The 144,179-nt window shown below is 41.9% G+C and overlaps 2 protein-coding genes and 4 long non-coding RNA genes across 11 annotated transcripts; 3 read left to right on the top strand and 3 right to left on the bottom strand.

The window, feature by feature from the left end:
* The first annotated feature begins 37,300 nt into the window (after positions 1-37,300).
* LOC129603187 (uncharacterized) lies at positions 37,301-38,921 on the top strand. The gene is made up of 3 exons (XR_008692892.1): positions 37,301-37,319; positions 38,276-38,377; positions 38,634-38,921. It is a non-coding gene; the product is annotated as an uncharacterized LOC129603187 (long non-coding RNA).
* Positions 38,922-38,985: 64 nt separating this feature from the next.
* Positions 38,986-41,052, bottom strand: LOC129603188 (uncharacterized). The gene is made up of 2 exons (XR_008692893.1): positions 39,743-41,052; positions 38,986-39,309 (listed from the first exon to the last, which is right to left on the bottom strand). It is a non-coding gene; the product is annotated as an uncharacterized LOC129603188 (long non-coding RNA).
* A 21,660-nt stretch (positions 41,053-62,712) lies between these two features.
* Positions 62,713-64,630, top strand: LOC129603102 (uncharacterized). Its single transcript, XR_008692712.1, has 3 exons — positions 62,713-63,346; positions 64,135-64,236; positions 64,472-64,630. It is a non-coding gene; the product is annotated as an uncharacterized LOC129603102 (long non-coding RNA).
* A 7,140-nt stretch (positions 64,631-71,770) lies between these two features.
* Positions 71,771-128,380, bottom strand: secisbp2l (SECIS binding protein 2-like). 6 transcript variants are annotated; one of them, XM_029130550.3, is made up of 19 exons: positions 128,235-128,374; positions 126,080-126,143; positions 123,439-123,647; positions 111,538-111,865; positions 111,293-111,431; positions 110,646-110,863; positions 108,454-108,478; positions 108,236-108,342; positions 107,933-108,040; positions 107,749-107,856; positions 90,722-90,889; positions 90,452-90,593; positions 90,100-90,269; positions 89,869-89,998; positions 89,615-89,777; positions 88,503-88,723; positions 87,983-88,137; positions 87,576-87,795; positions 71,771-74,091 (listed from the first exon to the last, which is right to left on the bottom strand). In XM_029130550.3, the coding sequence occupies exons 3-19, from the start codon at positions 123,573-123,575 to the stop codon at positions 73,493-73,495; spliced, it is 3,138 nt and encodes a 1,045-aa protein (XP_028986383.1). In that variant the 5' UTR covers positions 123,576-123,647; positions 126,080-126,143; positions 128,235-128,374; the 3' UTR covers positions 71,771-73,492. The 6 variants fall into 6 exon arrangements, with proteins under 6 accessions (XP_028986383.1, XP_028986381.1, XP_028986384.1 ...); XM_029130548.3 differs by having other exon boundaries at positions 128,105-128,337; XM_029130551.2 differs by lacking the exon at positions 126,080-126,143 and having other exon boundaries at positions 128,235-128,380.
* On the top strand, positions 96,386-102,330 carry LOC129603104 (uncharacterized). The gene is made up of 2 exons (XR_008692715.1): positions 96,386-96,671; positions 97,179-102,330. It is a non-coding gene; the product is annotated as an uncharacterized LOC129603104 (long non-coding RNA).
* A 170-nt stretch (positions 128,381-128,550) lies between the features above and the next one.
* Positions 128,551-133,935, bottom strand: cops2 (COP9 signalosome subunit 2). The gene is made up of 13 exons (XM_029130554.3): positions 133,759-133,935; positions 133,227-133,340; positions 133,048-133,125; positions 132,823-132,948; positions 132,659-132,748; positions 132,486-132,563; positions 131,606-131,780; positions 131,305-131,483; positions 131,113-131,165; positions 130,110-130,207; positions 129,901-129,983; positions 129,571-129,629; positions 128,551-129,048 (listed from the first exon to the last, which is right to left on the bottom strand). Exons 1-13 carry the CDS (start codon positions 133,810-133,812, stop codon positions 128,904-128,906), a joined length of 1,332 nt encoding a protein of 443 aa, XP_028986387.1. The 5' UTR covers positions 133,813-133,935; the 3' UTR covers positions 128,551-128,903.
* Between the last annotated feature and the right edge of the window lie 10,244 nt (positions 133,936-144,179).

Genomic DNA, 144,179 nt, shown 5'->3' with positions numbered 1-144,179 from the left:
TCAAATCCTGGATGTCCCAAAACTTCCTTCAACTAAACTCAGATAAAACCGAGACTCTTATTGTTGGGCCTAAAAATCTGAGAGAGACACTATTGAGTCAGATAGCCACCCTGGATGGCATAACATTAGCTTCAGATTCTACTGTGAGGAACCTTGGTGTCATGTTTGACCAGGATCTCTCTTTTACATCATACATTAAACAAATCTCCAGAACCGCCTACTTCCACCTTAGAAATATAGTTAAAATCAGAAGCATCCTCTCTCAGAGCGATGCAGAGAAACTGATCCATGCATTTGTTACCTCTAGGCTGGACTACTGTAACTCCTTACTCATAGGATGTCCTAACAGCTCCTTAAAAAGCCTACAGCTCATTCAAAATGCTGCAGCCAGAGTTCTGACAGGACTTAGAAAGAGAGATCACATTTCTCCTACATTAGCTTCTCTGCACTGGCTGCCTGTAAAATGTAGGATAGAATTTAAAATTCTCCTACTCACATACAAAGTACTCAATGATAAAGCTCCTTCTTATCTTAAAGACCTTATAGTTCCTTATGCTCCCAGCAGAACACTTCGTTCTCAGAGCGCTGGGCTACTTGTGGTTCCTAGAGTGTTTAAATGTAGAACAGGGGGCAGAGCTTTTAGCTACCAAGCTCCTCTCCTCTGGAACCAGCTCCCTCTTCAGGTTCGAGAAGCTGACACACTCTCCACCTTTAAGATTAGGCTTAAAACCTTCCTTTTTGATAAAGCTTATAGTTAGAGATGGTTCAGGTCACTGGCAATTATTGTTAGTCACAGGAACCATCTCTTAGTTAAGCTGCAATAGACATAGACTGCTGGGGGACTTAATTTATACACTGAGCTCCTCTGTTTCCTTCTACCTCCTCTGTCCCATAACCTCCCATCATTGTCCCATGTTTAACTAACCTTGTCTCTTTCTGTCCAGTAGTTGTGCTTCTCTCCTCTCTCCCCCCCACCCCCACTCTTTCTCCCTCTCTGTCCTCACCTACAGGTATCATTGGACTCAAAGTTTGGTGTCTGTGATTGGCAGCTGCGGATCCAACCATCCTGCCTGCATCCAGTCCCTGGTCCAACCATCCTGCCTGTGCTCTGTTGTTGCTTGTTGTTGCTTGTTGCTGTTGCTGTGCTTTTCTATCTCTCTATCCTCTCACCCCAACCGGTCGAGGCAGATGGCCGCCCACATCCAGTCTGGTTCTGCTGGAGGTTTCTTCCTCGTTATTCAATTCAATTCGATTCAATTTTATTTATATAGCGCCAAATCACAACAAAGTTATTTCAAGGCACTTTACAAAGTAAGGTTTAAAACCTCATACAACTAAACCCAACAAATCCCACATACAGCAAGCATTTAATTTGACAGCAACAGTGGAGAGGAAAAACTCCCTCTCTAACGAGGAAGAAACCTCCAGCAGAACCAGACTGGATGTGGGCGGCCATCTGCCTCGACCGGTTGGGGTGAGAGGATAGAGAGATAGAAAAGCACAGCAACAGCAACAAGCAACAACAAGCAACAACAGAGCACAGGCAGGATGGTAGGACCAGGGACTGGATGCAGGCAGGATGGTTGGATCCGCAGCTGCCCACCACAGACACCAAACTTTGAGTCCAATGATACCTGTAGGTGAGGACAGAGAGGGAGAAAGAGTGGGGGTGGGGGTGGGGGGAGAGGAGAGAAGCACAACTACTGGACAGAAAGAGACAAGGTTAGTTAAACATGGGACAATGATGGGAGGTTATGGGACAGAGGAGGTAGAAGGAAACAGAGGAGCTCAGTGTATAAATTAAGTCCCCCAGCAGTCTATGTCTATTGCAGCTTAACTAAGAGATGGTTCCTGTGACTAACAATAATTGCCAGTGACCTGAACCATCTCTAACTATAAGCTTTATCAAAAAGGAAGGTTTTAAGCCTAATCTTAAAGGTGGAGAGTGTGTCAGCTTCTCGAACCTGAAGAGGGAGCTGGTTCCAGAGGAGATGAGCTTGGTAGCTAAAAGCTCTGCCCCCTGTTCTACATTTAAACACTCTAGGAACCACAAGTAGCCCAGCGCTCTGAGAACGAAGTGTTCTGCTGGGAGCATAAGGAACTATAAGGTCTTTAAGATAAGAAGGAGCTTTATCACTGAGTACTTTGTATGTGAGTAGGAGAATTTTAAATTCTATCCTACATTTTACAGGCAGCCAGTGCAGAGAAGCTAATGTAGGAGAAATGTGATCTCTCTTTCTAAGTCCTGTCAGAACTCTGGCTGCAGCATTTTGAATGAGCTGTAGGCTTTTTAAGGAGCTGTTAGGACATCCTATGAGTAAGGAGTTACAGTAGTCCAGCCTAGAGGTAACAAATGCATGGATCAGTTTCTCTGCATCGCTCTGAGAGAGGATGCTTCTGATTTTAACTATATTTCTAAGGTGGAAGTAGGCGGTTCTGGAGATTTGTTTAATGTATGATGTAAAAGAGAGATCCTGGTCAAACATGACACCAAGGTTCCTCACAGTAGAATCTGAAGCTAATGTTATGCCATCCAGGGTGGCTATCTGACTCAATAGTGTCTCTCTCAGATTTTTAGGCCCAACAATAAGAGTCTCGGTTTTATCTGAGTTTAGTTGAAGGAAGTTTTGGGACATCCAGGATTTGATGTCTTTTAAACAACCCTGAATTTTGACTAGTTGATCTGTTTCATTTGGTTCCAAGGACATGTATAGCTGAGTATCATCTGCGTAAAAATGAAAATTAATAGAATGCTTTCTAATAATCTCACCTAGAGGAGACATGTATAGGCTAAACAGAATTGGACCCAGCACAGAACCCTGTGGAACTCCATAGCTAATCCTTGTGCGTGTGGAGAATTTATCATTAACATGAACAAACTGGAATCTGTTCAACAAATAGGATTTAAACCATCCCAATGCTGTTCCATTAATCCCGATTCTATGTTCTAGTGTCTGTAATAGAATGTTATGATCAATTGTATCAAATGCAGCACTAAGATCTAACAGGACAAGGACAGAAACTAGACCATTGTCCGAAGCTAATAGAAGATCATTAGTGACTCTAACCAGAGCTGTTTCTGTGCTATGATGTTTTCTAAATCCTGACTGAAAATCTTCATACAGGTTATTCCCACTAAGGTGGTCAGATAATTGTTTAGCCACGATTTTTTCCAGAATCTTGGAAATAAAGGGTAAGTTTGAAATGGGCCTATAGTTGGCTATTTGTCCAGGGTCAAGGGTTGGTTTTTTCAATAGAGGTTTGACCACAGCCACCTTAAAGGCCTGTTGTACATAGCCTAGTTGTAAAGATTGGTTGATTTGATTTAATATGGATGAGCTGATTAAAGGTAGAACTTCTTTGAGTAATCTGGTTGGGATTGGATCTAAAAGACAAGTGGACGACTTGGAAGAGTTATATATTGAGGTTAACTCCATATGAGTTATGGGGGAGAAGCTGTCTAGGTAAGACAGAGGATTTAATAAATTTAAAGTTGATGGATCTAGACAGTGCTTTCTGCCATTTGGAAGAAGTCGCTGCTGAATGTTTTTTCTAATGATGATAATTTTATTAGTAAAGTAGTTCATAAAGTCATTGCTGCTGAGATTTAAGGGGATAGTAGACTCAATACAGCTATGACTCTTTGTCAGCCTGGCTACAGTGCTGAAAAGAAACCTGGGGTTGTTTTTGTTTTCCTCAATTAGGGAGGAATAATATGTTTTTCTAGCAGCACAAAGTGCTTTTTTATATTTCATTAGACTGTCCTTCCATGCAATGCAGTTTACATTCATTTTGTTGGAACGCCACTGTCTTTCTAGTTGTCTAGTCCTTTGCTTTAGGCTGCGGATGTCTGAGTTATACCACGGAGCTAACCTCCTCTGATTTACTGTCTTCTTCTTCAGAGGAGCCACTATGTCTAACATTGTACGTAGAGAAGCTGCAGCATCATCTACAAGACAGTCAACCTGCTCATAAGGATTAAGGTGACTGTTCTCTGTGTATCTACAAGACATTGAGGCAAAAGATGATGGAATCATCTGCTTGAATCTGGCAACAGCATTGTCAGATAAACATCTGCTATAGTAACATTTCTTTCCAGCTGTTATAGGGTCAGTTGTGCTAAATTCAAAAGTTAATAAGAAATGGTCAGATAACAGAGGGTTTTGGGGAAGAACTATTAAATTATCAATTTCAACCCCATATGTCAGGACAAGATCTAGGGTGTGGTTAAAACGATGAGTGGGTTCATTTACCTGCTGTGTAAAACCAATAGTGTCTATTAAGGAGTTAAAAGCAGTGCTGAGACAGTTGCTGTCAACATCTACATGAATGTTAAAGTCTCCCACTACAATGACTTTATCTGTGCTAAGAACTAAGTCAGATAAGAATTCAGAGAATTCAGTTAAGAACTCTGAATATGGAGCAGGAGGACGGTAAACAATACAAAACACAACTGGTTTCTGAGTTTTAGAGTCTGGGTGAGAAAGGCTCAGAGTGAGGCTCTCAAATGAGTTATAACTATGTTTAGGTTTAGGAGTAATTAATAAATCTGATTTATAAACTGCTGCTACTCCTCCACCTCTACCTGTACTTCTTGGAACATGATAGTTGATGTGACTCATTGGAGTCGACTCATTTAAAGTAACATATTCATCCTGCTGCAGCCAGGTTTCAGTGAGACAGAACAGATCTATGTGATGGTCATTTATCAAGTCATTTATTAACAAGGATTTAGATGAGAGAGATCTGATATTTAATAAACCACACTTTATTAGCTTACTGTTACTTTGTTCTGTAAGAGGAACTGTTTTGATGTTTATTAAATTCTGGTAAGTCACTCCTCTTTGATTTGTTTGTGACTTGTATAGTTTAGGTGGTCGAGAAGCAGACAGAGTCTCTATGCGATAACTAAGACTAAGAGTGGGTCGCGGCTGTAGAGAACATGCAGAGAGGCGTGTAAGACTGCGACTCTGCGTCCTGGGCTCCACTCTGAGTTGTCACGGAGTGGGGAGGCTAAGCAACATGGCCATGTTACTAGAGAGCAGAGAGGCTCCGTTCAACGTGGGATGGACGCCGTCTCTTCTAATCAGCCCAGGTTTTCCCCAAAAAGTGCTCCAATTAGCCACAAAGCCCACATCGTTTGCAGGACACCACCTAGACAACCAGTGGTGGAGCGATGACAGCCGGCTATACATACATTACATTACATTACATTACATTAGAGAGGGAGTTTTTCCTCTCCACTGTTGCTGTCAAATTAAATGCTTGCTGTATGTGGGATTTGTTGGGTTTAGTTGTGTGAGGTTTTAAACCTTACTTTGTAAAGTGCCTTGAAATAACTTTGTTGTGATTGGGCGCTATATAAATAAAATTGAATTGAATTGAATGTTTGACTAAAGGGCGTTGTATTCATAACACCTGTAATTTTCTACCTGCTTAGACATAAATAACTTTATATTCAGTTATAAACTACTTTACATTTAAGACGCTCATTTCTGTTCACTTCTAATCTGCCTGTGGGCCTGAATTATACATCACTGCTCCACCTGCTGCATGAATGTGCAATTTTAGGGGTTTAGGGGGCGTTAACAAGGCAGCCACGCATTAAGTACATCACAGTGGGGGGTCATGACTGGTATAGGGGGGCTTGGTGGAATGATACCTAAGTCATGCTAATGTCATGACAAGATCAGTGTGAAATCCTGCAGCAACGAGGCAACGAAAATTTCCCGCTCCATCTGTACAACCATACGTCTACGATCTCGAATCTAACCCTGAATTTGAAGAGGAGGCTGATGAAGTCGCCACATTTCGGCTAATGCAAGATGTGTCTCATTGGTAATGTCGCATTTACTTCAATTTAATTGATTTATGTAATTTGCAAAGCGACTAGCGGTTACTAATGCGTATGCTAAATGGCCTTTGCAGCTTGAATATTCACAACACGACTTACCTGGAAAACTCTCGCTAATAGTAAACACTACTTTAGCTTACATTATACAAATAAATAAAAGTTTGAGAGCATAGCTGAAATAATATAAATACATTTTACATTGTTTTTGTCTATATTTGTGCTGCTGCTCTGACATAATTTTATTTAAAAAATGTGCATTAATATTTAGAGCAAAAAGACATTGGTAAAAATTATATATTGACCTGATGTATTTTTACTGCTTTTAATTATGTTTTTTGATCAATCTTGATAATTCTGAAAAGTAATATGTCTCTGTATCTGAAGTTGTTACAGGTATCTAGTATCTACAGAGGCTAGTGAGCTGGTGCTGGGGATTCCTGGGTTGAAGAATCTGAGTTGCCATCTCTTCATGCTTGGGTTGTAGGTGAAGGCAGAGTTTCCTGATGGATAAAACAGTAAAACACTCATTGTATGATGGATGTAGACCACCTGTGGAATACCTCCTTTACCATTTGAGTAAATATGTGTTTTTTTTTAAAGATTTCTTTTTTAATTTATATATAATTTATATGCCTTTTATTTATGGCCAGTTCAACTTTATAGCTTACCGTATTAGTATTGAAATTACATGTTTTTCTCTTTCTATGATTTCCTGAATAAAAGTGTTTTCCCTTCAGAAACAGAGTTCAGTAAAATACGTAATAGTTAAAGCCAACTTTATTGTCAACCAAAAAAATGCACCACTACTCCAAAGCTAGAACAAACTGTTACCATCACACTCCAATGTGCAATATATAGGTTACTGAGTTAATTAAGAAGTCTGAGGGTTTAAAGACAGAAGCTTTAGCAGGGCCTTGCTGATGAAATGCATAGAAGTAGGGTAAACAGTCCATGTCCTGGGTAGATTATTATTATAATTAGAATCTTCTATTGCCTATCTTATTGTTAGTACATACAAACATACATATCTTCACTCCTGAGCTGGGCAGCAGATGTCTGCAGTGATTTCTCTGTTTGACAGCCTCCTTGCATGTGGGCAACTGGGATTTGCCCCCCTACAGTATAGAAAAGACTGTTACATTTACTTTAAATTGTATTGGTCCTACAAATATAATGGCTAAGGTACAAGCTATAGGTTACTGTCCAGATAAGCAGCAGTTATTGTAGACATGACTAAATAGCAACTAAGCTTGCAACCCAACACAGTTACCATTCAAACTAATCATGTTAGAATTTGATAGAACAATGACATAACCCCAAATCACAAGTTGATTTAGGCTGTGACACAGGACGGGGTAATAAAAAACATAACTGCGATCATCTGCAGTTTCTTTTTGTAGCGATCAAACAGCTGTAGCTCTAAAGTGCAAAGGCCTAAAGGCATGCTAATGGCTAACGCAACACAAAAACAGGAGCGGGAGCACGTAAACAGGACAAAAGCTCGATCCACCACTCCCTGCCTGTCGCCGATCGAAGGCCCATCGCTATTAGCTGTTCCCCACACAGGTGTGTGATTGCGCCAACTCAGAGTAGCACATTTGAAAGGGACAAAGGCTCGGTTGACTCGCTGTAGCCGTTAGCAAGGCTAGCAATTAGCTAGTCTCACAAGTGGGTTACTACATTTTAAAAAGACCAACTAACATATTAAGACATCACAAGTATCAAGCACAAACTTACTACAGTGAGCTAGATCCACCGCTCCCTGCCTGTCGCCGCTGGAAGGGCGAAAACGATCAGCTGTTTCCCGCAGGTGTATGTGATTACAGAAAAGGCCAAAAGCTGGACCCACCGCTCCCTGCCCGTAGCCGCTCGATGCTGATAGTCATTAGCGTTTCTCCACACAGGTGTGTGGCTGCAGGAGCCCACATGAGCACATTTGAAGGGGACAAAGGCTCGGTCGACTGGCTATAGCCGTTAGCATAGCTAGCTACTAACTTGCCTCACACATAGGTTACTACATTTTAAATAGACAAACTAACATTTTCAAACATTAAAAATATCAAGCGTGTACTTACTTCAGTGAGTGAATGACAGACTGTAGGAATAGATCCTTTTTTCCAACAGGAGCCGTGAAACAAATCCAGCATTGTACGCACCCTTGTTTGAAATGCACATACGTATAAATGCTGAGGCAGTGTTTCTGGCACTGGTCCGTTAAAAATAAAAGTGACCCACAAAGTCCTCACTTGTTGATCCCTTGGTAAAGTGAAGAGACTTTGGTGTTGATTAAAACACCCAAGAACCGAACTATTTCTATGGGAGGACTTGGGCGTTGCCGTGCTCGTCTGTTCATGGTGAGTGAGAGGGGGGAAATGACGGAAGTCCAGTTTTGGTTTGGTATCATTGTGGGGGTGGTGGTTTAGGATTTGCAGGGAGAACTTCCTACCAGTGTGACGACAACTGGGACCCGGCCTCAGAGTAGGACGTGGTCTCTCTCCATTGGATGAGAAAATTTACGGTTTAAAAATGTGAAAAAAGGAGGAAATGCATTTCTACCGTGCTCAGTGTGTGTATATGTGACCCATAGAGTCCCATAGAGTGGATTTTGCATGTTATGACCCCTTTAAATGAAAACTAAGCTATACCAATTGCCTAGTTGTGCACCTATTTCCTAATCTATAAGTGGGAATATCTGTGCCTCATACACTGCACAACCCCAAATATTTCTGTGCACGTGGAAAGACAAGAAGAGTTTCTTTTTAGGTGGTCCCTTAGTAGAGTACAAACCCCATTTATTTTTTACACATCCAATTTATCACTGCGCCCATTCTCTTCCCTCAGGGTGCAGCACATAAAACAATAAGAACACATTACAAACTGGCTAAACAAAAGGCTAAATTAATTTCACTAAAGGTATAACATTACTCCTAATGCAGCTACAGTAAAACAGTAATTGAGCTCAGTAAAGGTTTGATTGACAAACTCTGCTGCTCAAACTCTCTGCTGCTCAGTGTCCACAGCAGCTCTATGCATATAACTGATGAGTTCATTACACTGTCCATTCCTGATCAGAGCAGGTGTACACATTCAGCTTTTTCAAACTACCTGATCTTATATAGGTATATTTAGCCATACTTGTATTTTAATATCATTAGTGCATTAGTTGCAACATTCAAGTCTTCACTTAATATAATAAAATAACTATCTTAAACTTGCTAAGCGTTTCTTTCCATCTCCAGCTATATCATGTTTTTTCTATTCTATAGCTCAATGGCTTAAGTTTTTGACTCTGGAGTTCGATTTCTGTGAGTCATGTTTATGCAATCACATTATAAAATACAATATATGCATTTCCCAGATAAATAGACATATAAGCATAAGCAGCCATATTATAGATTAGAAATTTTCAGTTTTTCCAGGCGTATGTATACTGCTCTTCTGATTAATGATTTAAGCAGCTAGTGTGGCTATGTGGCAAAAGAGCATGACCAGGATGCGGGAATTCCTGGTTTAAAACCTGAGTAGAATAAGTCTTTCAACAAAATTTAGAGGAACGATTTACCGGACTGTAGTCATATGTGAAACAATTTATTGAAATCAAACTGCTTTCGTTATATTTGTGCACATTCAGGTCTGCAACTTTTTCTTTGCAGATCTGATCAGCTATACATTAAACTCATCAGGTAGTTTCAGTAATGTTTCAACTGATTAATTACAAATTGTTAATTAGAATATTTTACAGTACACCATCCCGCCAAGTTTTGAGCGGGAGTTTTGAGAACAAGTACAAGCCTTGGCCAGCCGCCTGAAGAGTTACACCAGAGACAACGAAGCCAGACGAATAAACCGGCTGTTCGCAACACAACCCGCGAAAGTGTACTCTCAATGGCAGGGTAATAACAGCAGAGCAGACCCACCAAGGCTGGAAACTGAACAGTATTGGAAAGGTATATGGGAAAGGGAGGTGTCACACAACAGTGATGCACAGTGGCTGGTGGATCTGAGGGAAGACCACAGCAACCTCCCTGAACAGAATCCAGTGACTATCACAGTGGCAGACATCCAACATAGAGTCTCAGGTATGAAAAACTGGACAGCACCTGGCCCTGACATGATCCACGCCTACTGGCTAAAGAAGCTCACTGCAATCCATGAGCGCCTGGCAGCACAAATGAACCAGCTGCTAAGGGATGGGACTCACCCTGAATGGCTAACCGAAGGGCGAACGATCCTGATAATGAAGGATCCCTCAAAGGGTACAGTCCCATCCAACTACTGGCCAATAACCTGTCTCTCCACAACATGGAAGCTCATGTCAGGCATCATCGCAGCTAAGATAAGTGGGCACGTGAGTCAATACATGAGCTAAGCACAGAAGGGCATTGGTAAGGATACCAGAGGAGCCAAACACCAACTCCTGGTAGACAGAACAGTCGCCCAAGACTGCAGAATGCGACACACCAACCTGTGCACAGCCTAGATCGACTACAAGAAAGCCTACAACTCAATGCCACAAACATGGATCACTGAATGCTTGGAGCTGTACAACATCAACAGAACTCTAAGGGCCTTCATTGCAAACTCAATGAGGTTGTGGAGAACCACCCTTGAAGCCAATGGGAAGCCACTTGCCCAAGTATCCATCAAATGTAGCATATACCAAGGAGATGCACTGTCCCCACTGCTGTTCTGCATAGGTCTGAGCCCCCTCAGCCAAATAATAAACAAGACTGGCTATGGATACCGACTCCGGAACGGGGCCAACATAAGTCACCTCCTCTACATGGATGACATCAAGCTGTACGCCAAGAGTGAGCGAGACATCGACTCGCTGATCCACACCACCAGGATCTACAGCTCGGACATCGGGAAGTCATTCGGGCTCGAGAAATGTAGGAGGATGGTGACAAAGAGAGGCAAGGTAATCCACACAGAAGGGGTCTCACTCCCAGAAGGAACAATAGCAGACATTGAGGACAATTACAAGTACCTTGGAATACCACAGGCAAATGGCAACCTTGAACAGGCAACAAGGAATGCGGCAACAGCCAAATACCTCCAACGAGTAAGGCAAGTCCTAAGAAGCCAGCTCAATGGCAAGAACAAATCCCGGGCAATAAACAGCTATGCCCTGCCAGTGATCAGATACCCTGCGGGAATAATAAGGTGGCCAAAGGAAGAGATACAGACCACAGATGTTAAGACACGAAAGCTCCTCACCATGCATGGAGGGTTCCACCCCAAATCCAGCACCCTGAGACTGTACGCTAGCCGCAAGGAAGGAGGCCGAGGACTAGTGAGCGTGAGATCCACTATCCGGGATGAAAACATCCAAGATCCATAAGTACATCAAGGATAAGGCCCCGACAGATGACGTGCTGAGTGAATGTCTCAGGCAGTGGAGAACAGAGGATGTGATGCTGGAAGAGGGACCATCATGGGAGGACAAGCCCTTGCACGGGATGTACCACCGGAACATAACTGAAGTGGCTGATCTCAACAAATCCTACCAATGGCTTGAAAGGGCTGGGCTGAAGGACAGCACAGAGGCACTCATCCTGGCCGCACAGGAGCAGGCCCTGAGCAACAGAGCCATAGAGGCCCAGATCTACCACACCAGACAAGACCCAAGGTGTAGACTGTTCAAAGAGGCCCCTGAGACGGTCCAGCACATAACTGCAGGGTGTAAGATGCTGGCAGGGAAAGCATACATGGAACGCCATAACCAAGTGGCTGGCATAGTATACGGGAACATCTGCGCGGAGTATGGACTGGAAACCCCAAGGTCAAAGTGTAAGAGAACGAGCGAGCCAAGATCCTGTGGGACTTCCAGATCCAGACTGACAGAATGGTAATGGCGAACCAACCAGACATTGTGGTAGTGGAAAAAGAGCAGAAGAAAACCGTAGTGGTGGATGTGGCAATACCAAGCGATGGCAACATCAGGAAAAAGGAACATGAGAAACTAGAGAAATACCAAGGGCTCAGAGAAGAACTGGAGAAGGCTTGGAAGGTGAAGGCCACAGTGGTGCCTGTGGTGATCGGAGCACTGGGGGCTGTGACCCCCAAACTGGAGGAGTGGCTACAACAGATCCCTGGAAAAACATCCAACATCTCAGTCCAGAAAAGTGCAGTCCTAGGAACAGCAAGGATACTGCGCAGAACCCTCAAGCTCCCTGGCCTCTGGTAGAGGACCCGAGCTTGGAAAGTGGAGGAGACCACCCGCGGAGGGTGAGAGTAGAGTTGTTGTTGTTTTTATATATATACACACACACACACACTCTATTCTCACCCTCCGCGGGTGGTTTTATCCACTTTCCAAGCTCGGGTCCTCTACCAGAGGCCAGGGAGCTTGAGGGTTCTGCGCAGTATCCTTGCTGTTCCTAGGACTGCACTTTTCTGGACTGAGATTTCGGATGTTTTTCCAGGGATCTGTCGTAGCCACTCCTCCAGTTTGGGGGTCACAGCCCCTAGTGCTCCGATCACCACAGGCACCACTGTGGCCTTCACCTTCCAAGCCTTCTCCAGTTCTTCTCTGAGCCCTTGGTATTTCTCTAGTTTCTCATGTTCCTTTTTCCTGATGTTGCCATCGCTTGGTATTGCCACATCCACCACTACGGCTTTCCTCTGCTCTTTATCCACCACCACAATGTCTGGTTGGTTCGCCATTACCATTCTGTCAGTCTGGATCTGGAAGTCCCACAGGATCTTGGCTCGCTCGTTCTCTACCACCTTGGGAGGTGTTTCCCACTTTGACCTTGGGGTTTCCAGTCCATACTCTGCACAGATGTTCTTGTATACTATGCCAGCCACTTGGTTATGGCGTTCCATGTATGCTTTCCCTGCCAGCATCTTACACCCTGCAGTTATGTGCTGGACCGTCTCAGGGGCCTCTTTGCACAGTCTACACCTTGGGTCTTGTCTGGTGTGGTAGATCTGGGCCTCTATGGCTCTGGTGCTCAGGGCCTGCTCCTGTGCAGCCAGGATGAGTGCCTCTGTGCTGTCCTTCAGCCCAGCCCTTTCAAGCCATTGGTAGGATTTGTTGAGATCAGCCACTTCAGTTATGTTCCGGTGGTACATCCCGTGCAAGGGCTTGTCCTCCCATGATGGTCCCTCTTCCAGCATCTCATCCTCTGTTCTCCACTGCCTGAGACATTCACTCAGCACGTCATCTGTCGGGGCCTTATCCTTGATGTACTTATGGATCTTTGATGTTTCATCCTGGATAGTGGCTCTCACGCTCACTAGTCCTCGGCCTCCTTCCTTGCGGCTAGTGTACAGTCTCAGGGTGCTGGATTTGGGGTGGAACCCTCCGTGCATGGTGAGGAGCTTTCGTGTCTTAACATCTGTGGTCTGTATCTCTTCCTTTGGCCACCTTATTATTCCCGCAGGGTATCTGATCACTGGCAGAGCGTAGCTGTTTATTGCCCGGGATTTGTTCTTGCCATTGAGCTGGCTTCTTAGGACTTGTCTTACTCGTTGGAGGTATTTGGCTGTTGCCGCATTCCTTGTTGCCTGTTCAAGGTTGCCGTTTGCCTGTGGTATTCCAAGGTACTTGTAATTGTCCTCAATGTCTGCTATTGTTCCTTCTGGGAGTGAGACCCCTTCTGTGTGGATTACCTTGCCTCTCTTTGTCACCATCCTCCCACATTTCTCGAGTCCGAATGACATCCCGATGTCCCGATGCAGCAAGTAGTTTGTTCTACATGTTTACTCTGCAAGGGTAAACGTATGTATTTATCGTAGCTTTCTGGTCTAATTTATTTGTAGCACTTGGACATTCGTTTAAAATATGCAGTGCATTTTAAAATGAAAATACTATTATTATGATTTATTACCTTTATTGTAAACACAGTATTAATTGCACAATTTGGACTGGCGATGATTTGCGCTTCTTCCATAATAATCATGGATAATCAAGGAAGAAACTGCAGTTCATAGATGTTATTCAGGGATGGTTTGATAAAGATTCAGTGTGTTTTTCAACTGAACTGTCAGCCAAGGTACGTGCATTATCAAATGAATGCGCCTGTCAGCGGGGAAGACATCAACTCTATTCAGTCGCTCTTCAGTCGCTGCTGCCGTCACCTCCCCAGTTTACACACCTTTACTGGGTTTTCTAAGTATACCAGTTTCTACTACAAGGTGTTCCTACGGAGAACAGAAATTTATTTTATAAATTTTTATAATATTTATATTCCGTTTATTTCGTTATTATTTCTTTCACCTGTACCACATGAAGTCACTGCAGAGCTACAGCCATATTCCTGTGAAGGCAACCAGCTGTTTTTTTCGTTATTCCCTCTTTCATGTCCGTCTGGTGAATGAAAGTGGGCGTGGCCATCCACGTCCCAGAGCGGGGACACTGAGGGGATGCAAATATGCAATTTAATGTCTTAATCAAAGTTGATTAAGACATTAAAGCAAATCTGTCCATCCACTCTGCAGATTACTGTGATGGAAGGAGTCTTCCTCAGGGTATTGTATTTGTAGGGCAGGGTGTTGCTCCTCTCTAATAATTGCAATAATGTGGAGAACAACACATGCCACATTAATGTCACAGGCCTCTCAGCTGTTACCCTGAGGTGACGTAGGCACTGAAGACGTGCTTTCAACAGGCCTATGGTCATTTCCACCCGGGCTCTTGTTCTGCAGTGACAAAGCGCTGCTGGGGGCCTGCTTCAGGTTCTGGGTGAGGGGTCAGTAGTGTGGGCTGGCATGGGTGACCCCTATCTCCAGCAGAAAGGCGTCAATCTCTCCTAGAAGAAAGTTCACATTACTTTAGTGCTGCATAGAAGTGTTCCTGTGAGTGTGAGTGCATGCATTGAAATAAGTGTATAGGACATACATGTACTTACCACAGTGCAGCCTGTTACTTAGGGTTGACTCACTATATATTCATGAGTTCACGTTTATGATATGTGCAGCATCACATATGATCTTGGTGATGTAAACAATGTAATGTCAGTTACAGTGACCATTAGAAAGAGTAGTCAATGAACCTGCACATTTATCAGTTTATTTCAGATCACAGCAAGATATTATTAACTGATCATCATTTTTCAGATTAGCCTCAATGAAACAAATTGATTACCACATACCTGCAATCCTGTGAAACTCCTCTTTAATGTCTTTAAGGAGTTTGTGTCAAGGAAAGCGCTTGAGGTTGAACCTTTCTACATACAGTGGCTTCACTAATGTGCTCAGCATCTCCAAAGTTATAAAGAAAACTACCGTTTGCAAAAAAAAACCGTAACGCAACACAAAGAATCTGTTCGGATGTAAAAGCACCGCCACGATGGGTGATGTGTTTGACGTATGGGTGAATAAGATTATTAATATATGTATGGAGTCTCGAGAAAAACGTTACCGCTCAAATAAATATGCACGGCGATATGACTAGCTTTATGAAAAATTAACTCGTGGCGTTAAAATCCTCTCGCGGCGTAAATTCAATGCCGTGTGAATTAATACAGCGTCCTCATCTACAGGATCCTCTAGAAACGGACATTTTGGTCTCTGCGCGAAGGAAACAGGTGAAATCTATGAATGAACTGAACGATTAAACTAGGTATTTAAACACTGTTCACTTTAAAAAGGGGCGGAGACCGAAGGAAACTCTGGGTTTCCCGAATAAAACCTGCTCGCGACCAGGTTAGGTTCACAGAGTAAGTTGCCATAGTAACTGACTCTGAGTTTTGCTTACCTCGCTTCTTGAAAAGGGCTTAAACTTACCCCGCTTTACGGGTTTAAGTAACCCCGCTTTCTGAAACCGAAAACTCTGAGTTTTCCTCATTTCGGGGTTAAAAAACTCAGAGTTTCCACAAAACCACCTTCTTGAAACGGGCCCCTGGTAGTTTAAAAAAGCTTAATGTCTACACCTGCTCTTATGGGAAATCAACAATGCAATGAACTTATCAATAATATTCCTAGAGCTGTTGTGAGCATTAGGAGTTTCACTTGTAAGTCATAGTTCTACTGAGCTCAATCCCTTATCTGCTGCAGCTGCGCTGTTGTCATGGAACAGGCAGGAACCTCCACTGATCAGCACAAAGAGCTGGAGTGAGGCTGATTTCCACCCCAGCTTAACAGGCTTGTTACACCAAAACCATAAAGATTATCACAAAAATAACTTCAATTTATGAATCCCAAGGCTTCAATGATCACCTGGTGTGCGTTTTATGCTTGCGGAATGAAAATTGTGGCCACAGTCGCAATTTAAAAATGCCTGTCCTTCTGTGATTTTACCCAGAAGTCAGAGAGTTTTTTCCATTGGAGTGAATGGGAGGATTTCTGGAACTCTCTGTGCTTTGAGGCAGATACAGACTAAAGTGTAGTTTTGATGGCTTAGCCAGGCACATCATTGGAAAGAAGACAAGTATGACTACGAGTGAAGAAAATACGTTGATAGAGTGAAAACTGTGGCTGTAGTGACGAGTTAAAGAGAAAGGTTCTGGCGTAGAAAAGCGTCTCTCTACACTCTAGCTGTGGCATCCCCCACTCAATTACACGCAATACACACTAATGGAAAAGCTGAGAATTCCTCAAAAACCACCCTATGCTTAAACTGCTATAACTCAGAATCTGTTAAAGATATTAACAAGTTGAACAATACATTAATAGTTGAATAGTTGAAGATTGTTTTGTAGTTTAAATGGTGTCTGTAGCTTAAAGTGTGTTGAAGTAGTTAAAGCTGAAAGCAGACAAAGCTGAAGAGGATTTGAAATCCTTCTTCCATTCATTTCAATGGGGAAAAAAATTGAAAAAAGCTTAATAACTTGAAAAATATGAAACATGAATGAGAAAAATAATAGCACACTTCTCCTTAAAAAGCTGAACATTTTGATATACTATATATAGTATTTGAAAAACTACTAAACTGAATGTTTTGCTGAAGGATTGCTGAAAGTAGCTGAAAAATTAAAAACATAGTTTGAAATAGCTAAAAAGTTTATTGCATAAATAAATATATCTCACGATTCGTTTTTTGAAAAGAGCTGTATGTGCACAAAGGAAACAACAATATCTGAATTTAAGCCATTATTATGTCTTTCTACTGCTTTACAACCATTACATTAGAGGTTTATGTTCCTGTAAACAACATGGTTTTATATCTTACTGTTGCCCTACATGGGATTTGAATCTGAAACTTTAGGCTTTAGAGTCAAGGCTCTTATCCACTGAGCCAAAAGAGCTACTGCAATTGGCTTACATGGCTACAATACACATCCTAGAGTCAATGGTAAAAATCTAGTTTGTTTTAATAGAGAGAAGAAAAAGCTTCATATTTCCAAAAGTATAAAAGATATGACTAAGAAAACTAATAGCACACTTCTCCTTGAAAAGCTGAACATTTTGATATTTGAACGGTTTCTGTAGCTCAAAGCGTGTAGGAGGAGTTAGGTGCCGACAATTGTGGAAAGGACGTAGAAAGGAAATATCAATGCTAACACTAGATAAAGCATTTTCATAAGAAAATGCACAGTGAATGGTTCCAAGCTGAATGTATTTCTGAAGAATTGCTGGAAGTAGCTTAAGCACTTGAAACAGCTGGAAGCGGCTGAGGAATTTAATACATAGCTGCATATATCTAAAAATCAGTTTTGCATTTGCAGTTTATGAAATACATATAATTTCACTGCTGCCTTAGTGTGGACTTAACCAGCGTCTACAACTTCAGAGTCAAACACTTAACCACTGAGCCACAGTAACTGCTGACAATGTCTAAGCAGCACTATACATACTATTTGAAAAACTACTAAACTGAATGTTTTGCTGAAGGATTGCTGAAATTATCTGAAACATTGAAAACATTGTTTGAAATAGCTTAAATTTGGAATGCATAGATACATATATCTAACGATTCGTTTTTTAAAAAGAGCTGTGTGTGCACAAAATAAACCAAAATGATTGAACTTAAGATAAAGAAATTCTATTTACTTCTACTGCTTTTCAACCACTACATTAAAGATTTATGTTGCAACACAGTAGTTTCACACTTTGTGATTGCCCTGAAGCACTGAGATAGCTGGAAGTTCCTGAGGAATTTAATGCACAGCTGCATATATCTAAAATTCTGTTTTGCATATATTTTAATACTGTCATGCACTATATATATTTTGTGATTTTACTGCTGCCTCACTCGGGACTTAAACCAGAGTCTTCAAAGTCAAATTTGAACACCTAACTACTGCACCACAGTAACTGCTGACAGTGTAACTAAGCAGTTTTATACATACTATTTGAAAAACTACTAAACTGAATGTTTTGCTGAAGGATTGCTGAAAGTAGCTAAAACATTGAAAACAAAGTTTGAAATAGCAGAAAAGTTGAATGCATAGATAAATGTATCTAACGATTAGTTTTCTGAAAAGAGCTGTTTGTGTACAAAGGAAACTAAATTGCCTCAATTTTAGTTAAGCAATTATTATTTACTCCTACTGCTTTACAACCATTACATTAGAGGTCTGTGTTCCTGCAAACAACTGTGTTTTACATCATGCTGTTGCCCTGCTTGGGATTTTAACCTGAGACCTTATGCTTCAGAGTTAAGGCCCTTATCCACTGAGCCAAAGGAGCTCCTGCGATGGGTTTAATGGCTACATTACACATCCTAGCGTCAATGGTAAAAATCTAGTTTGTTTTAATAGAGAGAAGAAAAAGCTTCATATTTCCAAAAGTATAAAAGATATGACTAAGAAAACTAATAGCACACTCCCTGAAGTACTGGAGGAAGTAAGGAATTGAATGCATAGCTGCATATATCTAAAAATCTGTTTTGCATATATGCATAATACTTTCATGCAATATATATGATTTCGTGATTTTTCTCCTGCCTTAATCAGGACTTGAACCAGAGTCTACAACATCAGAATCAAACACATAACCACTGAGCCACAGTATCTGCTGACTGTAAATCTCTAAGCATCACTATACATACTATTTTAAAAACTACTAAACTGAATGTTTGCTGAAGGATTGCTGAACGTAGCTGAAACATTGAAAACATAGTTTGAAATAGCTGAAAAATTCAGAGCATAGATAAATATATCTAACAATTAGTTTTTCAAGAAGAGCTGTATGTGCACAAAGGAAACAAAAATGGTTGAATTTAAGGTAAAGAACTACTATTTGTTACTACACAAACATTTAATTTGAGGTTTATGTCGCTGTGAACAACATAGTTTCACATCTTGTAGTTGCCCAATTGGGAATTGGACCTGAGACTGCAGCAATCAGAGGCAAGGACCTTATCCACAGGGCCAAAGGAGCTACTGCCATTGCTTCACATGGTGGCATTACATATCCTAGAGTCAATGGTAGAAATCCTGTTTGTTTTAATAGCGAGAAGAAAAAGCTTCATATTTCCAAAAGTATAAAAGATATCACTAAGAAAATTAATAGCACACTTCTCCTCAGAAAGCTGAACATTTTGATATTTGAACGGTTACTGTAGCTCAAAGCGTGTAGGAGGAATTAGGTGCCGGCGATTGTAGAAAGGACGTAAAAAAGGAGATATCAATGCTAACACTAGATAAAGCATTTCCATAGGAAAATGCACAGTGAATGCTTCTATGCTGAATGTATTGCTGAAGAATTGCTTGAAATAGCTGAAAATTTTAAAACATATCTGAAAGTAGTTTAAGCACATAAAGTATAGATGCATGCGTCTGAACAGAACTGGGTGTTGTTTAAACAGAGCTGAATATTCTTAAAAGAAGAAGAGGCAGTTGAATTTCAAATTAAGGATAGTTCAAAGAGATCTGTTGAAATTCAAGAAACGCTAAAGTGAAGAAAGTATGTAAAGGATTGCTGAACTTGATGAAACATAGTTGAATGTATCAAAATAGGTACAAAAAAATAGAAAATAGAGTACACGAGCTGAAGGAATAGTTGAATGCTGTGGAAACATTTAAAACAGCTGACAGTAGCTGCAGAGGACGTAGCTGAATTTTAGATTTGAAAAAGTTGGAGCATTTGATGACGCATGTGCAGAGAATTGCTAAAAATTTATAACTCAATATATCGGAAGGAAATCAATATAGTTATATTAAGAAGTGAAAGCATAAACAAGCCTTATTATACCGTAAAATATTCTAATTAACTATTTGTAATCAATCAGTTGAAACATTACTGAAACTAGCCAATGAGTTAAATGTATTATTGTATTAATTTACATTATTGAATGTAAAATCTTTTTTTCTGAACAAAGCTTAAAGACTTGCGTGGGTTTCGAACTAGGAATTCCTGCATTAAGGTCCTGCTGTCTTGCCACTGGGCCAAAGTAGCTGCTCAAATCACTGCTTAAAGTGGCTTTATAAATCCTATTCTAAAAACTAAAACTTTCTAAAAGTTTTTCATTTTTGATATAGATGACTAATACATTAAGGGTAATGTAATATCTGGGAAATGCAAGTATTACACAATAATCTGATTGCACTAACATGCCTCACACAGGTATTGAACCCAGATCTCCCACTCCAGAGTCAAGGATTTTAACCATTGAGCTACAGGACATAACAGCTTTAGGATGACTTGGCTGAAGAGTTTCCTATTGATGAAAATAACTCCTTTGTCAATTTCACGTGTTTATTTTATTAAACAAAGACTTGAGAGTTGCAACAGTCTCAAAACGCTAAACTTAAAGCAAATGAGAATATTTCATACAAAATCATGCGTCAATCATTGCAATTTCAATTTCAACACATTATAGTGGCTCACAGCAGTTAGTCCCGCCCTGAGCCGCTAAGGCTTATGGGTAAAACAACCATTTTTTGTTTTTAAAGTCTTATAGTTAAAGTTAGGATTCAAAAAATTTTATAACTTTGGTGAAATTAATTTAGCACCTTGTTCATTTACGGTTGTAATGTGTTCCTTTTGTTCTTTTTTGTGTGGTACACCGTGAGTGAGACGATTGTGTCTGGGAGTGACCATCAACGAGCAGTGATTCTTTGGGTGTGTGTGAAAAACAATTGTGGCTTGCTTTCCACAAAGGGAGCTCACAAGTTGCAACTGCTCTTTCTGTGCAGTCTAATCTGCGTGGCTGAGATGTGAATTTTTTCACCTATAAATAAATGCAACATTAACTGGACTTAAGTTAATTGGCTTTGCTTGCAAGTAAGACTCTTAAATTACTTCGTTGCGATAGTTTAGAAAGTCTAAACCTCAGCCAAATGTGCACAGTTTAATACAAAATAATGCAATAAAGCTTTTTCTACTATATTAGAAGGACAAAGCAAAACACTATTCTGTGATTAAAAATTATTTAATTAAAAATGGAAAGAAATTAAAAAAATATTGTTTTTAAATAAAAAGATTACTCTCTTATGTCAACATGAAGAGCCTAAACCAATTTTAGTTCATTATACATTGCAAGGGTCACTCTTTGTAACACCATGTTCTGTTATGGTGCATTACCCACAATGCATTGAAACACTTTTCCATTCATTTCAAAGGGACAAAAAAAGTTGAAAAAAGCTTAATAACTTGCAAAGTATGAAACATATGAATGAGAAAAATAATAGCACACTTTGATGTTGGAATGGTTTCTGTAGCTCGAACGATGCGAGCGGAGTTAGATGCAGAAAAACGTACGGAAGAACAAAAATAATAATAATAATAATAAAGATTACAACAACATAAAAGTGAATGCTGGAAGCATTTCCATAAGAAAATGCACAGTGAATGCTTCCAAGCTGAAAGTATTCCTGAAGAGTTGCTGAAACATTTAAAACATTTGCATAAACTTGCCTCAGACAGGAATCAAACCCAGACTTCCAACTCCAAAGTCAAGGACATAAACCACTGTGCTATCGGACAGTACAATTTCAGGATGACTTGGCCGAAGAGTTTCCTCAAATGAAAACAAATCCTTAGTCATTTTACCATGTATATTTTATTAAACAAACACTTATCCGCAACAGTGCCAAAAACGCTAAACCTAAAGCAAATGAGAATATTTTAATACAAAATCATGCATCAATCATTGCAATTTCAATTTTAACATATTGTAGAGGCTCACAGCAGTTAGTCCCGCCCTGAACCGCTAAGGCTTCTGGGTAAAACAACCTTTATTGTGTTTGTAGTCTTATAGTTAAAGTTAGGATTCAAAAAATTTTATAACTTTGGTCAAATTAAATTAGCATTTTCACTGTGATAATAAAGATTACAACAACATAACAGTGAATGCTGGAGGCATTCACTCTGACTAGATAAAGCATTTCCATAAGAAAATGCACAGTGAATGCTTCCAAGCTAAAAATATTCCTGAAGAGTTGCTGAAAGCAGCTGAAACATTTAAAACAGATGAAAATAGCTCAAGCATGTAAAGCATAGTTCAATGTATCTACGCAGAAATAGGAATTGATTAATAGGTGCTGAATATTTGCATATTTGCAGCTGAAGTAGTTGAATTTCATATGAAGGAAACACGGCAAAGATTTGGTGAGATTAACGAATTACTGAAAATCAAGAAAGTGTGTAAAGGTTTGCTTAATTTGTTGTAATATAGCCAAATGTATCAAAATGGCTAAATATTGTAATTAAATAGTTTTGATTTCAAGAGCTGAATGAGTAGTTTAACGTTTTGGAAATATTTAATACGGCTTAAATTTGCTTCAGAACAACTATTTGAATTTAAATTGATAAAAGCTGAAACTTTGAAGGAGGTGTGTGCAGATAATTGCTGAACAGTAAAATAGTTTCATTAACTAGTTATAATTAACTAGTCAAATGCAAAAAAGCAATATTTAGGCTAAAGAATTAGATTGGTGCTTTTATTTTGAAAGTAATTTGAGGAAGTGTATGTCCTAAATTGCTAAACTGGAAAAAGTGCTCATTAAGTAGTCCTAAATAACAAAAAAAGCAGTCAAAAGCAGAAATCAAAAAGGTTTAGAGCTTAGTTAGTCGCACTAAAAGTTTAGTGCCCTTATTTTGAAATGATTTACAGGAAGCTTGTGTGAGTAACTGTTAAATTTTTTCATTAACTAGTAATAATAAACCAGTAATTACTTACAGACTCATTGCCGATTCACAATTGATCATTCAAAAACAGGATTTATGCTATTAAAGCTAAAAATTTGGATTGGTACTTTTACTTTGAAAGGATAATGATGACACCTGTGCAGGTAATTTCTAAACTTTAAGATTGTCTTATCATCTAGTCACAATACACCAGCTAAACGCAGAAATATTGCGATTTTTAGCTAAAGATCCGGGATGGGGCTTTTATTTTTGGAGAAGCTGTGTGTGCAATATATTAGTCTAAATAACTAACCATAATAAACCTGTTGAAAGCAGGTAGCAATATTGCTATGTTTAGCTAAAAATCAGGATTGGGGCTTTTATTTTGAAAGGATGCGAAGACGCTGTGTGTGCTTAATAGCTAAACTGGAAAACAGTCACATTAACCAGTCACGATTACCCATTCAAAAGCATAAATAGTCCTGGTAAAGGTAAAAATTTGGATTGGTGCTTTTATTTTGAAAGAATATGGAAAAGGCCTGTGCAGGTATTTGCTAAAAAGTATATTAGTCTAAATAACTAGTCATAATATACCTGTTGAAGGCAGAACTATTGTTATCTTTAGCGAAAGATCAGGATTGGGGCTTTTATTTTAAAAGGATGTAGAGGGGCTGTGTGTGCTGAATAGCTAAACTGGAAAACAGTCACATTAACCAGTCATGATTACCCATTCAAAAGCACAAATAGTGCTATTAAAGCTAAAAATCTGGATTGGTGCTTTTATTTTGAAAAGATATAGAAAAGGCCTGTGCGGGTATTTGTTAAACAGTATATTAGTCTAATTAACTAGTCATAATAAACCTGTTCAAAGCAGAATTATTGCTATCTTTACCGAAAGAGCAGGATTGGGGCTTTTATTTTGAAAGGATGTGGAGAAGCTGTGTGTGCTTAATAGCTAAAATATAAAATACTCTCATTAACTAGTCACAATTGTCCATTCAAAAGCATAAATAGTCCTATTAAAGCTAAAAGTTGGGTTGGTGCTTTTATTTTGAAAGATTCAGAGAAAGTGTCTGATTAAATACTAAAAAATCAAACAGTTTAATAAAGTAATCAATAATATGCGTAGAGCTGAGTAAAAACTGTGTCTGTAGTGGCGAGTTAAAGACAAAAGTTCTATCTTTAAAAAGCGCGCCCACGCACCCTAGCTGTGACATAACGCACTCTAGCTCACGTAATACACACTAATGGAAAAGCTGAGAAACAAACCAGTTAAAAGCAGAAATATTGCTATATTATATCTAAATAAGTATTTGTAATTAATCAGTTGAAACATTACTTAAACGAGCTAATGAGTTGAATGTATAGCTGATTGGATCTGCAAAACAAAAGGTGCAAGCCAAGGACTGAAGCCATTGAACCACAGTATATACTGTAGTTGAAAGAGGACTCACTGTAGATGAAGAGCTGTCTCCACATGGAGAGAGATGTGTGTGTGAATATAACATATTTATTGGTTCGATAAACGACTTGAGAGTTGCAACAGTCCAAAAACGGTGGACCCAAAGCAAATGAGAATATTTTATTCAATATAATTCTGATAATAAAGATTACAACAACATAACAGTGAATGCTGGAAGCATATTTTTATATGTTTAAAGTGTCTGAGAGCAGTTTTACTTAGATAACATTAAAATTGTCTCGCACTGCTGTGACCAATAACTTCAGTGAGATTTTCTCAAACTGTGTGTTGTTTTGGCCCAGCAGCTACATCTTATTTCCTTTTGTCTTCCGCAGCACAACTGCTGCCAATAGGTGAAATATTTTGAGAAAATGAACTGCAGCAGAAAGGATTCTCCACATCTCTCCTCTCCTGTGACGATCACCCCGCCACAGTGAGTTTAATGTGTTACCTTTCTGTGTTCTGGGGATTCCTCCTCCGGGTGGAAAGAGCGGGCGCCACCTAAGCAGGGCTTAAATACCACGACCAGGAAGCGGAGGAGGCCAACTGCGCGTGCCTGGAGGGGGAATCTGCCGCTTATGATTTCATTATTAGGCTTATGTTGGGGATTTGCTTAATGGGAGATACTTAAGTTGTTACGTTGTTTATTGTGTAAATATTATTCGTGTTTAATCTTGTATTTGTACTTAGTTTAGTGGTTGAGGTTGATTGGCGGTTTATTTCTGTTACCTTCTTTGAGCTGTAGGCTAGCCTGTGTCTTTATAAACCCCTGGTTTGTGTGACATGGAGGTCAGTTATGTTTGGTTTAAGTGGTAGTTGCTCTGTTTAGTTGACCTCAATTTAGATTAAAGGGCCCGCTTAGAACTGTTATTTAGGTTGAATTTTGTGACCCTGGAGTTGTAGTATTGTGAATCTTGAGTATTTGTTAATAAATTATAGTTTTTGTTGGATTCATTCTTGGGTTCCTAAGACTTACTGCGCGGTCCCTCACATCTCCTCTGTCTCAAATTTTATTCCATGTATGTGCAATTTATTTGTACGTGGACATGGCACATTGTGATACTGAAATCTTGGTCATGAGAATAAAATTATGATGAGATGCTACCAACTGTTTGGGCTTGTAGTCTCTTTTACTTATATACTAGCGTATAGTAGAGGAGGAAACAAGGTTGGCAGTATGAGTTATCTGTGACTGGCCTGGGAGTAGATTTTAATACCAGCGGTTTCCTGGATGTTTTCTGACACTACTCCTGATTGATAAAACAAGATCTTGCATTAAATACCCCCCATTAATGGAGAAGAGCAGGGAGAAAATCCTTGGCATCCACCGTCTTAACCCCCGTTAAGCGTTTGCCATTAAGAGAGTTGTAAACACTGGGAGTGTACAGCCTGTGTATTAAGGGTATTTTGTATGCATATAAACTACATCTACAAATATAAAATTTTTAAATTAATTTATTTAACTGCTTCTGTCAGAAGCAGGTTTAGTTTCATGACATCATAAATACTTATGTCATTTTGTGCTCATTCTTTGTCTGAGGATGCACACATTTACCTAGGGTCTGTTCCCTGTATAATAATTTGGCATAAGCCATCCAGCCAGGCTGGCCAAACTGTACACTTATCTCATCACCATGTATGATTTATGCAGACTTGCATCCCCCCCCACACACACACAAATCTGACCATCTTAGGGGATGGAAAACATTTCCTTTTTGAATCTTCGCACTATGGTTTCCCTGCCACCATCTGTATGAGACACTCAGCACAAACACAGAGATCCATAAACAGTCAATCAAAAGGTCAGCAGTATAGCACAAATGCTAATATACAACAGAATGTTTAAAAAACCATGTTCCACAGATGGATTATCTAAAACAACACAAGTATCGACATAAAAAAAACATGTATTGGGTACGTTTCTGAGCTGTTAAAGTAACTATGTCTCTTGGTTCAAAAACCTAAAGTGCAGCATGACAAAGATTCACATTCATCCCCCTGGTGTTTGCTAGGATCCAAGTTTTGTTTTCAGCTGGCCAGCTGCTGGCCAAGGTATGAGGGAACAGCAGAGGAATGAGGAGGAAAATGAGACTAAAAGAAAAGCTCACACAGACACACGCATGCACATGCACATGCACACACACAGAGTCATGTTTCACATCTACGTGGGGACACACCATTGACATAATTCCTTCCCTAGCCCCTTACCCCACCCCTAACCAGCACATCTAAAGGCAGACATCTAACCCTTGCTGTAATAGGAATCAAAACTCAATTCTAACCTCTAACCTAAAATCACATCTTAACCCTCAAAATGTCCTCATTTTGTCAAAATGTCCTCACTTTGATGGGAAAGCATGTTTTGTAGTTCTCACTTCAATGATACACACACACACACACATGCACACACTAGTTTATTTAGAAACTAGGACAGTGATGTGCTACAGTATCAGCTTCTGCTCCAAGTGTTGGACTATGTGGGCATACTGTATGCATGTTCAGGTTCAGTCATCAGCCATGCTCAACCCCTTTTTTTCAAAGAACAACGTAGAAAATGTTTGTTTTCATACTTTGCCCCGGTTAATTGGATCGTGTGTCAGTGTGGGTCAGTGTGTGCGTGTGTTTCAGACTGAAAAGGTAGGGTACACCAGGGTAGAGGGCCAAAGCCTAAGATGTAAAAGCTTTTCTGAGGAGCAAGCCAATTGCTTTGGGGGTTACACACATACATGCACTCATCTTTTCTGCACTGGTTCTGGATAACAGCAACTCACTGCAACTCATTTAACAGAGACTCTTGGCTTGCTGCTCTCCACAACATGCCCTCACTGGTAACTGACTCATGGAAACAGGAAACAGAACTGTGAGTAAAAACCAGTTGACCTTTTTGTTTGTGTGTATTTGTTTGTGAACCTCACATGAATCGTGTTTCCTCCACCATGACTGTTTAGTCTCCAGAGGAACATGTGTAGACTTTGCTGTGCCACTAAACATTACTCAGTCAAAGTCTTGTTTTGCTTTGTCCCTTATTTGAACTTTATGTCACTCTGATAACATTGAAATGAACAACAATTTTGTGCCTTTGCTCTCCAGGCTTGTTTTATGACTGTAATTGTTCCATAACGACGCTTCAGGGTCTGGGAACACTTGTGCAAATGATGTGTGTACAGGATGTGTGTATAATTAACATTAAAGCCCTCAGGCTCATCAGAACGTAAGTTTATTTTATTAAGGAATTCAGGCTTTTTAAAGCTTGTTCAGCTAAACCAAAGCCACAGAACCTAAGGATTGTATACAGTGTGTATCATTGCCTGTGTTAAATGTGGCCATCCTATTGAATAAGTACAAAGAAGGCACACACAAGTGCTAACTCAGCTTCTGTCCCAAAGCGTTTGATGATTGAATGTCAGTTGAAGCCATATTTGCAGTTACAGCTAGTTTATCATAAAGGTGGGACAATGTGTCATATTTTACTGTTAAACCAAATATTATTATAAATTAAAATTGTTTGTCACTATTAAGATTATATTCTTAATTATATAGTTTTCTAAAGGCCACTGGATATGATAGTTTGATTACTGGGTTACAGTACATGATTACAAAAGAGGTTTCAGTATCATAATCATTATTTATGAGTCTTAATTTTTTTTAATTACCCGCAAATCTTTTGGACAATAAACTGCCAGTCAATTCCTACTGATATATTTCTTTTAAGAACAAATCAAACCTATCCAGGCAATTATGACCAAAACCTGTATTACAATAATAGCTACTCAATGTGTTTTAAGTACAGCTACACATAATGTGACTCCCAAAATACAATAAAACGACACGTGTAAGCATAGACATTAATTTAACGTTAGAGGTCAAACGGTGACCTCACAGGTTGGACAGCATGTGATTATGTGATTTTGAAAGAATAGCATCACAAACTAGGTCATTGTGTTGTTCTTGGTGAGTCGTCCTGGGCGAGGTTTATGTGACTCAGAAAAAATCCAGAGGGAACTAAGTAGCAGGATAAAATACCTCAGTTGGTTGAAAAATCCCTTAATTTTACAGTGATGATGGGTTTTAATACAATTAAACAACAAGTCTGTGTAGGGAAAATATGTTTTTACTGACTAAATCTGATGAGACACAGATACTGAATCATTAGTATTTAATGTAAGATGTAAAGAAAATGTGTAGGAAATAGAGATAACATTTCGATGGTGTTAATTTTCTGTCCTTTATACATGAGGAGCTTGCTTGTTGAAAAAAAAAACAAAAAAAACATAAAAAATAGTTCTGAGAGGTCAGACGGAAAAGCTTTAAAAGTATTGTTTCTAGCAGAGTTGCGTCTTTCTTTATCAGATGCCGGTGCTTTCACTTAATCTGATTTCACTGATCTAACAGTCTGTACTGAGGGTGATTAATGTGGAAAGACCCTCCAAACTCTCGGAGGAGCACAAGGCCCAAAGCATACTTCCAGCTCACAGCCTTTTACTTCAGCAAAACCTGACAATGATAGGCGTCTGAAAACTGTGGGGAACGTGTTGCAGCTGTAGTGGCTTGTTTACTACCAGTCATTTTCACTGAGCATCCAATCTTAAATCTGTTTCAGCTGTACTGAAACAACCAGAGAAACATGAGACAATGTAGCTTCACTCAGCGGTTTTGAGTATGTGCATATTTGCTAAATTTCATCATAAACTATTATAGTTGTGGCAAAGCAAAATAACAACAATAACAAGTCATGCCACAGAGAATCTGACTGATCAGAAAAAGATATTTTGTCCATTTTGTGATGGCCGCATGCGCTGCAAGACAGCACAATTAGGCACTTTTCTGGAAATAATGCCAATAATCAAAAACAGACCGGACTGTTTAAAAACATTTTAACAAAACTTTTTTTTTCTGACAGATCATTAGTTTTATTGGTTCTTTCGTACTGTTACACTTGTGTTGGGTTAATTATTTTGTTTCATTACATTTTTAGTTACCGTTTGAGGCTGGTGGTGGATGGTTTTCAGCCCTGGAATAAGGGTGTGCCCGAAGAAAGTCAACCATTTTATACAGAAAGTGGGTCATGGGGAGTGAACCACTAGCCATGTTCATTACGGGGAGAGTTAGGTTTTTGGTTCCGTTGGTTTCGTTCTTTATTCTGTTGAATTGTCATTTGCATATGATTGTTTAGATTTATGTAATAAGTGTACTGATTGTCCTGTTGTATTTTGATGTCTTTCGTTGAGTTAGCAGGTATTTGTCCTTTAGTTACTTCTGTGTTTTTTACTTGCCTGGTCAGCCAGTATATATGTTCCTCTGTTTGTGTGTTCGGGGACTAATTTCTGATTAAGCATTTGGTCTTGTGGTCTTACCAAGTTTAGTTTGTTAACTTCTTTTAGGGGCCCAATTTGGTTATGGTATTCTGTTGTATTTTGTTTCTTTTTCCCTCCCTCCCTAAATAAATTGCATTATTTTGGACAAATTCGCTGGTGTTCTCCTTTTTATCTGCTCGGTTCATGGAAAGGAAAGAGGTCTCATTAAGACAGACAGCACCATCTTGTGGCTTAAACAGTCCTGAAAGATAAATTTAGAGGTGCTTTCTGGTATGAGATGACCGTTTTCCACTTTGACCCACTACATTTTATTATTTTGATGTTTTTTGTTTAAAAATGTTACAAAATAGCAATTTTATCATTTTTATGAGTACCTACAGTCCAATGAAAATATTGATATTTAGTTTAACAAACAGTTCACATTAATAATTAATTTGTATAGTATCATAACAACAGAAAAATGTATTCTATAAAAAAATATAAACAATAGCAAATCATAATTTAATCTCTAATCAAAAAGATTGTCACAGCATTAGAAAAATTAATGCAAGATTGTAAAGTGTGTCTTTCAGTTATGTTATCAGTTTTGTCATGAACTTAAATGTTACTGTTTACTACATGTTACTTCGTTTTTATATTACAGGTTGCACATTGTGTTGTTTCAGAATCAGAATCAGCTTTAATGGCCAAGTTTGCACAGGATAATCAAGGAATTATATGTGGTCTCACTCCGTCTTTGTTCCCTCTTGTGACAAAAGAAAATTCTTTACAATTTTAATTATAGCTATTTACAAAAATAAACAAATAAAAAATAAAAACTGCAGCTCACTATATCACATTTTCCGAAACAGCCTGGGAGAAGAAGCTGACTCTCTGGTGGTTCTGGTGGCTATAGCTCTGTGACGCCCGCCAAAGGGGAGGAGCTTAAACAGTTTGTTTGTTTTGTGTGTGGGGTCAGCAGTGATGCTGACAGCCCGTTTTAAGTGTCTGTGTCTGTCCTGCTTGGTGGCTGAACCAAGGTGATGGTGCAGAGGACTGACTGGATGAAGCTCCTTGGGCAGATTGAACTTCCTGAGCTGTCTCAGAAAGTACAACCTCTGCTGGGCCTTTTTGTGGACAGTGTCTATGTAGGGGTACTTCAGGTCCTGTGAGTCCACGGTAGACACTGTGTTGTTGTGGATGGTGAGGGGGAGGGGGCAGGCGGTTCGTCCACTGCCATCTCCACAGTCTTGAGCGTGTTGAGCAACAGTTGGTTCTGACTGCACCACTGAACCAGCTTCCCCACCTCTTGTCTGTATGCAGACCCATCACCATCCTGGTGATGCCCTGAGATGCAGTCATTGGTACAGTCATAGCACTTCAATGTGTCAGCCTTTACGGCAATCTGTTTGCATTTTCAGCGCGGTATCACCGGGTTTTCAGCGCGTTGGAGCTGTGTTGCGTCTATTTGGCCTATAGGTGGCGATCAACCCCCACACTGGCCTTTATGAGGCCGTCTTAAACTTATGTTATATAGGTCCATGTAGAACCACATCACAACGCCTCCGTGGTGTAATGGTTTGTTTATTGTTAACAGCCTTGACGTGTCCATTTTTTACCCTGGGTTCGAATCCCGGTGGAAGCAGAAGTTGTAATTACTGAACATTTTTATATTTTGGCATACAAGAAAATAACAAATGTTTAATAGGGCTGGCTGCCTGTATTATTTAGCAGAGCTACAGCCATGTTACCAAGAGGTTCACCAGCCGCTTTCGGCAGTGAGTCATAGACGGACGTTGTTCTGCCCGCTTTCATGTAGACACGGAAGTCTTCACTGTTTTTTTAAACGTAGATTTTGTTGATTTCGTTATTCATTTACAACAACATGCAAATGCTAAAAATTTTCTGAAAAGATGACTGTACACTCATCAAGTTTGGGTGAACGCGCATCAACACGCAGGACAAAGATCTGCGTTTCTCTGCTGCTACAGCCTCGGCTGCGTTGGGTTGTTAGTCTCCCTTTCACCTCTACCATATGAAATGTGTTCCTACGAAAGTGATCAGCCGCTTTCAGAATCAGAATCGTTTTTATTCCCCAGGTTTGAACAGGGCAAACATTATTTTTATTTGTTTAAAAAAAATCCCATACGGTTTGCACTGTAACGTCACCAAAAATTACGAAAAAACGATAGTACAGTTTTAATAAATGTGCATTAAAAATATAAACAGAAAACGCTTGAAAGCGTTTCCTTTTTATATTCCGTTTATTTCGTTATTTTCCCTTTTACCTGTACCACATAAAGTCATTGCAGAGCTACAGCCATGTTCCCAAGAGGTTCACTAGCCGCTTTCAGCGTGACGCACGCATGGACGTTGTTCTGCCCCGCTTTCATGTAGACACAAAACTCATCAAAGTAAAAGAGAGCTCAGTGCAGCATTTGCAATTACAACAGGCTGAAAGAGGAGGCTGAAGCAGAGGAACACAGGTCTTTGTCCTGTATGTTGATGCGCCCAGCCCCCACAGTCAGCGCTTACCTTTGCTACGGGACTGATAGCCCCGCCCACTTTTATTAATCAGACACATATGAAAGTGGGACTAACAAAAGAAACGGAATGTAAAGTAAAATGCTTTCAAGAGTTTTGTCTACATCAAAGCGGACAAATCACATGTGAACGTTTTATTTTTTTTTTGTAAATAAAAATAATGTTTGCCCTTTTTAAACCTGGGGAATAAAAACGATTCTGATTCTGAAAGCGGCTGATCAACTTCGTAGGAACACATTTCATATGGTACAGGTGAAAGGGACACTAACAACCCAACGCAGCCGAGGCTGTAGCAGCAGAGAAACAATTTATTTATTTTTATTATATGATATTCTCTACAAGTGAGCAGTGGTAGTCTGCCAGACCTGTGTTAAGTACCATAAGAAGAGCGTTTAAAAAAGTCAAGTGAAAGGTTTTGGCGTCTCACAGCTGTAGGTGCAGCTGATCACGCTGCCCGATCTCCCATGGAGCTTTTTCTTTGTCTCGGAGCTAAAGTATTTTACACCTATTGACTGAGTGGAGACAATATGTTAATGTCTCTGTGCCAATACGTAGTAGGGGATGGGGTTTGAAGTTTGCTTTGCAACCGAATCAACATCAGACACCGTAACTCGCGCGGAGCGAGTTCCAAATCCACTGTGTTGCCTGTGTAATAAAACATTGTTTTTCTGCAGATATTGTGGTAAATGTCATTACGGTAAAGTATAATACTGCAGCTTCCGTTTAAAGGGCACATTGCCTATGTCTTAGTGTTTTAACTGTTTAATTGCACCAAATCGTTGAAACCAAATGAGAAAACGGAAAGCGGCTTTAAATCTTTTCAGCTCGATTTTTCGTTTTTAACACGCTGCTTTGAATAAATGCCGTTTGTTTCTTTTTAATTGAGAAACGGAAAACGGTCCGTGTATGTTCCAACTGTTTGATTTGTCCCCCAGAATAAAATCTTTTTTTCCACAAAACGAGAAAACGGGAAACGGCTTTAAATCTAATTCCAGGTCTAGTTTTGAAAACACTGTTTTCAGCTCGTTTATTTGGTTTTAACACAGTGCTGTGATTAAATTCCGTTTTTCGCTTATATCAAGACAAATAAGGAAGCGGATGTTCTTTGTATTTTATTTTCTGGATAATTTACCTAGAAAACGGCTTGATTTATTCTAGAGGGGGAAATCAAAGGTAGAACGTACACAGACCCGACACAGTACTTACACACGAGGACATACTGTATAAAGGCAGCAGCGAGATCAGCATTTGACAACAAACACTAGCACGCATTGACAACTTGATCCAAGTCATCTGCCTATGAATAAGCGGCTCCTCAGCACCATCGTTGGAACGTCACATCACTGTCTGCTTCAGACGGTGACGCCACTTCCCAGATTCTCTCGTTGCCTGCATTATCACATGCATACATTTCTGGTTAAGCTCTACCTGGACACATCATCTGTCATTCGGGCTTTTCATTCAGAGTCAGAGCAAACTATAGGTCATTGCGGTTGGAGTAAATTTTAAGAGTTTGGTTAAACTTAAACGCTGCTATAACGAGAGAACAACTTAGGGAGAAGAGCAGTGGAAAGAGGACACACCCCAGTTGTGCGCCGATGCCCAGCCTCACCCGCTGCCCCCTTTTAGTCAGGAAGCTCCTGATCCACTGACCCGTGGGAGTGGGAACGGTGAGCTGGGTCAGTTTATGGTGGAGTATTCCTGGGGTGGTAGTATTAAAGACTGAGCTGAAGTCGACAAACAGGATTCTGGCATATGTGCCAGGGAGATGCAGGTGCTGCAGGATGTAGGGGAGTCTCAGATTTACTGCATCATCAGCCAACCTGTTTTTCCTGTATGGGCAAACTACAGGGGGTCCAGCAGGGGGTCTATGATGTCCTTCAGATGCCTCAGCACCAGCCTCTTAAAGGTGTTCATGACCACAGACGGCAGGGCGACAGGTCTGTAGTCGTTTAGGCTGGTGATGGTGGACTTCTTAGGGAGGGGCACAATGGTGGACTCTCTGAAGCAGTTGGGCACTCTAAACAGCTGCAGAGAACAGTTGAAGATCTGGGTGAAGATTGGCACGTGGTCGGCTGGTCAGCACAGAATTTCAGACAGGTTGGGCACACACTGTCAGGTCCCGCAGCCTTTATGATTTTCTGCCTCTGAAGATGATACATCTCCTTCACAAACCTTGGATGTCGTTAGAAGGCCTGGTGACGGAAGGGTGTGAATGTTGGGGTGTGTGGATGAGCCTATTGTCTGGCCAAGAGGTGTGAGATGGTCCCTTAGTAGAACTTGTAGTAGAACAGTAGAACTTGTTAAGGATCGTCTGCCAGGTGTTTGCTAGCCTCAGGGTGTGGAGATGGTTTCCTGTACCTGCTGATGTGAAGCAGTCCTCTCCAGACTGACATGGGGTAGTTTGTTGGTAGGCCATTCTGCAGCCTTACCCATATCTTATTTTAGCTGCCTTTACAGTACCTCCTTTGTCAGCCTGTTTCTGGCCTGCCTGTACAGGGACCGGTCATCACTTTTGTCTTTACACACATGTCCTGATAAAAGCTGATGTACGATGTTACAGTGTCAGTGAGCTCATGGATGTCTCTCGCTGTGGCTTCAAAAACCTCCCAGTCGGTAGAGTCAAAGCAGCCCTGCAGCTGCAGTTTAGACTCCTCCGTCCACCTTTTCACCGTCCTAAACACAGGTTTACAGGTTTTAGATTTCTGCCTGTAAGTTGGGATGAAGTGAAGCAGACAGTGGTCAGAGAGGCCCAGTGCTGCACATGGAACAGAGCGGTAGGCATCCTTTAATATAGTGTGGCAGTGGTCCAGTGTGTTCATGTCTCTGGTGAAATACTTCACATGCTGCCTGTATCTCGGAAGTTCCTGGCTCAGTTTTATGTCAGCCAGTTTCTGTAGCGCTGTTGTTACACAGGCCTGAGGTGGGATGCAAATGCTGACCAGAACGAACGAGGCAAATATGGCAAGCCTAAATGGTCACAGTAACGGCGTTTCCATAACGCGTCATGTCCGTTTGTGACGGGTCTTGTGATGCATCATGTCCTTTTGTGACACATCTTGAAAAACCTGTTTTTTTTAGACGTGCGTCTGTTTTTTAGAGACGCGTCAAGACCAAACAAGACGCGTCATGTTCGTTTGTGACATGTGTTTCTCTGTGTTTCTGTGTACAAAAGCCCATAATAGCCCCCAGCGTTTCACACACGTGTTATGTGAGAAAGTTTACAAAAACTTTTAAACAATTAGTTCACTGAGAATAAAGTAAAAAATGTACTTCAATATGCTAAGTGTTTACTTAAAGTGTACCAGTAATACATATTACAATTATAGTTTATATGAATTCTCAAAAGTATACTACAATAAACTACAGGTATACCAATACGCTACCTATGCAGTACACTAATAGTGTAATTGTTCAGTACAATTAGTAGCCTAGTACATAAGTACATAATTAGTATGTGCACGTATACATAAAGTGTTCTAATAAATCAAAAGTTATCAAAAGTATATTACAATAAACTACAGGTATACTAATAGCCTGTATGAGGTACACTAATAGTTTAGTTGTTCAGTATACAACAGGATACTGTACAGCTACAGTGGTAGCCTAGAAGTACATATTATCTGGTCAGCCCACTGTGTTGTAGCTCAGTAGGGAGGGCACAGCAGAAGGTAAGAAGCAGAAGGTCCAAGCTTCAATCCCCCAGGTGTCCTTGAAAAAGACACTTTGCAGACATGAAGGCTGTCACAGTTTACATCATTCAGTCAATGTTTTCATTCATTTCCGGTTTTATTTTGTTACCACTTCCTGTTCCATCACCAACACCAGCAGATCCAGCTTTACTTCCGGTTCTAATTACTCACCTGTGTCATATTTGGTATTATCACATCACGTATTTAAGCACCACCTCTCACCACGTTACCTTGGCAGATTGTTGTCGTTCTCATGATCCACATTTCAGCACTACTTGATGTCCAGTCTCGTGCACGATCCAGTTTGTTTCCACTGTCTTGTCTCTTGTCCAGCCTCTTATATTCCAGTACTGTGATTTTGACCATTGCCTGCTTTTGACCATCGTTTTGCCTACTCCCTGTCGGATCCTGTGTTTGCCTGCCTCGTATATGATCATTGCCTGCCTGACCTCGAACTTATTAAATATTGTTCTTAATCAAGCCACACTGTGCATTTGGGTCCTTCCTCCGTTGTGTGTCTGTGACAAAGGCTCCTAAATGTGGGCTCAATTAAATTTAATTATTATTATAAGTTAATAAGTAATACCTTTTGGCTCATCCCGTCAGGGGTCGCCGCAGCGAATGATTTGCATGATAGATTGGACAGGTTTTTACGCCGAATGCCCATCTGACGCAACCCGTCTTGAAGGGATTGAACCTGCGACCTGGGCGACAGGGGCACGACTGCGCCATGGCCAGGGCCCTATTATCATAATTTAATATACATCTCATATCAAAAGTAGCAGTATACTGCAGTATTCTTTTGATAAAGGTGTACTAGTAGCCTGTATGAAGTACAGTAACAGTTGTTCAATATGGTTAATAGCCTAGAAGTACATAATTAGTATCCACAAGTTTATTTAAAGCGCATTTTAATGCAGTCAGTGCATAAATCCTGTGCTTAAAGGGCCCATATCATGCAAAATCCACTTTTTAGACATTTTGGAGCGTCCCTATGACTCTATGGGTCACATATACACACACTGAGCACGGTAGAAATGCATTTCCTGCTTTTTTCACATTTTGAAAACGTAAATTTTCTCATCCAATGAAAACAGCCACGACCTACTCTGAGGCCGTGTCCCAGTTGTCGTCACACTGGTTGAAAGTTCTCCTTGCAAATACTGAACCACCACCCCCACAATGATCCCGAACCAAAACTGGACTTCCGCCATTTCCCCCCTCTCACTCACCGTGAACAGACCAGCACGGCAGCGCCCAAGTCCTCCCATAGAAATAGTTCGGTTCTTGGGTGTTCTAACCAACACCAAAGTCTATTCATTTTACCAAGGGATCAACAAGTGAGGATTTGTGGGTCACTTTTATTTTAAACGGACCGGTGCCAGAACCACTGCCTCAGCATTTATACGTATGTGCATTTCAAACGAGGGTGCGTACAAATGCTGGATTTGTTTCACGGCTCCTGTTGGAAAAAAGGACCTATTCCTAAAGTCCGTCATCCACTCACTGAAGTAAGTACATGCTTGATATTGTTTTAAAATGTTAGTTTGTCCGTTTAAAATGTAGTAACCTATGTGTGAGGCAAGTTACTAGCTAGCTATGCTAACGGCTACAGCCATTCGACCGAGCCTTTGTCCCCTTCAAATGTGCTCACGTGGGCTCCTGCAGCCACACACCTGTGTGGAGAAAAGCTAATGGCTAACGGCATCGAGCGGCTACAGGCAGGGAGCGGTGGGTCTAGCGTCTGTCCTTTTTCTGTAATCACATACACCTGTGGGGAACAGCTGATCGTTATCGCCCTTCCAGCGGCGACAGGCAGGAAGCGGTGGATCTAGCTCGCTGTAGTAAGTTTGTGCTTGATACTTGTGATATCTAAATATGTTAGTTGGGTCTGTTTAAAATGCAGTTACCCACATGTGAGACAAGCTAATCGCTAGCGTCGCTAACGGCTACAGTGAGTCAACTGAGCCTTTGTCCCTTTCAAATGTGCTACTCTGAGTTGGTGCAACCACACACCTGTGTGGGGAACAGCTAATAGCGATGGGCCTTCGATCGGCGACAGGCAGGAAACGGTGGATCGAGCTTTTGTCCTGTTGACGTGCTGCCGCTCCTGTTTGTGTGTTGCGTTAGCCGTTAGCATGCCTTTAGGCCTTTGCACTTTAGAGCTACAGCTGGTCGATCGCTACAAAAAGAACCTGCAGATGAACGGTTGTGTTTGTTATTACCCCGTCCTGTGTCACAGCCTAAATCAACTTGTGATTTGGGGTTATGTCATTGTTCTATCAAATTCTAACATGATTAGTTGGAATGATTACTGTGTTGTGTTGCAAGCTTAGTTGCTAATTAGTCACATCTCTACAATAACTGCTGCTTATCTGGTCAGTTACCTATAGCTTGTACCATAGCCATTATATTTGTAGGACCAATACAATTTACAGTAAATGTAACAGTCTTTTCTATACTGTAGGAGGGCAGATCCCAGTTGCCCACATGCAAGGAGGCTGTCAAACAGAGAAATCACTGCAGACTGTTGGTACACAGACATCTGCTGCCCAGCTCAGGAGTAAAGGTATGTAAGTTTGTATGTACCAACAGTAAGATAGGTAATAGAAGATTTTAATTGGTGTATATACTGTTTAGATTTTATATTTGAATTGTAACAACTGTTTATCTGTTGTTTTAGCACAGACAGGCCTGTCCTCTTGTTTGGTTTAATTTTTTGTCTGGTATTGTGTGTTCTTACATTAGAGAAGGTTTTGACCTACATAATAATTAACATTTCACTAATCTACAATTCTGATTGCACTACCTTTTGTTTTGATGAGGTGATGGTGAGGACAGCCACAGCTTCCATCTGGTAGAGGACTGCTTCCGCTCAGTCTTCCAAATAGTGATGAGAACAAGGATCACCACATCTCCCTGTTTACCCTACTTTCATGCATTTCGTCTGCAAGGCCCTGCAAAAGCTTCTCCTTCGTCCTCAAACCCCCAGACTTCTTAATTAACTCAGTAACCTATACATTGCACATTGGAGTGTGAAGGTAACAGTTTGTTCTAGCTTTGGAGTAGTGGTGTATTTTTTTGGTTTACAATAAAGTTGGCTTTAACTATTATGTATTTCACTGAACTCTGTTTCTGAAGGGAAAACACTTTTATTTAGGAAATCATAGTATTGAAATTACATGTTTTTCTCTTTCTAATATGGTAAGCTATAAAGTTGAAGCGGCCATAAATAAAACGCATATAAATTATATATAAATAAAGTTAAAAAAATTCTTAATGAGTGTTGCACTCACAAAAAACACATTTTTACTCAAACGGTAAAGGAGTTATTCTACAGTTGGTCTACATCAATCATACTATGAGTGTTTTAGTGTTTTATCCATCAGGAAACTGCCTTCATCTACAACCCAAGCATGAAGAGATGGCAACTCAGATTCTTCAACCCAGGAATCCTCAGCACCAGCTCACTAGCCTCTGTAGACTAGATACCTGTAACAACTTTAGATACAGAGACATATTACTGTCAAATTTATCATGAATGACAAAAAACATAATTAAAAGCAGTAAAAATACGTTAGGTCAATATATAATTTTTAACCAATGCTTTTTGTTCCCAGGAAGGTCATGCAGTGATTGCTCTAAATATTAATGCACATTTTTTAAATAAAATTGTCAGAGCAGCAGCACAAGTAAGACAAAAACAGTGAAATGTGTAAATGTAAAATGTATTTATATTATTTCAGCTATGCTCTCAAACTTATTTATTTGTATAATGTAAGCTAAAGTAGTGTTTTCTATTAACGAGAGTTTTCCAGGTAAGTCGTGTTGTGAATATTCAAGCTGCATAGCTGCATTTAGCATACGCATTAGCAACCGCTAGTCGCTTTGCAAATTACATAAATCAATTAAATTGAAGTAAATGCGACATTACCAATGAGACACATCTTGCATCAGCCGAAATGTGGTGACTTCAACAGCCTCCTCTTCAGCTTCAGGGTCAGATTCGGGATCGTAGACGTATGGTTCTACTACGCTACGAAACAACTGACTAATGTCGGGCAGCTCTGTAGTGGGTCTTCTTCTGTGGAGGATGGCGGTGGATTGCATTCTCAATGTCGCACTACTGCCACCTATTGTATCCTAACCGTGCGGTGGCTCGTATCCATGGAGCCAGTTTAAAAAAAAAAACAACAACAAAAAAGGTATGCGCTTCCGCACAGAGGTGTGGTGAGCAGCTTCGCTTGCGACACGCCCAGAAAACACAGCGTTTGCTGATGGAGAGTGAAAACCACACATTGACAGGGGCAGTGTGGACGATCTAAAGGGTTTTATGGGATGAAAATTTACAGAGACCTTACTGAGACATTAAAGTCTAATATTTTTTAGAATGAAAAGCATGATATGACTCCTTTAAAGTTTACTTTTCATACATTGAGGGCTGAAAAGTGTCACGATCTGGGTTTTGTGTCTAGTTGTTTCCGGTTTTATTTTGGTAGTCTCCTGGTTTCTGTTTCTGCTTGAACTTTACTTCCGGTTTTTGTTCTTGTCACAGCTGCGCCTGCTTCACCTGGTCGTTATCCGCACCTGCACCGTATCAGTAATCAAGCCACGTTGTATTTAACCACCACCAGTGTCCTTAGTCCCTTGCCAGATCGTTGTTCGTGTGTCGTCGTGCTTACCCAGTTTCATTGTTCCTGCCGTGTCTTCGTGTTTCCTGGTTTTTTTGATGCTCGACCTTGTTACTCCTGCCTGTTGCCGACCATTGCCTGCCTGACCACGCTTCTACGCCTGATGTTTGGTATCGTACTCACCTCCCGGTTATGATCTGTGTCTGCTCCTGACTACGTCTCTGCCTAATCCCATGTAACCCGTCTGATCACCTGTGTATGACCCTGCCTGGACTTTACTCCGCTTACTGGAATAAACCACACTCTTTAACGCCAGAAAATCGTGTATTGTGCTGTGCATGTGGGTCCTTCATCTGCCGTTCCTGACAAAAAGTGGGACAATTTAGTCCCAAGAAGTATTAAATGAGTAAACTCATAAGGATACTAGAATACTAGAATCTAAAACTAGATTCACATAAGTCTACTTACTCTGCAAAGTATACTTTAGAAAGATGAAGATATACTTCAGTATACTTGACATTTAGTATACATTTTTTTGTAATGGGAATGCAGCTCCAGAATCATGTTTTGCTCAATTTCCAGTTTTATTTTGTTATTTCCTGTTTAGCTTCCATACATGCACACATACATACCTGCCTTGTAGGGAGAACATAACTGGTATCCAGTTTGGACACAAATTTCTGAATCCAACATCTTCCACAATACTGAAGGGTTGTGTGTTCTTCACTATCATGGATATAAGGGCTTCATCCAGCTTTCTGGTGGCTGGTTAAAAGAGAATAAACGCAGTGTTACTTGTCTTTATTTGCACAATAAACAAAAGAAAACGGAAATATTGTGATAGTAAAGACTCATGTTACTTAAGCCCTCTGCCCTCTCTGTAAGTCTGTGAGCCGTGTTAGTGGTGTTAGCTAGTGCCAATTTCTTAGAATATCAGCAACTAAAGTCAATACTTAATGTTAGTGATGGTGAGATGAAGCCTCATGAGGCATCAAACCCTCCATCCATCCATTCCATACCGCTTAATCCCATATGCATTTATTATTATTATTATATTTTATGATTGTGGCAGAGTATACAACAAAATCAACATGTTGATATAATGTTTGAAAGTATTGATTTACGTTGATCGTCTGCCTGGGTGGTCTCTTTACTGCTGACACCCACCAATTGCTGGCCTTGTGCTGCAGGCCCGGTGTGGTGCCAGGGGATGAGGTTGGGCAGATGGGGTAGGCCCCGCTCCGCTCGTGTGGGGGTGGTGGACTGGGGGTGGGACCCACTCTGGGCGCGGGGGCATCTCCTAGCGGGCTCCCTACGGACCGTGGGTCCTCGGGCTCCACTTTTTCAGGCCGAACCTCCCACCGGGGGGAGTGTTTGCCCCTGGTTCTCATGGGGCGGACAGCGTTGACCCCCGGTGGCCCACTCTGACCTCGGGTGCTGTCTCTGTGGCTGCTGCAGCTCTGCCTGGGGGGCTCTGTGTGGGCGGCTTGGGTCGCAACACCTGCCCTCCTGGAACTGAAGGTGTGTGGGCTCCCTGGCTGCTAGGATTCTTTCCTCTACTTGTTGGATGGGCGTAGTGGCCGAGCCCCTCACATCACCCTGGCTTCCACAAGTGGCATTGTTCATGCACCATCGTCTGCCTCACCCTTTGGGTGAATAATGTTAAGCTACAGCTTTACTAACCTTGCAGTGGGACACTTAACAGCTGAGCTGATAAACAGGCTTTCCAAATCCAACTGTAAGTATTACTGATACTAATATCAATCATGTGTGAATATGGAATTTGTGGTGTTGTATGTCATGACTTTTATTAAGTAGTATGGGATATGTATAACAATGCACATATGTATGTATATGATATGTATATGTTTGTTTAAGTATGAGCACATACCTTAACACTATTATTGGTATTAGTATTAATCTCCAAGGTAAACCACAGTACAACAGTTGTTTAGTTATGAATGTGTTAGCCTAAGGTGCATCCCTGCTTATTTATTTTGTTAGCCTAATATATGCTGCTTGTTAAACTGCTGGACAAAACAAACAAAAAAAAGTATTGATTGACTAACACACTTTATATTAAATACACAATAACACTACACACGCCTACAAGAATCAAAGACCACTAATTAATTATGATTACATCAATAAATAATGTATGTCGGCTGTCAAATGACAAATAAATGAACTTCAGAGATCAGACATCAATTATTTCCTTGTTTTTCAGTCCACACAGCCCCGTAGCTGATTTATAGCTGTCATGTGACAAAAGAATAAAAGAACCATCCGTAAGGATCCGTATGAATGAATCACAAACGATCTGAAGCACTTGCTGCCCGCTACAGAGCCTGAAGAGCCTGGCTGTCACGTAACAAAAGAACGAATCCCTCAATAATAGCCGTGGCATACACCATTGCAACTACCATAATCACACATTATTGATATTGATAGTAGTAAGTAACAGTAGTACTTACAGCTAAGTTTAGAAAGCCTGTTTATCAGATCGGATGTTGAGTGTCTCACAGTGTAACAGACGCTGGTGCATAAACAATGCCACTTGTGAAAGCAAGGGTGATGTGAGAAGCTCGGCAGCTGCAGCCAGTCGACGAGCAGAGGGAAGAAACCTAGTAGCTAGGGAGTCCACATACCTTCAGTTTCAGGAGGGCAGGTGTCGCAACCCAAGCTGCCCACACAGAACCTCCAAGAGGTTCTGTGTGGGCAAAAAAAGAACCAGGGCCAAACACTACCCCCAGTAGTAGGGACAGCCTGAGAGAGTGGAGCCCGAAGACCCACGACCTGTAGGGAGCCCACCAGGAGAAGCCCTGTGGGGTGGTGGGGGGTGTAACCTAACAAGCTGCTCAAGTACTGAGTAATGCTTAATTTATTTTTAATTTTCCAGTTCATGAAGATGATGAAAGAAGTGTATGTGATGTGTTTGTCTCTAAATCAAGCCTACTTAGATTTCCTAAAAGACAGAGTGCAGGGGTTACTGAGATTTGACAACTTAACCAGGTTGACAGATGTTCACATACTCTTGAAAAATTGTTGCACAGGTAAGGCACCAGAATGCATGTAGAAATTTATCTGCTGCGTTATCTGTACAGTGAGGGCAAATATTTGAGTTTGTGACAGCCATTTGGAACATCCCCTGTCCTGTATAGTGTGTTTTATGAATAATTGTATATTGTATTAATTGTAAGTTAGTGTCATTTGAAATAAGTTAGCACATATATTTGTACAGAAAACATGATTAGTATTGATGTCCAGAGCAGCTTCCCTTTTAGAGATCCGGAGGTTCACTGTCTCATCAACATTGGAAATTAAAATATTAAAGTATTATGATATTATGTAAAAATATTTTATAGGTGTACAAAAAAAAAAAAAAAACTCCCTTCTCACCCCACGCGGGTGGTCTCATCCACTTTCCAAGCTCGGGTCCTCTACCAGAGGCCAGGAAGCTTGAGGGTTCTGCGCAGTATCCTTGCTGTTCCTAGGACTGCACTTTTCTGGACTGAGGTGTCGGATGTTATTCCAGGGATCTGTTGTAGCCATTCCTCCAATTTGGGGGTCACTGCCCCCAGTGCTCCAATCACCACAGGCACCACTGTGGCCTTCACCTTCCAAGCCTTCTCCAGTTCTTCTCTGAGCCCTTGGTATTTCTCTAGTTTCTCATGTTCCTTTTTCCTGATGTTGCCATCGCTTGGTATTGCCACATCCACCACTACGGCTTTCCTCTGTTCTTTGTCCACCACCACAATGTCTGGTTGGTTCGCCATTACCATTCTGTCTGTCTGTATCTGGAAGTCCCACAGGATCTTGGCTCGCTCGTTCTCTACCACCTTGGGAGGTGTTTCCCACTTTGACCTTGGGGTTTCCAGTCCATACTCTGCACAGATGTTCCTGTATACTATGCCAGCCACTTGGTTATGGCGTTCCATGTATGTATATCCATGTATGCTTTCCCTGCCAGCATCTTACACCCTGCAGTTATGTGCTGGACCGTCTCAGGGGCCTCTTTGCACAGTCTACACCTTGGGTCTTGTCTGGTGTGGTAGATCTGGGCCTCTATGGCTCTGGTGCTCAGGGTCTGCTCCTGTGCGGCCAGGATGAGTGCCTCTGTGCTGTCCTTCAGCCCAGCCCTTTCAAGCCATTGGTAGGATTTGTTGAGATCATCCAATTAAGTTATGTTCCGGTGGTACATCCCGTGTAAGGGCTTGTCCCCCCATGATGGTCCCTCTTCCAGCATCTCATCCTCTGTTCTCCACTGCCTGAGACATTCACTCAGCACGTCATCTGTCGGGGCCTTCTCCTTGATGTACTTATGGATCTTGGATGTTTCATCCTGGATAGTGGCTCTCACGCTCACTAGTCCTCGGCCTCCTTCCTTGCGGCTAGCGTACAGTCTCAGGGTGCTGGATTTGGGGTGGAACCCTCCATGCATGGTGAGGAGCTTTCGTGTCTTAACATCTGTGGTTTATTGCCTGGAATTTGTTCTTGCCATTGAGCTGGCCTCTTAGGACTTGCCTTACTCGTTGGAGGTATTTGGCTGTTGCCGCATTCCTTGTTGCCTGTTCAAGGTTGCCGTTTGCCTGTGGTATTCCAAGGTACTTGTAACTGTCCTCAATGTCTGCTATTGTTCCTTCTGGGAGTGAGACCCCTTCTGTCTGGATTACCTTGCCTCTCTTTGTCACCATCCTCCCACATTTCTCGAGCCCGAATGACATCCCGATGTCCGAGCTGTAGATCCTGGTGGTGTGGATCAGCGAGTCGATGTCTCGCTCACTCTTGGCATACAGCTTGATGTCATCCATGTAGAGGAGGTGACTTATGGTGGCCCCGTTCCGGAGTCGGTATCCATAGCCAGTCTTGTTTATTAATTGGCTGAGGGGGTTCAGACCTATGCAGAACAGCAGTGGGGACAGTGCATCTCCTTGGTATATGCCACATTTGATGGATACTTGGGCAAGTGGCTTCCCATTGGCTTCAAGTGTGGTTTTCCACAACCTCATTGAGTTTGCAATGAAGGCCCTTAGAGTTCTGTTGATGTTGTACAGCTCCAAGCATTCAGTGATCCATGTGTGTGGCATTGAGTCATAGGCTTTCTTGTAGTCGATCCAGGCTGTGCACAGGTTGGTGTGTCGCACTCTGCAGTCTTGGGCAACTGTTCTGTCTACCAGGAGTTGGTGTTTGGCTCCTCTGGTATCCTTACTAATGCCCTTCTGTGCTTCGCTCATGTATTGACTCATGTGCCCACTTATCTTAGCTGCGATGATGCCTGACATGAGCTTCCATGTTGTGGAGAGGCAGGTTATTGGCCGGTAGTTGGATGGGACTGCACCTATTGAGGGATCCTTCATTATCAGGATCGTTCGCCCTTCGGTTAGCCATTCAGGGTGAGTCCCATCCCTTAGCAGCTGGTTCATTTGTGCTGCCAGGCGCTCATGGATTGCAGTGAGCTTCTTTAGCCAGTAGGCGTGGATCATGTCAGGGCCAGGTGCTGTCCAGTTTTTCATACCTGAGACTCTTTGTTGGATGTCTGCCACTGTAATAGTCACTGGATTCTGTTCAGGGAGGTTGCTGTGGTCTTCCCTCAGATCCACCAGCCACTGTGCATCTCTGTTGTGTGATGCCTCCCTCTCCCATATCCCTTTCCAGTGTTGTTCAGTTTCCAGCCTTGGTGGGTCTGCTCTGCTGTTATTACCCTGCCATTGAGAGTACACTTTCGCAGGTTGTGTTGCGAGCAGCCGGTTTATTCGTCTGGCTTCGTTATCTCTGGTGTATCTCTTTAGGCGGCTGGCCAAGGCTTGTAGCCTTTGCTTGGCAGTTTCAAGTGCTTCAGGTATGGGTATCTGGCTGTACCTCTTGGGTATCTGGCTGTACCTCTTGGGCATCGGTCTTTTCATTGCACCTCTCTTCGCCTCTCTTATTTGGCTCACTTCCCTCCGAGCTGTCTTGATTTTTGCCTCCAACCTTCGTTTCCATGGTGGGTATTGTTTCTCATGGCTCCCATGGTTGCTCTTATAGCCAAGCACCTCTAGGATCACTGATGCTGAAGCGTATATCAGCTCATTGGTTTCTGTGATTGTTGTGGTAGGGATCACTCTCAATGCTGCATTCACATCTTCCATGAGACTTTCTGATGGTACTTCACTTAGCCGTTGTAGTGGGGTTCGGGGTTGCCTGTTCAATCTTGCCATGATCTTATCTTTCAGGTCAGTCGCTGCCTCGTTCAGCATATGTGTGCTTATTGGGGCTTCGTACCCAATTTCCGGTTGGGGAGATGGTGAAACCTCCCCTCCGACCTGGCGTCCTGGCTCCCCCTTGCCATAGCATTTGTGTTGTATCTCTTCAATCTCAAGTTGTGATAGCAGTTGCCGTTTGTGGATGTTGGAACACTGAGCTACTAGTTGCTTCGCAGTCAGTCTTGAATGTGTATATATATATATATATATATATATATATATATATATATATATATACCACTCTATTCTCACCCTCTCATCGTGGTCTCATCCACTTTCCAAACTTTCCAAACTCGGGTCCTCTACCAGAGGCCAGGGAGCTTGAGGGTTCTGCGCAGTATCCTGTTCCTAGGAATGCACTTTTCTGGACTGAGATGTCGGATGTTATTCTAGGGATCTGTTGTAGCCACTCCTCCAATTTGGGGGTCACTGCCCCCAGTGCTCCAATCACCACAGGCACCACTGTGGCCTTCACCTTCAAAGCCTTCTCCAGTTATTCTCTGAGCCCTTGGTATTTCTCTAGTTTCTCATGTTCCTTTTTCCTGATGTTGCCATCGCTTGGTATTGCCACATCCACCACTACGGCTTTCTTCTGCTCTTTATCCACCACCACAATGTCTGGTTGGTTCGCCATCACCATTCTGTCAGTCTGGATCTGGAAGTCCCACAGGATCTTGGCTCGCTCGTTCTCTACCACCTTGGGAGGTGTTTCCCACTTTGACCTTGGGGTTTCCAGTCCATAATCTGTGCAGATGTTCCTGTAGACTATGCCAGCCACTTGGTTATGGCGTTCCATGTATGCTTTCCATATATATATATATATATATATATATATATATATATATATATATATATATATATATATAGTTTTAAGACCTTACACAACTATACCCAACAAATCCCACATACAGCAAGCCTTTAACTGTAATTAAATGCTTTGTAATCGTAATTGTAATTTAACAGCATCAGTGGAAAGAAAAAACTCCCTCTCTAACGAGGAAGAAACCTCCAGCAGAACCAGGCTGAATGTGGAGGGCTAACTGCCTCGACCGGTTGGGGTGAGGGGTGTTGGGGCAGTGTGAGGGTTGTTGTAGTGCCAAGTGAATTAGTAACACCACCTAGTCTCAAAAAGGGCTGAGTTTTATTAGCCTCACACGGGTTTGCACCAATTATGTTGGGGATATGCGAGTAGCACACATTATAATAATTGGCCTGGTATGGCGCAGCCGGGCCCCATCCTGGAGCTCGTATGCGAGCGCCTGGTGGCCAGGCACAGCACAGGGCCCGGCCGGGCACAGCCCGAAATAGCGACGTGGAGCCATCCTCAAGTGGACCCACCATCCGCAGGGGGAACTGTAGGGGGCCGGTGCAAAGTGGATTGGGCAGCAGTCGAAGGCGGGAGCCTACAGTAGGCGACCCTATTCCTGGATATCCCATCTAGCTATTGGGACATGGAATGTCCTGTCACTGGGGGGAAAGAAACCTGAGCTTGTGCAGGACGTCGAGCAATACCGGCTAGAAATAGTCGGGCTCACCCTCGACTACCCTCTTCTACTCTGGAGTTGCCTGCGGTGAGAGGCGGCGGGCTGGCGTGGGCTTGCTCATAGCTCCCCAGCTTAGTTGTCATGTGTTGGAGTTTTCCCCGGTGGACGAGAGAGTCGCTTCCCTGCGCCTTCGGGTGGGGGATAGGTCACTCACTGTCATTTGTGCTTACGGGCCAAATGGTAGTGTGGAGTACCTGGCCTTCTTAGGGTCTCTGGAGGGAGTGTTGGAAAGCGCTCCAACTGGGGACCCCATCGTTCTTCTGGGAGATTTCAATGCCCACGTGGGTAACGACAGTGATACCTGGAGAGGCGTGATTGGGAAGAACGGCCTCCCTGATCTGAACCCGAATGGTGTTATGTTATTGGACTTCTGTGCTAGGCACAGTTTGGCCATAACAAACACCATGTTCGAACATAAGGGTGTCCATCGGTGCACATGGCACCAGGACACCCTAGGCCGGGGGTCGATGATAGACTTTGTAGTCGTTTCACCTGACCTTCGGCCATATGTTTTGGACACTCGGGTGAAGAGAGGGGCTGAGCTGTCAACTGATCACCACCTGGTGGTGAGTAGGATCCGCTGGCAGAGAAGGAGGCTGGAACGACTTGGCAGGCCCAAACATATTGTGAGGGTCTGTTGGGAACGCCTGGCTGAACCCTCTGTCAGACGGAACTTTAACTCACACCTCCAAGGGAGAGCTTCGACCAGATTCCGAGGGAGGTGGGAGACATAGAGTCCGAATGGACCATGTTCTCCGTCTCCATCGTCAACGCGGCCGTTCGGAGCTGTGGACGCAGGGTCTCCGGTGCCTGTCGTGGTGGTAATCCCCGAACCCGGTGGTGGACGCCGGAGGTAAGGGACGCCATCAAGCTGAAGAAGGAGTCCTACCAGGTATAGTTGACCTGTAGGACTCCTGAGGCAGCTGATGGGTACCGGCAGGCCAAGCGTGCTGCAGCCCGTGCCGTTGCGGAGGCTAAAACTCGGGCCTGGGAGAAGTTCGGGGAGGCCATGGAGGAGGACTATTGCTTGGCCTCAAAGAGATTCTGGCAAACTGTTCGGCGCCTCAGAAGGGGGAAGCAGTTCTTTACCAACTCTGTTTTCAGTGGAGGTGGGGAGCTGTTGACCTCAACTGGGGATGTTATTGGACGGTGGAAGGAGTACTTTGAGGATCTTAACCCCTTCGACATGCCTTCTGCTGAGGAAGCAGAGGCAGGGGACTCAGAGGCGGACCGAGGTAGTTGGAAAGCTCCTCGGTGGCAGAGCAGCGGGGGTGGATGAGATCCGTCCTGGGTACCTCAAGTCTCTGAATGTTGTGGGGCTGTCTTGGGTGACACGCCTCTGCAACATCGCGTGGACAAGGGGGACAGTTCCTCTGGACTGGACAACCGGGGTGGTTGTCCCTCTTCACAAAAAGGGGGACAGGAGAGTGTGTTCCAACTAAAGGGGGATCACACTTCTCAGCCTCCCTGGGAAAGTCTATGCCAGGGAACTGGAGAGGAGAATTCGGACGATAGTCGATGTGGTTTTCGGCTTGGTCGTGGAACGCTGGTTCAGCTTTATACCCTCAGCAGGGTGCTTGAGGGTTTGTGGGAGTTTGCCCAACCAGTCTACATCTGATTTGTGGATCTGGAGAAGGCATTTGACCGTGTCCCTCGTGACATCCTGTGGGGGGTGCTCTGGTAGTATGGAGTCCAGGGCCCTTTGCTAAGGGCTGTTTGGTCTCTGTACAACCGGAGCAGGAGCTTGGTTCGCATTGCCAGCAATAAGTCAGACCTGTTCCCGGTGCATGTTGGACTTCGGCAGGGCTGCCCTTTGTCCCTGGTTCTGTTCATTATTTTTATGGACAGAAGGAGCGTGAGTTTGACAGACGGATGAGTTTGAATCGTGCGCTTGGCGTGATCACAGCAGAAACAGAGCAACCGCACAGTACCACAATAAAGCAAGCTTAAGCTAGCAAAATCAGATTACAGCACTTCAATGTGCACCTCTTAGATTCACGCAGATCTATAACAGCATTACAGTCACGTGATCGCGGATATACAGTGTGATCAGATCACGTGTTAAGGAAAAGAAAACAACACAACAATAAAACAATTACTGATCCCCTAAGAGTTCTATTCTGCTCAGATTTAAAGAATGCCTCTGCCTTACTGCTTAATCCTGGTGGGAAGATCCGGTGTTGTGTGCATGCTTGCGCTGTTGCAGTGCGGTCCGGTCGTTTGTGTCAGCGGGGAGTCCGGGCGTCTCAGCTGGGACGTACCATACCTGGCAGGTATGGTTCCCCAGCCTGGCGCCTGGCTTTGGCGCTCAGGCTTGAAATCTCTTTGTTCTCACTCACTACTATCAGGATGAAGACATTGCATGCAGGCCGCAGTACCTCCTGTGTTTGAGCATGTGGGACTTAAATAATAATTTTGTTAATAAAAGATTATACAGATGTGGTCCCCCAACATCCCCCCTTTTTGTTCTGAATGATGGCGTGTCAGCCATCGCTTTGGAACAAGACGTTGAAAGGGTCCATGTGCTCTGACAGGTTCCTTAAGATCCTGAATTTACTTGTCATATCCTGTGGGCATTATCAATGTTCATTGACAGTCCATGTATTCCAAACAGTCCTTGTCTGCTAGAGTTGGAGGCAAGTCTGAGCATTTTAGAGGCATGTCTGAGCAGAGGCAAAAGCATATCTGAGCAGAGGCAAAAGCATGTCTGTCTACAACTCTAAACCAAATCATTTCCTATGTATTTCTTGGGTGAAAGAAAACACAAGAAAAGAGAGGGATAAATGAGTGAAGAGAGGTGTGGTTAGATTTTGGTGGGCAACTCATGAAAAAGTTGTTAGCTGGCAAGGCATTGCCAGGCTGGTGTCTTTATGAAGTGTACATGTCTGTCTACATTCTCTCGTTGCATGAGATCTATGAAGACATGGATCTGCTTCTAGGTTATTCTAACCACAATTTGAGTTGGTACTACCATGGTTGTGGTACCTGAAAGGGATGCATAACCGTGGTGGTAGTGGACACAAGGCTTTCCTTGATAAGGCTTTAACAAAAACTCTAAGTTGCTACTGACTCTGACGGGGAGCTAACTTGCAAATGAGATTTTATTAGCCTACCTAGCTACCTCTACCTAAATTATCTCCTCTGATTGTCCTGGAGGGTCTCAAGAGGCTGCAAAATCATTTAGGAGAAGAAATGAACTATGTGTGGGTTGCACATTGTTTAGGCTCATCCAGAGATCCAGCTATTTCTACCAGCTTGCTGATAAGATTTTGGGACCTACAATGGATGCGGACTAGTTCTCTTTATACATGTCACGTTATGGCATGGACTACTCTACCCTCGCCTTTGGGAGCTGGGACTGCTCCCCCCTTTCGACATGTGGATGTGGTTGACAGGCTTGGTGCCTGGTCTAGGCCACCTATGTCTTTCGTACCTAGTGGACTAGGAATGGGGAAAGATGCCTGGTATAATCCACTAGTGGGGAGTCAGTGTCTGGCTTCTGTTCTGGAGCATCCGAACTTGTAGGCCGATCAAGTTCCTTTAAGGCTTCCTCCACGCATCTCCGTATCAGACTTACAATGTCCACCTCTGAGACAGGTGAACTGGACTGTGGCCCCTTTACTTATGGTTCAAGTTCTGTCTGAACCCACCTCTTCCCCCTCGTGGGAGGGAATGAGGTTGTTTTGGCTTTGAATTAAGGTGTTGAAGAGGCTCATCTTCCTGATTAATTGTGTGAACCTGCTGGCGACGTGACCTGCGGTTGAGAGTCTTCCTTTGCCCTCGTCTGCTTCTCTTAGCACGAGGCATTTCATGGCCTTCTAGCGTTAGGTCAGACGTTTGATGGGTCTGGATGCTAAAAACTCTGGCGTCCGCTACAGGTCTCCTAATGGGGCGTACACGCGTTCCCATACCAGCTGGGCATATCTCACAACTCCTTAGATTGTGAGCCTGTCTGTTCTACAGTGCATGGGGACATCAAATTGGATGCTGGCATTGAGATTATGCAGATATAAGGACTGGAACATATTGTCTTCTTTTAGACCTGGTGTATTCCGTCCTTTGAAGTAGGCCTTTCTGAGACGACTGTAATATTCTTTTGGAGGTTAATTTCTTTTATGTAAGACATTGAACGCTCCAAAGATAGCTGCTGATCAGATAGCTGATCAGAACATGGGGCATATTCTTCTCTTAAAGCTCAACAGAGTAAAGAGTAATGATCCCGAATGGCAGGCTCAAGTGTTTCCATGAAGACATGGAAACTCCTGGGTGTGGTCTTCCAGATTAGCTTCAATTTCTCACAAGCTGTTGTGTGAGGGAGGTCCAGTAGGCAACGATCGACTTCCCGCAGGTAGTCGTCTATGGTGGAATCATGGTTATTGGGGTCAAAGCGCTCAATGTCCTTGGCTGGGGATTCAAATGTAGGCGCAAACCTAAATTTTGGGAAGGATAAGCACTATCAGAGTCACTTGAGCTTGTGTCGTCCCACTGGTCGCTGTAACGTGGGTGAACCAGACGCTGCTTCCTGCGTTTGGGACGTGGTGCTTTCTCCTCTAACAGGGAGCTTAACCTGCCACTGTCATTCTGGCTCTCAGATTGGGTTTCCCTCCCCAGAGCGGGGGCTTTCCTGTCCTCAGTGCATGTCTACCGGATCACTCTGGCTCTTCCTCCTTGCTTTCTCAACCTCTTGACGGGCCACTAGGAGACTGGATTGTAGGGCGTCATGGTCCTGCTGCAATCTCTCCTTGTCTTCCCGGAGCTGCTCCAGCTCGGCAGCCTTCAGCTGCACCTTGCGGTTGCATAGTAGAGCCAACTCACCCATTACCTCTTGGGCTAGGTGAGTTTCCGTTGAGGGCTTGGCCATATAAAATAAATACCTCTGCAATTCAGCTTCACATTCATCAATAGTAAAACTATTGAGGTCTTCTAATTCTGTTACTGACACTTCTAAGATCTTTGCAACAACTCCTTGAAAGTCTAAGTTTCCCTGCCTGGGGGAACGTTCAACACAGGATCTCCAAAGATTCACATTGCCCATTTTGGTGGAGGAGTGATGTGATTTACAACTACAGCTAGAGTAGTGGTGCACAGGTGACACTTCAACCTGTGGCTTACTTGAATGTTTATTATGTGTTAGCTGTGGAGGCTTGTCTGGGTTTATTTTGCAGAAACCCGAGCTGGCTCCCGTTAACAGCTAGCAGGGGTTGCTAATTGAAAAGACACTAAGCCTACTCACTATGGTTTCAGTGAAGGCTTGGCATAACCTATTCTCAATCTCTGAGATTGTGGTTAGCAGCAGTTAATGCTAAGGTAAGCACAATGCAATGGTATTGCTTAGCAGTTAATGCTAAGATACTCCAACTCACAGCAGCTATGCTAATGGTAGCATGCTAACACGCACACACACTAGCTGACATGTGGTAGCTTGTTGCTAAGTTAACGCTAAGCTAACAAAGCACAGCTTGGTAACACTGATGGCAGCTAACCCTTAAATAATATCTAAGATAGTAGCTAGGTTACCACTAGTACCACTGGTGGTATAGCAGCCTGTGCTAAAGCTACACTTGGCCTCTTAATGCTAAGTATTAGCTAAGCTTCTAGGCATACTGTTCCTACTACAGCTCTCAGTAACTAGTGTTAAACAAAAGACCTTGGTTTCTGCTTTGGTTTCTGGTTGTGGATTCTTGCATCCACCAGCAGATTATTTGTACAGGTACAGGTGCCAAATGAATTAGCAACACGACCTAATCTCAAAAAGGGCTGAGTTTGATTAGCCTTACATGGGTTTGCACCAACTATGTTGGGGATATGCGAGTAGCACAAATTATAATAATTGGATTTATAGCTCCTGGGTGGAGACACCAATTATGTTTATAATTTAGATTCACAAATTTTGGTTATTAGCTTAAATATATAAGTATATTAAAAAGGTCTATAGTTTGGCAAGTGAAACACTTAACCATTATTGATTTAATAATTAATAATTGAATTAATAAATATTTAATTTACGGGGCACCACTCTGTTACCAGGGACCAATACAGTCTCATTTAAGTTAGTTGAAGGGTGAACACTGTACCATAGCCGACTCAATTTACCAGTGCTGCAAAACCATATACAAATAATCACAGACAACGGCCAAATAAATTATGAACGCTTCATTAAACAATTAATATTAACTCAAGTGTCAACACTATCTTGAATAACTCAGCAAATCACAACTTAATCTTATGGAGTGTTCGTCTGGACGTACTGTATGTGTATGAGCATTACCTGAGATAAGAGGGGTGTGCGTGTGTGTGTGGGTGTGTGTGTGTGTGTGTGTGTGTGTGTGTGTGTGTGTGTGTGTGTGTGAGTGAGAGAGAGAGAGAGAGAGAGAAGGAAGGAGACAATAAAACAACAATAAAACAATTACTGATCCCCTAAGAGTTCTACTCTGCTCAGACTTAAAGAATGCCTCTGCCTTCTTGCTTAATCCTAGCGAGTAGATCCGGCGTTGCGTGCGTGCTTGCGCTGTTGCGGTGCGGTCCGGTCGCTTGTATCAGCAGGACGTCTCAGCGGGGTTTCCAGGTATGGTTCCCCAGCCTGGCGCCTGGCTTTGGCGCTCAGATTTGAAATCTCTTTGTTCTCACTCACTACTACTGTATCAGGATGAAGACATTACATGCAGGCCGCAGTACCTCCTTTGTTTGAGCATGTGGGACTTTAATAATAATTCTGTAAATAACAGATTATACAGCTGAGGTCCCGCAACAGGGGATAGACAGAGAGAAAAAAGCACAGCAACAACAGAGCACAGGCAGGATGGTTGGACCAGGGACTGGATACAGGCAGGATAGTTTGATCCTCAGCTGCCCATCACAGACACAGCTCTGAGTCCAATGATACCTGTAGGTGAGGACAGAGTGGGAGAAAGAAAGGGGGGGGGGGCAAAACTACTGGAAAGAAAGAGATAAGGTTAGTTAAACATGGAATAATGAAGGTTATTGGATAGAAGAGTTAGAAGGAAACAGAGGAGCTCAGAGTATAAATTAAGTCCCCCAGCAGTCTATGTCTATTGCAGCTTAACTAACAGATGGTTCTTGTGACTAACAATCATTGCCAGTTACCTGAACCATCTCTAACTATAAGCTTTATCAAAAAGGAAGGTTTTAAGTCTGATCTTAAAGGGGGAGAGTATGTCAGCTTCTTGAACCTGAACAGGGAGCTGGTTTCACAGGAGAGAGAGGAGCTTGGTAGCTAAAGGCTCTGCCTCCCATTTTACATTTAAAGACTGTAGGAACCACAAGTAGCCCAGCCCAGCGCTCTGAGAACAAAGTGTTCTGCTGGGAGCATAAGAAACTATGGGGTTTTTAACATAAGAAGGACCTTTATCATTAAGTGCTTTGTAGGTGAGTGGAAGAATTTTAAATTCTATCCTACAATTTACAGACAGCCAGTGCAGAGAAGCTAATGTAGGAGAAATGTGATCTCTCTTTCTAAGTCCCATCAGACCTCTGGCTGCATTATTTTGAATTAGCTGGAGGCTATTTAAGGAGCTATCAGGACATCCTACTGTATGAGTAAAGAGTTACAGTAGTCCAGCCTAGAGGTAACATACGCATGGGTCAGTTTCTCTGCATCACTCTGAGAGAGGATGCTTCTAATTTTAGCTATATTTCTTAGATGAGAGTAGGTGTTCTGGAGATTTGTTTAATATACGATGTGAAAGAGAGATCCTGGTGATGTGAAAGATGACACCAAGGTTCCTTACAGTACATTTAATTTAGTCGAAGGAGGTTTTGGGATGATGTCTTTTAAACAACTTTGAATGTTGACTAGTTGATCTGTTTCATTTGGCTCCAAGGACATATATAGCTGAGTATCATCTGCATAACAATGAAAATTTATAAAATGCTTCCTAATAATATCACCTAGAGGAGACATATATAGGCTTAACAGAATTGGACAAAGCACGGAACCCTGTGGTACTTCATAGCTAATCTTTGGAGGATTTGTCATTAACATGAACAAACTGGAATCTGTTCAACAAATAGTATTTAAACCACCCTAGTGCTATTACTTTAATTCTGATGCTATGTTCTAGTCTCTGTAATAGAATGTTGTGATCAATTGTATCAAATGCAGTACTAAGATCCAGAAGGACAAGGACAGAGACCAGACCAAAGTCTGAAGCTAAGAGAAGATCATTAGTGACTCTAACCAGAGCTGTTTCTGTGCTATGATGTTTTCTAAATCCTGACTGAAAATCTTCATACAGGTTATTCCTACTCAGGGGGTCAGATAAAAGCTATGATTTTTTCAAGAATCTCAGAGATAAATGGTAAATCTGAAATTGGCCTATAGTTGGTTAGTTCTCCAGGGTCCAGAGTAGGTTTTTCTTAATAAAGGTTTGACCACAGCCACCTTAAAAGCCTGTGGTACAAAGCGTATTAGTAAAGATTGGTTGCTTTGATTTAATATGGATGAGCTGATTAAAGGCAAAACCTCTTTAAGTAATCTGGTTGATGGCTAATGGTGATAATTAGTGGGAGTGCTGGCAGTTCTCACACTATTGATATCTTTGGTCTTTATCACAGTGAATGAACAATACTGTATTGTTTTTGTAATGTTTATTTCTAGTGGGAGTCGTTCAACTTTCTAAACGTGTGTCATCTTTAGGAGATGGGGGCTATTATTTTTCACGTTTTCAGCTTTTCAACTTTTAATGTTATTCAACTTTTTTCATCGTTTTTTTTTAAATGGTCGTCTATCAGTCAACTTTTTGTCAATTTCCCGCTTTTCATCAGCTTCTGTCATCGTCATACTTACGTTCATACGTAGAAACGTCATTCGTCGCCAAACTTCAAAAGTGTCTATCATCGTTCAACCTTTTCCTTGTAAATCAGCATCCTCGTATCTTTTATAGTTCTCAACTTGAGCGTCTAAATATTGTGTGCTTTTTCAGCGTTTCCATTAGTGTGTATTGCATGAGCTACAGTGCGTGATGTCACAGTTAGAGTGTGAGAGCACATTTTTTTACCTATACCAGGGGTGCCAGATCCGGCCCGTAAACAGGTTTAATCCAGGCCGGTGCGATGGCACGCTTTTTTAAGACAGAACTTCTGTCTTTAACTCGTCACTAGAGCCACAATTTTTAATCGTAATTTTTTTAGTAAATCATAGTCATACTTGTCTTCTTTCTAATTTTTAGGCACACACTTCCTCTAAATCCTTTCAAAATAAAAGCACCAATGCAATTTATTAGCTTTAACTGCACCGTTTTCGCCTTTGAATGGTCTTTATTATTATTAGCTTTAGTAGTAAATTTTCTGCTTTTGGCTCAGTAATTATGACTATTTAAAGATTGATTAACAGTTTAGTAATTACCCATGCATGCTTTCCATAAGTCCTTTCAAAATAAAAGCACCAATGTAATTTATTAGCTTTAACCGCACCATTTTTGCCTTTGAATGGTTAATTATATATGACATTTACATAATTACCCACACAGACGTCCTCTAAATCCTACATTAAAAGCATTAATGTAATTCATGATCTTAAATGGCAAGATTTTTTGGTAATTACTGGTTAATTATGACTAGTTATTAAACCTTTTAACAGTTAAACAATGAACCACAAATACGTCCTTCAATCTTTTTAAAATAGCTTTTTCATGATTGTCATGATCACCTTTTTACATTGATAAACTTTTTAATCTTGGTCAGTGTTTTAATCATTGTTATCTTCATAATCTTTGTCATCGTTTTGTCGTAGTCAACGTCTTGACGTCAGCAACTTATCAGCGCTTAGCATCTTTTTGGCAACAGAACAGCTCTCCCACGTAATTTCTCTGAGAAATTACTTTTCTTGTTTTTCTTCTTCTTCCACCCCCATTTTTTTAGGTTGGTTTCATCGTCTCAATGATTCATCGTAGGATCATCGTTTATAATGGTCGTCTATGGGAATCATTGTTAACTCAGCTCTTAACATCAGCTTCTGTCAGTGTCATACTTTGACATAAAAATGTAATTTCAACTTCAAAAGCGTTTATCATCTTTCCAGTGTGTATTGCATCAGCTAGGGTGCAAGGGCTCGCTTTTTAAAACAGAACTTCTCTTTTCAATTCATCACTACAGCCAATATTTTCCCTCTATCAACATAATTTTTTCACTAAGTTGCAGTCTTCTTTCTAATGATGTGTCTAGCTGAGCCATCAGATCTACACTTCAGTCGCTAACGGTCTCAAAGCGCAGAGAGATCCTGAATTTCTCCCATAGACTCTAATGATAATTTTCGGCAGACGTCTGGGGAAAAATGCAGAAGGGGACACATTTTGAAATCGCAACTGTGGCTACAGTGTTCAGTCCTCAAACATAAAATTCAGACCATTTTTTCATTGAAGCCTTGGGATTCATAAAACTAAGTTATTTTTGTCATAACTATTATGATATAGCTAGAACAAGCCTGTTCATCAGAGGTAAAACTCTGCTTTCACGGAGCAGAGTGGGCCTGATTTTCCCGCCTCTCCCTTTGTATTTTTTTTTCCTTCTTTTCTTCCTACTTAGCTAATCTAAAATACTGTATGTGTGATGTTGCTGTCTTAGTGGACAGGTTAAGTTTCTGCTTTAGGGTATGTATGCGGGAGAGTGGGGGGTTGGTGGTGGTGGTGGTGGTGGGGGGTAAGGGGTGCAACCAGCTGCTGAAACCAAGCAAATCTGCTAAGTAAATAATTGGAGAAAAATAAATAAGAAAAAGGACGTACCTTAGGCTAACACATTCATAACTAAACAACTGTTGTACTGTGGTTTACCTTGGAGATTAATACTAATACCAATAATAGTGTTAAGGTATCTGCACATACTCATACAAACATATACATATCATATACATACATATGTGCATTGTTATACATATCCCATACTACTTAATAAAAGTCATGACATACAACACCACAAATTCCATATTCACACATGATTGATATTGGTAGTGAGTATCAATAATACTTACAGTTGGATTTGGAAAGTGTCCCACCACAAGGCTAGTAAGGCTGTAGCTTGATATTATTCACCCAAAGGAGTGAGGAGTGAGGCAGACGTTGGTGCATAAACAATGCCACTTGTGGAAACCAGGGTGATGTGAGGGGCTCGGCCACTACGCCCATCCAACAAGCAGAGGAAGGAATCCTAGCAGCCAGGGAGCCCACACACCTTCAGTTCCAGGAGGGCAGGTATTGCGACCCAAGCCGCCCACACAGAGCCCAGGCAGAGCTGCAGCAGCCACAGAGACAGCACCCGAGGTCAGAGTGGGCCACCGTGGGTCAACGCTGTTCGCCCCATGAGAACCAGGGGCAAACACTCCCCCCGGCGGGAGGGTCGGCCTGAAAGAGTAGGGCCCGAGGACCCACGGCCCGTAGGGAGCCCACCAGGAGATGCCCCCGCGCCCAGAGTGGGGCCCGCCCCCAGTCCACCACCCCTACACGAGCGGAGCGGGGCCGACCCCATCGGCCCGACCTCATCCCCTGGCACCACACCGGCCTGCAGCACAAGGCCAGCAATTGGTGGGGGTCAGCAGAAAAGAGACCACCCAGGCAGACGATCATCGTACCCCGGGCGGAAAACCGGACCCCCTACACTCCAACCGCACCACACGCATACCCACTCGTTTTGTTGTTTTACCCCCACACATTTCCGTTAAATCCGATTGTTCAGTAAATAACCCGAAACCCTTTTTATGGTGCTTTTATTTTAATAGAACTTAATCTAAATTTTTTGCTTTAATCGGGCTATTTTATCTTTTGAATGATAAATTATGACTATTTAACGACTATTTTATAGTTTAGTAATCACTCAGACACAACCTCTAAATCCTTTCAAAATGAGAGCACCAATGTAATTTATTACCTTAAATGGCAAGACTTTTGGTTCTGACTGGTGAAGTATGACTACCTATTAAACTATTACACAATTAAACAATAAATTACAAAAACTTCCTTCAAATCCTTTCAAATTAAAAAGCTAGTCAGCTTTTTCATGATTGTCAACAATGCACTTTTTAATCTTTGACATCTTTTTACTTTGGTCAACTTTTTAAACTTTGAATGTTTTCACATATGAAACATAACGTCACTATAAATTACAAAAAGAGGACTGAGTACAACCATGTAGTTATAACAAATGTGCATTAAAAAAAAACAAACTCTTAAACGCATTTTACTTTGCATTTTCGTTTATTTACAAAGATCGTTTATTGATTTATTTATTTCTTATACGAAGTTGACCAGACGCTTTCGGCCATGACACATACATGGATGTCGTTCTGCCGGCTTTCATGTAGACAAAACTCTTGAAAGTTTTTTACTTTACATTCTGTTTATTCTGTTATGCCCTCTTTAATATCCGTCTGATGAATAAAAGTGGGCGGGGCCATCACCGTCCCGTCCCAAAGGTAAGCTGTGACTGTGGATGCTGGGGATGGGCGCTTTAACATACAGGGCAAAGACCTGTGTTCCTCTGCCCGCTACAGCCTCCTCCTACAACAGCCAGTTGCTTTCGGCCGTTATTCCCCCTTTCACTTGTACCACTTAAAAGTCATTTCAGCGCTACAGCCATGTTCCTATTCCTGTACTATCCTGTCCTATTCATGTACAACATGAAATTGCAAATGCTGCACTGAGCTCTATTTTGCTTTGGCGAGTTTTGTGTCTACATGAAAGCGGGCAGAACACCATTCGTGTAAGTATCACGGCCAAAAGTGGCTCGTCAACTTCGTAGGAACATGGCTGTCGCGCTGCAATGACTTTTATGTGGTACAGGTGAAAGTGACGTTGCAGTGCCAACAATATGTGAACTTGTTTTTTTTGTAAATAAATAAATAATAAGAAATAATAATAATAAAATCTTACAATTTATTAGCAATATTTCTGCTTTTATTTTGTATTTTCAGCCTCTGCATTATACTGTTTAAATTTTCAGCTTTTTATTTAATTACTCTTACAAGATGTTAATGCTATTAGCATTTAAAACCATTTTACCCACTTTTTCAGCTTTGTACTTTTTCTTATATAAATATATTCAGCTATACTTTCAATGTCTCAACCACTTTGAGCTATTTGTTTTAATCCCAGTGTTGATCCTTAACACTGGGAAAAGTGGGAAAACAAAGGAGATTACCTTCACTACACACATCGTTGAACATCCAGAGCTCAGACATTGAAACTGTGGACACTGTTAAATACCTGGGTGTTCACCTCAACAATAAACTGGAATGGTACAGCACAAACGCTCTGTAGAAGAAGGGCCAGAGTCACCTCCACCCACTGAGGTGCTTTGGTGTGGGTAGACAGCGGCTTCTATGACACTGTGGTGGCCTCAGTAGTGCTGTATGGAGTTGTGTGCTGGGCGGGGGGCAGTACAGGCAGACACAGAAGAGACTCAAAAAGCTGGTTAAGAGAGCAGGCTCTGTCCTGGGCTGCACACAAGTCCATTGAGAAGGTGGCAGACAGAAGGATGTTAGCTAAATTAACATCCATCATGGATAACCCCTCGCGCACCCTGCACCACACTGTAGAGGCTCTGACCAGCTCCTTCAGCACTAGAGTGTTGGACCCACAGTGCTGGAAAGAGTCCTACCGCAGGTCATTTCTTCCCACAGCCATCAGACTTTACAACACAGCACAGCACTAATTTTTAATTGCTGTGTCACTACAATAAATCTGCACCATACATAAATGGTGTCCATACAAACACAAATATTGTACATTGTACACAAATGCTGTAAATATGCTGTTTCTGTATTTTTCAATTCTGTTTGAGTGCCTTGTCTCATTCTGTTTTTGTTTTGTTTTCTCTTGCACATTTCAATACAGTTTTTGCTTCTATCTAGTTTCTGTATGTTGTCCTTGTTCACGATTATATTGCTGCTGCAAACAAAAATTTCCCCACCATAGGATTATTAAAGCCTGATCTAATCTAATGTAATCTAATCATAACGTTTCAGCATTTCTTGAGGAATAATTTAATAATAACATAACAGCATTACAGCATTCAGCAACATATGCAGATTTTCAGCCCAATGCTTTATGGGTAAGTGTCAATATCGAGTCATTGTTGGCTTCCTCACTGAAACTGGTATGAGAAGGAGTGACACTTGATTGATGCATGATGTTCTATTTAAATGTTTACTTTTGCATTGGGTTACACCTTTTGAACTTTCAACCTCTTGTTTAATAACATAGGTATGTTAAAATTACAACATATTTCTAATCTTTATTCCCCATCTGGAGATACATTTTCAGCTTTGTCCTCTCTCAGCCCTGTTAAGCTGTGATTGATGGATAATGTTGTATTAGCATATTCAGTTTTGCATCAGGTCAACCTTTAAACTATTGCAACAGTCAGCTTGCACATACAGGTCATTTCAAAATAAAAACATCAATCTATGTTTTTAGCCTAATAGCATTATTTGTGCCCTTGAATGCGTAATTGTGACTAGTTAATGAGACTATTTAATTATTTAGAAATTAAGCATGCACACCTACTCCAAATCCTTTTAAAATAAAAGCAGCAATTTTGATTTAAAGGGCTCATATCATGCAAAATCCACTTTTTAGACATTTTGGAGCGTCCCTATGACTCTATGGGTCACATATACACACACTGAGCACGGTAGAAATGCATTTCCTGCTTTTTTCACATTTTGAAAACGTAAATTTTCTCATCCAATGGAGAGAGATATCTACTGTTCTGAGGCCGTTCCCCAGGTTTCGTCATACTGGTTGAAAGTTCTCCCTGCAAATCCTGAACCACCACCCCCACAATGATCCCGAACCAAAACTGGACTTCCGCCATTTCCCCCTCTCACTCACCGTGAACAGACGAGCACGGCAGCGCCCAAGTCCTCCCATAGAAATAGTTCGGTTCTTAGGTGTTCTAACCAACACCAAAGTCTCTTCACTTTACCAAGGGATCAACAAGTGAGGACTTTGTGGGTCACTTTTATTTTTAACGGACCGGTGCCAGAAACACTGCCTCAGCATTTATACGTATGTGCATTTCAAACAAGGGTGCGTACAATGCTGGATTTGTTTCACGGCTCCTGTTGGAAAAAAAAGGACCTATTCCTAAAGTCCGTCATCCACTCACTGCAGTAAGTACATGCTTGATATTTATAATGTTTTAAAATGTTAGTTTGTTAGTTGTCCCCTTCAAATGTGCTCATGTGGGCTCCTGCAGCCACACACCTGTGTGGAGAAAAGCTAATGACTAACGGCATCGAGCGGCTACAGGCAGGGAGCGGTGGCTCTAGCTCGCTGTAGTAAGTTTGTGCTTGATACTTGTGGTATCTAAATATGTTAGTTGGGTCTGTTTAAAATGCAGTTACCCACATGTGAGACAAGCTAATCGCTAGCGTCGCTAACGGCTACCGTGAGTCAACCGAGCCTTTGTCCCTTTCAAATGTGCTACTCTGAGTTGGCGCAGTCACACACCTGTGTGGGGAACAGCTAATAGCGATGGGCCTTCGATCGGCGACAGGCAGGAAACGGTGGATCGAGCTTTTGTCCTGTTGACGTGCTGCCGCTCCTGTTTGTGTTGCGTTAGCCGTTAGCATGCCTTTAGGCCTTTGCACTTTAGAGCTACAGCTGGTCGATCGCTACAAAAAGAACCTGCAGATGAACGCGGTTATGTTTATTACCCCGTCCTGTGTCACCGCCTAAATCAACTTGTGATTTGGGGTTATGTCATTGTTCTATCAAATTCTAACATGATTAGTTGGAATGATTACTGTGTTGTGTTTCAAGCTTAGTTGCTAATTAGTCACATCTCTACAATACCTGCTGCTTATCTAGTCAGTTACCTATAGCTTGTACCATAGCCATTATATTTGTAGGACCAATACAATTTACAGTAAATGTAACAGTCTTTTCTATACTGTAGGAGGGCAAATCCCAGTTGCCCACGTGCAAGGAGGCTGTCAAACAGAGAAATCACTGCAGACTGTTGGTACACGGACATCTGCTGCCCAGCTCAGGAGTAAAGGTATGTAAGTTTGTATGTACCAACAGTAAGATAGGTAATAGAAGATTTTAATTGGTATATACTGTTTAGATTTTATATTTGAATTGTAACAACTGTTTATCTGTTGTTTTAGCACAGACAGGCATGTCCTCTTGTTTGGTTTAATCTTTTGTCTGGTATTGTGTGTTCTTACATTAGAGAAGGTTTTGACCTACATAATAATGAACATTTCACTAATCTACAATTCTGATTGCAGTACCTTTTGTTTTGATGAGGTGATGGTGAGGACAGCCACAGCTTCCATCTGGTAGAGGACTGCTTCCGCTCAGTCTTCCAAATAGTGATGAGAACAAGGATCACCACATCTCCCTGTTTACCCTACTTTCATGCATTTCGTCTGCAGAGCCCTGCAAAAGCTTCTGACCTCAAACCCCCAGACCTCTTAATTAACTCAGTAACCTATATATTGCACATTGGAGTGTAAAGGTAACAGTTTGTTCTAACTTTGGAGTAGTGGTGTATTTTTTTGGTTTACAATAAAGTTGGCTTTAACTATTATGTATTTCACTAAACTCTGTTTCTGAAGGTAAAACACTTTTATTTAGGAAATCATAGTATTGAAATTACATGTTTTTCTCTTTCTAATATGGTAAGCTATAAAGTTGAAGCGGCCATAAATAAAAAGCATATAAATTATATATAAATAAAATTAAAAAATTCTTAAATGAGTGTTGCACTCACAAAAAACACATTTTTACTCAAATGGTAAAGGAGTTATTCCACAGGTGGTCTACATCAATCATACTATGAGTGTTTTAGTGTTTTATCCATCAGGAAACTGCCTTCATCTACAACCCAAGCATCGTCCCAGTCTCGTTTTAACCACCAGGTGGCGCAGCGTTGATTAGAAGCCTCCAAAGCACTACAGCGTAACTGAGGTCCGACTGTTCATTTCTACCTGTAACACACATATATTACACCAGACCTATTCTACTATTAAGTCTTTACTATTAAGTATCTGTTGTGTGCTAAAACATGGGGAGTGTGAAGGGCAACAACTTGTTGATGGCTTAGCTGTTTTCTGTTCACTGCAAAGTTATAATTGTTCTGTGTGGTTTAAAACAGGCAGCGCCACAGCAGCAACACATTCTTGTTTTCATTCTCCTCAGCTTTTTCGTGTCTTTAAATAGAAGGCGTCTCTTAAAAATATGTACACACCCACCGCTCTAACATCCGATACAACACATTGACTTAACATAATACCATGATTATGCGTCGCGGTTTATTTAATATAATTTGAATGCGCAAGTAAAGACGTAGAGCGCAGTCCATCTGCGACTACAGCCACTTATTTAGGTTTTAAACTTCCACAACTTGTTAATGAATGTTTTCCAATAGTCGTAGATTTTACGTAAATAACCGTAATAATCATAGGAATTTGTTTTACAGCAGTTGTCGGTCGTAATTTTGACAGGACGCCAGAAATCAGCAGATCTACAGCGACGCATTACAGCAGCATGTTTGTTCCTACGCGTTTACTCTGTGTCTGCAGAACTGCAGTTTGACTTGTTTTGACTGTGCGTGTCATTGTAACTGAGTGGCTGAGAGACTTGTTCGACCCGTGTACGTTTCAACATTTTCATTTCCCATCCGTCCATCCAGCCACTTTCACCGGCGTTTTCGTTTCTCTTTCGATGAGCGGCAAACGGATTTTAATCAAAGCACCGCCTTACAAACCAATAAAACAGGCAAAAATATTTGTTTTTTACAAAAAGACACGGAAGTGGAGTTAATATGTTTTATTGTTTAGAGACAAACGGAAAACAAAAAGTCGTTCTCTCGTTACCTCTGCTTATAATTTGGTGGAGACATCAATCTCTTACACAAACACGTGACGTGTTTCGGAGTCATGTGCCCAGACAGAGAGTGACCAATACACAAATGTATGAATGTGCAAATGCAGGCTACGAGAGGAACGGAGGAGTGGTGCACGAGATGTAGCGAGAATTTGTTTTGACTGTGCGTGTCATTGTAACTGAATGAGTGGCTGATGTGAATTATTCGGCCCGTGTATGTTTCAAAACTTTGATTTCCCATCCGTCTATCTATCCTGAATAAAAGCACCGCCTTACAAACCAATAAACTGAACAAAAATATTTTTTAACAAAAACACACGGACTTGAATTTTAAGCTGTTTTTTTCGTTTAGAGAAAAACGAAAAACAAAAAACCTCTGCTTTTAATTTTTAATCGAAGCTCATCCGTGGACGGGTCGCGGGGCAGCAGTCGTAGCAGAGAGCTCCAAACTGTTGCTCGAATGAAACACGAGATCGAATGAAATGTGATGTGTTTCGTACTCAGATGACTTGGATCTGAGTTCGACCAAGGTTTTGCTTGTCTCATGTTTGCTCACAGTCGCAAAGGAAATCTACACACCCCTCCCCCCTCCTTCGTAGAGGCGCATAGACATGCTAATGTGTTGCTACTACTCGATCAGCAGGTGAGAAATACTTCAGCTCCGGGACAAAGCTCCGTGGGAGACTGGGCAGCATCGGGCGGCGTGATCAGCTGCAGGTCTAAGACTCATTAATGCAGCAAGTAGTTTGTTCTACATACGTTTACTCTGCAAAAATAAACGTATGTATTTATCGTAGCTTTCTGATCTAAGTTATTTGTAGCACTTCGACATTCGTTTAAAATATGCAGTGCTTTTTAAAATGAAAATACTAATATTATTAGTTATTACCTTTATTGTAAACACAGTATTAATTGCACAATTTGGACTGGAGAAGATTTGCGCTTCTTTCATAATAATCATGGATAATCAAGGAAGAAACTGCAGTTCATATTTGTTATTCAGGGACGGTTTAATAAAGATTCAGTATGGTTTTTGACTGAACTGTCAGCCAAGGTACGTGCATTATCAAATGAATGCGCCTGTCAGCGGGGAAGACATCAACTCTATTCAGTCGCTCTTCAGTCGCTGCTGCCGTCTCCTCCCCAGTTCACACACCTTAACACTAGGACTACTGCGTTTTCTAAATATACCAGTTCCTACTACAAGGTGTTCCTACGAAGTTAACCAGCTGTTTATTTCGTTATTACTCCTTTTACCTGTACCACATAAAGTCATTGCAGAGCTACAGCCATGTTCCCACAAAGTTAACCAGCTGTTTATTTCGTTATTCCCTCTTTCATGTCCGTCTGTTGAATGAAAGTGGGCGTGGCCATCCACGTCCCAGAGCGGTGACACTGGGGGATGGGAAACGCTCATCAACACGCAGGACAAAGATCTGCGTTTCTCTGCTGCTACAGCCTCGCTGCGTTGTGTTGTTAGTCTCCCTTTCACCTGTACCATATGAAATGTGTTCCTACGAAGTTGCTCAGCGGCTTTCAGAATTCCCCATGCAGGTTTGAACAGGGCAAACATTATTTTTATTTACAAAAAAAAATTAATACGTTTACAGATTGACCGGTGATGCCGCACAGGTTGCTCTCAGTTACAGCAGCTGTTTGAAGCAGGGAAAAGCGAGTTAGCTGTCCTTGTCGATGCCTTGACAATGTTTTAGCATCGGTTAGATCTCTGAGCCCCGACTTTTATGTCTTCTTTGGATTAAAAAACAAATGTTGAATGTTCTCAAATAATATAATATTGCCGCCCTCCACGGCTCCCAGTGTTTGTTTTTTTCATTTAAAACGTGGGTGTTACTGGTGGCCGACCCCTGGTCTAGATCATCCTCATTCACTTTTTTAAATTGTAGTAGTGTAACCTTAGTTAGTATTCCTTTTTATTTTTTTTATTTTATGTTTGGGAAACGTGACATTTCAGCTACTGTGATTTTATTTGTCATCAACATTAGTTCCTACCTGTCCTTGTTGACGGGGGACAGGAAAAAGGTGACGCGCGTTGGATAAGCGCGGCGTAAAGACAAAAGTGTACATGTGCCGTACTGTCTTGCCGTGTGGTGCATTAAAGAAGCATTCCACGTAAAGAAAATTGCCCGTACCAACAGCAAGAAATCAGGGTTACAGTAGCTTGTCTGCCATAAATCGAACGCTGCACGCGGGAGGGCGCACCGTTCAGCTTCTTATTTTTGGTTTTAAACTGCCATAATTTGCCATAATTTACTTACGTTCATAACTTCATACTATAACGCGACCAGCGGTTCATGGTCTTGGCGATTCATGCACTAAGTAATACAACGTTGTCATCTCGTGATCACATGATGATGATAAGACGCTGTTTTTCCAATAATTAAAATAAAAAAACTGCTTCCACTCAGACTCGAACCCCGGACAAAAAAAAACGTTGTGGCCATTCACGTTAACCACTAGGCCACCCAAGACCTGATCATTGGTTGTTCTACAAGAGGCTATATGACGTAAGCAACTACGATGTTTCAGGACCAAAAGTGGGAGTCAATCGCCACCTACAGGCCAGAAGGACGTAACACACTCCTCCCGCAGTACAAACCCGGCACTGTCGCGGCAGATTTGAAACCCAAACACGGTGGGGGTAGACACTTTTACCGGCTGCCTCTGTATTACTGTCAGATTTATCAAGAATGACAAAAAACTTAATTAAAAGCAGTAAAAATATGTTAGGTCAATATATAATTTGAACCAATGCTTTTTGTTCCTAGGAAGGTCATGCAGTGATTGCTCTAAATATTAATGCACATTTTTTAAATAAAATTGTCAGAGCAGCAACACAAGTAAGACAAAAACAGTGAAATGTGTAAATGTAAAATGTATTTATATTATTTCAGCTATGCTCTCAAACTTATTTATTTGAATAATGTAAGCTAAAGTAGTGTTATCTATTAACGAGAGTTTTCCAGGTAAGTCGTGTTGTGAATATTGAAGCTGCACACGCCATTTAGCATACGCATTAGCAACCGCTAGTCTATGCAAATTACATAAATCAATTAAATTAAAGTAAATGCGACATTACCAATGAGACACATCTTGCATCAGCCGAAATGTGGCGACTTCAACAGCCTCCTCTTCAGCTTCAGGGTCAGATTCGGGATCGTAGACGTATGGTTCCACTACGCTACGAACTAGCTGGCTAATGTTGTGCAGTCCTGTAGTGGGTCTTCTTCTTCTGTGAAGGATTGCGGTGGATTGCATTCTCAATGTCGCACTAGTGCCACCTATTGTATCGTAACCGTGCGGTGGCTCGTATCCACGGAGCCAATTTAAAAAAAAAAACAACAACAAAAAAGGTATGCGCTTCTGCACAAAGGTGTGGTGAGCAGCTTCGCTTGCGACACGCCCAGAAAACACAGCGTTTGCTGATGGGGAGTGAGAACCACATATTGACAGGGGCAGTGTGGACGATCTAAAGGGTTTTATGGGATGAAAATTTACAGAGACCTTACTGAGACATTAAAGTCTAATATTTGTTAGAATGAAAAGTATGATATGACTCATTTAAATGTGTAATTGTGACTAGTTAATGAGACTATTTTATAGTTTACGTATTAAGCCCACACACTCCTAATCCTTTCAAAATAAAAGCACCAATCCAGATCTTTAGCTAAAAATAGCAATATTTCTATTTCTTTCAAATGGTTTATTATGACTAGTTAATAAGACTATTGTAGTGTTTAGAAATTGCCTTCGCATGCTTCCATCATATTCTTTCAAAACAAAAGCACCAATCCAGATTTTTAGCTAAAAATAGCAATGTTTCTGTTTTTAACTAGTTTATTATGACTAGTTAATAAGACTATTTTTTTGTTTAGAAGTGCCTGCACATGCTTCCTTCATATCCTTTCAAAATAAAAGCACTGATTTAACTCTCTAAGTTTATTTGTGACTATTATACCTCTGGATGGTTATTGACTGCTTATTAATAAGACTATTTTTCAGTTTTACAATTGCCCACACCTTCTCCAAATCCTTTGAAAATAAAAGAACCAATGTAAAACTTTAACCTTTATAGCAACGACTACACATGTATAGTTTAGCAATTACCCACACACACCTCCTCCAGATAATTTTTTAAAATAAAAGCACTAATCAGCTTCTTCTGTACAAATTCAACTCTGTTTAAACAACCTTAATTCTCTTCAAATATATTATTCTATGCTTTACATGCTTCAGCTATTTCAGTTATGTTTTAAATGTTTCAGCCAAATTCAGCAATTCTTTATGAATACATTCAGCATGTAAACATTTACTGTGTATTTTCTTATGGAAATGCTCTATCTAGTTACTATTATTCCTATTATTTCACCCCGTTTTTCGGCAACTTTCAACGCTTCATCGTAGAAACGTCATTCATCTTTCTAAACGTGTCATCTTTAGGAGAGGGGTGCTATTACCTTTCACATTGTCAGCTTTTCAACTTAACGTTATTCAACTATTATTTATCGTTTTTCATAATTGTCATCTATGGGAATCATGGTTCAACTTTTTGCCAACTTTCCTCTTTTTATCAGCGTCTGTCATTGTCATATTTTAACCTATAAACATCATTTAAACTTTAATTATATACTGTATAATCTATATAACTTTCTCCTTGTAAATCAGCGTCCTCATATATTTAATAGTTTTCAACTTGTGAGCGTCTAAATATTGTGTGGTTTTTAGTGTGTATTGCGTGAGCTACAGTGTGTGATAGAGTTTAGGACACGTTTTTTAAGCTAGATTTTTTTTAACTCATCACTATAGCCACAGTTTTCACTCTATCCACGGAATTTACTAAATCGTAGTCATACTTCTTTCTAATGATTTGTCTGGCTAAGCTATCAGAACTACATGTTTGTTGCTATAGCAGCTATAACAAGCCTGATTAAACAGCAGGTAAAACTGGAGAGTTAACCTGTTTTTCCCGCCTTTCGTGTCCATGACCATGGCGCAGCTGCAGTAGATGAGTGAGAAAACGAACGAACAGAAAACGATTGATTGACAGGTCAACCTCCCGATGCTCAGTGTAAATTTATCACTATGTAACTGTTTAGTTCATTTCACTGTCTCTTCCTCTAAATCGTTTCAAATTAAAAGCACAAATCAAAATTATTAGTTTATAGCAATACATTGACAATATTTGTCAATGTCGTCTCTTGGTCAAATTTTAATGTGGTTAACCCTTTATTCTTTGTCAACTTTTTGTCTTGTTCATCATTTTAATTATTGTTAACATTTTATCATTTGCATCATTTATCGTAGTCAGCGTTTTGATGTCAGCAGCTTAATCAGCGTTTGGCATCGTTGGCAGCAGATTGGCTCTCCCAAGTAATTTTTGGGAAAAATTACTTTTTCTAGTTTATATTTCCATTCCTATTTTTTCCTCATTGATTTTTTTTGGTTTCAGCAATTGGCCCACACACGCACACAGGCTCAACCTGTCCATGAACTCCACGACATATCAATTATTAAGAAAAGACCTGAAAATGAGAAGTTTGTTTTCTTGTTTTAGAAAAACTGCCAAAGAAATTATCAGTCGATTAGTAAACTAGCTACTTTATTTTCTCTCTTGCAGTTAGACTGAGTATTGTACCTGATGGCAACAAATCACGAAATGGACATAAGATGAGACAACCTAATTAATTACTTAAACATCATTTTAATCAATAGTCCATATAGGTTAAGGGTGATAACACGATAATGAGAAACAGCCAGGAACAATAACAATGTTGCTAGACAGTGAAATACTCCTATAAAGACAATGTACACACTGCAAAAAGTACTTCATTAAACAGTTTTTTTCTGTTCACAGTTACAAGACCTTTACTAGTACTGTATTTACATAGTGCAAAAACACACTTGCTGTCAAAAAAAAATAAAAATCTTCACACACTTTGATGGAAGTCAGAGCAACATAAAGCCTACAAACAGCGTACCTTTTAATTAAACTACTAATACTTTTTAATCCCCAAATATGATATTAAGTACATGGTCATCTACCACCTTTTAGAGCCCAACACACTGCATCACCACACACAGACAGATATTGCATATTGGAATCGAACAGTTTTTAAATATGATTGTATATTATTTTTAATACAATACAAAATCAAAAGCTCTTATGTACAGTTAATAGGATTCAATATCATGTATTATTAGGAATTGCATGGATGAAACATGTTTGTAAAGAGATATATCCTCCGATGATTAAGTTTGTCACATCCAGATGTCACTTTGGGCACAATTTTCAGAAAAACTAGTAAACACTTTTTGTTATGTTGGTTACTTTGATTAAATCAGTCTTTTATTATATTTTTAAAACTAGTTAAAATTAAACATCTTTCATGCTTAATTTTGGAAAATACTTACAATTTTACAATTCCATTCTGGGCCAACTGTTTATTTTCCACATTTGGAAAAGTTATTTTTTGATGGATGAAAAGAACAGGGTTCACGTTACATTACATTGATGATAGATTTGATGATGGTCTCGGTCTAAGTCATAACCACGCAACTTGAGAATTTCAACCCTCAAGAGGAAAGAAATATCACAGGGAGAGAAAAAAAACAGGTGCATATTTTTCGAAACATGTCTTGGATCTCAATTCTAGTCAGATGTTTCAAACTAGTTAACATCAGTATGAAACCACACTGTAATAGAGCCACCTAGATATACACATACAAGCTGGTTTTGCTTCTTACAAGTTAAGTCATTTGAATCATTTGAATTCAGAACTGAACACATTGAGACAAAAAAAATCTCTAAAGACTATTGGTTATTGAGGTGTTTCAGTAGGAAGACAGCACCCCAGATACTCATGATAGTAAAACTAAACACCAACCAAAAATCAACTTGCACATTTACAGATAAAGCCAATGAACACAGCAAGAAAGATGCAAACTATGGGCCTGTAAACACACACAATCTCTGAATAGATGTGGTTAAACGATTCCAACCATCGTCTTCTGAAAGCTACACACAACAGTTTAATGTTTATAGTGCTCATAACATGCTCCCACAAACTTTGAAAGAGTTCAGTTGCAGGAGGAAATTTCCCTCTGAATTCAAGTATAGCAGGTTACGGGCCTAAAATCTGACAGAATCCATTTAAGAGTTGCTGTCATTTACAGTCCCTTAAGCCTTGTTAGTTGTTGTTTAGTCTGAAACCCTGTGTGTTTGTAAGCCGGTTGGCTTCTCTGTAATGTTTTAATGCTTGAGTGGGTGTTGGTCAATTGGTTGCATACCTGAGATTATGTTTGGCTTCAGGGGTTATTGGTTGCTCTAAAGAGGGCTGTATGAAGCATCAGAAATTAGGTAGAACAAGTGTGTAAGAATAATGCAACAAGAGGAGGGTTTTTTGTCAACCAGCAACCTTCTTGAAGTCAACTTGCTCTTTTCCATCCATTTTTGTCTCTATGATGTCCACAGAAGCAAGATCCTCTTCATCACTAATTTGAACTCCATCTTGTTCATTGTCCTCCTCTTCTTGGCTCTTTCCCAGTTGCAGGGTCTCTAGAGTCTTTGAGACCCAAGATTCGATGCGGCTGCTAAGTGCAGGCACCTCCACAGAAATAGGTTCAGGGGTGTAGTCCTCCTCCTCCTCCTCCTCATCTTCCTCTGCCTCTTCCAACATTCCGGGTACCAGAGTGGAAGTGGTGGAAGTGATCGAGGAGTTCAGTGGGTCTCTGCAGCTCCCATCTAATGAACCCGTCTCTGTGCTTTGTTGAGAGGCCAGCTCCAGCCTGTCATCAATCCGGACGTCATCTCTCTCACTGGTACCCTGTGTCAGAAGACCTGCTCTAGCCAGGGGGGCAGTGAAACTTTGTGTGGCTACATTTGAGGTGGCTGGCAGAGCCTCACTATCTTTCTGGATTGCTGTGGATGGTGCAGGATGACTTTGCTCAGTCTCAATGGGATCTAGGCCATCTGAAGTCTCCACCATACTCCTCCAGTTGGTCTCTGAAGGAATTCAAATATTTATAGTACTTCATTTAATTTTCTCAGCACCTTTACAAATGTAAGAAAGTATACTCAAGTGACTCAATAAATGTACTTCAGTGCAAGTCTGTATACAGTATTTCAATGTTTTACTGTTTCAAATTTATTTCCCAATGCTTTTAAATTTGGATAAATATGTATTCCAATAAATAAATAAATATCTAGTTTTTTGGGGTTTGCTTTTTGTACACAAATGTTCCATATAAAAGAGTGACGTTAACTGATGGCCGGCGTCCGGTTAGCAGTTTTACTTGGGTGACATCCTGATAGCTGACCCTGTGAATGCCTTGGTTTACATTGCCTATCTGTTAGAGTGTGCACTCTCAGTGACAGACTAATCTATGAACGTAGCGTAGCGTTGTATTTCGTATTGTCTTTTTTGTGAACGGAGCGTCTCGTCCTTTACAGATTGACCTGTTATCTGCCGGCAGGTAGTATCAGCGCCTAAGTAAGCGATGGGTGAAGTGAAGCAGAGTCACAACGGTGCAGGTCTCAGCTGATGGCTAAAAGTGAATGCTGCAAACTAAATAAATAAATCATGATTTCTCAGACCAAGCTTTCTGCCTGTGTCTTGGTATCGGTGATATCGAGAGATTCTGCAGCAAAACTGGGCATCTGTCTCCTAGTAGACCAGTGTTGTTCAGCGAGAAGCGTCGTGATTCTGAACTGAAATACATGCGTGTCTAACAACTGCATTAAATATCAGGCTGAAATGCATTATTAAAGTAAACGTGCTCACCAAAAGCAAACGTGTTTATTGTGGTCTAATAAATGATCACACAGAATCAGTAGCTGTACAGGGGAACGTACCCACCTTAACCCCAGCTGCATCATAACATAGCATGGCATTGCTAATAGCCTGTTGGCTACATTAATGTCTGATAGAAACAGCAGTTTAATGTTTGCGCAACTGCATCACCTCCGCAAATCACAGGAGTAACGTCACACTTCATACACATGAATATAATCATTAATTATATTTAGTGATCAGACATATTTAAATTCATCAGTCAGTGGACTACCTTGTTGCTGTGTACTGCTTGTAGAGCTGTCAGGATCTGCTGTGCTACGTCAAAGCACTGCAACAACTTACCTGTTCATTAGCCAATCGTGGAAGCAAATTAAGGTCACATTAATTTACTTATAAATCGAGCATTAAAATTACGCACAAATCGTGGCTAAATTTACAAGTATAAGCATGGCCCAGTAAGTCTACAGGTACAAATCTGTTATGCACACACATATCAGTTTACGCACGCACAGATCAGTTTATGCACACACGCATCTGATTACACACGCACACACTGCATCAGCTGGTGTACAGGACGAGCAGCGCCCTACGGTTTACGGAGATCTGACTGACTTCACTCATCCCACATTCAACTGTGTCACTGGCCAATGTTCATCTGCTGCGAGCGGACAGGATGGAGGACAGCGATAAGATGAAGGTAGGGGGCCTGGCTGTGTTTGTGAACATGAGGTGGTGTACACCAGGACACTGCACCATTAAATAGAAGCTTGGCAACAGAGACATTGAGTTGTTGGCAGTAGGCATGAGGCCATTCTACCTGCTGTATATGTTCTACCCTCCGCTAATGCAGCCTCCGAGACCCTGCTCGCGTTCACTAGCAGGCTGCAGACACAGCACCCACAGGCCCTCTGCCTGATCTCTGGGGACTTCAACCACGCACCTCCTTTAACTGCTCTGCCTACATGCACCCAATATGTCACCTGTCCCACCAATAAAATAGCTCTGGGCAGAGCTGACCATAACATTCTGCATCTCCTGTCTGTGTATAAAACTGTTATACACAGGCAGCTGGTGGTGCCCCACACATTGAAGAGGTGGACGGCTGAGAGTGAGGAGGCTCTCAGGGAATGTTTTAACATCACTCTGCGGACGGAGCTCTGCAACCCACATGGGGAGGACATAACACAAACACAGACTGAACTTCTGCTGTGAAAACACAGTTCCCTCCAGGGTGGTATGGTGTTTCGCCAAGAATGAGCCATGGGTCACCCTAATATTAAAGCTCTCCTAAAGAAAAAGAAGAGAGTGTTTGTATCAGGGAATAGGGAAGAGATGAGGAGAGTACAGAAGGAGCTGAGGAGGAAAAGCTGTGAAGTAAAGGCCAGCTACAGGCTGATGATGGAGAAGCAGCTGCAGCAGAACAACATCAGGTGGTGAGGTGTGGAGAAGCCTGAAAACCATTTCTGGCTACAAACTCTAGACTCACAGGCTGATGGGGACCTGAGCTGGGTCAAGGACCTGAACTTACATTTCAATAGCCCCCAGCAGCTGCCTTACACCACTGGAAAACCCCCCACAGCCCTTCACACCTCTAACCCAAAGCCAAGCACAATCAGCCCTGCAGACCTGTGACTCATCCCAGCAACACTCCTCCACTTCACACCACCTTGACACTGACACTGCTTCAACCCATGTCCTTCTCTAGTCCGCAGGTGAAGAAAAAAGCTCAGGAAGATCAAGGTCAGGAAAGCAGCCGGACCAGATGGCATTAGCTCCAGACTCCTAAAGTCCTGCGCAGGCGAACTGTGTGCAATTATAGAGCATGACTTCAACCTCAGCCTCAAGCTGAGGATGTTACCACAGCTCTGGAAGACCTACTGCTTGATACCAGTACTCAAGACACCGCATGCTAGGGACCTCGGCAGCTTCAGACCAGTGGCTCTCACGTGCCATCTGATGAAGACACTGGAGAGATTGGTCTGAAGTCACCTCCACTCTGCGGTGACAACATACCTAGATCTGATGCAGTTCATGTACCAATTTGACGTCCGGCAACACTTTGAGGATCATGTTTTTTGATTTCTCCAGTGCCTTATGCAGCTGGTGCTTCTGAAAGACAAACTGGTCTGGAACTACCCCACAAACAGGCCACAGTTTGAGAGAGCCAGGGACTGTGTGTCTGACACTCTGACCTGCAGTGTGGGGGCCCCACAGGGGACTGCACTGGCCCACTTCCTCTTCACCCTCTTTACATCGAACTTCAGACACAACATGGACAGCTGTGTCCTGCAGAAGTTATCTGATGACAGGGGACAGAGGACTCATTCAAGACTATGTGAACTGGTGCCAGCAAAACTACCTCCTGATCAACGCAGGGAAAACCAAAGAGATGGTGGCGGATTTTCGCCGACGGCAGTCTGCTGTCAGATCCAGGAAATGGACATTAAGAGAGTGGACTCTTATAAATACCTCGCTGTGTAAACAATAAACTGAACTGGACTCAACACAGATGCACTGTACAGGAAGGGTTAGAGCAGACTCTACCACCTGAGGAGACTGCTGTCTTTTGGAGTGAGGGGGCCACTCCTGAAGCCCTTCTATCTGGGGTGGCATCAGCTATCCTGTATGGGTTAGCTGCTAGAGCAGCAGCATTCCAGTGAAGGTCAGGAAGAGGCTGGACAGGGTCATCAAAAGGTCCAGCTCTGTCCTGGGCTTCAGTCTAGACATAGTGCAGGAGGTGGGTGAGAGAAGGGTCCTGGCTAAAGTTACATCTCTCCTAGACCATGACTCTCACCCACTGGAGGATTCGCTGTCTCCTATGGAGAGCAGCTTCAGTAGCAGACTAATGCCCCCTCGCTGTGTGAAAGAGATATCCCAGATATTTCTTACCTGCTGTGATCAGACACAGTTCAAACACTGTTAACTTTCTCCCACACCACAACTTATAACTTTCCCACTGCATCAGTGGTTATGTAGAAAATGTACACTGTGCAATACTCTCTCACTATTGTTATTTTCAGATTTCTTTATTATTATCATTATTCCATCACGTTTTTTGATCACTATCTTTTTCTCAACGCTTCGTGTAGAAATGTCGTTCAACGTTCTAAAACATTTCGAATTTATCTGTGTAAATCAGGGTCCTCGTATGTTCTATACTTTTTTTTACTTGTGAGTGTTTAAATATTGGGTGTTTTTTGTTAAAATTTCAGCTTTTCCATAAGTGTGTATTGCGTGAGCTAGAGTGCGTGATGTCACAGCTACAGTGCGAGAGCTCGTCTTTTTAAGACGGAACTTTGTCTTTAACTCGTCACTACAGCCACAATTATTACTCTATCAGTGTAATCACAATTATACTTTAGTCGCTATCAACCTCAAAGCGCAGAGAGATCCTGAAATTCTCCCATAGACTCTAATGATAATTTTCGGCACACATCTGTGGAAAAAAACAGGAGAAGACATATTTTGAAATTGCAACTGTGGCTACAAGCTTAAAATAAAAGCATCAATGCAATTTATTAGCTTTAACTGCACTGTTTTTGCCTTTAAATAGTCATAATTAATCATTCAAAGACTAACATTTATGTTATTACCCCCGACACATTTCCTCTAAATCTTTTCAAAATAAAAGCACCAATGGTTTCTGGTTCTGACTGAATAATTACCAATCGTTAATGAGACTATTTTACAGTTCAGCAAATAAGCACGCACACACACACACACACACACACACACACACACACACACACACACACACACACACACACACACACACACACACAATGCTTTTATTGTGAAAGGGCTTAATGTGTGGTTTTAAATAATAAATTATGAGTAATTAACGACTATTTTATAGTTCAGTTTCATTACCTTAAATGGCAAGAATTTTGGTTCTGACTGGTTAATTATTATTACTTATTAAACTATTAAACAGTTTACACAACTAGTGTTATGGGAAAAATGGTCTCTTCCTTATTTCTATGTCTCTTCCTTATTTCTATGTAGTTATTATATGATTTATGACTTATGTTCTGCAATTAATATCTTATGTTTTGTCTTACTGTATGCATTTGACATTTGACCTAGATTGTTCAATGGTTGTCTCTGCCTGATAGACTCTCAACTCTAGCTCCCAAACCCAAGGTCAGGGAGTTGTGTCTCTGTCTGTTAAAACTTGGTGCTCCTTTCTCACAGATAGTTGGACGTCAGCGATGCAGGTGTGAGAATGTAAATATCTTCACACACACTGCGACAGGGAGGAGATGGTGCATGTAATTTGATTGGGTTAGAAAGACATTCCACCCTAGTCGGACAGAGAAGCTAAAAGACAGAAGCAACTTGAGGATCGTGGGCTCTTTGCATCACACCTTCGTGGTGTGTGCACTGATCTCCCCAGCTGGTTTTTGGTTTGTTGATGTGCACGATCAACATCCATGCTTTTTATTTGCTTTCCCCATTATTTTTATTTTCTTTATTATTTCAATAAATCGCACAAAAGGACAACTCTCTCATCTGCTTCTTTATGGAAAATTTCCACCACAGAAATTGGCGTTGTCGGCAGGATTCCGCGGCAGGTCGTCTGGACGGTGTGACCAGGGACGATAGTCCTGAGGACTAGGGTCGCTCAGCCTCCAAACCTCTACAGCTGTTCTGAGTGGGAGGACTGCTCACCCGTCTGGATCGCCTCTGACGAGATCCACGAACTCAGATTCAAACTCAAATCTTAATTTGGCTCGGCTCGGTGAGAGATCTTTGATTTGGAAAAAAAAAAAATTGGAACTTTTATTTTTAATTTAGCTGAAACATTTCAATTGGTTGAAAAAGAAAAAAGAAAAGAAATCTTCTATTTGGTTGAAACACTAAATTTAATTAGAAAAAAATTAATTAGATCGAGAAAAAGAAGAAAAAAAAATCCCAATAATACATGTTCTTAATTAGGTGACTTAATTAGGTACTTCGGGAAAGGCTCTGTCGCAAGATCAGGTTGGTTCCCTTTTTACAGAGACGTCCGATAAAAAGGCATTTTGGGAAGGTTCCGGCCGGAACACACAAAAAATCTAAGGCAGGAAACCGCTGGACTCTGAAAGACGGGTTCGGGGCAATTTGAGTCTTCACCACCAGATAGAAACCGTACAAAACTAAACGCAATTAAAGTAAAAAGTAAATATGGTTATTAGTGCGTTTCATGTTTCCATGAGTGGGAAACTGGTTATGGGTTCAAAAGGAGAATCACTTGTGTAAAAGGACATACGCACCTTAAAAGAAAAAAATAGAGACAAAAGAAAAGATCTGAAAAAACAAAACTATGAAAACTACACCCCTAAAAGAAACAAAAGAGTGATGAGCGTAACAGGGAAAAAAAGGAGATAACAACTCTGGGGAAGAATTGTTTCCACTCTGCCACACACACACCACACACACACATATCATGTCAAGAGCAAATGCTCCCATTCTTTCTGCTCTTTGTCCTAATGCAGAACTGAGCGCGATGAGGGTAAATCCGGATCTGGACTCCTTTCCCACCGTCAGCAGAAGAACCGAAGGAGAAGAAGCGCCCGACCAACAACCAGAACAGGGTGGAAGCTCTGATACCACAGCAGCTGGAGGACACAGACCACAGCATGGAGGCCTCAGCGACTCCCACAACGTCTGCAGCCGTCACGTTCTGGGCTCATCAGATGAACCAGCTACTACAAGCGTGTGTGTTTGACACAGACACCTGCTTATGACAATCAGCAAAGGAAAACAAGGACAGAGCAACAGCAGAGAAGACGTGCTCTGACACAGACACTGGTTGAAACAACAGGAGAGGCTTCAGACGTGATTGGCCCAATAGAGCTGCATCTGAGGATCCAGGAAACGTCTGTCATCGAGGAACAACTGTCCCATCGAAAGGCTTCACCCTCTGGCGCTCACATGAGACTGATGGTTGGGGAAGGAGGAAGGTGACGGTTCCTTTTCACGTGACGTACAACACAGTACCGCAAACATACACACACATTCATACACGCAACGAAGAAACACGCTTACAGCTGATACATGCTCAAATTCATGTACATGCTTATCTGCTCGCAATTAGAAATCGCTTTTTGCTTAAAAACAAAAAATCCCACAGAGTGATTTTAAAATGATGACAAACAGCTAAATGGCAACTGCTGCATGACTTTACAGTCTGATAGGTTTAAATTATTTTAACTTGCAACAAATTCAGTAATGAGATTGATTTTTGCTTTCAAACTTGTGCCTAGTTAAATTTTTAGGAAGAGATCTCATGTGTAAATTAGGTATTTGATTGATTTCCACTCCAGACGGAGTGCAGGTTACATCTACAGATATTCTAAATAATCCCTCTTTTGTTGGTGTTAACTTCAGCTCAGCTGTGCTCTTATCATTGGCTGCTGAGGGGGGGGCTGTAACTGAGGCCTTCACACAGGCTGCATCACAGCTTGTTTCCATGTGATACGACCTCCAGAGACGCATCTGACCTGTCCTGTACAGCACATGTGTCTTCTGGTCCTGAAGACAGGTTTGAAGAGTTAGATTACATTAGATTATGAGATTTCTCTCTCACACACACACACACACACACACACACACACACACACACACACACACACACACACACACACACACACACACACACACACACACACACACACACACACACACACACACACACACACACACACACACACACACACACACACACACACACAGACCTCAACTTCCCTCTTTTGGGATGAACACAGGTCTGCGCTTGCGATTTCTTTTACTAACAAACAAAAAGATTTTTGATTTTTATTCTACAGTTCCACACGTCCCTCTGTGAAAACATGATGGAGACACATGCAGGACGTGGGTCCTTTCGTGAACAGATGTCAACGGGGTGGAGAGTGGTGAACGACTTCTGACCCCATGTGCTTTTTTTTTATTTTTATTTTTCAGAGCACGCTCTGACCCAACACTCAGCCTTACAGGAAGCTCCTGCTTCCCTGTGACTCACACACAGACATGATGTAGGTTTAATGAGAGGATGTGAACCAGTGGTCATCACACCTAAATCTGACCACAGACCATGTAAACAACAACAGCCTCTTAAAGGAAGCCATAGATGGCGTTACTGCAGACACCACTAAGCTACTGAAACATTGGATGCTACAGGCCACAAATCGAGCCTGTCTTAATTACAGTTTGTTCAGACTAAGGTTATTTTCTGGGTCATTGTAATTACAGCTGATGGCAAATCCATCTCACCCAACAGAGTTAAAGCAATTTGAAACCTGCCTAAACCGTGCACGTATAAACAGCTTATGTCTTTTCTAGGTCTTTGTTCTTATTGTAGGACTTTCGTTCCTAACTTTACTGTCTTTGTCTGCATCAGAACCCTGAGTGGGGCTTCATATTCATCGTCTACTTCTTGTCTTACGTGGACGTCTGAGGCTGAACAAACGTTCACTGACCTCAGGCTCCTACTTTGGGTCTCCCTGATCTGACCCTATGCGACCTTTCACTCAAACAGTGGATGAGAAATCAGGTTGTAAGACTTCTGTTCTTTTGTCCTCATACTGTGACTTTGATTCTTTTGGAAAAGATCCCATCTTTCTACAGCCCGATGGCTTAGATGCAACACCACCTTACTCAACATGCTGAACATTACTGTCAAGAGGCCGTCTTGAAGTCTGGCTCTTTGCTAAGACACTACTCTGCTCAGGCTGCAGAGTTGATCACATTGCCTGAAGCTAGTAAACCAGCAGAAGGAGAGTCTGTTACCATCTACAAAGACTCCACAGACGCTCTGTGGAAGCATAGGAAACTTTTGAAGTCTGATTGCAAACCTATCTCACAACATGATTAGGTTCTGCTTTGCTGGATGTTGTCTTGCTGCCTACAGCTAATGCTGTTTGTAACTGTCCGACTCACAACATCATTGACAACTTTGTTTCTGCCGACATACAGCTGCAGACGCTGCTGCGAAGGTCGCTGCTTAACAACCCTTCCCTCTCCTGATCCTTGTTCCCTCTCCTCGTTTCCTTTCCACCCTCTCCTTCCTCATCTCCCTGTGCTTTAAACTTTTTCTACCTCACAGGAACGCTGACTCTGGCAGACGAATAGTTCCACCTGTAGCCATGGAGCCTGGTTTGGGCCTGATGGAAGCTGTGCCGCCCAAACACTTTTTCCCCACAATTCAGATTTCCCAACAGGTGAAAACAGGCGACAGGACCATTACACCATCCAACCAGGGCACTGGGCGATCGTTAAGGAGTTCAGGAGGAAGCATTGGGACTCCAAACGGTGGCGAGGCCCCTTCCAGGTCCTTCTGACGACCCACACGGCTGTAAAGATAGCAGAGAGAGTGACTTGGATCCACTCCATCCAGGAAGGTTCCAGACCCAACAGACGACCCGCCATCTACATCACACGGAGAATTCATCACTAACGAAAAGAACTGAGAAGGACGACCCTCGCTGTGCTCACACACACGCACTGAGGCGAGGCTGCGTTGACCATTCAGCTAAAGGTGTGAGCCAAGCGCCGGCTGAAGCTGCACCGGTGAATCACACTATCAGATGATACATCTACACACACGTTCCTGAGAAAACACACACACGAGCAGCCTTGAGTTGCCGACGCTGGACGACGTGTAGACTCTTCACATCATGGGAGTGACAGTGACTCAGACGACATTGGGAGGGAAACCTGGCGGTGATAACAAATCCCAAGTGTCTCTGATCAGCTGATCACAACCTGAAGAACTCCAACGAACGGGCAATACATCAACACACAGGTTGGAAACAATCTAACGCTACTGTTCAACAGGACGAAGCAGATTGTTACGAGACATCAATTGTAACCATGCTGTGTTAGACTTCATTTTATGTTACTCTGATTATTGCCTTTATCATATGATGTTTCTATGTAACCTTACACACAACTTTTGAATGAGAAAATTTCACATAATTCACAACAGAGTTTAAATATTAATTTGGTGTTTAATTTGCTCACAATCACTTTATTCACTGCTACAATTAGTTTTATTCTTCATCTACAGATGAAAGACAACACAAGCGACAAAACGCATCATCATTCTGGTTAAATCCCTGAATCTCCTATTCGCTCTAGTCGCAAATGTACAATTAAAGATCCGAAAGCATGAAATCTATCTTAAGATTATATGAGAACCCCATCGGAAACCTATGGCTATCATACATTATTGTCTTTATTACATTACAGTTGAATGGCCGTAGACACGTTGTTAGCAGAGAAAAGAGGCGTTTGTGTTATGTTTGGAGACGCATGTTGTACTTACATCCTGAATAACACTGATTCTAATGGTATTGTGGCGAAGGTGCTCCACGGCCTTCAGCTAACTCTGGTATAGATTCTTCCTCTTGGAATTGGCTAGACGAAATGTCTGGAAAATGGAAATCTGTTCTCATGTCCGCAGCTGTTTCCTTCATCCTTGTAATGGCTGTGATTCTCCTGTTTGGTTTTTGCGTTATCCCACTGGTTAGAGGTCTCATCATGCGTGCGACCTCAGCAGCACTCTCGTATCAAATGACACAATGCACTATGTTCAAAAACCCCAACTCTAATTCACTTAATGACCTTGACGATGGTCTTAGGCTATCTGATCACAAAATATAATCTGATACAAATATGATTCTGGTCTTATTTTCTTCACATGCTCATACAGAGGTTATTCTTGTATAACTACCCACCAAAAACATCTCCCAACCTTTTGTCCCTAAGTTACTTGCATTTTATGTGAAGGTGTATTTTGAATCTTGATGAGTTAATACCCTTATTGTTTCATTTGCAAGGATCTTTTATTATTACAGAATGTGATGTTGACAATTTTTATTCTTTTATGGTTTGATTAATGTGTAATCAAAAGGGGGGAGTGTTACGGGAAAAATGGTCTCTTCCTTATTTCTATGTCTCTTCCTTATTTCTATGCAGTTATTATATGATTTATGACTTATGTTATGCAATTAACATCTTATGTTTTGTCTTACTGTATGCATTTGACCTAGATTGTTCAATGGTTGTCTCTGCCTGATTGACTCTCAACTCTAGCTCCCAAACCCAAGGTCAGGGAGTTGTGTCTCTGTCTGTTGAGACTTGGTGCTCCTTTCTCACAGATAGTTGGACGTCAGCGATGCAGGTGTGAGAATGTAAATATCTTCACACACACTGCGACAGGGAGGAGATGGTGCATGTAATTTGATTGGGTTAGAAAGACATTCCACCCTAGTCGGACAGAGAAGCTAAAAGACAGAAGCAACTTGAGGATCGTGGGCTCTTTGCATCACACCTTCGTGGTGTGTCCACTGATCTCCCCAGCTGGTTTTTGGTTTGTTGATGTGCACGATCAACATCCATGCTTTTTATTTGCTTCCCCCATTATTTTTATTTTCTTTATTATTTCAATAAATCGCACAAAAGGACAACTCTCTCATCTGCTTCTTTATGGAAAATTTCCACCACACTAACTGCAAATACTTCCTCGAATCCTTTCAAATTAAAAAGCTAGTGAGCTTTTTTATGATTGTCAACAATGGTCAATTGTTTAATCTTTGACATCATTTTACTTTGGTCAATTTTTGAATCATTGTTATCTTTTTAATCTTGTCATCGTTTCACCTTGGTCATCCTTTTAATTATCATCTTTTTAATCGCTGTCATCATTTTAATCGTCAACGTTTTGTCGTTCATTGTTTTGTCGTAGTCAACTTTGTGTCGTCAGCAGCTTAATCATCGTTTGGCATTGTTGCAGCAGCAGATTAGCTCTCTCACGTAATTTACCGAGAAATTACTTTTTCTAGTTATTCTATTGCTATACTTTTTACTTATTGTGCTGTTGTGAGACGAAATTTCCCCACTGTGAGACTATTAAAGGTTTTCCTATTCAACTTAGAAGGCACTTAGCAGATGTTTTACCGTATTTTCTGCACTAAAAGGTGCACCTAAAAGCCTTCCGTTTTTCTCAAAAGCCGGCAGTGCGCCTTATAATTCGGTGCGCCTTATATATGGATCAATATTGGGCCACAACAGGTCTCGCAACTATGGCAAGCAGCCACCGACTCCATTTTCTCCCGTAAAAGAAGTAGCGTGCTGTGCATGCTGAAATATGTGACTACGCGAAGTGGGCATATTTTATTTCCATTTGTGTGTGTAAAGACCCTAAAATGGCTCCTTTGAAGAGACAGGCTTACAACGCAGAGTTTAAACTCAACATAATCAGTCATGCAGTAAAACATGGGAATAGAGATGCATCTAGAGAATTCAACATTAATGAATCAATGGTGTAGAAGTGGAGAAAGCAACAAGAGGACCTGCGCCAAGTAAAGAAGACTAAACAGTGCTTCAGAGAAAAGCTAAGAGCTAGATGGCTACAGTTAGAGGACAACCTTGAACAGTGGGTTGTTGAACAGAGAACAGCAAGTAGAAGTGTCTCTACAATCACTATCCGAATGAAGGTAACAGTTCTAGCACGCAAACTTAACATCAATGAATTTAGAGGTGGTCCTCTACCACCTCTAAAAAGACTACCAAGAAAAGATGGCCACTTTCTGCGCATACTGCAAAAACAAGATCACTGAAAAAAAGATCCAGCCAGAGCACATTATCAACATGGACGATGTTCCACTTACCGTTGATATTCCTGTGAACCACACGGTGGATAAAAAGGGAGCACGTACGGTGAATGTTCAAACCACAGGAAATGAGAAGTCATGCTTCACTGTAGTTCTCGCCTGCCAGGCTAATGGCCAGAAACTTTTACTAGCGGTTAGAAACCAACGGGAGAAAGACTTTGCCGAAAGAAATCTTTCCAGCTGGCGTCGCCATTAAAGCTAACTTGAAGGGATGGATGGATGAAGAAAAGATGAGTGAGAGGTCGAGAGAAATCTACGTCAAGAGACCAGGTGGCTTTTATTTTCCACACAGTATTGATCATATTGATCTACGACTTCATGCGCTCGCAGATGGTGTCAAAAAACAAGTGAAGCACACTAATTCAGTGCTTGCCGTCATTCCGGGTGGATTGACAAAAGAACTCCAGGCGCTAGATATTGGTGTCAACAGGGCATTCAAAGCTAGATTGCGAACTGCATGGAGGCAGTAGATGACAGAAGGTGAACACACTTTCACCAAGATGGGGAGACAGCGCCGAATGACATACACCACTATCTGCCATTGGATCGTAAATGCCTGGGCTGATATATCAGCCTCAACTGTGGTCCGAGCTTTCAGGAAGGCAGGAATTGTCACTGAACTGCAAGACAACAGCAGCGACACTAACTCGAATAATGACGACTTTGACGAGACAGAGCTGGGCATGTTGGATGCCATTTTCACCCAACTGTTCAATTCGGACACTGAAGAAGAATTTGAGGGATTCGTGGATGAGGAATGAATTAATAAAGTGATCTTTACGTTTTTTTTTTAAGTTTCTTTTGTGTGTTTACATTTGAACAAAGTTGGGCATATTGTATATGAAAAAAGTTTTAAAACAGGCCATTCATTGAAGGTGCGCCTTATAATCCGGTGCACCTTATAGTGCGGAAAATACGGTACATTAAAATATATTTATTTTACAAAAGAAAAAAATAGTACAAAAAGTTATAAGTTGTAGTAAATTTACACAGCTTATAAAAAATAGAAGCAGAAGAACCTTAATAAGCATTCTTACCATATTCCTTTTCATTGACCTCTGAGATTGGCTCAGAGAAGATGGAGCAGAAGGAGATAGCAGAAGCAGCAGAGTGGTTGCGAGAATGCCCCATGTGGTGTGGAATTTTTTTCTCATTTTTTAAAGCCTCCTCTGCCTGCTCCTGCTCCAGAGCTGACACCATGTCTTTATAAGCCTTGCGAGCCTCTTCAGTCAGAGACACTAAACGGTTGAAAAGACCCTATAGAAAGATGTGAGAGGCTTAAGAACATTAGATTATTTTGTTTATACTACCTTACACTGATGAGAAAAGGTCTCTGGTTATTATTTCACCCAATGTTGTGATAAATTGATTACATGGTCATTCAAATTGGTATTAACAGCAATTTAATACAACCAAATGTTTTTTAGGGGGAATGGAATCATACCTCTGCTCCAAAATAATTGAAAATGCCAACCACACTGACTGGCACTAGTTTGTTGACGCAGCGCCCAAGAGCTTTTCTGCCCAAGGCAAATACAAATGGAATCTCCTGCTCCCGAGCCATGGCAATAACATTGTACAAAGCCTCATCCAAACCACCTGCATCACAGTAACAAAAGAGCTATAAGGGACATAAACAAGTACACAATAAGGGAAATACTTTTTGTATCCAAATTTGGGTTCGCAATGGGTTAGCTTTAAATTAGTTGATCAGATTAAATGGTTCACTAAGGGAAATACAGTCACAAGAAAAACTAGAAAAACACAGCAGGCAAATTCTTAGTTGTCTGTATGAATTGTCATGCAATTTTGATTTGATCTTAACCAAATCAACAATTTACAGACATTTCATGACTTTCAGTTGATAACAGTTTGACAATGACAAAACATTTGCTGTTAAACAACCAGACCTACTCCACTAAGCCAAAGGGAAATTGAAAGACGTGTTCAATTCAGTCCTTTACCTTTGGCCTGGATTTTCTCACAGTTAGGAGAGATGATGACACACTTAATCTTGTGCAACTTCATGTGTTTGGTGACCTCTCTAAGACCCATGACCAAGCGGCGCTTGGATTTGGCCTTGGTAGGATCCTTTTGGTACACCCGCTCCTGAAAACGAACTAGTTCCTGTAACAACAACGTCACGCTCTCATCTATCTCCTTACTCAGGACTTGGTTACAGTACCTACAGAAGGGGGAAAAAACACATTAAAAGGGCAGAAAAGTAAGTAACGGCAATACTTTAAAATTATTGTGGCAAGCTCCACCAGGGGTCACAAAGCAGAAAGCCGTTATTGGTCATTATCACACCTGTTACATTGTCACATTGAACAAAATTTGTCTTCTGCATTTAACCCATACTTAGGGGAGCAGTGGTTGCAATGCAAGGCACACAAGGTACCCTACTTCAGTTAAGTATAGAAAAAAAAATGATTAAACATGAAAAAAACACTAGCAGTCGGAAGGTTACATCACATGCCTCTTGCCTCACACTTTTTCCCTTGTAACCATTGTCATCATTAGATTATTACTTACTGTTATGACTTTTTTTTCTTTAGAACTTTATGATATACTCTACAGTAACATAAATAATACTTGTATTAATAGCTTTGGGGCTTGGTGAAATGTATTGAAAGTGTGGTCTGCAAAAACACTGCCCTGGCAGTTGTGGCTGAAAGAAGGTGTTTAGCTGTAGAGGTCTTTTGAAGGCTTTAAATGCAAAATCTGTTAAAAAGTGTTGGGCTGGGACAATAGGCCTATTGCAATGGATAGAGAGAGACAAAGCTGTGTTTATAACCACTTGCGCTGAGAGAGACAATGTGCTAGGCATCAGTGCTACTTAACAATTGCTTGTTGTACAGCTCCTCCCTTAAAAACACTCGGTAGCTTTTGCAGTATGCTTCTCACAGCCAAGGCTCTGTGATTTTTGAGTGGGAAAAATATTTGCTGCGCAAATCATTTCTTTTTACCACACGATGCATTTTTCCCAAACATTCCAATTCCAGGAATTCCTACATGGTCAATGGTCTGTCCTCTTCCTAATATCTGACAATGTGAGCCAAGACTGTGTACTTACTCTCTAAAACGTCGGCTATGGATCTTAGTGATGGCATTTGAAGCCATCGGACTTCCAATTCCAGAGCTGGCAGGAGAACCCTGGGATACTGGGGTGATGCTATATGGAGAGTTCTGGCTGGCCGGAGAAAGGGAAGCATCACTCGGCATGCTCAGACCAATCTCTGTGGATCAGAACAGAAAGGAGAATTCCAAACTATTTTATGAAATAAAAACTCATAACAACTGTGCACTTTAATGATAAAACGGCCCTACCTTCTTGAGATGCAGGCTCTCGTGAAAGATCAGTAAACTGTAAACACTCATCCCCCTGCTCCTGATTATCTGAAGATTCCTGTTCTACACTGGTCTTCCCTTTTTTCCCTTCTCGTTCCTTTAAAATAATCTATAGAACAAATAAATAGAATAAATTGAACCTATCAACACAGATACTAAAGATACATTTTTCTATCTCAAAATCATTAACTTTAACTTGAGCTGATCAACCTTCTTTAGGGCTGTTGGTCGTTTGACTTTAGGGATTTCTCTCTCTTTCCCTCTCTTGACACGAGGTGCAGTGGAATCCAGTACATTATGTGGAGCCGAGTATGTCTGTTGATGACTCTTTAGCACTGACGGCATGTTGATTGAGCTATGGAATGGTGTAGCTGTTCCAACTGTGAAGAACAGCAAAAATGTTACATGACAGTTAATGTGACTTAAACATGATGAGTTACAGATGTAAAACTAAAACAAAGCATAAAGGCCTAATAGGATTCCAATGGCAATTAATGCTCAGTTATTGTAATTTAAAAGTATTTGTTGAATTGTTTATGTAACCTCAATGTTTTATGGATACCTGTAAATGACAGTGGTTTCGTATTGGTGAGCTGTCTGGCCTTCATTGCCTGCTGATGTTTCTCCAAAGCTGCCAGCATGTCTCCCAGATCCAGCTCAACAGAGGTTTTGCTCTTCTTCCCAGCTGCTTTGGTGAATGCCTCCTATCAGGAAGAGAAAAAAACCCTCAAGAACAGAAAAGTCATCTTAGGCCAGGTGGTGCTGATGACCATAACTTTCTTATAGTTTAATCTGAACACAGTCTTAATGACCAAAAGATGCAATGCAATACCTGTAATTTCTTCTGTTCCATGCTGATTTCAGAGTACTCCTGTGCAGTGGCCAAGGCAGCAGCCAAAGCCTTCTTCCTCTGGCTTTTTGCCCTCTTGGGAACAGAGGTAGTAATGGGAATAGGTGTCTGCACAATGTTGATAGGAGAGTTTTCTGGTAGGTTCTCCAGCTTCAATTTGAAATACAAAGTTATATGTGATATGGGTGAAAATCAACCAGATACAAGATTGAGATATTTGGATGTATAAATATACAAACAGATAACATTCAATTTCAATTCCATTCAGTTAAATTTTATTTATATGGGGCCAATTTACAACAGTTATCTAAATGCACTTTACAAGAAAAGACCCTACACAACTAAACCCAAAAAATCACATACAGGAAGCCTTTAATCATATTAAATTAAGCTCCAGCAGAAGCAGGTTTAATGTGAGTGGCAATCTGCCTCGACCGGTTGGGGTTAGGGGACAGAGAGAGAAGACCAAAACAACAACAAAGCACAGGCAGCATAGGTGAACCAGGGACTGGACACAGGCAGGATGGGCAGTTGGATTCGCAACTGCCCATCACAGACAGCTCTGAGTCTGATGACACCTGTAGGAAAGGAGAGAGTGGGAAAGCAAGAAAGAGGAAAAAGTGCAACTACTGGAGAAAGAGAGACAAGGTTAGTTATACATGATGGGCAGTTATTGGCTAAAAGAAATAGACAGACTGCTGGGGGACTTACTACAAACACCGAGCTCCCTTATTTTTATGTCTATTGCAGCAGGTTGACCAAAAACATGTCTGGTAGTATTTAACACTAAGTTGCCCAACATCCTAAATAAGCCGTGAACGGCTTGTTCCATAAACGGGGCTGCTACCCCCATGGCAAGGGGGTATTCAGGCTGAGCCACTTCAACAAAACATGTGTTTTCTGACGCAGGCTGTGCTGCATACCGCCTCTCATGGAGACAAGAAAACACAGTACCACTATTTCTTACTTTTCTGTACAATCTTACTGTTGTATTAGGATCAGACAGGCGCAGTTGCCTACTTTAGCCAGAGGCGGTGCAATGAGAAAGGTGTCAGGGGCAGATAGAAAATCTGACTGTTGTATCAGGATCAGACAAGCACGGTTGTATGCTTTGGCCACACACACACACACACACACACACACACACACACACACACACACACACACACACACACACACACACACACACACACACACACACACACACACACACACAATGTCTGGTTGGTTCGTCATTACCATTCTGTCTGTCTGTATCTGGAAGTCCCACAGGATCTTGGCCCGCTCGTTCTCTACCACCTTGGGAGGTGTTTCCCACTTTGACCTTGGGGTTTCCAGTCCATACTCTGCACAGATGTTCCTGTATACTATGCCAGCCACTTGGTTATGGCGTTCCATGTATGCTTTCCCTGCCAGCATCTTATACCCTGCAGTTATGTGCTGGACCATCTCAGGGGCCTCTTTGCACAGTCTACACCTTGGGTCTTGTCTGGTGTGGTAGATCTGGGCCTCTATGGCTCTGGTGCTCAGGGCCTGCTCCTGTGCGGCCAGGATGAGTGCCTCTGTGCTGTCCTTCAGCCCAGCCCTTTCAAGCCATTGGTAGGATTTGTTGAGATCAGCCACCTTAGTTATGTTCCGGTGGTAAATCCCATGTAAGGGCTTGTCCTCCCATGATGGTCCCTCATCCAGCATCTCATCCTCTGTTCTCCACTGCCTGAGACATTCACTCAGCACGTCATCTGTCGGGGCCTTATCCTTGATGTACTTATGGATCTTGCATGTTTCATCCTGGATAGTGGTTTTCACACTCACTAGTCCTCGGCCTCCTTCCTTGCGGCTAGTGTACAGTCTACACTAGCCGCAGTTCCGGAGTCAGTATCCATAGCCAGTCTTGTTTATTATTTGGCTGAGGGGGTTCAGACCTATGCAGAACAGCAGTGGGGACAGTGCATCTCCTTGGTATATGCCAAATTTGATGGATACTTGGGCAAGTGGCTTGCCATTGGCTTCAAGGGTGGTTCTCCACAACCTCATCGAGTTTGCAAGCTCAGCCAAATAATAAACAAGACTGGCTATGGATACCGACTCCGGAACGGGGCCACCATAAGTCACCTCCTCTACATGGATGACATCAAGCTGTACGCTAAGAATGAGCGAGACATCGACTCACTGATCCACACCACCAGGATCTACAGCTCAGACATCGGGATGTCATTCGGGCTCGAGAAATGTGGGAGGATGGTGACAAAGAGAGGCAAGGTAATCCACACAGAAGGGGTCTCACTCCCAGAAGGAACAATAGCAGACATTGAGGACAATTACAAGTACCTTGGAATACCACAGGCAAACGGCAACCTTGAACAGGCAACAAGGAATGCGGCAACAGCCAAATACGTCCAACGAGTAAGGCAACTCCTAAGAAGCCAGCTCAATGGCAAGAACAAATCCCGGGCAATAAACAGCTACGCTCTGCCAGTGATCAGATACCCTGCAGGAATAATAAGGTGGCCAAAAGAAGAGATACAGACCACAGATGTTAAGACACAAAAGCTCCTCAACATGCATGGAGGGTTCCACCCCAAATCCAGCACCCTGAGACTGTACGCTAGCCGCAAGGAAGGAGGCCGAGGACTAGTGAGCGTGAGAGCCACTATCCGGGATGAAACATGCAAGATCCATAAGTACATCAAGGATAAGGCCCCGACAGATGACGTGCTGAGTGAATGTCTCAGGCAGTGGAGAACAGAGGATGAGATGCTGGAAGAGGGACCATCATGGGAGGACAAGCCCTTACACGGGATGTACCACCGGAACATAACTGACGTGGCTGATCTCAACAAATCCTACCAATGGCTTGAAAGGGCTGGGCTGAAGGACAGCACAGAGGCACTCATCCTGGCCGCACAGGAGCAGGCCCTGAGCACCAGAGCCATAGAGGCCCAGATCTACCACACCAGACAAGACCCAAGGTGTAGACTGTGCAAAGAGGCCCCTGAGACAGTCCAGCACATAACTGCAGGGTGTAAGATGCTGGCAGGGAAAGCACACATGGAACGCCATAACCAAGTGGCTGGCATAGTATACAGGAACATCTGCGCAGAGTATGGACTGGAAACCCTAAGGTCAAAATGGGAAAGACCTCCCAAGGTGGTAGAGAACGAGCGAGCCAAGATCCTGTGGGACTTCCAGATACAGACTGACAGAATGGTATTGGCGAACCAACCAGACATTGTGGTAGTGGATAAAGAGCAGAGGAAAGCCGTGGTGGTGAATGTGGCAATACCAAGCAATGGCAACATCAGGAAAAAGGAACATGAGAAACTAGAAAAATACCAAGGGCTCAGAGAAGAACTGGAGAAGGCTTGGAAGGTGAAGGCCACAGTGGTACCTGTGGTAATCAGAGTACAGGGGGCTTTGACCCCCAAACTGGAGGAGTGGAGAGAGAGAGATCTGGTATTCAGAGCCTGCTCCCGTGCTGTTAAGATTAGTTCCTCCTTGCTGTCCTTCTGTGCAGCCATTGGTAGGATTTGTTTTTGTTGTTTGATATCAGCCAATTCTTCTATCTGCCGGTGGTACATGCCATGTAGGGGTTTCACTTTCCATGAGGGTTCCTCCTCTTTCTTCCTCTCCACCTCTGGATTTTGCTGCCTGAGGCATTCACTGAGCACATCATCTGGTGGGGCCATTTTCCTGATGTATTCATGGAGTTTAGTTGTTTCATCCTGGTGAAACCCATAGTGGCTTTGACGCTCAATAATCCTCGGCCTCTTACCTTCTGCTTGGCGTACAGTCTCAGGTTGCTGGATTTGGGGTTTGTTACAGACCGTGGTCCATCTGTGTGTATGCGTCTGTGCGTGTAAGCATCTGTGTGGGCATGCGTGTGTCCCTGTGACTGTGCGTATGTTTTGTGCTGAGAGTGCGCATGTGCGTCTGGGCGGGGTTACAGATACAGTGGTAGCGGTTCAAAGTGACTAGGGCTTTTACTGCAGTACCGACGCGTCGCCACGGTGCAGCGAGTGCGTCGCTGACTAAAGATTTTTAATCCTGCAGCCGGCTGAAAAAAATCAGGACGCTAGTCTTGTTTTAACCACCAGGTGGCGCAGCGTTGATTAGAAGCCTCCAAAGCACTACAGCATAACTGAGGTCCGACTGTTCATTTCTACCTGTAACACACATATATTACACCAGACCTATTTTACTATTTAGTTTTTACTATTAAGTATCTGTTGTGTGACTTGTGATTTTATTTGTCATTAACATTAGTTCCTACCTGCCCCTGTTGACGGGGGACAGGAAAAAGGTGACGTGCGTTGGGTAAGAGCGGCGTAAAGAAAAAAGTGTACATGTGCGGTACTATCCTGCCGTGTGGTGCATTAAAGAAGAAAACCACGTAAAGAAAATTGCCCGTACCAACAGCGAGAAATCAGGGTTACAGTAGCTTGTCTGTCACCAATTGAACGCTGCACGCGGGAGGGCGCACCGTTCAGCTTCTTATTTTTGGTTTTAAACTGCCATAATTTGCCATAATTTTCTTACGTTCATAACTTCATACTATAACGCGACCAGCGGTTCATGGTCTTGGCGATCCATGCACTAAGTAATACAACGTTGTCACCTCGTGATCACATGATGATGATGAGACGCTGTTTTTCCAATAATTAAAATTAAAAAACTGCTTCTACTGTTATGGGAAAAATTGTCTCTTCCTTATTTTTATGTGTCTTCCTTATTTCTATGCATTTCTATGCAGTTATTATACGAGTTATGACTTATGTTCTGCAATTAATATCTTATGTTTTGTCTTACTGTATGCATTTGACATTTCACCTAGATTGTTCAATGGTTGTCTCTGCCTGATAGACTCTCAACTCTAGCTCCCAAACCCAAGGTCGGGGAGTTGTGTCTCTGTCTGTTGAGACTTGGTGCTCCTTTCTCACAGATAGTTGGACGTCAGCGATGCAGGTGTGAGAAAGTAAAAATCTTCACACACACTGCGACAGGGAGGAGATGGTGCATGTAATTTGATTGGGTTAGAAAGACATTCCACCCTAGTCGGACAGAGAAGCTAAAAGGCAGAAACAACTTGAGGATCGTGGGCTCTTTGCATCACACCTTCGTGGTGTGTGCACTGATCTCCCCAGCTGGTTTTTGGTTTGTTGATGTGCACGATCAACATCCATGCTTTTTATTTGCTTTCCCCATTATTTTTATTTTCTTTATTATTTCAATAAATCGCACAAAAGGACAACTCTCTCTCATCTACTTCTTTATGGAAAATTTCCACCACAGAAATTGGCGTCTACGAACAGGATCCCGCGGCAGGTCGTCTGGACGGTGTGATCAGGGACGATAGTCCTGAGGACTAGGGTCGCTCAGCCTCCAAACCTCTACAGCTGTTCTGAGTGGGAGGACTGCTCACCCGTCTGGATCGCCTCTGACGAGATCCACGAACTCAGATTCAAACTCAAATCCTAATTTGGCTCGGCTCGGTGAGAGAGATTCCTTTGATTTGTGAAAAACAAAAAGATTGGAACTTTTATTTTTAATTTAGCTGAAACATTTCAATTGGTTGAAAAAAAAGAAAAGAAATCTTCTATTTGGTTGAAACACTAAATTTGATTAGGAAAATTAATTAGATCGAGGAAAAAAAATCCCAATATTACATGTTCTTAATTAGGAAGTCTGCTCTGGGTGGTGAGACGTCGGTTGCTAAGGGTTGGCTCGTGGAACCGAGCTTCCGTCTGTACTGAGGATACAGACATGTTTTTTTGATCTGTGCGTGGTCCACATGTGGGGGACTGAGTATAAAAGACGGCTTCTGAAAGAGGGAGCGCGTTTGCAGAGTGAAGTATTTTCAAGATACGAGGGACCCGGGCCTAGAGGGGCCTAACGTTGAGGAAATACTTCGTGAAAGGCTCTGTCGCCAGATCAGGTTGGTTCCCTTTTTACGGAGACGTCTGATAAAAAGGCATTTTGGGAAGGTTCCGGCCGGAACACACAAAAAATCTAAGGCAGGAAACCGCCGGACTCTGAAAGACGGGTTCGGGGCAATTTGAGTCTTCACCACCAGACAGCAACATTGCAAAATTTAAGGTAATTAAAAGTAAAAAGTAAATATGGTTATTAGTGCGTTTCATGTTTCCATGAGTGGGAAACTGGTTATGGGTTCAAAAGGAGAATCGCTTTGTGTAAGGACATACGCACCTTAAAAGAAAAATTAGAGACAAAAGAAAATACTTGAAAAAGCAAAACTATCAAAACTAAAGCCCTAAAAGAAACAAAAGATGAAAGAAACGGAAAGAAAGGAGATAACAACTCTGGGGAAGAATTGTTTGCACTCTGCCACACCACACACACACACCACACACACATACCACACACACACATATCATGCCAAGAGCAAATGCTCCCATTGTTTCTGCTCTCTATTCTAATGCAGAACTGAGCGCGATGAGGGTAAATCCGGATCTGGACTCCTTTCCCACCATCAGCAGAAGAACCGAAGGAGAAGAAGCGCCTGACCAACAACCAGAACAGGGTGGAAGCTCTGACACCACAGCAGCTGGAGGACACAGACCACAGCATGGACGCCTCAGCGACTCCCACAACATCTGCAGCCATCACGTTCTGGGCTCATCAGATGAACCAGCTACTACAAGCGTGTGTGTCTGACACAGACACCTGCTTATGACAATCAGCAAAGGAAAACAAGGACAGAGCAACAGCAGGGAAAACGTGCTCTGACACAGACACTGGTTGAAACAACAGGAGAGGCTTCAGACGTGATCGGCCCAATAGAGCTGCATCTGAGGATCCAGGAAAGGTCTGTCATCGAGGAACAACTGTCCCATTGAAAGGCTTCACCCGCTGGCGCTCACATCAGACTGATGGTTGGGGAAGGAGGAAGGTGACGGTTCCTTTTCACGTGACGTACAAGACGGTACCGCAAACACACACACACATTCATAAACGCAATGAAGAAACACGCTTACAGCTGATACACGCTCAAATTCATGTTCATGCTTATCTGCTTGCAATGAAGAATCGCTTTTTGCTTAAAAAAATCCCACAGAGTGATTTTAAAATGATGACAAACAGCTAAACGACAACTGCTGCATGACTTTACAGTCTGATGGGTTTAAACTATTTTAACTTGCAACAAATTCAGTAATAAAATCCTCTATGTTTCTAAAAGGGTTTGTGCACAATATAGGTTTGTCTGGCCAGACTAGAAGACTGTAGAAAACAAAAACAGACTATAGGAAGACTGAGACTGACTGAAACAGACTATTAATGACTATTAAAGGGAAGACGACTATTAGAGAGAAGTAATAATAATTACTGTACGTACCAGACTATTAAAGAAAACTTACTGTTTCACTGTCTTGTGCAACATCTGACAGCAAGACACCTTAACATTCATTTTTGCTTTCAAACTTGTGCCCAGTTAAATTTTTAGGAAGAGATCTCATGTAGTTTAGATATTTGATTGATTTCCACTCCAGACGGAGTGCAGGTTACATCTACAGACATTCTAAATAATCCCTCTTTTGTTGGTGTTAACTTCAGCTCAGCTGTGCTCTTATCACTGGCTGCTGAGGGGGGGCTGTAACTGAGGCCCTCACACAGGCTGCATCACAGCTTGTTTATGATTTCACACACACACACTCAAACTGACCTCAACTTCCCTCTTTTGGGATGAACACAGGTCTGCGCTTGCGATTTTTTTTACTAACTAACAAAAAAGATTTTTGATTTTTATTCTACAGTTCCACACTTCCCTCTGTGAAAACATGATGGAGACAGACGCAGGACGTGGGTCCTTTCGTGAACAGATGTCAACGGGGTGGAGACTGGTGAACGACTTCTGACCCCATGTGACGTATTCACCTACTTTGCATACTTTAAAAAAAAAAACTTTTTTTTATTCTGCCTGTCATGCACAACAAGCAGTGAACCTCCACATTCTAATGACACACTACATGTTTTTATTTTCATTCTTCAGAGGACGCTCTGAGCCAACACTCAGCCTTACAGGAAGCCCTGCTTCCCTGTGGCTCACACACAGATATGATGTAGGTTTGATCAGAGGATGTGAACCAGTGGTAATCACACCTAAATCTGACCACAAACCATGTAAACAACAGCACCCTCTTAAAGGAGCCATAGATGGCGTTACTGCAGACACCACTAAGATACTGAAACATTGGATGCTACAGGCCACAAAGAGAGCCTGTCTAAATTACACTTTGTTCAGACAAAGGTTATTTTCTGGGTCATTGTAATTACAGCTGATGGCAAATCCATCTCACCCAACTGAGTTAAAGCAATTTGAAACCTGCCTAAACCGTGCACGTATAAACAGCTGATGTCTTTTCTAGGTCTTTGTTCTTATTGTAGGACTTTCGTTCCTAACTTTACTGTCTTTGAGGCCCCACTCAGGGTTCTGATGCAGACGTCTTCATCGTCCACTTCTTGTCTCACGTGGACTTCTGAGGCTGAACAACGTTCACTGACCTCATGCTTGCTCTTCAGTTGGCTCCTACTTTGGGTCTTCCTGAACTGACCCTACGCGACCTTTCACTCAAACAGTGAATGAGAAATCAGGTTGTACGACTTCTGTTCTTTTGTCCTCATACTTTGATTCTTTTGGAATAGATCACATCTTTCTACAGCTCGATGGCTTAGATGCAACACCACCTTGCTCAACATGCTGAAAATTACTATCAAGAGTCCGTCGTGAAGTCTGGCTCTTTGCTAAGACACTACTCTGCTCAGGCTGCAGAGTTGATTGCGTTGACTGAAGCTAGTAAACTAGCAGAAGGAGAGTCTGTTACCATCTACAGACTCCACAGATGCTTGTCACACGTTGGTTCTCTGTGGAAGCATAGGAAGCTTTTGAAGTCTGATTGCAAACCTATCTTACATCATGATAAGGTTCTGCTTTGCTGGACGCTGTCCTGCTGCCTACAGCTAATGCTGTTTGTAACTGTCCCACTCACAACATCATAGACAACTTTGTTTCTGCCGACATGCAGCTGCAGACGCTGCTGCGAAGGTCGCTGCCCAACAACCCCTCCCTCTCCTGATCCTTGTTTCCTCTCCTGATCCTTGTTCCCTCTCTCCAACTCTCTCTATCCTTTCCTTCCTCTCTCCCTGTGCTTTAAACATTTTGTACCTCACAGGAACGCAGACTCTGGCTGACGAATGGTTCCACCTGTAGCCATGGAGTCTGGTTTGGGCCTGATGACACGCCGTGCCGCCCAAACACCTTTTCCCCACAATTCAGATTTCCAACAGGTGAAAACAGGCGACAGGACCACTACACCATCCAACGAGGGGACTGGCGATCGTTAAGGAGTTCAGGAGGAAGCATTGGGACTCAAAACGGTGGCGAAGCCCCTTCCAGGTCCTTCTGACGACCCACACGGCTGTGAAGATCACAGAAAGAGCGACTTGGATCAACTCCATCCAGGAAGGTCCCGGATCCGACAGACGACCCTCCATCTACATCTACACCACACGAGAAAGCCACCACTGACGAAAAAAACTAAGAAGGACGACCCTCGCTGTGCTCACACACGCACTGCGGCGAGGCTGCGTTGACCGTTCAGCTAAAGGTGTGAGCCAAGCGCCGCCTGAAGCTGCGCCGGTGAATCACACTATCAGACCATACATCTACACACACGCTCCTGAGAAAACACACACACGAGCAGCCTTGAGTTGCCGACGCTGGACGACGTGTAGACTCTTCACACCACGGGAGTGACAGTGACTCAGACGACATTGGGAGGAAACCTGGCGGTGATAACGAATCCCAAGTGTCTCTGTGATCAGCTGATCACAACCTGAAGAACTCCAACGAACTGGCAATACTTCAACACACAGGTTGGAAACAATCTAACGCTACTGTTCAACAGGAAGAAGCAGATTGTTACAAGACATCAATTTTAACCTTGTTTTGTTAAACTTCATTTTATGTTACATGGATTATTGCCTTTAGCATATGATGTTTCTATGTAACTTTACACACTACTTTTGAATGAGAAAATTCACAACAACAACACTGAGTTTAAATATCCTGAAGTTGACTTGGTGTTTAATTTGCTCACAATCACTTTATTCACTGCTACAATTAGTTCTATCCTTCATCTACAGATGAAAGACAACAGAAGCGGAAATATGCATCATCATTCTGGTTAAATCCCTGAATCTCCTATTCGCTCTAGACGCAAATGTACAATTAAAGATCCGAAAGCATTAAATCTATCTTAAGATTATATGAAACAGAACCCCACCGGAAACCTATGGCTATCATACATTAATTGTATTTATTACATTACAATTGAATGGCCGTAGACACGTTGTTAGCAGAGAAAAGAGGCGTTTGTGTTATGTTTGGAGACGCATTTTGTACTTACATCCTGAATAACACTGATTCTAATGGTACTGTGGCGAAGGCGCTCCACGGCCTTCAGAATCTCAGCTAACTCTGGTATAGGTTCTTTCCTCTTGGAATTGGCTAGACGAAATGTCTGGAAAATGGAAATCTGTTCTCATGTCCACAGCTGTTTCCTTTATAATTGAGATGGCTGTGATTCTCTTGTTTGGTTTTTACGTTATCCCACTGGTTAGAGGTCTCATCATGCATGCGACCTCAGCAACACTCTCATATCAAATGACACAATGCACTATGTTCAAAAACCCCAACTCTAATTCACTTAATGACTTTGACAATGGTCTTAGGCTATATGATCACAAAATATAATCTGATACAAATATGATTATTGACTTATTTTCTTCACATGCTCATACAGAGGTTATTGTTGTATAACTACCCACCAAAAACAGCTCCCAACCTTTTCTCCCTTAGTTACTTCCATTTTATGTGAAGGTGTATTTTGAATCTTGATGAGTTAATACCCTTATTGTTTCATTTGCAAGGATCTTTTATTATTACAGAATATGATGTTGACAATTTTTATTCCTTTATGGTTTGATTAATGTGTAATCAAAAGGGGGGAGTGTTATGGGAAAAATTGTCTCTTCCTTATTTTTATGTGTCTTCCTTATTTCTATGCATTTCTATGCAGTTATTATACGAGTTATGACTTATGTTCTGCAATTAATATCTTATGTTTTGTCTTACTGTATGCATTTGACATTTCACCTAGATTGTTCAATGGTTGTCTCTGCCTGATAGACTCTCAACTCTAGCTCCCAAACCCAAGGTCGGGGAGTTGTGTCTCTGTCTGTTGAGACTTGGTGCTCCTTTCTCACAGATAGTTGGACGTCAGCGATGCAGGTGTGAGAAAGTAAAAATCTTCACACACACTGCGACAGGGAGGAGATGGTGCATGTAATTTGATTGGGTTAGAAAGACATTCCACCCTAGTCGGACAGAGAAGCTAAAAGGCAGAAACAACTTGAGGATCGTGGGCTCTTTGCATCACACCTTCGTGGTGTGTGCACTGATCTCCCCAGCTGGTTTTTGGTTTGTTGATGTGCACGATCAACATCCATGCTTTTTATTTGCTTTCCCCATTATTTTTATTTTCTTTATTATTTCAATAAATCGCACAAAAGGACAACTCTCTCTCATCTACTTCTTTATGGAAAATTTCCACCACACTACTCAGACTTGAACCCCGGACAAAAAGATTTACATCAATGCACGTTAACCACTAGGCCATCAAAAACCTGATCATTGATTGTTCTACAAGAGGCTATATGATGTAAGCAACTACGATGTGTTAGGACCAAAAGTGGGAGTCAATCGCCACCTACAGGCCAAAAGGACATAACACACTCTTCCCGCAGTGCAAACCGGGCACTGACGCGGCAGATTTGAATCCCAAACACGGTGGGGGAAAGACACTTTTACCGGCTGCCTCTGTAGCGTTGGGAACCATAGACATCGTTTTGTTTGTTGTTTTGGCCTTGGCTCACCCTGAAGCCCCTTGTGGTTGTTTTTTGTTCTATTCATTGTAAATACACTCTGTCCGTCACGGGTAGTGGGTTGTCTGTAATTAAATAAGTGCACGGGAAATTACTTGGTCCCATATTTGTTTTGGATTTGGGGTGGTGAAGGTTGTGTTATGCACCATACCGATGTCTTTGTTGTATATCCTGGTGGAGCAAGCAATTGGCTTGAAGTTGGTCTCTAGGGTTATTTTCCACTTTTGAGTTCTGGATGAAGTTTTGTTAGGGTCCTGTTGTTCTTGTAGTTTTAAGCATTCCAATATCCACGTGTGAGGCATTGAGTCATAGGCTTTCTTGTAGTAAATCCAGACAGTGCTTAGGTTGGTATGTCTGGTCCTATAGGTCCTTTATCTACCAGTAGCTAGTGTCTTGCCCTCCTGGTGTTACTACCAATTCCTTTCTGGGCAGTGCTCATTTATTGGTCCATCTGGCCTGCTTATCTTGGCTGCTATGATGCCTGACAGGAGCTTCCATGTTGTGCAAAAGCATGTTATTTTGCAGTAGTTGGATGGGACGTCCAGAAGGGAGCACCCTTCTGGAGGTCCTACAAGATCAGGACTGTTCGGCCTGCCGAGACTAGAACACAGCATTGAAATTAAAGGAACAGAACACTGGGAACACCGCAGCCCAATATCTGATGGGATGGGAGATCACATTTCTCCTACATTAGCTTCTCTGCACTGGCTGCTTGTAAAATGTAGGATAGAATTCAAAATTGCTCTACTCACCTACAAAGCACTTAATGATAAAGCTCCTTCTTATCTTAAACATCCCATAGTTCCTTATGTTCCCAGCAGAACACTTTGTTCTCAAAGCGCTGGGCTACTTGTACCGTCTTTAAATGTAGAATGGGAGGCAGAGCTTTTAGCTACCACACTCTTCTCCTGTGAAACCAGCTCCCTGCTCAGGTTTAAGAAACTGACACACTCTCCACCTTACAGATCAGGCTTAAAACCTTTTTGATAAAGCTTATAGTTAGAGATGGTTTAGGTAACTGGCGATGATTGTTAGTCACAGGAAGCATCTCTTAGTTAAGCTGCAATAGACATAGACTGCTGAGGGACTTAATAAGTGGGAGAGCTGAACAGCTCTCACACTATTGATATCTTCGCTCTTTATTTTTAGTGGGATACCTGAACAGCTCTCACACTATTGATATCTTCGCTCTTTATTTTTAGTGGGAGAGCTGAACAGCTTTCACACTATTTATATCTTCGCTCTTTCTTTTTCTTTTTCTTATTATTTCGCCCCGTTTTTCGGTCGCTTTTATTGTCAACGCTTTGTCGTAGAAGAATGGTTCAACGTTCTAAACGTGCGTCATCATTAGACGATGCAGGCTATTACTTTTCACGTTTTCGTCAATTTTGTCTCGTTATGGCGTCGTCATACTTTATCATAGAATCATCGTTCAACATTCTCAACGTACGTCATTGTTAGACGATCAATGCTGTTAATTTTCACATTTTTAGCTTTTCAACTTTTAACGTTATTCTACGTTTTTCATCGTGATTTTATAATGGTCGTCTATGGGAATTATCGTTCAACTTTTTGTCAACTTGCCTCTTTTCGTCAGCTTCTGTCCTCGTCATACTTTGGCGTAGAAACGTCATTTCAACGTCAAAAGTGTCTATCATCTTTCAACTTTATCTGTGTAAAGCAGCGACTTCGTATCTTCCATATTTTTCAACTTGTGAGCATTTAAATGTCGTGTGGTTTTTGTTACATTTTCTGCTTTTCCATTAGTGTGTATTGCGTCAGCTAGAGTGCGTGATGTCAAAGCTAGAGTGAGAGGGTGTGCTTTTGAAAGACAGAACATCTGTCTTTAACTCGTCACTACAGCCACAATTTCTACTCTATTTCCCTAAATCGTAGTCATACTTGTCTTCTTTCTAATGATTTGTCTGGCTAGACCCTCAGACCTATACTTTAGTCGCTATCAACCTCAAAGCGCAGAGAGATCCTGAAATTATCCCATGGACTCTAATGATAATTTTCAGCAGACGTCGGGGGGAAAAAAACAGGAGACAGTGCGACTGTGGCTACAAGCTTTCGTCCTCAAACATAAATTTAACGCCACATGTTCGGGGAAGCCCTGGGATTCATTAAATGAAAATAATTTTGTAATAACTAGTATTGTTTTGCTGGAATAAGCCTATTTTTCAAGGCTGAAAGTCTGCTTTCACAGAGCAGAGTGAGCCTGATTTTCCCGCCTTTCGTCTCCATGGCTGCAGATTTGACTGACAGGTCAAACTCCTGATGCTCAGTGTAGACAGCAGTTCCATGCTTATTACTGATTACTCAACTACACTATTGGATTGTGTAGTAATTAAGCACACATGCTTCCTCTACATCCTTTCAAAATAAAAGCAGCAAGCCAAATAATTAGCTTTAATAGCACGGTTATTGTCCCTTTGAATGGTTAATAATGAATATTTAAAGACTAATTGACAGTTACGCTATTACCCCCACACATTTCCTCTAAATCCTTTCATAATAAAAGCACCAATTACAATTTATTATCTTTAATGGCAAGATTGGTAAGTATTCAGAACCACTAATTTTCTAATCAATCGTTAATGAGACTTTTTTGGAGTTCAGTAAATAACCACTCACACTTATTAGGGTGCTTTTATTCTGAAAGGGCTTAATCTAAATATTTTGCTTTAATAGGGCTATTCTTGCTATTGAATGATAAATTATGACTATCTAATGACTATTTTATAGTTTAGTAATCACTCACACACGATCTCTAAATCCTTTCAAAATAAAAGCACCAATGTAATTTATTACCTTAAATGGCAAGATTTTTGTTTCTGACTGGTAAATTTTTACTAGTTATTAAACTATTACACAGTTAAGTAATTATTTACAAATACTTTCTTCAAATCAAAAAGCTCGTCAGCTTGTTTATGATTGTCGACAATACACCTTGGTCAACTTTTTAATCTTTGACATCATTTTACCTTGATCAGCTTTTGAATCATTGTCACATTTTTAATCTTGTCTTAGTATGACCTTGGTCATCTTTTTAATCGCCATCTTTTGTCATCATTTTAATCTTTGTTCACGTTTTCTCGTTTTCATCGTTTTGCAGTAGTCAACTTTTGGACGTAGTCTACTTTTTGACGTCAGCAGCTTAATCAGCATTTGGCATCGTTGCAGCAGCAGATCAGCTCTCCCACGTAATTTCTCGAGAAATTACTTTTTCTAGTTTGTACACTGAGCTCCTCTGTCTCCTTCTAACTCTACTATCCAGATTAATTGTTGAATAGTTGAAGAATATTTTAAAGCTTAAATGGTGTCTGTAGCTAAAAGTATGCTGAGGTCATTAAGCTGAAAGTAGACAAACATACATGCTTAGTTATGTAAGGTCTTAAACCTCACCTTGTAAAGTGCCTTGAGATAACCTTGTTGTGATAGGGCGCCTTATAAATAAAACTGAATTGAACTGAATTCTTTATTTGCATATATGCATATTTTTTTCGTATATCTAGTAGTATTAGATTAATAAAAAGTTAAAAGGAATCTGGTTTTGTGTGCATTGTTCTTCAGATTAACACAGAGGTCACCGAACTGCGACAAGAATTCACAAAATTAGAGACTGATTTTGTTTTATCACAAGACAAGTTGTTATTGTTGGTTATCATAATTAGTAACTCATTAAATTGATATCTGGCATTTGACTAGATTGATAAAAGTTTGGTTTCAGCTTTAAAACAAACCTGGTGCCCCTATTTCGAGGAATATTAATGTTTCTGCAATTATATCAAACTATTAAATTGAATCTGCTACACAAGGGACAGCTAGCAGTTAAACTAGGAGGCTCCATACTGGATAAAGGACTTTGGCTGATTGGGCTGTTTTCAGTGTTGCAAAGCTGAGACAGCTGTGACATCCTCATCTCCAAAGCTGCAACTAGCTTACACTTATTATAAATAACATTATCACTAAAGGGGGCAGAGGATAAGCTAAAAAGAAGACACACAGAGTAAGACAACGTAGGAGAAACAGTGGAAGACACAGAAGCCATGACAGAAATATATGCTAGGTGCTTAGCTAGCAGACATTAGACCAAATAACTGATGATTAGAAGGACATTTATTGAAAGTGGGTGCTTGAATATTACAAGTATGTTTTGTGACTCTATGATATTGTTTAGAAAATAGTTAAATGAGAGTGGAGAGTAAAGCTGCACTCACCTAACAGCAAAAGACCTCAGTAACATAAATGCTACATAAACATAAATGCTTACCAACCAGTCAGCCTCAGCCATTCTTAGACTTTTAAACTGTGCAACCATTGTTTTCCCACACACAAGCCGGATATATGCAAACTGCTTTCCGCCATTGTGTCGAAAGGATTTAAACTGAGGACTAGTTCCATTTGCACCAATATACATCTAGGTTACTTGTTTGCTGCGTTTAACCCCAAGCTTATTTTCTAGGGGTCTTCTGGAAAATAGCATGCCCGTATTAAACATGAGTATATTTCTGCAATCACATGATCTATCTGAATGCATTTAATGTCACAATATAGGGAACTCTTGTGAGATGTGATGAGAGGTGTAAAATTGTGTATTATCGGGTATTATTATGATCATAGCACAATTAGTAAACAAACAATAAATATGGTTTTGTTAAAATGAAGCAGGACAAAATTGTAAGGATTTTTAATGAGAACACTCAGATGAAGTTCTGAGTTTTCCAATGTGGACGTCTAATGTTTTTCCACTAATATAGCACACATAATAGCCATAAAAGTGATCAATATTTCCAAATAAAGGTTATTTATACCTATCTGAATAACATGTCACTCTACAGCCACTAGATGGGGCAGGTGCCTACGTCGCTATTATCTCGCGATGATGCATGTGAGAGGCATTTATATTACTGTTTAATTTGATGTTAGGCATGTCTTCAGTCATTTATACTATGCATGGGTAACCACTGAAAATGGGTCGCATATCTAAGGTCAGATTGAATAAGCAAATGACACAGGGCAATTGTTTTTAGACAGTACTCTCTTACCAGGTTTTTGGGTAGTTTAGGTTGTGTGTGTGTTTGGGTTGAATTAGATTCTGGTTTGTTGGTGCGATGGGCACTCCCACCAGCAAGATCAGGGAAGTCATCTTCATCCTGACAAACATGGTACAATATAATGAGTGTTTAGAGAATTAATTAAAAACCAAACTTATGAAAAACTTGTTCCGACCTCAAAGAAGAGAAGCTCTGGGGTGACCACAGTGCCAGAGACCACAGTTGGCTGTAGTCTTTGTTCTGCCTGGCTAGGCAGATGCCCTGCGTAGCCACTGTAGAAATCCTGAAAGGCAGAGAGAGACAAACAGTAGAATCAGACATGATTGTCCTCAGGATTCAATAATTCTTTAACTCTTGTACTTTTTATCCTGTTTAAAGCAATCTCTTAGCTGTTGCTAAATTGCGTTATCAGCCTAGATATGAAAAATAGTGTTGTCTGACAACAACAGGTTCAGGTTTGCCCTGAAATGTACTGCACCTGTAAGAAGTTTCTCTGTTCAGGATTCTTCCTCTGATCTGCTCTGTGAAATTGACTTTCCATCCAGGACTTTGGAGTAGCTTGAGAGGCTACATTTACCCAGGTTCCTTGTGCAAAAATATTTAAAAACAAGAACAAAAATTTATATATATTGCAACACAGTACATACAAACATGAAACAAAATAAATGTACAAAGATCTCTGCACATGAAACTTACCTGTTATTACACTAGTCTCAACTTCCTAGACAACACAGAAAATAAGAAAAACAATTTAATTTACAGTCTTAGTAAAGTGTATAATCTATGTTTTGTTTCCATAGTCTAGTAAATCTGTGATGGTGTGATTCTAGGTGCAGTTAACAAACAAAATGAATTTAAATGCTTTTATGCAATTCTACTTTTAACAGCAGATTATTGAGATAAATTTTAACAATATCACATTCTAACAATTCATACAATACAGCAAATAAAATTATATTAAACTAACTATTTTCAATATGCATTCTAAATAATGTAGCAAGTTAAATGACTCAATGAATGTCTCTGGAAAGAAGGGCTGCAACTAACGATTATTTTGATAATCGATTAATTTGTCAATTATTTTCAATTAATCGTGTATATATATATATATATATATATATATATATATATATATATATATATATATAGGGGTCTCACTCCCAGAAGGAACAATAGCAGACATTGAGGACAGTTACAAGTACCTTGGAATACCACAGGCAAACGGCAACCTTGAACAGGCAACGAGGAATGCGGCAACAGCCAAATACGTCCAACGAGTAAGGCAACTCCTAAGAAGCCAGCTCAATGGCAAGAACAAATCCCGGGCAATAAACAGCTACGCTCTGCCAGTGATCAGATACCCTGCGGGAATAATAAGGTGGCCAAAGGAAGAGATACAGACCACAGATGTTAAGACACGAAAGCTCCTCACCATGCATGGAGGGTTCCACCCCAAATCCAGCACCCTGAGACTGTACGCTAGCCGCAAGGAAGGAGGCCGAGGACTAGTGAGCGTGAGAGCCACTATCCAGGATGAAACATCCAAGATCCATAAGTACATCAAGGAGAAGGCCCCGACAGATGACGTGCTGAGTGAATGTCTCAGGCAGTGGAGAACAGAGGATGAGAAGCTGGAAGAGGGACCATCATGGGAGGACAAGCCCTTACACGGGATGTACCACCGGAACATAACTGAAGTGGCTGATCTCAACAAATCCTACCAATGGCTTGAAAGGGCTGGGCTGAAGGACAGCACAGAGGCACTCATCCTGGCCGCACAGGAGCAGGCCCTGAGCACCAGAGCCATAGAGGCCCAGATCTACCACACCAGACAAGACCCAAGGTGTAGACTGTGCAAAGAGGCCCCTGAGACGGTCCAGCACATAACTGCAGGGTGTAAGATGCTGGCAGGGAAAGCATACATGGAACGCCATAACCAAGTGGCTGGCATAGTATATAGGAACATCTGCGCAGAGTATGGACTGGAAACCCCAAGGTCAAAGTGGGAAACACCTCCCAAGGTGGTAGAGAACGAGCGAGCCAAGATCCTGTGGGACTTCCAGATACAGACAGACAGAATGGTATTGGCGAACCAACCAGACATTGTGGTGGTGGACAAAGAGCAGAGGAAAGCCGTAGTGGTGGATGTGGCAATACCAAGCGATGGCAACATCAGGAAAAAGGAACATGAGAAACTAGAGAAATACCAAGGGCTCAGAGAAGAACTGGAGAAGGCTTGGAAGGTGAAGGCCACAGTGGTGCCTGTGGTGATTGGAGCACTGGGGGCAGTGACCCCCAAACTGGAGGAGTGGCTACAACAGATCCCTGGAATAACATCCGACATCTCAGTCCAGAAAAGTGCAGTCCTAGGAACAGCAAGGATACTGCGCAGAACCCTCAAGCTTCCTGGCCTCTGGTAGAGGACCCGAGCTTGGAAAGTGGATGAGACCACCCGCGGAGGGTGAGAATAGAGTGTGTGTGTGTGTGTGTGTGTGTATATATATATATATATATATATATATATACACACACACATATATACTCTCTTCTCTTTTCTACTCTTTAAATCTCAAAGAAAACACAAAATCCAGCAAAATCCAGCATTTGAATAATAAAACTTCAATATACAAAATATAAATGAACAAAGCAGGCATAGAGTTTGATCATTCTTACATTCTCCTGTGTCGCTGTGTTATTTTGCAGTCACCCTGAGCTGTAAAATGACGAGCCTGACTAATCAATAACAGCAAAACATTATCAACCAATTTCTGTCATTGATTATTATCGATTTTATGATTCGTTGTTGCAGCCCTACTGGAAAGTAAAAGAAAATCCTCACTTTACTGTAAGCATGTTGGTCTAAAGCGACTAGCCACTGGCTAACATACCGTGGGCACTGCTGTACTGTCAGCTGTTTGTGGCATTGTCCCAGCTGCCTGGTTGTGTTTGGGACTACAGTAGCCACTGTCACTGTCTATATCTGCTTCAGAGGCCCCTTGCTCATTGTAGCTTTCAGCTGGATGAGATGCTCGTCTTCTCCTTGATCGGTTCTTCCACAGCAGAGGACTAGGAGCAGCACACCGCCCTGACATTTCAGCTGGGAAATCTAAAGAAAGGACCTAGGAAACTTAGGGAAACTTAATAATTTCTTATTGAATGCTGGTACAGTCAATAATGTGTACTGTATGCAGTATAAATACTGCAGACTCAGCAAATTCATGTTTTGAGTTTACATAAAATGTCTTCCCAGGCTGTATTTCAATGGAGAACAGAGACATGATTAATGACACCATGAGCTGAGCAACTTAAACTGGAACTTCGGCATTCCAGTCTTTCAGAGGTTATGCATAAGCTGTACCAACATCAACCAGCATGATGTGACACTGCACTTACTGGTATCTTGTCCCACTTCCTTACTGACAGGAAAAATGTATGTCCAAACAATGTAGATAATTTTATCAAAGCACAAAATGTTTTCTGCATCGACTTTCTCTCAGCCACACAATTTATTACTGTGAGGTTGCAGTACTCTTACCAGTTTGCTGTGCTGCATCCACTAGTAAGACTGTCTTGGTCCTACCACCAACTCCCAAGGTGCATACCTCCTTTTGCACAGCTACACTCCTAGTTGGAGCCCGGCGGCCTCTGGGAGGCTGACACACTCCTAAATGTTGCTGTATAAAGTTAATAAAGTAAATAAACCAACAATAAGAATAATGCTTATTAAATAATGAATACTGAGAAGGGAATAACACATGACATAACCACATTACATTGTACCTTAGGGAGAATGTTTGGTCGGACCGTGCCTCTTCCCCTCTGAGCGGCTACCCCATATGTTGACCCCAGAGGCAATGGTCTTTCGCCGACATCTGCTGAGACAGAGTTGACTACTCCAGCTTGAACTGGACCTGCATAAGTGCCAGGGAAAGGCTGATAGAAACCCATCATGGGTGGGCATGGAGCAGGCATAATCTGGTAATAAGCGTAATCATTGGAGACTGCAGGTTGAGGTGAAGACAAGATGGGGTAAGCCAGGTATGGACCACCAGGGGCAGGGTTAGGCTGCTGCCAGCGCAGCTCCCCTCCATTATACATAGGATGTTGCCTGTGAAAGAGTAGAGGGGTAAAATGTTAAATTCATTCTGAAATGTTATTGTTTTTACATATAAAAGAACCAATGAATGTAAAATAATAAAGTAAACAGAACCGCATAGTTTACTCACAAGAACAGGAAAAAACACTCAAAAGCCCATACTAATAAGCTTCAGGTTCCTAACAGATATCAAAAAGTCGGCAGATAATATACATTTAGGCTTGGCTAAAAACCAGACCTTTGTTGTCTCTTATATACATACATGCAAACAACACAAATACACATACACACACGTACAAATATAAAAATTCCCTTCTCACCCTACACGTGTGGTCTCATCCGCTTTTCAAACTCGGGTCCTCTACCAGAGGCCAGGAAGCTTGAGGGTTCTGTTCCTAGGACTGCACTTTTCTGGACTGAGATGTCGGATGTATTTCCAAGGATCTGTTGTAGCCACTCCTCCAGTTTGTGGGTCACTGCACCCAGTGCTCCTATCACCAAAGGCACCACTGTGGCCTTCACCTTCAAGCCTTCGCCTGGCAGCACAAATGAACCAGCTGGTAAGGGACGGGACCCACCCTGAATGGCTAACTGAAGGGCGAACAATCCTGATAATGAAAGATCCCTCAAAGGGTACCGTCCCATCCAACTACCAGCCAATAACCTGTCTCTCCACAACATGGAAGCTCATGTCAGGCATCATAGCAGCTAAGATAATTGGGCACATGGGTCAATACATGTGCGAAGCACAGAAGGGCATTGGTAAGGATACCAGAGGAGCCAAACACCAACTCCTGGTAGACAGAACAGTCTCCCCAAGACTGCAGAGTGCGACACACCAACCTGTGCACAACCTGGATCGACTACAAGAAAGCCTATGACTCAATGCCACACACATGGATCACTGAATGCTTGGAGCTGTACAACATCAATAGAACTCTAAGGGCCTTCATTACAAACTCGATTAGGTTGTGGAGAACCACCCTTGAAGCCAATGGGAAGCCACTTGCCCAAGTATCCATCAAATGTGGCATATACCAAGGAGATGCACAGTCCCCTCTGCTGTTCTGCAAAGGTCTGAACCCTCTCAGCCAAATAATAAACAAGACTGGCTATGGATACCGACTCCGGAACAGGGCCACCATAAGTCACCTCCTCTACATGGATGACATCAAGCTGTACACCAAGAATGAGCAAGACATTGACTCGCTCATCCACAGGACTAGTGAGCGTGAGAGCCACTATCCAGGATGAAACATCCAAGATCCATAAGTACATCAAGGATAAGGCTCCGACAGATGACGTGCTGAGTGAATGTCTCAGGCAGTGGAGAACAGAGGATGAGATGCTGGATGAGGGACCATCATGGGAGGACAAGCCCTTACACGGGATGAACCACCGGAACATAATTGAAGTGGCTGATCTCAACAAATCCTACCAATGGCTTGAAAGGGCCGGGCTGAAGGACAGCACAGAGGCACTCATCCTGGCTGTACAGGAGCAGGCCCTGAGCACCAGAGCCATAGAAGCCCAGATCTACCACACCAGACAAGACCCAAGGTGTAGACTGTGCAAAGAGGCCTCTGAGATGATCCAGCACATAACTGCAGGGTGTAAGATGCTGGCAGGGAAAGCATACATGGAACGCGATAACCAAGTGGCTGGCATAGTATACAGGAACATCTGCGCAGAGTATGGACTGGAAACCCCAAGGTCAAAGTGGGAAACACCTCCCAAGGTGGTAGAGAACGAGCGAGCCAAGATCCATGATCAACTATCATGTTCCAAGAAGTACAGGTAGAGGTGGAGGAGTAGCAGCAATTTATAAATCAGATTTATTAATTACTCCTAAACCTAAACATAGTTATAACTCATTTGAGAGCCTCACTCTGAGCCTTTCTCACCCAGACTCTAAAACTCAGAAGCCAGTTGTGTTTTGTATTGTTTACCGTCCTCCTGCTCCATATTCGGAGTTCTTAACTGAATTCTCTGAATTCTTATCTGACTTAGTTCTTAGCACAGATAAAGTCATTGTAGTGGGAGACTTTAACATTCATGTAGATGTTGACAGCAACTGTCTCAGCACTGCTTTTAACTCCTTAATAGACACTATTGGTTTTACACAGCAGGTAAATGAACCCACTCATCGTTTTAACCACACCCTAGATCTTGTCCTGACATATGGGGTTATAATTGATAATTTAATAGTTCTTCCCCAAAACCCTCTGTTATCTGACCATTTCTTATTAACTTTTGAATTTAGCACAACTGACCCTATAACAGCTGGAAAGAAATGTTACTATAGCAGATGTTTATCGGACAACGCTGTTGCCAGATTCAAGCAGATGATTCCATCATCTTTTGCCTCAATGTCTTGTAGATACAGAGAGAACAGTCACCTTAAAGGGCCCATATCATGCAAAATCCACTTTTTAGACATTTTGGAGCGTCCCTATGACTCTATGGGTCACATATACACACACTGAGCACGGTACAAATGCATTTCCTGCTTTTTTCACATTTTGAAAACGTAAATTTTCTCATCCAATAAAAACAGCCACGACCTACTCTGAGGCCGTGTCCCAGTTGTCGTCACACTGGTTGAAAGTTCTCCTTGCAAATCCTGAACCACCACCCCCACAATGATCCCGAACCAAAACTGGACTTCCGCCATTTCCCCCCTCTCACTCACCGTGAACAGACCAGCACGGCAGCGCCCAAGTCCTCCCATAGAAATAGTTCAGTTCTTAGGTGTTCTAACCAACACCAAAGTCTCTTCACTTTACCAAGGGATCAACAAGTGAGGATTTGTGGGTCACTTTTATTTTTAACGGACCGGTGCCAGAAACACTGCCTCAGCATTTATACGTATGTGCATTTCAAACGAGGGTGCGTACAATGCTGGATTTGTTTCACGGCTCCTGTTGGAAAAAAAGGACCTATTCCTAAAGTCCGTCATCCACTCACTGCAGTAAGTACATGCTTGATATTTATAATGTTTTAAAATGTTAGTTTGTCCGTTTAAATGTAGTAACCTATGTGTGAGTCAAGTTACTAGCTAGCTATGCTAACGGCTACAGCCATTCGACCGAGCCTTTGTCCCCTTCAAATGTGCTCATGTGGGCTCCTGCAGCCACACACCTGTGTGGAGAAAAGCTAATGACTAACGGCATCGAGCGGCGGCTACAGGCAGGGAGCGGTGGGTTTAGCGTCTGTCCTTTTTCTGTAATCACATACACCTGCGGGGAACAGCTGATCGTTATCGCCCTTCAAGCGGAGACAGACAGGAAGCGGTGGATCTAGCTCGCTGTAGTAAGTTTGTGCTTGATACTTGTGATATCTAAATATGTTAGTTGGGTCTGTTTAAAATGCAGTTACCCACATGTGAGACAAGCTAATCGCTAGCGTCGCTAACGGCTACAGTGAGTCAACTGAGCCTTTGTCCCTTTCAAATGTGCTACTCTGAGTTGGTGCAACCACACACCTGTGTGGGGAACAGCTAATAGCGATGGGCCTTCGATCGGCGACAGGCAGGAAGCGGTGGATCGAGCTTTTGTCCTGTTGACGTGCTGCCACTCCTGTTTGTGTTGCGTTAGCCGTTAGCATGCCTTTAGGCCTTTGCACTTTAGAGCTACAGCTGGTCGATCGCTACAAAAAGAACCTGCAGATGAACGCGGTTATGTTTATTACCCCGTCCTGTGTCACAGCCTAAATCAACTTGTGATTTGGGGTTATGTCATTGTTCTATCAAATTCTAACATGATTAGTTGGAATGATTACTGTGCTGTGTTTCAAGCTTAGTTGCTAATTAGTCACATCTCTACAATACCTGCTGCTTATCTGGTCAGTTACCGATAGCTTGTACCATAGCCATTATATTTGTAGGACCAATACAATTTACAGTAAATGTAACATTCTTTTCTATACTGTAGGAGGGCAAATCCCAGTTGCCCACATGCAAGGAGGCTGTCAAACAGAGAAATCACTGCAGACTGTTGGTACACAGACATCTGCTGCCCAGCTCAGGAGTGAAGGTATGTAAGTTTGTATGTACCAACAGTAAGATAGGTAATAGAAGATTTTAATTGGTATATACTGTTTAGATTTTATATTTGAATTGTAACAACTGTTTATCTGTTGTTTTAGCACAGACAGGCCTGTCCTCTTGTTTGGTTTAATTTTTTGTCTGGTATTGTGTGTTCTTACATTAGAGAAGGTTTTTGACCTACATAATAATTAACATTTCACTAATCTACCAGTTCTGATTGCACTACCTTTTGTTTTTGATGAGGTGGATGGTGAGGACAGCCACAGCTTCCATCTGGTAGAGGACTGCTTCCGCTCAGTCTTCCAAATAGTGATGAGAACAAGGATCACCACATCTCCCTGTTTACCCTACTTTCATGCATTCCGTCTGCAGGCCCTGCAAAAGCTTCTCCTTCGTCCTCAAACCCCCAGACTTCTTAATTAACTCAGTAACCTATACATTGCACATTGGAGTGTGAAAGTAACAGTTTGTTCTAGCTTTGGAGTAGTGGTGTATTTTTTTGGTTTACAATAAAGTTGGCTTTAACTATTATGTATTTCACTGAACTCTGTTTCTGAAGGGAAAACACTTTTATTTAGGAAAATCATAGTATTGAAATTACATGTTTTTCTCTTTCTAATATGGTAAGCTATAAAGTTGAAGCGGCCATAAATAAAACGCATATAAATTATATATAATAAAGTTAAAAAATTCTTAATGAGTGTTTGCACTCACAAAAACACATTTTTACTCAAACGGTAAAGGAGTTATTCTACAGGTGGTCTACATCAATCATACTATGAGTGTTTTAGTGTTTTATCCATCAGGAAACTGCCTTCATCTACAACCCAAGCATGAAGAGATGGCAACTCAGATTCTTCACCCCAGGAATCCTCAGCACCAGCTCACTAGCCCTCTGTAGACTAGATACCTGTAACAACTTTAGATACAGAGACATATTACTGTCAAATTTATCATGAATGACAAAAAACATAATTAAAAGCAGTAAAAATACGTTAGGTCAATATATAATTTGAACCAATGCTTTTTGTTCCCAGGAAGGTCATGCAGTGATTGCTCTAAATATAATGCACATTTTTAAATAAAATTGTCAGAGCAGCAGCACAAGTAAGACAAAACAGTGAAATGTGTAAATGTAAAATGTATTTATATTATTTCAGCTATGCTCTCAAACTTATTTATTTGTATAACGTGAGCTAAAGTAGTGTTATCTATTAACGAGAGTTTTCCAGGTAAGTCGTGTTGTGAATATTGAAGCTGCACACGCCATTTAGCATTCGCATTAGCAACCGCTAGTCGCTTTGCAAATTACATAAATCAATTAAATTGAAGTAAATGCGACATTACCAATGAGACACATCTTGCATCAGCCGAAATGTGGTGACTTCAACAGCCTCCTCTTCAGCTTCAGGGTCAGATTCGGGATCGTAGACGTATGGTTCCACTACGCTACGAACTAGCTGGCTAATGTTGTGCAGTCCTGTAGTGGGTCTTCTTCTTCTGTGAAGGATTGCCGTGGATTGCATTCTCAATGTCGCACTAGTGCCACCTATTGTATCGTAACCGTGCGGTGGCTCGTATCCACGGAGCCAATTTAAAAAAAAAAACAACAACAAAAAAGGTATGCGCTTCTGCACAAAGGTGTGGTGAGCAGCTTCGCTTGCGACACGCCCACAAAACACAGCGTTTGCTGATGGAGAGTGAAAACCACACATTGACAGGGGCAGTGTGGACGATCTAAAGGGTTTTATGGGATGAAAATTTACAGAGACCTTACTGAGACATTAAAGTCTAATATTTTTTAGAATGAAAAGCATGATATGACTCCTTTAATCTTTATGAACAGGTTGACTGTCTTGTGGATGATGCTACAGCTTCTCTACGTACAATGTTAGACACAGTGGCTCCTCTGAAGAAGAAGACAGTGAATCAGAGGAGGTTAGCTCCGTGGTATAACTCAGAGATCCGCAGCCTAAAGCAAAGGACTAGACAACTAGAAAGACAGTGGCGTTCCAACAAAAAAAATGTAAACTGCATTGCATGGAAGGACAGTCTAATGAAATATAAAAAAGCACTTTGTGCTGCTAGAAAAACACATTATTCCTCCCTAATTGAGGAAAACAAAAACAACCCCAGGTTTCTTTTCAGCACTGTAGCCAGGCTGACAAAGAGTCATAGCTGTATTGAGTCTACTATCCCCTTAAATCTCAGCAGCAATGACTTTATGAACTACTTTACTAATAAAATTATCATCATTAGAAAAAACATTCAGCAGCGACTTCTTCCAAATGACAGAAAGCACTGTCTAGATCCATCAACTTTAAATTTATTAAATCCTCTGTCTTACCTAGACAGCTTCTCCCCCTTAACTCATATGGAGTTAACCCCCTAATTAACTCTTCCAAGTCGTCCACTTGTCTTTTAGATCCAATCCCAACCAGATTACTCAAAGATGTTCTACCTTTAATCAGCTCATCCATATTAAATCAAATCAACCAATCTTTACATTTAGGCTATGTACCACAGGCTTTTAAGGTGGCTGTGGTCAAACCTCTATTGAAAAAACCAACCCTTGACCCTGGACAACTAGCCAACTATAGGCCCATTTCAAATTTACCCTTTATTTCCAAGATTCTGGAAAAAATCGTGGCTAAACAATTATCTGACCACCTGAGTGGGAATAACCTGTACGAAGATTTTCAGTCAGGATTTAGAAAACGTCATAGCACAGAAAGAGCTCTGGTTAGAGTCACTAATGATCTTCTATTAGCTTCGGACAATGGTCTAGTTTCTGTCCTTGTCCTGTTAGATCTTAGTGCTGCATTTGATACAATTGATCATAACATTCTATTACAGACACTAGAACATAGAATCGGGATTAATGGAACAGCATTGGGATGGTTTAAATCCTATTTGTTGAACAGATTCCAGTTTGTTCATGTTAATGATGGATTCTCCACACGCACAAGGACTAGCTATGGAGTTCCACAGGGCTCTGTGCTGGGTCCAATTCTGTTTAGCCTATACATGTCTCCTCTAGCTGAGATTATTAGAAAGCATTCTATTAATTTTCATTTTTACGCAGATCATACTCAGCTATATATGTCCTTCGAACCAAATGAAACAGATCAACGAGTCAAAATTCAGGGTTGTTTAAAAGACATCAAATCCTGGATGTCCCAAAACTTCCTTCAACTAAACTCAGATAAAACCGAGATTCTTATTGTTGGGCCTAAAAATCTGAGAGAGACACTATTGAGTCAGATAGCCACCCTGGATGGCATAACATTAGCTTCAGAATCTACTGTGAGGAACCTTGGTGTCATGTTTGACCAGGATCTCTCTTTTACATCATACATTAAACAAATCTCCAGAACCGCCTACTTCCACCTTAGAAATATAGTTAAAATCAGAAGCATCCTCTCTCAGAGCGATGCAGAGAAACTGATCCATGCATTTGTTACCTCTAGGCTGGACTACTGTAACTCCTTACTCATAGGATGTCCTAACAGCTCCTTAAAAAGCCTACAGCTTATTCAAAATGCTGCAGCCAGAGTTCTGACAGGACTTAGAAAGAGAGATCACATTTCTCCTACATTAGCTTCTCTGCACTGGCTGCCTGTGAAATGTCGGATAGAATTTAAAATTCTCCTACTCACCTACAAAGTATTCAATGATAAAGCTCCTTCTTATCTTAAAGACCTCATAGTTCCTTATGCCCCCAGCAGAACACTTCGTTCTCAGAGCGCTGGGCTACTTGTGGTTCCTAGAGTTTTTAAATGTAGAACAGGGGGCAGAGCTTTTAGCTACCAAGCTCCTCTCCTCTGGAACCAGCTCCCTCTTCAGGTTCGAGAAGCTGACACACTCTCCACCTTTAAGTTTAGGCTTAAAACCTTCCTTTTTGATAAAGCTTATAGTTAGAGATGGTTCAGGTCACTGGCAATTATTGTTAGTCACAGGAACCATCTCTTAGTTAAGCTGCAATAGACATACACTGCTGGGCGACTTAATTTATACACTGAGCTCCTCTGTTTCCTTCTACCTCTTCTGTCCAATAACCTCCCATCATTGTCCCATGTTTAACTAACCTTGTCTCTTTCTGTCCAGTAGTTGTGCTTCTCTCCTCTCTCCCCCCCCCACCCCCACTCTCTCTCCCTCTCTGTCCTCACCTACAGGTATCATGGGACTCAGAGTTTGGTGTCCGTGATGGGCGGCTGCGGGTCCGGCCATCCTGCCTGCGTCCAGTCCCTGGTCCTGCCATCCTGCCTGTGCTCTGTTGTTGCTTGTTGTTGCTTGTTGCTGTTGCTGTGTTTTTCTATCTCTCTATCCTCTCACCCCAACCGGTCGAGGCAGATGGCCGCCCACATCCAGTCTGGTTCTGCTGGAGGTTTCTTCCTCGTTAGAGAGGGAGTTTTTCCTCTCCACTGTTGCTGTCAAATTAAATGCTTGCTGTATGTGGGATTTGTTGGGTTTAGTTGTGTGAGGTTTTAAACCTTACTTTGTAAAGTGCCTTGAAATAACTTTGTTGTGATTTGGCGGTATATAAATAAAATTGAATTGAATTGAATTGAATCCTGTGGGACTTCCAGATCCAGACTGACAGAATGGTAATGGCGAACCAACCAGACATTGTGGTGGTGGACAAAGAGCAGAGGAAAGCCGTAGTGGTGGATGTGGCAATACCAAGCGATGGCAACATCAGGAAAAAGGAACATGAGAAACTAGAGAAATACAAGGGCTCAGAGAAGAACTGGAGAAGGCTTGGAAGGTGAAGGCCACAGTGGTGCCTGTGGTGATCGGAGCACTGGGGGCTGTGACCCCCAAACTGGAGGAGTGGCTACAACAGATCCCTGGAAAAACATCTGAAATCTCAGTCCAGAAAAGTGCAGACCTAGGAATAGCAAGAATACTGCGCAGAACCCTCAAGCTCCCTGGCCTCTGGTAGAGGACCCGAGCTTGGAAAGTGGATGAGACCACCCGCGGAGGGTGAGAATAGAGTGGGTATAATAAATACTCTCTCTCTCACACACTCACACTCACACACACTCACACACACTCTCTCTCTCTCTTTCTCTGAGTGAGGTGGCGTGTGAGAGTTGTGAGTGTTTCGACGGAGCGATTAACTGGTTTTTGATGTACATTCGAGTTACAATTTACTTTTTGCTCATGTGGGTTTGGTCGGTGAAGGTTGTTTTATTGTTTTTGTGTGCACATATCGAGGGTTGGGGGTGTTTTTGAGGGGTTTTTCCGTGTTTTTTCGCCGCCGGCGTCTGTAGGTGCAGACTTCCGGCCGGTGCTAGCATGATGTTGACCGAGCTAACGCGGAAGCACGGCCTGAGGATCGCCGCTGCTTCTCGCTTTTCTGTGGAGTGCGCGGTTGCTCTGGCTGCGGTGGTCGGTCCGCTCAGCCTAAAATCAGCTGCAAGAATGAACGGAGCGGTGGTTATTTTTCTGGACAGCGTTGATAAAGTCCACAAAGTCATCGAAAATGGCATTGTTATCACAGTGATTCCATCTCCGTGTCTCCTCTCACGCAACCTGCTAAAAAGGTAACGGTGTCCAACGTCCCTCCTTTCATCAGCGACGAACTGTTGAGAAAAGAACTGTCCAGGCACGGAAAAATAGTCTCTCCCATTAAAAAGTTACCATCGGGCTGTAAACAGTGGGAACTGCGTCACGTGATTTCTCACAGGCGTCAGGTCTACATGGTCCTTAACAACAAGGAGGAAGAGCTTAATCTGGGCTTTAAGCTCAGAATTGATGACTATGACTATGTTCTGTTCATAACGTCAGAGACTATGAAATGCTTTGGATGTGGCAAAGAGGGACATTTAGTCAGAGCCTGTTCAGACAAAGCTGGGGGCAACTTCCACTCGGGTGCAGGAGGCCGTGCAGCCGGTTACGGAGGAGAGGCCCAGCGCGGAGGAGAGGCCCAGCGCGAAGGAGAGGCCCAGCGCGGAGGAGAGGCTCAGCACGGAGGAGAGGATGGACAGGAGGCTGGTGGAGAAGGTGCAGACGGACGGGAGGACGGTGGAGAAGGTGCAGACAAGCAGGAGGAGGCCGGTGGTGGTGAAACAAAAGTAGTGAGTGGAGACACTGTGGTCGAGACTGACAACGAACGGTCTAAACAGGCTGAAGTTGAGACTGTAAATGGAAGCGAAGTTGCTGCTATGTCAACTGTGGGAAGGCAGAACAGAAATGATATAGAAATGTGTAATCAGGACCCAAATGTAAACAGTGCTGTAGCTGCAGAGAAGGCAGGGATGGGTGATGGTAGGAAAGAACATACAAAGAGAAAAAGCGACACTACTGTTGATGACACAGATGATCAGTCAGGAACTGGTAAAAAGGTAAAGGGCCAAAAGCCAGACAGACGACCTGCAGACTCAGATCTCAGTGAGGATGAGTTTTCTCTCAGCTCTGACAGTGAAATGTCTGACTGTAGATCTCAGTCACTGGAGCCAAGACCTACTCAGTTGATTGGGTTAAACTGTTTTTACAGCACACGAAAAATAAGAGGGGTGTGAAGATTGATGATTATTTTTCGGATGATGAATGTTTTGTGAACTCGGTCTATGACCAAATGGGAAGTAGAGGAAAAGGAGGTTACACAAACCAGGAAGTTGTTAGGTTAAAGAAAATACTGCACAAAATAAGCCGAGATCTGGATGATGGCGTTTTTTAACAAGTTTGTCACCATGCTGCTATGTTTTTTTGTGTGTTTTGTTCCTGTGTCTTATTTTGAGCTTTTTTTGAAAATGATTATCTTTTTTTCATTTTAACCCGTGCTGTCATTGTAAGTTTTTAAATTATTCTTGTCATGAGTTTATTTAAAACTGACTAATAAAGTCTTCTAAAAAATCTCTCTCTCTCTCTCTCTCTCTCTCTCTCTCTCTCTCTCTCTCTCTCTCTCTCTCTCTCTATTTTGCCATGAAAGATTCAGTCCTTTTCTATCACTAACTTTATTAACTAAGATTAAGCTTGAGTAACAAATGTGATGCTACAGTGTTTTTGCTTGATGGTTTGTCTTTATCCTACATGTGGATAGCATACTGAAATCCGATCACATTTTCTCAGATAGGCCACTATAGCAGACATTTTATGTCATTCAATTAGTTGGGAAAGAAAGAAAGAAACAGATGTGTGCAGGATGCAATAAATCAATGTTTCTAGGGGCTTTTCAAACATGGTTTCATGTAAACCCTCTAAATATATGGTGGTTTCCATTCATAATTAAGCAGTCCTACAGAACAGAGAAATGTAATGGCTCTAGCTCTATGAACTGTTTGAGGGTTCTGATTGTGATCATCTCCGTGAACAAAATTAAGTATATGGTGCTGCTGCCTTCTTCCAATAGCAACACAGTAGTAAAAATATTCAGAAAATACAATAATCCATAGAGCAGGTGGTTGTTCAAAGATGAGAACCAAAAACCCTGATACTGTGATTTAATGTGATGAATAGGGTTGGAGCCACTTTTTTTAGAGTTGTAATCTAATCTCAACCTACCAACCAACATGTGACAGCACACCAGTACCTGTTGGGTTGGTTTTCTTGGACAAAAGGGTAGCAGGTGATGAGGTAGCTTGGTATGGGAGTGGTTTCCACTACTCCACTGCCAGCGCCTACACCCCCGTTCCCTCCTCCACTGCCAACCTCTCCAGAAAGACTCATGCTCACTAGTAGTCCTTCAAGACCTTTGTTTTGTGGGATGAACGGCTCCACTTCAGCTGAAAGCTTCACATCCTGTACAAAGAGAAATTACACATCAATGCAACAATCTGTGCAATGACATGCAATAAATTAGGTCTACACCTTTTTTTTATAAATTTTCACCAAGCAATCAAATTGAATACCTGGTGTAATAAAAGGTCACATACATTTTTCCATGATATGATTTTACCATTTGTATGAGTACATAATTCTTATGCTTGTTGGCATTTTGTGTGCTAAAAGCAAAACTATAACACAATCATTGTTTACCAGAAAGGTTAAGCTACAGCCATCAGCAAAAAAAGCTAGATCTTAGCCGAAGAAAAACATTTTGATTTTAAATCTTACAAGACAACACACAATACAGATTAATTTGCAGTGTTGACACTGAGGCAAGGCTGTGCCCCTTGGCTCTGCCCCTAAAACAACTTAAAAAGGTTTTTTTAAGTTGCATCTGTTTAACTATGACTAAACATGTTTTTTGGACACTCAATTCAGTTTTATTCATATAGCGCCAAACCACAACAAGGATACCGCAAGGCACTTTACAAGGTAAGGTTTAAGACCTAAACCTAAACTCAACCAAACAGATCCCACATACAGCAAGCCTTTAATTAGAATTTGACAGCAAACATTTCCCATATGTCTTTCCACTATTCTTCAGTCTCCTGCCTTGGTGGGTTTGCGTTCGTGTTATTACCCTGCCACTGTGAATACACCTTGGATAGGTCAGTGGAGAACATCCATCCTAATCTCCTGTTTCAGCTTTTCTTGTGTATCACTTTAGCCGGGTAGCCAGGGCTGTGAGTCTTTGCTTGGCAGTCTCCAAGGCCTCAGGTATGTTCATGTTGCTGTACTTCTTAGGTAGGCTGTACTTTTTCGTCATGCCTTTCTGTAGTTCTTTTAGTTGTCTATCTTCTTTCCGTGTTGCCTTAATCTTGGCCTCCGACCTCTGTTACCATGGGGGATACTGCACCTTATGGCTTGTGTTGATCTTATAGCCATATAGCCACAGACATCTTCCAGCAGACTTTCAGAAGGTGCTTCACTTATTCTTGGTAACCACCTATATTAGCCATGTATATATAGGCAGGAAGAGGAATGCAGGGGAGTGCACCGCATATGCAGAATTGTGGGGAGGATGCTGTTATCTTCCCTTCTGACCTGGTGTCCTTCCTCTTCCTGGCCATAGCATTTATGTTGTGTTGTACCTCATCAACGTATATTTAAGTAAGTATATTTACACAACCATGAAAATAATGCAATACAATATGCTGTTAATTATTACAGGCTGAGAATCACAAATTGCTACAGCAGAAAGTTAACTAACAATATTGGTGAAATCTTTGATGATTGAGATATAATCTATTATATTTGTATTGTGTCAATTATGCAAGTACCGTATTTTCTTGACTATAAAGCACACCTGTATATAAGCCGCAACCGCTCTATTAAAAAAAAATAATTAAAAAAAAACATAAACAAGCCGCACCGGGTTATAAGCCGCGTATATCTATGTTGAAAAAATGCTATTTACTGCATGTACAGAACGATTTTGAACTGTAAATGTACATGTATGTACCTGAACAGAATCTTTCCTAACAGTGCCATTTAACACGTCGGTAACACTTTGTTGATTAAGACGGAACAGAACCTAGAGAAAATAACCGGTATTTATTTGCCGCTGAAACCCATGAAGCCGTCTTCTTCGGTGTCGGAGTTGAACAGCCTAAGAAGCGCTTCGTCACTTCTGTCTAAATCAGTCTCGCTCTCCGTGTGTCTGTCATCCTCCGGTAAAGTTGGCTCTGAAGGTGCGCCGCTCTCTTCGCGTAGCACTCCAGCCTTTCGGAACCCGTTGGTTATGGTGGATTCTTTCAAAGCACTCCACGCTGTTAAGATCCACTGACAGACATCAGAAAAGGTTGCTCACCATAGATTCATTGACGCCAAGTTTGAGTGCAGCAGCGCGGTTTCCTTCCTGGATAGCAAGATCGATGGCCTTCAACTTAAAACTTGCATCATACGAATTCTTCGTGTGGGTTCCATGATGAAGGGGCGAGGATTTGAAAACAATTAAGAGTTGGTAATTTGCCGCCCGTGTTCTATCTGCTAAAGCAAAAGTAGCGTATTCTTCTTTGCATTAAGTTTTCGTCTATCTTATTTTTTATTCTAATTCTGGTTAGAGCGCCCCTAGCGGTGGAAGAAAAATCCACAGAATAGCCGCACCTTTTAATAAGCCTCATGGTTCAAAACCTATGAAAAAAGTAGCGGCTTATGGTCAAGAAAATACGGTATTTTATTACTGGAAAAACATTAAATGAATGGGTAACACCAAAAAAGAAAGGACCGCTAGGCATTATTCACAAACGTTTCTATCTCATGTACAGTACAAATGAGCACAACATACACAAGCAAATAACGCTAATTAGCCAAAACAACTATGAAATGTTAGGCTGAATAATGACCTGATTCTGTCCAAGTCACTGTGGATCAAGTTGAAGTTTTCTTATAACCAGTCTAGTGTTCTAGCTGAAACACACAAAGTCACAGAAAGACCAAACATTAGAAAGTGGAAAAATTGCAGAAAGTGCAATGTTGGAAAAGGTTTTTGGAAATGGAACATAAATGTGCTAACAAATATTATTTTTTGCCTATTTGCACATGCCAAAATGTTATTTCTGCAATATACAATGAAAAATGAAAATAAATAATAATGAAATAATAATAATGAAAACTGGACTGGCTCAAAGTGGCAGCTCTGTCCAAGAGGCCATACAATATTTTGTTGCTATTCTGTAAAAGGATGAGGAGAGGTGACAGGGTTCAGAACACAAAGACACCCCTTGAATTTGGGGTCAGGATACATGAATAGAACATCAGTGCAGCCAGTGGATGTCACACAGAATGCTATTGTCTGCTTCTGTCTTTGAATGTTTTTCTTATTCTTCTTCAGCAATCTAAAAATCCCATCCCAACTATTCAATTTTTCGACAACTGCTGTAAAGACAACTAAACTACATTTGAACTACATTTCCCTGGTATTTGCTTTGCCTTTACATTTCAATCTTTTCAACTCCCATATGTTTTACTAATGTTACAATGGCTTTGTTTCAGTACATAGCTCATGTACAAAGCCTTCTGAAAGGTTCCAGACAAATAAAATTTCAATGATTGATGTTGTTCCATGAGTATAAATCTATAACAAATAGTCTTAACCTGTAAAGCAGTATTGTGTTTTCACAAGATTAGCCTGGAGTGGCTAAAGTAAGGCCAGTGCTTCTTGGTAAGCTAATTAGTTGCCAAGGTACAGCATGGAACACCCGATGTCTCATGTGCAGTGGTGTTGAAAACTGAAAACTGGAAGACTCTAATGCCAGCGGAGGAAACAATTGAATGCCAGGGAGTCCAGCTCTGGTTTGAACCATGCATCGTTGTGCATCTCAGCAGTAGTAAGAATAGCTGTGATTGTGAAAAGAGCAATGAGGTCAGATGTGCGTTTGTTGGGAATGACAGAATTTAGACTGATTAAAGCAGTGGCCACTGATCTCACAGGCCTTTGTTTGTGTATGCTATTAGCTTTCAAATAGCAACAGACAGGATGCCAGTGCAGAAAGAAGAGCAGGGCTTAAATACTTTGCGAAGTTTTATGAAGACCGAACACTGAGCTGCATATTTTCACACTTTCAAGGAAATTTTGACATACGTTGTCATGTGAAATACAACGTCGCTGTACGTGGAATATGTGAGACAAAAGTCACACTAATGTCAATCGCAACCAGACTACATTTTTTGCATTGCAAACTACGTCAGTCGAATGACAGACATGCAGAAAGACCAGACATTCCTCTATTCACGAAACCTCTCCAACTCGCCTGACAACAACACTACTCAGTACTCGTGCGCAAATTCTCCTCGCTCCATAATTGTGAAAACACATTTAAGTTTCAAAGAGCAGTGCTGGTTTATATAGTTTGCTTAGCCGTCGCCTTGATAAAAGCCACCAGCGCCGTCAGATGACAACAGAGATGTTTAGCTTTAGCAAACTAGCTAGGCTAAAATTGAACACAGGACTATTCATAAAAAGTCATAAAAATAGATCTCAATATGGTTAATCGTTTAGTGACAGTGCCAAAAACACATACGGAACAGAACTATAAAGTTAGTAAACAAATTATCCGTTTGCCCTAACACTGACCAGCGGGTTACCGTTAGCTTCCTGACGCTAGTTAGCAGCCTAACCTAATCGTAGCGTTAAGCGCTTACATTGCTGCAGACTATAACTACCCATGTCCTTAATATGAATAATAACCCAAATTACTAATTAAGATCTGTTTTAAGCACCGTTCGGGTCCGTAACGGCAACAGCAACACTGAATAACGTTACCGACATACCGACTAAGGGCCCCGACGGACGGACGGACACAAACTAATGTTGTTCCTTTCTCCAAAGGCTGAAGCTCCGAAAAAACCCAGACAAAAACACACCGTACCTTATTGCCATTAGCGTCCATGTCAGTCCAAGACGCCAAGACAGACTGTCATTAACCACAATGTGGATGTCAGCATGTAAGCCTCCTTAACTTCATTGTCGGTGACACTGAATGGTAGCTAAGGACTCACCCGATTCCTCCCAGCCACGCAGCAGAACTAACTGTTGCTCGTTAGCTGCGTCAGCTAGCGGCGCTCTCTACCGACTAGCCAGTAGCTGTCGGTTGCTGCGCTGCTGTCACTGAAAATGGGAGTCACCTGAAAAGGAAGCCGCCGAGGCTCAAGCTGAAATCGAAGCAAAAACTTCCTGCACGTCCTGCAAGTGTTCAAATGTCGTCGCAACGAGCTTGTCTATTAACCTCAAGTGGAAGATGTTCAAACACCATTCATGACTGAAGGGCTTATATAATTCTACCCGCATTTAAATATTTAAAGAAAACTCCCATGCTTTAATGCGGATAGACAGTTTATTATCAACAGGCAACAGTATACATTTAAATACTGTGTACAGGTTTTTCAACATTTGGACTTTCTGTTTTCTAAACTACTGAAGCGTTTTGTGTTGCACTTGGATCTGCCAACCAGGAACTTGAAAAACAAAAATAAGTGTCTTTGATTTCCTCTAATAAAAGGACAAAACAACACACTTTGAACAAGAAACAAGTTCTTGGCATCTCCTTGAAACTGGTTGTATTTTCATAACCTGTGCTGTCTCAGAGAATTTACTTGAAGCGCAGTAGTAAACTTAATGGATGTTTTCAAAAAAGGCCTTTTTCCTTTTCGCTTTGATTTTACATGCTATCATGTAAGTTTGCTAACAATGGCTTGGTTCAGAGAGTTCAGCTGATTAGTCCATTTGTCTAAAGCTGTGTAGCGAGCGCCTCCTCTCTTCTGGTAGTCCAGTTCTAAAAGCTGGTTAACTTGGTCAATTCGGCCATGGATTGTGCTGAAATAAAAAAAAAAACAGGTCTGTGCAATTTCGCAATTCCGCGATTTCATGTATATAAATAGTACAGCCATTTCCCAGAACAAGCTATTATTGTTCTGAGATAACATTGTAAGAACAATTATTTGAGATAATTTGAATGTTTATGTTTTTGTTTTGTTTTGTTTATGCATCATTGACATTCATTAAAATGTCTTTGCATAAATGTAATTTGGCAACAGAACAATGTCAAATACTTGTACACAGCAGCTTCTGAGAACAGGTGTACTTTGAATGCTACACTGTATGATGTTTTCACTGCTTACGCAGTCATTTACGTCAATGAACTGGTACAGCAGGAATACATAGCTGGACACTATTACAGCCTGACAATCAATGAAGTACAAATTGTAACATGAACTATTAAATCCTACCACCTTAGCTTCAGGGCCAAAAGATGCCAGTTATGAGGAACTACAATTATGTACTGGAAATGAGATAATAAGCTAAATAAGATTCTAAAATGTGAAGGTGAAAACGTACTTATCCAAGATGCACTGCACAAGCAAACTTTCAACATCACACACATCAATGTTCAGCTCCTGAAAGAAAAGGTAAAAGCATGTTTTTATACAGTACAGAACAAGCATTAAAGCATTCACAATTTTGTTAGTTGAACAACCCATGGAAACAGACTGTATATGAACAAACAACCAAACAAACACATAAATGCAAAGATCATCAGATACCTTGTATGTATAAATATTAGTGACAAACTAAATTATGTAGTGCAAGGCTTTGGACAAGAAATAATATACATTCCAGTGAACCACACAGTCACTGCACAGGACATTTTTGATCACATGGACTTACCTTAGAAATAAAAGGGATATGAATTCTTGTGTATGGCTTGATGAGTTTGATAAGTACTTGAGTTCTAATGTTTCGCAGGAGTTCTGGAACACACAAATTACATTAACAGCTACATTTCAAGATTCAAATGGATGCAAAGGGGAAAGAGGGGGAAAATTTTCCCAAAACATTTATGATATTTGTAGATTGAAACCATATTCCACACTCACCCTCTATGTGCTCTCTAATGAATGGGTCATCCATTATGTTACTGTGATTTGTTTTCAAGATTTTCTCAAATTCAGTGATGTCATTGTTCTGGTAGGCGCTGGAAGAGGAAAAACATTTGAGTGTTCAGACATTCTAAAATATGTTAAGTTTTTATGTAAACACTATTCTTGTCACAGTCTTGGGCATGCAACCTTATTTTCTTATTTATACAATGAACATATTAAATATAGGCATTGAAAGGACAGTTTCAAACTGTGCACATCCTTCCAAAGAAAGGTTGGAAAGGCCAAAAGAGAGTCCAATAGTACCGGAAATTATACAGATACTGTCAACCTTACAATAACATTGACAGGGCACTGTTTTTGGAACCATTATGTAAATGAAACTAAGGGCACTCATGTTGAATATTGTTTTGAACTAAAAGGAAAGACAGAAAGAGGTGAAAATATATTACGTGTTAGAACTTAAAAGCAACTGGGACATTTGGAAAAAGAAGAAAAGATTGAAAAATTACTTGACAAAAGATGTGCTCAAGAGTCCCTATTCATACAAAATATTATGGATGTCTTTAAAAAACAACTTTTGGGCCATACCCTGTTTTTGCTGAAAATCAGTTTTCTCATTAAGCTTGCTCTGACCCAAAAACAAGTTATGCGCTAGCAGTTGATGAACATCACAGCCAGTCACATCTTTGCTTTCTTCACTTGAAAAGGCTTTATCTTACTTAGAATAATTTATATTATTTAGTGTTTGAGGGAGTGGCTTTAGACCATCACTGATGGTAAGCTTAGGGTGAAACAAGACACATACAAGCAGTGGATCTGACAACCATATAAAGATAAAACATATTACAAGTCCAAAGTTTTCTAACTATTCTTGTTTTAAGTCATAATCTGTTGTAAAGCTAATCTTAAATCATGGAGTGTAACATTGGAGTACAAAGTATAAAAGGGTCAATAAAAAAAAAGGAAATAATTGCGTTGATATTTAAACCAAGCTTACCTTACTAAATTTGTCATTGCTAGGATCTCTGGGTCATTTTTATATGGTTTGGCCTTTGAGGAAAAATATGAATAGTTATAAGAAATCAACAGACATATGTTATGTCACATGGCATTTTATACAGGCTGTCTTTTGTTTTACGGTTTCCTCATCTACACGCAACATTTCAATTTGTATGAAATGCATCCACACCTCTTGAGAGTCAAAAGGATTAATTCCTGACTTCATCAGCATGTTGGCCAAGACCAGGTACTTCAGGCATGTTGTCCTCCTTGGACTTCCAGACTCATCGTAGTTTTTGAACGCTTCAAAGAAGTCTGTGTGAGCTTTCTCAAACTCGCCCTCTCTCAGATGCATCTTCCCACCACACTCTGAGCATACCACATAAGCATATATTATTCAGTAATGTTATCAATCCACATGGTGTACCAAGTTACAAAATACTAATCTTAACAACTATACTGCTTGTGTATAAAAATGTATGTAATCATACCTCTGATAACTCCCATTATGAGTGGGTGAGGAATGGCAGATTTAATATGAAGTGACTGCTCATACAGGGCTTTCAATTTTTTGTTGTTCTTTTGTGCTGTATACATCTGAATCTCCAGAGCATAGATCTCCAAAAGCTGTGTGCCCTTCTTTAGATCATCCTCACCATCATCTGTCTGAGGTTAATACAAAAATAGAAACACTTATTAGGTAATTATGGCCGTTTTAAATATCCATCCATTATTTAGGACTTCATCACAGGTCCTTATTGCTGTGAAGTAACAGTTTTAACTATTGTTTTATCTAAATACTGATAATTATATGACTGAAAAAACATTAGATTACGCACATGTGTAAGTAGCCCTGGCTTCCTGGATGAGAGTATGTATGAAGAATATTTTCCATAGTTTCTGGTGTCATGGTGACAGCTCTGACAATCAATTGATAATTTCCTACTGTTTTCACACAAAGGCCTGAACTAAACATTAGTGTGACTTTGTAATAGGGTACCAGGACAATGTACCCTAATACACCTTAGTCAACTACTTTGCCCATTCTTCTTTAGTGATGAGCTCCAACCCTTACAGGTTGGAGGGTCAGCTAAATAAAACATGGAGTCATTTCTTTCCACAATAATGCCTTTTATACATTGTTTTACCATCTTTTGAGCCTGTGTACTTTCTGGTCAAAAGACTTGCTGGATAGTAACAAAAATTTGTTAGGGGACTGAATCATGTTGGGATCCACTGTATAGTGACCTGCCAATACTCCATTTTACCTAATTAAGTTAACTTCTGTAACTGACATCAAGAATTAAACGTCTTTTCTCCTCCTTATATGAAACACATTAGTCAAAATGTGGTACATATGAACATATTTACCTGACAGGACTGATGAAGTTGCCTAAGGATCTTTTGCAGTTTCCCATACTCTTCTCTTTCCAAGTACAATTTTCCCAACTGCAGAGAAAAAAAAGAAACAATGCATCTAACTAGCTGATTTACAGGATGATAATGATAATGCAGGATGGACTCAGTTAAGGACTTCAGTGTACCTTTGTGTTAGTTTTAAACCACAGTCTATCATTTTTTGCATCTTTCAAAGCTTCCAAAGTGGTTTCATAGAACTCCTGCAGCAAATCCATCTATGACACAGGAAACACATTTTAGTGAAATCCAGGACACATGTACTATACTGTATCATTTTATCTAGCCGTACCTGTTTGGAGGTAGAGATATAGTCCAGAATGGAGTTGATGGACTTCTCTGAGTAATTCCTTGTGACAGCACTTCTGATGTATGTGAGGAGCTGTTTGTACCTATTCATCATCTCTGGAAAGTTCGTCTAAAGGTGAAGCCCATATAAATGCAGAACTTTAAACAGGTTGTCTAGTGAGGTACGCATATTATGCTGTGGTATATTATACATTTGATCATTGCTTACCAGCTTGAAGTTGATTTTGATCATCTGTTTTAGAGCTTTGAAACCCCATTCTCCTTTTTCTCCTTCTAGTTCCAACACCTGAGGGCATACCAAAACGTCCAGGCGTGTCAATAATGCACTTATAAAAAGCTACAACACAGCTACTACGAACATGCCCTTTTTAAAGAGCATCACTCCACCTTCTGGAAACTGCTTAGTGCTGCTTTGGGATCATCCTCCTTCAAGGCTTTGGAGTTGTAGTACTGGTTTTCCAGGTCCACATTTGGCTCAGAATTACTGTCTTCTGAATATTCCTAAATTTTAATAAATATAACGTTAAGCATCACGTCATTCAGCTCAAGTATTGAAGTTTTACATTAGCATCTCAGCAACTCTATTAGCTGAACAGAGCGAATGTCACTCCGCAAATAAGAGCTACAGAGGTTGGCATTATTGCTAAGTTAACTGACATAGATCAGCTGCTGGCTTTCTCTCCGTTCGGGAATTAAATCTAGTGGCAACTAACCACGCGTAACCTATGTTAACTATACAGGGTTCAAGCTTATTCATTTTAGCCAGGTCTCGCCAACCAACTAGGATGCTAACTTAGTCATACGCTGTTTGGTTAGCTTGACAATAGCCAACAAGCTAACCAAACAGCTAACGTTAGCTTGGCCGGCAAACAAACAATTGAATTTCAAAAGCAAATAGGGTTATTTTAATTATAAATACCAGGTCATAATCTTCCTCGTCGTCGCACATGAAATCGTCTTCCATGTCAGACATCTTGACAACGTTTCTTTCTCTTACTTAGAAAAAGACAGTAGCCCTGGCCTGTGCTGTATTTTGCTGCAGTGAAGTGGTGTATCGGGGCGGCAAGAGGTAGCAGTCTACGTCCGCCTGTAGATGGTGCTGTGGAACCATTTCAGAATGATTCAGTGTCTTATTGTGTAGTGGAAGAAATTTAAAGTTATTAATTTTTTACTCTTGTACATCTATTTTAACATAGTAGATAAAACTAGTTTTAATAAATTATGTAAATTGATAATAATTTGTTAAAAAGTTAAATATAAACTACACAAGAGAAAGGGGGGCACAACTACTGGAAAGAGAGAGACAAGGTTAGTTAAACATGGAATAATGACAGAAGGTTATTGGATAGAAAAATTAGAAGGAAACAAAGGAGCTCAGTGTATAAATTGAGTCCCCCCCAGCAGTCTATGTCTATTGCTGCTTAACACTTAAAAGAGATGGTTCCTGTGACTAACAATCATTGCCAATGACCTGGACCACCTCTAACTATAAGACTTATCAAAAAGGAAGGTTTTATGCCTGATCTTAAAGGTGAAGAGTGTGTCTTGAACCTTTCTGAGGTGGTTCCACAGGAGATGAGCTTGGTAGCTAAAGACTCTGCCTCCCTTTCTATATTCAAAGATTCGAGAAACCAACAGTAGCCCGGCGCTCTGAGAACAAAGCGTTCTGCTGGGAGCATAAGGAACTATGAGGTCTTTCAGATAAGAAGGAGCTTTATCATTAAGTCCTTTGTACATGTATAAGAGAATTTTAAACTCTAACCTACATTTTACAGGTCGCCAGTGCAGAGAACTAATGTAGGAGAAATGTGATCTCTCTTTTTAAGTCCCATCAAAACTCTGGCTGCAGCATTTTGAATTAGCTGTAGGCTTTTTAAGGAGCTGTTAGTTAGTGTTGAGTAAGGAGTTACAGTTGTCCAGCTTAGAGGTAACAAATGCATGGATCAGTTTCTCTGCATTGCTCTGGGAGAGGATGCTTCTAATTTTAGCTATATTTCTAAGATGAGAGTAGGCGGTTCTGGAGATTTGTTTAATATACAATGTAAAAGAGATATACTGGTCAAAGATGACACCAATGTTCCTTACAGTAGAATCTGAATGTTATGTCATCTTTGTGTCTCTCTGTGATTTTTAGGGCCAATATTAAGAACCTCGGTTTTATCTGAATTTAGTTGAAAGAAGTTTTGGGACATCCAAGATTTGATGTATTTTAAACAACTTTGAATTTTGACTAGTCCAGTCATTAGTGTCATAAAAGAGGAAGGAGGGCAATTACAGAAGTAACAAACACAGTTAATAGGAGGAGCAACTGGGGAATGTTTCTTCGTGTGTTTAGTAAGAAAACACTAAAAAAAGTCCACAGAGGTATAAACAGTTTAGCCTTGCTGAAAAGACTAAAGTGAACAAGGACCGAGACGTCGCCCGGTATGGCGCAGCCGGGGCCCCACCCTGGAGCCAGGCCCGGGGTTGGAGCTCATATGCGAGGAGCCCGGCCCGGTTTAGCTGCCATGTGTTGGAGTTTTCCCCGGTGGACGAGAGGGTCGCTTCCCTGCGCCTTCGGATGGGGGATAGGTCAATCACTGTCATTTGTGCTTACGGGCCAAAAGGTAGTGTGGAGTACCCGGCCTTCTTGGGGTCTCTGGAGGGAGTGTTGGAAAGCGCTCCAACTGGGGACCCCATCGTTCTTCTGGGAGATTTCAATGCCCACGTAAGTAACGACAGTGATACCTGGAGAGGCATGATTGGGAAGAACGGCCTCCCTGATCTGAACCCAAATCATTATGTTATTGGACTTCTATGCTAGGCACAGTTTGGCCATAACAAACACCATGTTCGAACATAAGGGTGTCCATCGGTGCACATGGCACCAGGACACCCTAGGCTGGAGGTCGATGATAGACTTTGTAATCATTTCACCTGACCTTCGGCCATATGTTTTGGACACTCGGGTGAAGAAAGGGGCTGAGCTGTCAACTGATCACCACCTGGTGGTGAGTAGGATCCGCTGGCAAGGAAGGTGGCTGGAACGACTTGGCAGGCCCAAACGTATTGTGAGGGTCTGTTGGGAACGTCTGTCTGAACCCTCTGTCAGAATGACCTTTAACTCACACCTCCGGCAGAGCTTCAACCAGATTCCGAGAGAGGTTGGAGACATAGACTCCGAGTGGACCACGTTCTCCGCCTCCATTGTCAACGCGGCTGTTCAAAGCTGTGGACGCAGAATGTCCGGTGCCTGTCGTGGTGGTAATCCCCGAACCCGGTGGTGGACGCCGGAGTTAAGGGACGCCATCAAGCTGAAGATAGAGTCCTACCAGGTCTGGTTGACCTGGGGACTCCTGAGGCAGCTGATGGGTACCAACAGGCCAAGCGTGCTGCAGGCCGTGCTGTTGCAGGGGGCAAAAACTCAGGCCTGGGAGGAGTTGGAGGAGGCCATGGAGGAGGACTATTGCTCGGCCTCAAAGAGATTCTGACAAACCGTTCAGCGCCTCAGGAGGGGGAAGCAGTCCTTTAGCAGTCCAACTCTGTTTTCAGTGGAGGTGGGGAGCTGTTGACCTCAACTGGGGATGTTATTGGACGGTGGAAGGAATACTTCGAGGATCTCATTAACCCCTTCGACATGCCTTCTGCTGAGGAAGCAGAGGCAGGGGACTCAGAGGTTTATCACGCATCACCCAGGCCGAGGTCACCGAGGTAGTTGGTAAGCTCCTCGGTGGCAGGACAGCGGGGGTGGATGAGATCTGTCCTCAGTACCTCAAGTCTCTGGATGTTGTGGGGCTGTCTTGGGTGACACGCCTCTGCAACATTGCGTGGACAAGGGGGCAGTTCCTCTGGACTGGACAACCGGGGTGGTTGTCTCTCTTCATAAAAGGGGGACAGGAGAGTGTGTTCCAACTATAGAGGGATCACATTTCTCAGCCTCCCTGGGAAAGTCTATGCCAGGGTACTGGAGAGGAGAATTCGGACGATAGTCAAACCTCAGATACAGGGGGAACAGTGTGGTTATCAGCCTGGTCGTGGAACGCTGGACCAGCTTTACACTCACCAGGGTGCTTGAGGGTTTGTGGGAGTTTGCCCAACCAGTGTACATGTGTTTTGTGGATATGGAGAAGGCATTCGACCGCGTACCTTGTGACATCCTGTGGGGGGTGCTCAGAGAGTATGGAGTCCAAGGCTCTTTGCTAAGGGCTGTTCGGTCTCTGTACAACTGGAGCAGGAGCTTGGTTCGCAATGCCAGCAGTAAGTCAGACCTGTTCCCGGTGCATGTTGGACTTCGGCAGGGCTGCCCTTTGTCACCGGTTCTGTTCATTATTTTTATGGACAGAATTTCTAGGTGCAGCCAGGGGCCGGAGGGGGTCTGGTTTGGGGACCACAGGATAGTATCTCTGCTTTTGCAGATGATGTTGTCCTCTTGGCTTGAACACGCCAGGACCTTCAGCGTGCGCTGGTGCGGTTTGCAGCTGAGTGTGAAGTGGCTGGGATGAGAATCAGTTCCTCCAAGTCTGAGGCCATGGTTCTTGAGCGGATTGTTTGCTCTCTCCAGGTTGGAGGAGAGTTCCTGCCCCAAGTGGAGGAGTTCAAGTATCTTGGGGTCTTGTTCACGAGTGAGGGAAGGAAGGAGCATGAAATTGACAGACGGATCGGTGCGGCGGCTGCAGTAATGCGGTGGGTGTATCGGTCCGTCATGGTGAAGTGGGAGCTGAGCCAAAGGCAAAGCTCTCTATTTACCGGTCAATCTACGTTCCTACCCTCACCTATGGTCATGAGCTTTGGGTCATGACCGAAAGGGCAAGGTCACGGATACAAGCGGCTGAAATGAGCTTCCTCCGTAGGGAGGTTGGGCGCTCCCTTAGAGATAAGGTGAGGAGCTCTGTCACCCGGGAGGAGCTCGGAGTAGAGTCGCTGCTCCTCCACATGGAGAGGAGCCAGTTGAGGTGGCTCGGGCATTTGGTTCGGCTGGAGAGACTATGTCTCTCAGCTGGCCTGGGAACGCCTTGGGGTTCCACCGGAAGAGCTGGAGGAAGTGTCCAGGAAGAAGGAAGTCTGGAACTCTCTGCTCAGACTGCTGTCCCCGCGACCCGGCACCGGATAAAGCGGATAAAATGGATGGATGAATGGATGAATTTTGACGAGTTAATCTATTTTATATGGCTCCAATGAAAGATATAGCTTGTATAGCTAGTATCATCTGCATAACAATGAAATTAATAAAATGCTTCCTAATATTACCTAGAGGAGACCAAGCAAAGAACCCTGCAGCACTTCATAGCTAATCCTTGGGCATGTGGAGGATTTGAACAAACTGGAATCTGTTCAACAAATAGTAGTGTTGTTCCTTTAATTCTGATGCTATGTTCTAGTCTCTGTAATAGAATGTTGTGATCAATTTTATCAAAGATCTAACAGGACAGAGACCAGACCATTGTCTGAAGCTAAGAGAAGATCATTAGTCCCTCTAACCAGATCTGTGCTATGATGTTTTCTTAATCCTGACTGAAAATCTTCATACAGGTTATTCCTACTCAGGTGGTCAGATAATTGTTTAGCTACGATTTTTTCAAGAATCTTAGAGATGAAGGGTAAATTTGAAATTGGCCTATAGTTGGCTAGTTCTCCAGGGTACAGAGTAAGGTTTTATTCCATAAAGGTTTGACCACAGCCACCTTAAAAGCCTGTGGTACATACAGTCATAGCACTTCAAAGCGACTACCTTTTTTACTGCAGTACGGTTGCGTCACCACTGCGCAATGGATGCGTCTGTGACTAAGGATTTTTAATCCTGCAGCCAGCTGAAAAAAAACTGGGTGCTAGTCTTGTTTTAACCACCAGGTGGCACAAAGATTTGAGGTCCTACTGTTCATTTCTATCTGTGTCTGCACATTAAGCACAAAAAACAATGTCATGTTATTGTATCATTAAATGTATAGTAGTTCATTTTAAAATATTATAGATTATTATGCATCTTTGCTCGCTAGTGTGCGCTAGTGTTTGCTGTCAATTGCCAAAGCTGCTGATATCTTTACACAGTTCCCAGGCCAGCCGAGAGACACAGTCCCTCCTCCAGCCAATCCAATACGACAATATAAGTATAATAACATAAAATAGGAATCTATATTTATTCATCAATCTGTGTTATAAATGTATTTTATGTGTATATCTGTACTTGTCTTCCGGTTTGTTGGTCATGAAAAACAAAACAAACAAACTGGATTTTCGTTTCTCTTGATATGAACGAAAAAACGGAATTCAAGTGTTGTTGTTTTTTTGACACAAGGCACGGAGTTGGATTTAAAGCTGATTTTTTGTTTTGACAAAAAGCAGAACGAAAAAATAAGTCGTTCTCTCGTTATAGCAGCTTTAAAGTTGGTTGAAAAAACAAACTCTTAAATTTACTGTAAAGTGACTGCAACGATTCAACGATTTGGTGCTGAGGAGCCACTGATTCATAGGCAGATGACTTGGAGCAAGTTGTCAATGCGCGCTAGTGTTTGTTGTCAATTGTTGAAGTTGCTGCTGTCTTTATAGAGTATGTGCTCGTGTTTAAGTACTGTCAGGTGTGTCGCGTCCTCAAAATATGATGGAATCATCTGCTTGAATCTGGCAACAGCACTGTCTGATAAAAATTTTCTATAGCAAAATTTCTTTCCAGCTGCTGCAAGGCCAATTATAATGAATTCAAAAGTTAATAAGAAATAGTCAGATAACAGAGGGTTTTGGGGAAGGACTATTAAATTATCAATTTCAACCCTATATGTCAGGACAAGATCGAGGGTATGATTAAAACAATGAGTGGGTTCATTTACCTGCTGAGTAAAACCAATAGTCTCTATTAATGAGTTAAAAGCAGTGCTGAGACAGTTGCTGTCAACATCTACATGAAAGTTAAAGTCTCCCACTACAATGACTTTATCTGTGACTGTGACTCTAAGTCAGATAATAATTCAGAGAATTCAGTTAAGAACTCTGAATATGGAGCAGGAGGACGGTAAACAATACAAAATACAACTGGCTGGGTTTTAGAGTCTGAGTTATAAATTGCTGCTACTCCTCCACCTCTACCCATACTTCTAGGAACATGATAGTTGATGTGACTCATTGGAGTCGACTCATTTAGACTAACATATTCATCCTGCTGCAGCCAGGTTTCAGTGAGACAAAACCGATCTATGTGAAGGTCACTTGTCAAGTCATTACGTCATTCCATTAACAAGGATTTAGATGAGAGAGATCTGATATTTAATAAACCACACGTTTTATAAGAGGAATCGTTTTAATGTTATTTAAATTCTGGTAAGTCACTCCTCTTTGATTTGTTAGTGATTTTTATAGTTTAGGTGGTTGGGGAGCAGACACAGTCTCTATCTAACTTAGACTATGAGGGGGGGACAGCTGTAGAGAACATAAAGAGAGGTGTGTAAGACTGCAACCCTGCGTGCTGGGCTCCACTCTGAGTTGTCACAGCATAGGGAGACTAAGCAACATGACCATGTTACTAGAGATCAGAGAGGCCAATGACCTGGACCATCTCTAACTATAAGACTTATCAAAAAGGAAGATTTTATGCCTTATCTTAAAGGTGGAGAGTGTGTCAGCTTCTTGAACCTCACAGAGCTGGTTCCACAGGAGATGAGCTTGGTAGCTAAAGACTCTGCCTCCCTTTCTATATTTAAAGACTCGAGGAACCACAAATAGCACAAGACTGAGAACAAAGCGTTCTGCAGGGAGCATAAGGAACTACGAGGTCTTTCAGATAAGAAGGAGCTTTATCATTAAGTGCTTTGTACATGTGTAGGAGAATTTTAAACTCTAACCTACATTTTACGGGCCGCCTTTGCAGAGGAGCTAATGTAGGAGAAATGTGATCTCTCTTTCTAAGTCCCATCAAAACTCTGGCTGCAGCATTTTGAATTAGCTGTAGCTTTTTAAGGAGTTGTTAGGACATTCTATGTGTAAGGAGTTACAGTAGTCCATCTTAGAGGTAACAAAGCAAGATCAGAGAGGCTCTGTCCAATGTGAGATGGACGTCGTCTCTTCTAATCAGCCCAGGATTTCCCCAAAAGTGCTCCAATTAGCCACAAAGCCCATCATTTGCAGGGTACCACCTCGGCAACCAGTGGTGGAGAGATAACAGCCCTCTATATATGTCATCACTGGTCACATTGGGGAGGGGCCCAGACATATCTACGGATTACAACATTGTTTTAGCAAACAAACACATCGACTCAATGTTAGTTTTAGTGACTTCATACTGGCGTACCTGGACGTCATTAGCTCCTGCGTGTATTACAATCTTAGCATACTTACGCTTATCCTTAGACAGGAGCAAGACTCAATGTTGCCCGCTCTGGCCTTAGGCAAAGACTTAACTTTGACAACTGGATTCTCTAACTTTACGTTTTCGACTAAAGAACTACTAATTCTTTACTCGATTAGAATTTTTAATTACATGTACAGTTTACTTTACTTGTCACAATATGACACATGGATTTTATGATTTCTTCCTCTCTTCTTTGTTTTTCCGAACATTTTACAAAAACTAGATATGTCATCATTTATTTCCAAAAATCAAGCTCCAGCCCCAGCTGAGCTACGTCTCGCTCAAGCTCCAGCCCAGCCTCGGTGAACACACACAACACTGACTTGTTCCTGGGGTTTCCGGCGGGCCATTGACAAACACGTCTGCCTCAGTTCCTGGTGGTCCGTCGACGACCATGCCTGCCTCAGTTGCTGGTGGTCCAGCACCGACCACGTCTTCCTCGGTTTCTGGTCGTCGGCCTGGCACGGTCCTACGCTCACATCTTCTGCCTAACTGGTGGCCTCGCCCTCAGCTCCTCCTGCCACAAGGGTGGCACTGCCTCCGTCATGGGCGACCTCCTCGACTCCTCGGCTTCCTGGATTGGCGTTGGCCGGGAGTACGTCACTGGTCCCTATGGGCTGCTGGGCGCACCCTGTTTCTGCTATAAAAAAGGGGCCCCGCTATTGACATAATGCCTTCCCTAGCCCCTCACCCTAAACCTAACCATCACAAATAAAGGCAGATGTCTAACCTTTGCTCTAATCCTAACCAAACCTCAATTCTAACCTTATACCTAAAATGACATTTTGACCCTCAAAAATGCCTTTAAATTTGTGGGGCCAAACCATCTCAGTCTGGCCTCTCTGACTTTGTTACTAACGTGAGCTGTCCCTCTGATGTACTCGTTACTTATTCTGTCCAATCTCGTCACTCCTCAGGAGAACCTTTACATCTTCCTCTCTGCTGCCTCCATCTCTGCCTCTTGTCTCCTCCACACTGCTACTGTCTCTAACCCATAGAGCAGAGCTGGTCTCACCACTGTCTTTTCTTTCCTTTGAGTCTTGCTGACATTTTTCTTTCATGCAACACTCCTGACACTTTCCTCCACATTCCCCATTACACTAAATTGTTGACCCTAGGTACTTGAACTCCTGCACCTTCTTTACCTCAGCCCCCTGTAGACTCACTGTTCTACCTTGCTCCCTCTCGTTTAGACACGTGTATTCTGTCTTACTACGACTGACTTTCATGCCTCTTCTTTCCAGAGCAAACCTCCACCTCTCCAGCCGTTCTTCCATCTGCTCCCTACTCTCACTGCAGATCACGTCATCTGCAAACATCATTGTCCAGGGGGATTCCTGTCTGACCTCATCTGTCAGCCTGTCCATCAGCATAGCAAACAAGAAGGGGCGCAAAGCTGATCCTTGGTGTAGTCCCACCTCCACCTTGAACTCCTCCGTCTGATCTACAGGACATCTCACCACCGTCATACTCCTCTTATATATGTCCCGGACTACTCTGATATACTTCTCAGCCACTCCTGACAACCTCATACAGTACCACAGCTCTTCCCTCGGCACCCTGTCGTACCCCTTCTTTAAATCTACAAAGACAATGAAACTCTTTCTGACCATCTTTGTACTTTTCCATCAACATTCTCAAAGCAAAAATGGCATCAGTGGTGCTCTTGCGGGGCATGAAACCAAACTGCTGCTCACAAATCTCCACCTCTTCCTAAGCCTGGGTTCCACTACTCTTTCCCACAGTTTCATCAACTCATCAACTTTATTCCTCTGTAGTTGCTGCATTTTTGCATGTCACTCTTGTTCTTAGAGATTGGCACCAGAATGCTTCTCCTCCATTCCTCCGGCATCTATTCACTCTATAGAATCCTGTTGAACAAGCTAGTTAGAAACTCTACTGCTGTCTCTCCTAGACACATCCACACCTCCACAGGTACGTCATCAGGACCAACAGCCTTTTCACTCTTCATCCTTTTCAGAGCCTTGCTCACCCCATCCTTTCTAATCTCTACTTTGTCCTGCTCTACAACATCCACATTTCCTTCATTCTTTCCCTGTCATTTTTCTCATTCATCAGCTCCACAAAATACTCCTTCCATCTTCTCTGTACACTCTCCTAGGTTGTTAACACCTTTCCGCCCCTGTCTTTAATCACCCTTATCTGTTGCACATCCTTCCCTCTATGTCTCTCTCCGGCTAGCCTGTACAAGTCCTTCTCTCCTTCCTTTGTGTCTAACCTGTCATATAGCATCGTAAGCTTTCTGTTTGGCCTTTGCCACCTCCCTTTTCACTCTGTTCTGCGCTTCCTTCTACTCCTGTCTACTTTCTTCCATCCTTTCTACATCCCACTCCTTTTAGCCAACCTCTTCCTCTGGATGCAGTCCTGTACTTCCTCATTCCACTACTAAGTGCCTTTATCTTCTTTCCCCCAATTCAGATGACACACCCAGCACCTTCTTACTTGTTTCCCTGTTAACCTCTTAGGCTCATCACCCTGTCTGAGACTTTTTTCAACTCTAGAACATTGTTCACAAACTCCCTCTTCAGGATCACTCCTACCCCTATCTCCTACCGTCCTACCCTACTTCTTCCTATCTACACCATGGTAGAACAATTTGTATCCTCCTTCAATACTACGTGCTTTGCTGCTTTCCACCTCGTCTCCTGCACACACACACCTTCTCTCCATCATTTTTGCCAGCTCTCTGCCTTTCCCTGTCATTGTTCCAACAATAAGTCTCCCTACTCTTAGATCTATGCTTTCCTCTTTGCTCTCCGACCACAAATCCTTCTGCCTCCTCTACTTCTTCGACCAACAGTAGTCCAATTTTCACTGGCACCCTGTAGGTTAACAGCATCGGTGGCAGTCGTTGTTAACCCGGGCCGCGACCGATCCGGTATGAAATTCTTTTGGGCAATTCGCATGGATGTTTTTGGCAAGTTTTACTTCAGATTCCCTTCCTGACGTAACACTTTCTATTTATCCAGGCTTGGGACCGGCACAAAAGTCACTGGCTTGCACAC

Source organism: Betta splendens, chromosome 16 (genome assembly GCF_900634795.4).
Source record: "Betta splendens chromosome 16, fBetSpl5.4, whole genome shotgun sequence".
Taxonomy (NCBI): domain Eukaryota; kingdom Metazoa; phylum Chordata; class Actinopteri; order Anabantiformes; family Osphronemidae; genus Betta; species Betta splendens.
Note: the sequence above shows the minus strand (reverse complement) of the source record. Positions and strands in the feature narration are given on the sequence as shown.

Excerpts from the sequence above, each read along its gene's own strand:
- secisbp2l (XM_029130547.3), bottom strand. The coding sequence starts at position 128,125 with ATGGACGCTAATGGCAATAAG. Across the intron at positions 90,594-90,721 it reads TGGAACAGAAGAAATTACAG|GAGGCATTCACCAAAGCAGC; the intron begins GTATTGCATTGC and ends TCTTCCTGATAG. Across the intron at positions 74,092-87,575 it reads GGTCAATGAAAAGGAATATG|AGACCAACTGGAGGAGTATG; the intron begins GTAAGAATGCTT and ends GAATTCCTTCAG.
- cops2 (XM_029130554.3), bottom strand. The coding sequence starts at position 133,812 with ATGTCTGACATGGAAGACGATTTCATGTGCGACGACGAGGAAGATTAT. Across the intron at positions 129,630-129,900 it reads ATATCCCTTTTATTTCTAAG|GAGCTGAACATTGATGTGTG; the intron begins GTAAGTCCATGT and ends CTTTTCTTTCAG. Across the intron at positions 129,049-129,570 it reads GTGCAGTGCATCTTGGATAA|CACAATCCATGGCCGAATTG; the intron begins GTACGTTTTCAC and ends TTTTTATTTCAG.